This window comes from Dreissena polymorpha, chromosome 1 (genome assembly GCF_020536995.1).
Source record: "Dreissena polymorpha isolate Duluth1 chromosome 1, UMN_Dpol_1.0, whole genome shotgun sequence".
In the NCBI taxonomy this organism is placed as follows: domain Eukaryota; kingdom Metazoa; phylum Mollusca; class Bivalvia; order Myida; family Dreissenidae; genus Dreissena; species Dreissena polymorpha.
The window spans coordinates 123,458,146-123,592,025 of record NC_068355.1 but is presented as its reverse complement, the minus strand read 5'-3'; the positions used below and the strand labels follow the sequence as shown (position 1 = coordinate 123,592,025).

General features: G+C 35.8%; 6 protein-coding genes and 2 long non-coding RNA genes across 20 annotated transcripts; 5 read left to right on the top strand and 3 right to left on the bottom strand.

Moving 5' to 3' along the window:
* The first annotated feature begins 25,144 nt into the window (after positions 1 to 25,144).
* Positions 25,145 to 30,213, top strand: LOC127848264 (uncharacterized). Its single transcript, XM_052380634.1, has 3 exons — positions 25,145 to 25,703; positions 27,415 to 27,576; positions 28,152 to 30,213. Exons 1-3 carry the CDS (start codon positions 25,484 to 25,486, stop codon positions 28,817 to 28,819), a joined length of 1,050 nt encoding a protein of 349 aa, XP_052236594.1. The 5' UTR covers positions 25,145 to 25,483; the 3' UTR covers positions 28,820 to 30,213.
* A 3,985-nt stretch (positions 30,214 to 34,198) lies between these two features.
* Positions 34,199 to 41,131, top strand: LOC127848259 (uncharacterized). The gene is made up of 3 exons (XM_052380619.1): positions 34,199 to 35,379; positions 38,133 to 38,294; positions 38,662 to 41,131. The coding sequence occupies exons 1-3, from the start codon at positions 35,118 to 35,120 to the stop codon at positions 40,269 to 40,271; spliced, it is 2,034 nt and encodes a 677-aa protein (XP_052236579.1). The 5' UTR covers positions 34,199 to 35,117; the 3' UTR covers positions 40,272 to 41,131.
* Positions 41,132 to 44,335: 3,204 nt separating this feature from the next.
* LOC127848231 (uncharacterized) lies at positions 44,336 to 50,541 on the top strand. 6 transcript variants are annotated; one of them, XM_052380599.1, is made up of 4 exons: positions 44,336 to 44,539; positions 45,560 to 46,063; positions 47,833 to 47,994; positions 48,716 to 50,541. In XM_052380599.1, exons 2-4 carry the CDS (start codon positions 45,817 to 45,819, stop codon positions 50,173 to 50,175), a joined length of 1,869 nt encoding a protein of 622 aa, XP_052236559.1. In that variant the 5' UTR covers positions 44,336 to 44,539; positions 45,560 to 45,816; the 3' UTR covers positions 50,176 to 50,541. The 6 variants fall into 6 exon arrangements, with proteins under 6 accessions (XP_052236559.1, XP_052236554.1, XP_052236545.1 ...); XM_052380594.1 differs by having other exon boundaries at positions 44,336 to 44,656; XM_052380585.1 differs by having other exon boundaries at positions 44,336 to 44,690.
* A 1,885-nt stretch (positions 50,542 to 52,426) lies between these two features.
* Positions 52,427 to 76,434, bottom strand: LOC127848218 (inositol polyphosphate 5-phosphatase K-like). Of its 3 annotated transcripts, XR_008034423.1 has the most exons (14): positions 76,110 to 76,434; positions 73,228 to 73,332; positions 71,332 to 71,425; positions 70,883 to 70,999; positions 69,271 to 69,378; positions 68,043 to 68,110; positions 67,152 to 67,263; positions 65,900 to 66,009; positions 64,381 to 64,531; positions 61,523 to 61,597; positions 59,188 to 59,331; positions 57,111 to 57,296; positions 56,147 to 56,257; positions 52,427 to 56,061 (listed from the first exon to the last, which is right to left on the bottom strand). XR_008034423.1 is itself a non-coding variant. In XM_052380545.1 (13 exons), the coding sequence occupies exons 1-13, from the start codon at positions 76,301 to 76,303 to the stop codon at positions 56,246 to 56,248; spliced, it is 1,476 nt and encodes a 491-aa protein (XP_052236505.1). In that variant the 5' UTR covers positions 76,304 to 76,434; the 3' UTR covers positions 52,427 to 56,245. The 3 variants fall into 3 exon arrangements, 2 of the variants coding, with proteins under 2 accessions (XP_052236505.1, XP_052236515.1); XM_052380545.1 differs by having other exon boundaries at positions 52,427 to 56,257; XM_052380555.1 differs by lacking the exon at positions 61,523 to 61,597 and having other exon boundaries at positions 52,427 to 56,257.
* Positions 76,435 to 77,205: 771 nt separating this feature from the next.
* LOC127848205 (ribosome maturation protein SBDS-like) lies at positions 77,206 to 97,157 on the top strand. Its single transcript, XM_052380525.1, has 5 exons — positions 77,206 to 77,494; positions 88,152 to 88,281; positions 89,779 to 89,979; positions 90,270 to 90,446; positions 93,219 to 97,157. Exons 1-5 carry the CDS (start codon positions 77,361 to 77,363, stop codon positions 93,345 to 93,347), a joined length of 771 nt encoding a protein of 256 aa, XP_052236485.1. The 5' UTR covers positions 77,206 to 77,360; the 3' UTR covers positions 93,348 to 97,157.
* Positions 79,012 to 86,369, top strand: LOC127848213 (uncharacterized). Its single transcript, XR_008034421.1, has 2 exons — positions 79,012 to 79,557; positions 86,257 to 86,369. It is a non-coding gene; the product is annotated as an uncharacterized LOC127848213 (long non-coding RNA).
* A 2,542-nt stretch (positions 97,158 to 99,699) lies between the features above and the next one.
* LOC127848168 (uncharacterized) lies at positions 99,700 to 132,783 on the bottom strand. Of its 6 annotated transcripts, XM_052380482.1 has the most exons (12): positions 129,383 to 130,918; positions 128,268 to 128,460; positions 127,692 to 127,824; positions 127,278 to 127,315; positions 124,887 to 124,948; positions 124,535 to 124,657; positions 122,632 to 123,126; positions 117,149 to 117,248; positions 111,966 to 112,218; positions 105,936 to 107,802; positions 103,676 to 103,813; positions 99,700 to 101,680 (listed from the first exon to the last, which is right to left on the bottom strand). In XM_052380482.1, the coding sequence occupies exons 2-12, from the start codon at positions 128,311 to 128,313 to the stop codon at positions 101,348 to 101,350; spliced, it is 3,588 nt and encodes a 1,195-aa protein (XP_052236442.1). In that variant the 5' UTR covers positions 128,314 to 128,460; positions 129,383 to 130,918; the 3' UTR covers positions 99,700 to 101,347. The 6 variants fall into 6 exon arrangements, with proteins under 6 accessions (XP_052236442.1, XP_052236462.1, XP_052236452.1 ...); XM_052380502.1 differs by lacking the exons at positions 128,268 to 128,460; positions 129,383 to 130,918 and adding an exon at positions 132,523 to 132,783; XM_052380492.1 differs by lacking the exons at positions 128,268 to 128,460; positions 129,383 to 130,918 and adding an exon at positions 132,104 to 132,491 and having other exon boundaries at positions 127,692 to 127,840.
* LOC127848199 (uncharacterized) lies at positions 105,061 to 105,927 on the bottom strand. Its single transcript, XR_008034407.1, has 2 exons — positions 105,467 to 105,927; positions 105,061 to 105,304 (listed from the first exon to the last, which is right to left on the bottom strand). It is a non-coding gene; the product is annotated as an uncharacterized LOC127848199 (long non-coding RNA).
* Positions 132,784 to 133,880: the final 1,097 nt, after the last annotated feature.

The window sequence follows — 133,880 nt, the reverse complement described above, 5'->3', positions numbered from 1 at the left end:
ACACGGTGCCTATACCACGTGACTTTTTAAGATCTGTGTGGGGAGTAAAATATCAACAAAAGCGCGACGAAGGTAAGATTTTTAAGGATAACTTTTTTAATATGTCACCATTTTTAATGGGATAAAGTGGAGAGCCCGCTCATTCATGAGAGTTTTCTATAGGTATCATGATTTTATAAAATAAATAAGTATTTTTTCAGTAAAGTGCAACCGCGCGTTTGAACGGTAAGAAAAGGGTAGGATCAGTGTGGGGACATTATTTTTTTTACACAAAAACATCACCTCTGGTGCAATTAAGAAATAAATTTTATGGTCGGAGCTTACACTATATCATTTTGCATCCATTTTCAGGTTTCTGTTATTTATTTACGAAACAAAATTCAAGAAAACTATTCTTACAGTAATATGATCTGTGTGGTATACGTTTTTCAACGGATCTGTGTGGTATACTGTTTTTAAGTTTTTCAGTTCTATTTAGTTGTTTAAAAAAATGCTTGTCAACAATGTATTTGAAACGGGATTTTTAAATGCGCTAGCATGTAAAACACATAATGGCTATACACTACGCTTGCACCGCTTGTTGAACTAATACATAATTATGATTTACATGCATGCTGTACAATCCCCATTATAATATTAAAATCTTACGCTGGAGCATCTTAAATCGATGACAAGTCCATGCTTACCTTAAATAAGTGTACACTTTATGTTATTGTATCAAATTCTATTTTTATTTTGGCGCCAAACACTTCTGTCAGGTGAAGTAATGTATCGTATATTATTTTTGATATTATATTTGCTTTAAGGTATGGCTCAATGCTCCGAATGTGGAAAAATGTCGAAGACCAGAGCTGGATTATTGCGCCACATTAGGGAACACGCTAACTCTGGATACTATAACTGCTGTGGGAAAGCATTTCAGGTAAGATTAAATACCTTAAAAATAGTTACATTTTTATACAGTTATGCTAACAAACAGATGAACGGATTTTCTTGAAACAACACAAATATACAATATATCTCATCTCTCAGGTTATCATATATTTTGAAATAACTCAATAATCGTCAAATCGTTTGTAATATAAAACTAACGAACGCGTGTCCTCAGATACTAACATTTTTGAAATAGCGTGTTTACGCATTGAATTGTCACGTGAATAAAATATGTTGTTTTTTTCTCAGGATGCCTACAATCTTAGAAGGCTTCAACGAACAAAGGACCCCAAAGTCACGTGTGTGTACAGTGCGGCAGGAGCTTTGCGGACAAGTACCTACTCGTGGCTAGAGAGAAAAGTGCAAAAAAGAGGGATTGGTGAAATGTTACCAGTGTGGGTTGCCAGTTAGGAGTGAGAATGACCTCAGAGAGCACGTCAATACCCACACATGCATGACAAGTGTTACAGTAGTGAGGAGTGTTTCAAAACGTACAAACGCAGAACAAACCTTTCTCGATACGTGAGGACTTCACATAAATCCGTTAATACTGATTAAAAATCATTAAAGCTTACAGTTTGTCTGTGTAGCTTCATTATCGTTTTACGTTATTTTATTCGTTGGTTTACTTTTACTTTACTTTTCAAAATGATTCTAAAGTTATCCGAATTTGATTAATTTTTAGGTTTCGTTTAGTTCGTTTGTGTGTTTGAAATCATTCAAATAATTGTGCAATAATTTGGATTTACGTTATTCATTAATATATCGCATCTGTGATTTGTATTATCGAATCTGTGATTCTTTTTTAATTATAACTTGATAAGTTTTGCGATGTTTTTTCGTTGGTTTCAATTTTAAATACCGCTGTCACGAGCTAGTTCGATAATCATAAGCAGCCAGGGTTTCTAATATTAGGGATTTTCACGATTGCTTTACATAATTACCTGCCTGCTTATAATTACTCTAGGCCGTGGTTATTGACAGTAAAAAATGTATGCAATGTGGTTGTGTATACAATACAATACTCCTTAATTCGAAATACGTCTTGACATTCTTCAGAGCTGCATCCATCCACAACACAAGAGGAGAATCGTACATATATAATCATATAATATAATATGTATTCATTTACTTTTTATATTCTCTTCAAATAATTAACGCTAAAGATAAGCATACACTTGTTACACTGAATACAACGACATAATTTATAACATGGCATTATCACCAACACATGGCGAATGATTGTCAATATCTATACTATGTAATAAACTAATGCAGTAATATAAATTCCATATATGAAATAAAACACACAAACACACACATATATATATGTTTCTACTATGACCAGTATTTTGTTTTTAATAAACATACCGTTTATCTTAAACTTTAAATAACAACAAAATGACAAGCCAATACGTCTGGTGGATTCTGTTTTATCAGTTTGTATTCCAAATTTGATTTTAAAACATACGTATTACTCAGGAAAGAACATGCCTTTGCTTTTTGTCAACCTGTGTAATATTTAACACAATTTCTATTGAAGAATTTGTGTCAGAATTAAAATGTCCATTGTGTTCGTCTATCCGCATTCTTATTGTTGGCAACAGTTTGCTATCGTTTCGTCTCGCCCGCTCCCACCTTACTCCTAGTGTCCCCTTCTGTATAGCATTCCTGTCTCGTGAAACTGTTTCCTCTATTTTTTTCTTCCCTTAACCCTTGTCCGCTCACTAGTGCCAAATAGGTGATTACTGAAATGAATTAATTTTTAAATAATAATAAAAGATCTACTACTACTACTATTACTACTACTACTACTACTACTAGTAGTAGTAGTAGTAGTAGTAGTAGTAGCAGTAGCAGTATTAGTAGTAGTAGTAGTAGCAGAAGTAGTAGTAATAGTAGTAGTAGTAATTGTTGTATTGGAATAATTGAAATTAATTAAAATATATATATATTGTCGTTATTATCTCAATTTATCCGTAAATTGTAGAAACACGGATACCACACAGATCCTTCTAAACACGTATACCACACAGATCATATTACTGTTAGCATATTTTTCTTGATTTTGTTTTAATAAATATATGAAAGAAACCTGAAAAAAGAATGCAAAATGACATAGTATAAGCTCCACCCATAAAGTTTATTGCTTTATTTCACGAGAGGTGATGTTTCTGTGTCATAATAAAATAATGTCCCCACACTGATCCTACCTTTTTCTAACCGTTCAAGCGCGCGGTGTCACTTTACTGAAAAAATATTCATTTGTTTTATAAAATCATGATACCTATAGAAAACTCTCATGAATGAGCGGGCTCTCCACTTTATCCCATTGAAAATGATGACATATTAAAAAAGTTATCCTTAGAAATGTTACCTTTGTCGTGCTTTAGTTGACATTTAACTCCCCACACAGATCTTAAAAAGCCACGTGGTATAGGCACCGTGTAAATGTGTGTTCTGTTCTTTCCTGATATGTTCTATGAAATCAAGAGGAAAGCGTTTGTTTGTAACAGAATGAGTGAAAATACACTTTGCACTGTACGATAAGAAAGTCGATTATCATTTGAAAATTAAGCATACAAACGTTCAATTGGTCGCTGTCGACTCAGGTACTACTTACAAGTACCCCTGGTACTCTTAATTCTACTACAATTAAGGCTCAAACGGGTCAAAACATATTTTTCGGGTCTGGTCGGCAGGTCAACATTTTAAAACCCAAGAATAATCAGGTCGGTTTGGTAGTTAATAAGTTAATTTACATATAACTACATTTATTTTCAATAAAGGTTTAAGAGCATTTAATTTAAATATTCAACTATGTATCAATTTAGATCAGATAGAATGTTATAATTTCTATTATTTTGATTTTTTATGAATAAAATACTGAACAGCATATAACTATTTATAACTTTACACAACGTTGTTAAACGTAATTAGAAAATGTTAGTAGCGCATGTCAATATTGTCCTTATTTAAACATCATTTTCTTAGAATAGCAATTAAAGGTATAGAACAAATAAATCTTCGAGCAAAAATAAAGCTTATTTTAGTTTGAGGGGAGAAGCCAAAATAACTTTTACTGATAGCTCTAATTACCATATGAACGTTAAAGTCAATATACTATACAATATGCAAGGTTCTGTTTTAAAACGTCGTCCTAATTAGATTTGAATAACAAATACTCTACGTAAGTACCTCTGTTACGTCGCATCTATTTATTTCTGAATATTTGTCCTAGATACAATGCTTCAAATGATAAAAAAGATATTTGTTGATAACCGTTTAATTCATCACTCTTTAAACATAATCTTCTTCTTAGAGACCCTAACCGGTATCGTTCGCATTATATTCGACCCGGAGCATTGGTATTGTTTGATCCGCGATTTCGTTTTTTTAGCTCCACTGGCCAAAGGCCAGCGGGGCTTATGCCATGGTCCTGTGTCCGTCGTGTGTGCGTGCGTGCGTCCGTGCGTGCGTGCGTTAACTTTTTCTTTAAACATCTTCTTCTCCTAAACTACTGGTCCAAATCTGATGAAATTTCTCAGGAATGTTCCTGTGGTGAACCTCTTTCAAATGTGTTCAAATTATGCCCCTGGGGTCAAATTTGACCCTGCCCCGGGGGGTCAAAAATTGAAAATTTGCTTATATATAGCCTATTTTGTGCAAACAATATCAATCTTCTTGTCCATAACCATTAAGCCTAGGGCTACCAAATTTGGTATTTATTGACATCTTATAGTCCTCTACCAAGTTTGTTCAAATCATGCCCCTGGGGTCAAATTTGACCCTGCCCCGGGGGGTCAAAAAATTGAAAATTTGCTTATATAAGGCCTATTTTGTGCAAACTTTAAAAATCTTCTTGTCCGTAACCATTGGGCCTAGGGCTACCAAATTTGCTATGTAGTTACATCTTATAGTCCTCTACCAAGTTTGTTCAAATTATGCCCCTTGGGTTAAATTTTACCCTACCCCGGGGGGGGGGGGGGGTCAAAACATTGAAAATTTGCTTATATAAGGCCTATTTGTGCAAATTTTAAAAATCTTCTTGTCCATAACCGTATGGCATAGGGCTACCAAATTTGGTATGTAGTGACATCTTATTGTACTCTACCAAGTTTGTTCAAATTATGCCCCTGGGGTCAAATTTGACCCTGCCCCGGGAGGTTAAAAAATTGAAAATTTGCTTGTATAAGGCTTTAAAAATCTTCTTGTCCATAACCATTGGGCCTAGGGCTACCAAATTTGACCCTGCTCCGGGGGGTCAAAAAATTGAAAATTTGCTAATATAAGGCCTATTTTGTGAAAACTTAAAAAATCTTCTCGTCCATAACCATTGGGCCTAGGGCTACCAAATTTGCTATGTAGTGACATCTTATAGTCCTCTACCAAGTTTGTTCAAATTATGCCCCTGGGGTCAAATTTGACCCTGCCCTTGGGGGGTCAAATGATCGAAAATTTGCTTATATAAGGCCTATTTTGTGCAAACTTTAAAAATCTTCTTTTCCATAACCGTATGGCATAGGGCTACCAAATTTGGTATGTAATGACACCTTATAGTCCTGTACCAAGTTTGTTCAAATTAAGCCCCTGAGATCAAATTTGACCGTTCCCCAGGGGTCACAAAATTGAACATATGCTTATATTGGGCCCATATTGTGCAAACTATAAAAATCTTCTTGTCCATAACCATTGGGCCTATTTCTACCAAATTCGGTAGGTAGTGACATCTAATAGTTCTCTACTTAGTTTGTTCAAATTATGCCCCTAGGAACAAATTTGACCTTGCCCCGGGGGTCACAAAAATGAACATATGCTTAAATAAGGCCTATTTTATGCAAACTTTAAAAATCTTCTTGTCCTTAATTATAGAGCCTAGGGCTACTAAATTTGGTATGTAGTGATATCTTATAGTCCTCTACCAAATGTGTTCAAATTATTCCCCTGGGCTCAAATTTGACCCGGCCCCGGGGGTCACAAAACTGAACATATGACGTTTACCAGTAGAGATTACTGCGGCCGTTTGGCTGTGACCAACAACAACATCAACATTTTGTAAACATGAGATAAAACCCTGTCATTTAGTGCCATTTTAGGTCAGATGGTGACTGCTTACAAAGGCATTGAAGTAAGAACATGTGTTATGAATGTTTTTCTTATAAACTGAAAAAAGTCGGGTTTTATTTAAATATGTCGAAAGTGACCATATATCCGGATGAAAATATTTTGGATGACATGTTAATTTCATGTCTTTTTTGTAGTGTTAAAACCAGTTTAATAATATATTATTGATTTTATAAACACAACTTCCATGAACATGATATAATTATTACAAGGAAAGTCAATGTATGATACTGCACGGTAAACTCAAACTTTGTATCCAAGAGAAGGTGTTGAAATTAATGAAGTGCAATGTTCTTAACTATCGTATATGCTGCTTTTTAATAACTAATGATTCATTGTTCCATTTGTGAATCGTGACTGATCATGAATTGTTGAAATGATTGTCAATTGCTCAACAACCCATATATATTTCTGACCATTTTATAATTTTCTTAATATAAGTTATGAATTGATCTTAGAAGTCAAATGTATTACTTAATTAAATACATTTATAAATATCAAGAAATAATCTTTAGATTATCATAATATTCTCAGGCCTGTTGGTCTTAGGGATGTGTGGGTTGATGAGCAATTTCTCCTTTTATCACATTATTTCTACCCTACCTGATCATTTCCTTCATATTCCATTTTAATTCAATTGACGTCTGCAACCTCTTTCAAATTGGGAAAGTCCAAAATGTGTTGTTTGGTAAAGGGTTAAGGCATTTTGATTCCTTTGGGTCTTGTGAATCTGTTTCAAATCAAATGCGTAGATTCGATCTTCAGCATCTAAAAATATGTGAATTAGAAAGAACGCCAATATCTTTTGGAGAGATAAATGTACCTACGTTATTAGCAAAGGACCTGTGCAACAATTCCGAGGCTTTTTGTCTGTAAATAAAAATGCTCACCCTTCCAACTTTAAGCACCCAGTGGGACGAGGGATAGAAAGAGAAAGTCACATGCTTGAGTACATTTCAACCCATGCGCATTACACGTTTTTTTCGCAAAGAAAAAACAGTGGAGCGATACAGGGCCATCATGGCCCTCTTGTATTTCGGGTACCCGTTTGAGAAATAACTAAAGTGTAATACGCGAATTTCAAATAGGTTTGATTGCACCCGACCATAATCCGGGGTACATTTTAGTATAATTCCATACACTGAATACTTGTATTATACGAGTTCCCGGGGTAATTTTAAGAAGTACCTGAGCCGGCAATTACCAATCGAGCCATAATATGGGTTTGAAATAGCGATAATTAGGAATGGCGGAATTCGACTTGAACATGAAATTTTCTAATTAAATAATAAGGAAAAGGGAAACACAATACAAATCAACTGACGAGGAATTCGGATTAACAGAGTTCGAAAAATCGACGATTATCTGAAGTAATATTTTTTAACAAACGGGAAGTAAGCCCTTACTAACCATTCTGAACATTATCTTGTAAGAAGGACACGAACAACGTTGCATCAGTAGAATACAATTACCACATACGAATAAAGAACTAAAGATTATTTTCGGCGCACCATCGATGCATGACATAATTATATTTATTTAAAAATACGAGTATGTCTCTTTTAAAATAAAACGTATTATGGTATCACAAACATCAATGAAGACGATAAATTGGCATTGTCTTCCAAGTAAAAACGCTGAATTACACAACATTAAATAAAAATCTACGATAAAACGTAATTCTTGTTCTGCGACGCGACCTGTCGTATGCATTTAGCCCTGTTTTTTCCAAATGAAGCTTAAATGATCTCTTCTATTAATGATTTTTTAAAAATGATACAAGTGATAAAAACTTTAAGGCAACAAGGCAAATCACTTTTAAATCAAATAAACAACTATTGAGTTTTGACCTTGTGGAATTTTTAGTAAACATCTAAAAGGGACCTTTTCACCGTTTGTCATTAAATGCTTAAAGTGATATTATGGGAATCCAACAGTTTATAGGTGCCTATCGTAACCGTTGTTTATTTTTGGTGATTTCACTCCATATACACTTATATGTGTTAATGCAGCATCAACATATTAAAACAATATCCCGGAAAGAGAAAAAGAATCCATTTGAATATCAACCGTACTTTCGTTTGACAACTGATCATGCATGTACGATGTGAACCTAAATTTAGTTTTAGTGCTGATTCTTTCATACGACACAATTTTGTTTTACGGATCATTTCAGATTAGAGGACTGAATATTAAGAATACGTAAGAATATCGAATATAAAATATATTTTTATAAACAACTGGTAGCAGGATGAGTTGCAGATAATTGGTCAGTAACCACATTTTAACTAACTCTTTTGACCTGTTAATTCATTTCAGCTCAATTCAACGGTGAAAAATGCCCATAATATCACTTTTATATTGATAAATGTAAACGTTGGATTTTAAAAGCTCCATTAAAAAAAGAAAATAAAATTAAAGAAACAAAAAAGTTACCCCCAACTGGTCTCGAACCACTGACCCCTGGAATAATAGTCAATCGTTTAGACCACTCGGCCATCCGATCTCAAAGCATGAGGGATGTATTTTATACTTTATATTAGCAATCCTCGTATTATGAAAAAATAAAACGACAACAACAGAACTCTCCAAATAATTAAATCATTTAATTTTGTCAGTTTACCAAAGCGTGAAAATATCCCTTTAATGTCTTCAAACTTGCAAATTGAATGAGTTCAATACACTGTCAGATCTTACATCATGAATAACTTACAGATTTAGTGGTTGCCTGGGGCAAATAGATTTAAGACCAGGAAACTCAATTTCAAAAGTTGGTTACAGTTGGGCTAAAAAGCAGGGCAACTTTTCAAAGCTTGAACAACTCAATCCAATTAAACATAGAATACAAATTGGCGACTTTTGATCAATTAGGTCTATGAAATGAATCAATTCCGGCTCACAACAAGACATAATGCATTAAAAGTATGTCATGTCGGCAACATTGTTGCTCAATAATGTAAAGAAATAAATATAGTATTAGATACACAACACAACATGTACATGATTATAGGCTTGTTATTCTTTAGCAAGGCAACCAAAAGTCTAAAGATGGTTGCCAGTGCAGCAACCAATTGCGAAAAAAATACATATTGTTGTTATTTTGTCTAAGTTATCTCTATAACATAAATATGAGGATAAACAGCGCACACACACCTCGACCTGTGCTTTTAGACACACTCTTTATAAATTTGAATGGGTTGTGTTCATTTCAAACTTGCGATAAGCCATTATGTCTTCCTCTGACTATTTCGTGACCGTGTACTGACCCTGAAATTCTGCGAGATGTATTTTAACGCATATACAAAACGGGGCAAAATGTGTGTCTATTTGTCGTATGAACATGCAGATAGTAGTTTCGAATTCCTTATATTGTACATTGTTACATCCTATACTATGCAAATACGCTGTACACTGAAGCAGTGATATGGTTAATATTCTTGTGGATTTAAATCGAATCTGCCAATGAAAACTTCGAGTGGATTCATTCGTTATGTAAAGGTCATTTAAGGTTAAAGGTTAGTTAAATAGCTACGCCAAAAATGTGTTTTAAAACACAATGCTAACTACACTAGTAGGTTTTGTTGTTTTAAAATTTGTTCAGTTCAAGAGTGTACGAGTACTCATTAAGTCAAATGTCTGTATCTTTATTTATATTTATCTTTATTTCAATCGCTTACACATGTATATATTTAGTGCGCATTATTAAAGGGGCGTTTTCACAGAAAATTGGCATGCATTGAAATTTGTAATTAAATGCTTTATATTGATAAATATAAACATTAGATCTTAAAACATCCAGTGAAAAAGAATAAAATTAAAGAAAGGAAAAAGGTATCCCTAAACTGGGCTCTAAACCACTGATCCCTGGAGTAAAAGTCTTTCGCTGAGACCACTCGGCCATTCGTGCTCATATATCGAGTGACGTATTTTTTACTTCATATAAGCAATCCCCGTAGAATTACAAAATATAATGACAAAATTAGAACTCTCCAAATTATTCAATCGTTTCGCGTTGCAACGCTTTATAATTTTCAGGTTTTAAATCGTCAAAAGATGCATTATAATGGATATTTGAGAGCATGGTAAGGCCAGCATTTTTTTTGTTTTACGGGAAATTTTTCAAAAAATTGAGTCGGGGGGGGGGAATAAATAAAAATAAAAATAAAATCATGAAAAGTGAGCAGTCTACCAAAACAATAAAAATAAAACTGTCTAAACTATTTTTTTTATCTTTGAAAATTTAAAATTAAGCCATTTTAACCTTATGTATACTTGCATTAACTTTTAAGTGTTTTATATATCTTATTACACTGTTGTAGAAGCTTTTTATAATAATAGTAAACATATTTTTATATATATTTATATGTAAAAGCACCTTTCGCATGTGTTATACTATATTGCTTCAATAGAGACCATTAACCACGCCAGGTGAGTAGTGTAATATAGTGATCGTTAAACTTTTGTTGAGTGTTAATCATATGTATGTTTGTAACAAATATAGCATGCATTTGACTTAAATAAAAAAGAATTGAAAACTTTTTAAATTGTTTAAAAGCTTTAAATAACAACCAACTTTGTTACTTTCATCCATGGTTGGAATATGGACACTAAAAATACTATTTAATATACAACAGACCTACTTTATATCATGATAATTTGTATCAATCATGAGAAAAAATGAGCCACAAAACAGGAAATTCGACCTTAGGGCGATTGCGACCATTTTGGCTCCAAAAGAGAAGTCTGATCAAGATCCAAACTGTTCAACATAATTGTCATTCAGTCAGTACTTCTAAAGATGTTAAGCGAACACTTTGGATCCTGATCAGATTGCGCTTGAATTGATCTTGATCCAAACTTTGTGTAGTGAAAGTTGTAGTACATAAAATGTGAATACAGACCTGTTTATCCTACCGATTGCTTCTCTGTAGTATGTAGGGCATCGCTCAGTAGTTTTGGGCTGTTGTCAGTAGTTTTAACCTTTTCAATCATTTTGAGCATTAAATCACCATGACTGGGTCACATATCAATTTAACGGTACATAAAGAATTAGATGAATTTACCTGCTAACCATTTAATCGGTTAAGTGAATTTAATTTGCTTTTGTTTGTTACAGCCTGTGCCATTTGGATTGGAAAAATTAGCGCGATTAACCATGAAATCGGAAAAAATAGCGCGATAAATCATGAAATTGGGAAACATTAAGCATTATAAATATGATTATAAGTAGCACAATTATAATTGTTTTTAAGTGCATGTTTGACAGCATTTTTATATTATAAAGTGCTGCTTTAATGTCTTCTTACAATGAAGACAATATTTAGTTAATATCCATCCACATGCATATTAAACTTGCAATAATCTATAGATTCTTAAATACACCATTTGCTCATAAGCTCTTTAAGAGTAGCTGTTAATTTAATTCAGTATTTTTAAAAATTTAATATCATAAGGGGAAAACATAAACAAATATTGACAAACACCCTTTAGTGTTCTTGCTGTGTTAATAATGTATTTAATGGAGTTAAAATAATATATTTTATTTGTTTACCTTTCAATATCTTGCACTTGACAACCTCAGTTCAATGCTATTTCATTAAACTGTACAGCGTAACAAACATAATAAAGCAGAATATGCATATGAATCTGAGTATACACAGATTCACTAACATATAAATCAAATCATGTTTGTCTCTTTCCATTTTCGAACGATACTCATCTTATTATAAATGATTTAACTTTGTGAGTAGGCTGAACTCCAATTTTCCAACACTTGTTTCCGTGACGCACATTCACTGCGCAGATTTCTGATAAATATTTTATTTATTTTTATCTCAAACGTAGTATTTTATTCCCTAATGACCATATGATATCCGTTGTTTATTGAACGATATTTATTATTTTCGCCGTTAATCGCAATTTCTCGTCTGCTTGCCGCCATCTGTTCTGTGTTCTTCTTGAACCCCTTTTGTAGAGGAACCAAACAATCGTTTGTAGACAGTGAATAATCCTCCACCGAATATAAACACTCTATATTACACGTTCACACTATTCACTCCTTAAATCACACACCTTTCACTAGAATATAAGTCTATCCACTAATCGCGAATATATGCGACTTAGAACTGTACGCGCGATTTTTCATTAGTTGTTAAAATATTAAATGAGATAAAAATAAAACATTAAGTGAAAGTTCATTTACGACGGTCGGAGAGTGCTTCTGTACATACATTAGAATTGTATTGCCTTGAATAAAAATACCCAATAAACACTATTGCCAGTTTAATTAAGAATTATGCCCTTCTTTAGTTTTTTTGTGTTTGGTACGGGGTGGTCGCTGGCTTGCATTGGTCACCAAGAGCAACTGACGTGTCCTGTCCAGACCGTACAACAACCGTCCACAATGCTTCTCAAACTCGTGAAATTCTGTGGACAAATGGGTTTTCATGAAAGTCTTTAAAGTTGGCCAACTGTTGATGAGTATGTAGTGCTGTTCGTCTACGGGTAAAGTATTAAAGGAAGTCTCTGTTATCGCCTCCCACTGACGTTCTATGTCTACCATAATTAACTGTCTAACACTATGCAGAGCACTACACTTGAGCACAAAATGTTCTGCGGTTTCATTTTCTTCACCACACATCTGACATGTTGGGTTTATATTATACTGGTTAAAGTTCTTACGTTTTGTTTGGAGCATGTAAGTCCCTGTGAGTAACCGTACCTTTGTTTTTAACCGTTCTGACTCTCTGGCCGTATATTCCAATGAGAGCAAAGGGAGAATCTTACCAGGCACATACTTATCTTGTCTCAAGAAAAACAATGTGGAATATAAGGGTGTTAAACTGTCTATTTGATCACTCCAGTAGCTATGAATCGCCTTGAGTACACGTGTCTTCCATTTTCCCTTCGTGGGTGTGTTGTCAGCTAAGTCAGCAACAGTCCCCAACTCGTACTTCCACATTATATGCTGCACTTGTATGAACCAGGATGAGCTGTCAACTGATTTAAAGCTAATCTGACGTACAAGTAGCGCCCACTCAATACTATTGTTATCTTGCGAGCATATAGTATGTAAGAAAGTCAGTGCCTGTATGTGAATTTGTGCTTCGATCGGTAAAAGTCCGGATAGAAGATATACTGCCGCATTGGCTGTTTTGTCTGGTAGTCTAAGAATTTATTTAACAAACTTTCTTTGGAGTGCTTCGAGACAGTTTATAATGCGTTCAGGAGGTAATAACAGTTCCAATCCATATAAAAGCACGGGAAGAACATAAGATTTGTAAAGATGAATAATGGACAGTACATTTAGTCCCGCTTGCACTTTGTAACCACTACCGAATATACTATATGCTTTTCTTCTTGCTTTTTTTTTAAATTTTCATCCACATTAGCTTTTTGGTTGTTCAGCATAGAGTCAGTTCGTATAATACCGAGATGTATAGCTCTTGGCACAGATGGAATTTCGTCATTGTTCATGAAGAGGGGAGTAGACACGCCCTTTTTACGTTGGTGACTAACATGGATATGCACGCTCTTGGTAGGTTGTAACAGGTATCGCTCCATATTGGCGAATTCAGCTGAATTGTTTAACAGTTCCTGAGCTTCATTGACCGTCTCGGCACATAAGCATATATCGTCCGCACAAGCACTGGCCGAACATTTGACGTCACCGATAGTGGATCCCACCCTGGCTTCTTGTAGGCGATCAAGCAGCGGGTTAACGTAGACCTTGTAAAGGTCGGTGCTCAGTACTCATCCCTGTCTAACGCCCTGCTGAACACTGAACTCAGCCGAGACACGCCCCTTCCACTTAACTGCACTAGTGGAATCCCTATGCAAGCTATCGATTAGGGACCAATGTTTGTCGGATACTCCAATGTGACCCAGTCGTCGCATAAGGTGTTTGTGGTCTACCACATCAAACGCAGATCTCGCATCCAGAAAGATCAAATGCATTTCGGATCTATTGTCATGACATTCACGATACAGTTCTTCTACTATAAAAGCTGAATTTAGCGGTGAAGAGTTCTTAGTAAAGCCCCGTTGGAATATATTCTGGCTGCTCTTTATGTTTGGTGCTTTCCTATCACGCAGTATTGCTTCAATGACCTTGCCAATCACCGGTAGAATTGTTATGCCCCAATAGTTCCCTGAAACATTGGGTTCACCTTTGTTTTTGAAAATGGGAGTCACCACACCTCTCTTCAAAGCCGCAGGAAACAGTCCACTAGCAAATACATGGGATACAACCTTTTAAAGATACTCAAAGGTGCTGTCTTTACAGTTCAATATATGTTCGACTGACATGTTGTAAACATCAGGCGCTTTACCCGTATTCAGACTTTTAACTGCTTTTTCAAGTTCAATTTTAGTTACAGGTTGGACGTATTGATTGCGGTTCATATTCACAGTCAGTCCGTATTCAATATTAACGATTTCATCATATACATTGTCGAAGAGGTCATTGGCAGCCTGTTGCCCAAGAGCTTCAAAATGATCATGAAAACCACATCTTCTTGGTACCGTTGGTTACCTACGTATAAATCAGTAATAAAACTGCCCTGCTTGTTACGTTGGCTATTCACTAGCTTATGAAATGTTCTAGAGTCATATTTCCTGCTTTCAATTATCTTCTGTTTTAGTTCATAGTCTTTTTTCGCAATTGCCTGCCTAACATTGGATCGTAGTGCCCTCTTAGCCAAGTTCTTTTCAGTTAACAAACTACTCTCTCCACGCGGTCTACCCGCCCGCTTCCAAGCTTTGTATGCACTTTTCATGTTCATGACATTGTTTCTAATTTCTGGGTTCCACACCTTTAACTTTCTACTGGCAAGATTAGACGCAGATTCACTCATAAGCTCACAGAAATATTTAACAACCTCCTCGACATTATCATCATCAATTTCAGTTTCTAGGGTTGCGAGACCGTCCTTGACCCTAATGGAATATACATGTTTATCAATAGTTCTCCAGTTCACCCTAGTGCTTATTACGCTGTCTTTTGGCTTTATATTTAAAGTAAAATTACACAAAAGTTCAACCTTAATAGGATAGTGATCCGATGTATTTGTCCGCAGGTCATTAAGTACGACCTTTCTTGAAGTGATTAGCACTGATGGCACGTTGTACAGAAAAAAGTCTATCTCGGTGCACTCATTGCCTCGAGGGTCAAGGTATGTTTCCCCGGAATTCTCAAATTTAAGATCAAAGTCATTTACCAGTTCTTTCAAGTAATTGAGTCTTCTAGATCCATGAGCCCCTCCAAGATTTTCATTAAAGTCGCCGCCCAAAAAGGATATAATTGTCAGTGTTATATTTTAAAATGATTTCCCTTAACTGGTCCACACAATCGCAAAACTCAGTCACATTACCGCTCAACCCCCGACAGGGCATGTATACAGACACTATGACTAATCCCTTATTGTCCTTGAGGTTAGAAAGTTGCAGGCATTGAATTCTGTTTCCTCCGTCTTCAAGCACGGTCACTTTTGGATCAAGTTCTTTCTTCCATAAAACACCTACCCCGCCAAAACCTCGCGGAAGCTGTGTAGGCAATAATGGGTCGTTATAATCTGTACCTTTTTCAACAGAGTTTATGTTTTCGTGAGCTTCACTTAAGAGATCAATTTAAGACTGAAATAGCCAATGTTCTTGCACAAGTATAATATCGTTATACTTAAAAATGTCCGCTATGGCGAGTGTACTAGTCACAATGTTCTTACAATTAAAAGAAGCTATCCCTAACGTTTTTGAAGACTCGCTACTAGGTTCAAAACTAACACTCGGTTCCGACCCTTGCGCTATCTGGGAATGTTCCGATGTTTGACGTGGTACAAAAAAGGATGCTGATCAGCAAAGCTCCTTACACTTGTGCCCGCCGGTAGATACATCAACGGTTGACCATGGACATGTCTAGGCACTACTGACACATGTTCGCTATCACGGTCTACACTGTTGCGGTTCGGTACGCTCTCTACTCCTCTGTCGCTGTAGTGCATTGCTGTAGAAACCACACTTGTCGTTGACAGCGTAACAGGGGGACATCTGTTAATGTTCGTAAGGACCGGCGCAGCGCAAACACTGGCGGCGGCTGTCGAAACTACCCTAGTCGTTGACCGAGTTACAGGGGGAACGCTGTTAATGTTCGTAAGGTCCGGCATATCACAAACACTGGCGGCTGTCGAAACCACACTAGTCGTTGACCGAGTTACAGGGGGAACGCTGCTAATGATCATAAGGTCCGGCGTAGCACAAACACTGGCGGCGGCTGTCGAAACCACACTAGTTGTTGACCGAGTTACAGGGGGAACGCTGTTAATGTTCGTTAGGTCCGGCATATCACAAACACTGGCGGCTGTCGAAACCACACTAGTCGTTGACCGAGTTACAGGGGGAACGCTTCTAATGATCATACGGTCCGGCGTAGCACAAACTCTGGCGGCGGCTGTCGAAACCACACTAGTTGTTGACAGGGTTACAGGGGGAACGCTGTGAATGTTCGTAAGGACCGGCATAACACAAACACTGACGCCGGCTGTATGCACACCTATATCACTCGCGGCTTCAAGTACACGATTGCTTGAAACAATATGGCGCTTATTGTGCGGAACAGAGATATTTTCGCAATTAGTATCATGCAAAAAATTTAAACACTATTGCCAGTTTAAATATAAACTGCTCAAGTTCACTTTCTATTTTGTCAAAAACAAAGTTAGTTAGTCTATCTTGTAATTTAGTCAATCTAGCCTGCATCGTGCTATTACAGCCAGTCTGCACATTTTCTCGCGAAGACTCGTTAGGAATTGGACCGGCATCATTCCGCTTATCATTAACACATTCGCCCGCCTCAAGACGTTCAAGTCTCTTAGCAACCGTTTGGAGTGTAATTTGTAATTCTTCATTACGGGCTTCTAAACGTTTACAATAGGATTCTAATTTATTAAGGACTTTAAGTTTTTCTTGGTTTTTAAGCTGGAGTATCTTAACCTCTTCTTCCTTTTTCTTTACTTTCAGTTCACGTTCTCGTATATCACTCAACTTAGTTAAACAAGAACATTCTGCACTACTAACTTCAACACTCTGCACTAGCTTCTGCCTGGAGGTATCGTTGCTACTTTCGCGCGACTCGACACTTGCAGCACTAACAGAAGTGATTATCTCTGACTCTTGTAACTGACCACTGTCCATTTCATCGTGTAAGATATCGAGAGCCACCGTGCTCTCTGTTACCTTGGTTACCTTTGGAATTTGTAAGCGTAAATTAGAGTCTGATTTAGATTTTGACATAAGTTTTGGTTGTTTCTTTTTGTCAATATGTGATGCAACACAGTATGTTTATAAAGATGTTTGCTCATCAAGGCTATCACCAGTTTGTTCGCATTTATTTAACGTTTTAGACGGTGCACTTGTGTCGGAAGTTTTACAAAATCTACAGCAAAACGACTCGTCAGGAGACGAAGCCAATTGTTCAATTTCATCTTTCTTAAGCTTTTGGCAATGATAATGGATCCAATGAAAACCTTTGGTACACAGCACACTATTTGTTTTGCATGCACGGTTACAACCTGGGCATTTATCAGAGTCTTCTCTACAGTTATTGATGGTTATCGCTGCACAAGCTGCAGACAGAGCATTTGTACTTTGTTTTGACAGAAATTCAGTCAACTTTTCAACCAGCAGGTCATTAAACACTTTCAAATCTATATTGTTGCTTACACACAGAAAGTCTACAATAGCATTTATATTTGGCATATCGTCTTCCAGAAATTCCATACAGTTTTTACCATTAAGGAGAAATCTACTTGTGGTTACATAAACGTTGAGCGTATACCTGACACCATCGGCTTTAATGACTCTATAGACCCTTTTGTTCGATTGACTCCAGTATTGTCAAATGTATCTGTGACTTTCACGTTACAATTTTGCTCAGACAGTTTATTAAAGTACTGAGAGAGTGCAATATCAATTAATTCAAATAGCACTGCGTCGGTTGAAAAGACTATATTGCCTTCACTGAGTTCGTATGATACGATCTGAGCTCTTTGAGCGGCCGCAAGTTTGTTCCTTAGCATTTGTCAATGTTCAGGGCATAGTTTTCAAACTTCTGTGTTTCTGCTTTCGGCAGAGTTTTCCTGTTTCGAACTTCCAAGGCCATGCTTACCATACGACCACCCCTCACGTACCAATAATATGAATTAATCAAAGGATAAACAGTGTTATTTTCAAGCTGGCTCTCACGACCTGCTACCAAGTGCAACAATGTTGCAATTAGAAAAAGATACACAATCATTAAGATGGCTTAAAAAGGGACAACAGCGATATGCCTACAATAACCCATAGGGACGACAGTAAAGCTATTTGAAAAGTCGTAAAAGTGTCTAAATTTGAGGACACTAAACAGTGTTATTTTCACACCAGCACTCACGGTCTGTGACCACGTGCAATCGATAAAAGTTACAAAATCATAAAAGCAGTTTAAAAAACAACAAATTGTCTACAGTAAAACATTGGGGCGGCGAAAAAAGCATCTTAGAATGTCATAATAGGGTCTGATTTGAGAACCCTAGACAGTTTTCTTTTTTACACTGGCACTCACAATGTTGCAATCAGTTAAAGTTGCAAGACCATTAGGATAGCTTGAAAAAAAAGAAAACAACAACAATGAATTGCCTTCAAAAAAACATAGGGATGATAATGAGGCTACTAAAATGTCATAAAAGGACTAAATTTAAGGACCCTAGACAATTTTCTTTTCGCACCGGCACTCGCTACCTGCACCACGTGTAACAAAGTTATTCACAGTAAAAGTTGCAAAGTCATAGAATAGCTTGAAAACTACGAATTACCTTCTAAAATGTCATAAAAGGGACTAGATTTAAGGACCATAGACAGTTTTCCTTTTCACAACGGCACTCGCGACCTGCACCACGTGCATCAAAGTTATTCACAATAAAAGTTGCAAAGTCATTAAAAAGCTTAAAAAAACTACGAATTATCTACAGTAAAACATAGGCACGGCAATTAGACTACTAAAAATGTCATAACAATTTCTTTATTTAGGGTCACTAAGCGTAAAAACAGTTTTAGTATGTCCAAAGTAAAAAAAAATCCAAGATGACGGCCACTATCGATTTCCTTTGTCCACGTACACACGCAGTTATTTATCTACACAGAGCACCCAAAATTGGGAATTTGGGCAATGAACAAAAGTCCTGTCTTTCTCTTAAAGCTGTTCCTTGTATTGCCGCATCTCCTCCACCAGAATAATGAGTTAAAAATCAGTTAAAAATTTAAAAATTTAAGAGCATAAAAAGTACGTCCTTCCACCACAACACCGTCACCGTCATCTTGAAAACTACGACCCTGTATTATTTTTTCAGTGACATTTTGACATTAATTTGCATCAATCTCAATAATGAACTTAATGCAAGTCTTTACTTCATCTGTATTTATTATTACTGTTTACTGTTTTAGCCTTTTACTGTTAAAAATGCCTGCCAAGTTTGGACCGACACTGCAATCTGCCTTCGCCTTCAACCCCGTCAGGCAGATCTACTCAGAATAACACTACTTTGCCTTAATTTTCCTGTTTGGATATCTTGTAGAGTTTAGTCAAATCAAGTATTCAGCTGAAAACACAAAAATGCTAATACTAGTATGCTTTCTTTCCTGGAAGAATGTTGTTGCGATAGACCCTGCGTGAAAAACACCAGGGAAAACTGTATTTAAGTGACCTGAATATTATGCGTTAACCTAAGTGTGCATTTGTAGGCGGTGTCGAAATTGGTCTTTAGCTCTGCCTGAACTGTCGTCCAATTGGTTAACAAGTCCGGCTGAAGTGACAGGCCATCAAAAACTGTACAGCATGACTGATTCGGAGACGGCCCTCAACACTCGCCCAGTCGTGTCGAGAGAATCGGTGTCTTTGCAGGTTAGTACGCCGTTATTTTCAATTAAATCTATTGTAAAATGATTTTTTTATATCCTGGCACACTTTTGTCACCAAAATTAGGAAAATTGGGTGTTTAACATTTACTGCAGCTCTTAAACCACATTTTGTGGCGGTAACTTTGCCAGTGTGTCAGACAATGTGATGCCTGAGTGGTGAATTATTCATTTGCAGCAAATAAAGCCACAAAGACTATTGAAAGCTTACTCTAATTGTATCTAACTTACATTAGTTGGCACCGTTATGGGTAAATGTGCAAAAAAAAAACTTTTTGTTTTCTCAGATTACACGGATTTGAGCACCCAGGCCAGACTGACACTTTGCGGAGCCTGTCCGAGACGGAACTCGAGCCGAGGAATCATAGGTCCAGGTGTGACAAAAGTCTTCAAGCTCATGTCTGACGAAGACTTGTTTTTAGTCAGGAAGTCAAGTGTGTTGCTTTTTCATGCAAGCAATCCCTTTTGTTGGGTCAAATGACATTAGAAATGCTGCTTCTACATGAATTTTACCTAAAATGTGCCCAATTTGTTTTTAAAAAGTTTGTTCGAATCCGGTTCAAAACCTGCTTTGATGCACAAATATTGCCATTGATGATTTTTTTCACTTATTAAGTCATATGTTACATCAGCTTTGCCTATTAGAATCGAAAGTGATGCCTTGTATGGAGTCTAAGTGCTGCATGTATGATATAACCAAGTTTGGCTTTTCTACCTTAATTCTTGACGCGAAACGCTGTTACGCATGGCGCTTTCAATGGCAACTTTTATGAATAAATCTGTGTGTCATTGTACCGGAACTTTGTGATCTTTCTCAAAACAGATTACACCTGTGGGAAAAGTGCCTTTAATTCAAATTTGAAGGGGTTGGGTTCTCTTAAAGGTCACATAACCCCAAACCGGAACTCCTGTTTTTAGGGTTACATGCAGTCAGTTTGATACTTAGCACACATTGTTGAGTGCATGCTGCCTAGGATTTGTAAAATACATTGCAAACGGTTAGTTTTGGTATCAACTCAACTTGAAGGTATATTTGTAAGCAATAAGAAAATAAGCCATTTTTGTGCTCTACTTTTTGTGTTGATGGTTCCCGGCTTTGAAAGTAGGTCATACTATTTGAGCCCAAAATGGTTTTCTGCACAGCTGTCAAAACCGTTTTGCCTATTCTGAGGTAAATATTTTGAGTTAGCGCATATAGAATTTAATGACATGCATTTTATTCAACAGATTTTGCATTTATCTTTCCAATGATGTATGATGATATAGTGGGTATGCGCTTGATCATGGTAAAAATTGATATCGAACTTCAACTATTTTATATGTAATATAGAAGGAAATTAATTGCGCATGCGTAACCTGTTCTTCGGTGACGACTCGACAATCTCGATCAGCACTCGCAATCTCCGCGCAGAGTTGTCGTTCCTTGCTCTCACATACAACTCTGCGAAAGGCTCAGCACGCCATTTTGTCTATAAAATAGCTAAAACCGAACAAACGCATTCAATGTATATTTGATTGGATATTTAAGATCGCATGCATTAAATTAAGAAATATGACTTTTAAATGTACGATATATCGTGCAAATACTTGCGAGTTTTAATTCAACCCTTTGGAACTATTTTATTGCCCATTTACGCAGATGGAATCATTCCACGCACTTTACATATGTAAATAATTGAACATAATGTTTATTGAGTGACGTTAGGAATTGCTTCGACGTGTGTATGTATGTTGGTTTCTTAACAACAACAAACCATATAAATTTTATAATAATGAATTAAGACTGATATAAGATATCATGGTATGAGATGGTTTTGTTTAATGCAGTGAATGCAATGTAACCGTCGTGCAAAAGATTGTTTATTATACTGTAACCTCAATGATGAACGCTTGGTATGATAATCACATGAATGAGACGCTTTCATAACAATAGTCCGTTCTGAGCCCAACACAGAGGTGAATGTAATGTAACCGTCGTGCAAGAGATTGCAGCACTCGTTCCCCGGAAGGCTTGAATTTTAACGTTTCTTACTACGCAAGCGCCAAAATGATAATGATTGATAAATAACCCGCAAAGACCGAAAATAAGCGAAAGTACGATTAAAAACTGAAATTTGACCATTTTGATCGATGGATCCGTAGTTGTTCAGAACAAATCCGTAGTGCGTAGTTTAGCCAACTAATCCGTAGTAACTACGGCGAATCCGTAGAAATAAAAAGGTCTGTAATCAGAATATTTTATTTAAGAAACCGTGAGTTATAGACTTATAAAAACATGTGCTGCATTTCATTTTATATTCAGAGAGAATTATAGTGTTTATATATGTAAAGTGAACACAAGAGGCATGACTACAATATTTGGTGTGTAACATCGTTATGAGGTTCTCTTTGAAGTTTGTTCAAATCATGCAGAAAATTTGCCCTCCCTATGGGTTACTGTTTTGCTTATAAATATAAATAATATAATCATTCTCTGAAACCGCAAAGCCCTTTGATTTGTTGCGTTGCATGCCAACCATATAGTGGTTCTTTGCTAAGTTTCCTCAAAGCATGTCTCCGTGGTAAAAACTGTTTGCGCTTCAGGAGTCAACTGATTTATATAGATTAATGTCTTTGATAATCCCTAACAACACAGACACCGCAAGGGTCAGGGGTTCAATATTTGGTGTGTAACATGTTAGTGCTTTCTTCTTCTAGGTGTGATCAAATCATACATTTGGAGTTAAAAATAACCCGTCCTTGTTTCACATGCTTAATATTTACTTACATAATAAAAAGTTAAACAATATTATTCTCTCAAAACGCATGGGTTAGGTGATAATTTTTTTGTATGTGACATTGTATGGCGGTAATCTTCGTAGGTTTTGTATCATGTCCATTGGCTTCACATTAGCCCCAACAAACTATTGAGGTAAAAGACACAATATACCTAGAAACATAGATTAATTTCATTGAACATTTTCTTAAGTGAAAGCCGTATAAACAATTAAATAGCACATGTAGCAAGGATTTAAATTGTTCTAGTAGAATTACTCTGCTGACTGTATATAACTTACTCGCAAGATTAATTATATATAGAACACAACTTTTGAATTATGTAATTGTATATTTTAAATAGTATTTTATTTTGAAATTTTCGTAAAAGACTCACAGTATTGTCAAAATAAAATGGTGTAAACTTTTGCACATATTATTTTGTTCCTCTCTTATTCACAGTTTAAGTTCAAATGAAAATTTCTATGGAATGTGTTGTCTGTATTATTTTAAGGAGAAACAGCAATGAAATGTTTTGGATATATAATAAACAGAGAGAGCTATATAAATGTGAAGATAATAATAACCCTTGGAACAAATACATAGAGCCGATTGAGCAGTCCAGGGCCCTTGCTACATTTTGGGGGATTGGGGCCGGGGCCCTTAGAGGGGGGAATTTTTACGTCGTTTTCGGCGAAAAGGGGAATTTTACAAGATCTTTTCACCAATCATTCAACACTTAATATTGCTCTATCTTAATTTAATTTACATAAATATACATTTAATCAAAGGTTTATAGCAAGATACCAGCTGGCAACATAGGTATAAAAGTAAAAAAACAAATTAAAAAATGTTGTTTGTGAGGGGGGATTTTTAGGTGAAATAGGGGAAAAACGTATACTATTTTAAGGTGGGAATGGGGCCGAATTTCGGCCCAAAAAACGGCCAAACGAGGGCCTTTAGCACATATATCAACAGAGCCTGAGCTGTGATAAATTTATTTGCATTCCTTGCAGTACAAATCTTGCAGTATGAAAACATTATAAACAGTTGATAGAACATCATATTTCGGCTAAATAATAACTCATTTTTGAAAAATAATGTCAAGAAAAATAAATAAAACTTTCTTGTGACTTTGACGGACATACGAACATCGGGACCCATATTATTTTCTTCAGAAGCTGTGTTGCATACTTTTTTTCTAAATAAAGAATATATATGGGTGGGTGAGGAATGAGATTATTGATGCAAGTACCTGTGGTTCAGTCCTCATGTTCATTATAAAGAAACGTAAAGTAGTACTTCTTTGACATTTTCGGGATGTTGGTTTTTATCTATGAAAAACATTACAGGATATGCATTTTAATAAATACGCATATTTATTAAACCTATCCAAAACTTTTAAACACACCGAAAGTTATCGATGATGACACCTCTGCATCATCTGCAAAAACTCATTATTATTTTGAATTTCATATCACATAATATGGGCATGATGTCAACAATGGTGTTCTAAAGATTATCTTTTCAAATTGAAACTGTTTCTGCTCCGTTTTTAATTAATTTAAATTTAAAATATGCTACATTTGTCTCGTTGATGTTAATGTCCGCCATTTCGGAAATTAAATATTAAAATCATTTGTTAAATACTCACCGATTGGCTAATAGCGTGTGGTATTGGCTGCAATAGCCAATGAAAATCGCTTACGATTTACAAGTCGAATTGGCACAACGAAACAACCCGTATTATAAACAAATATTGAACAACACTTTCGGCAATCTGCGCAATTTTTTTTTTCTAGTTTTGAATAAAATACTAGGTCGGCGGGTGAAATGTAAATAAAAAAACAAAAGTGACATTTTTTATTATTTGTATTTGTCGAAAAATAGGGTCGGTCGCTCCCGTAAAACAGATAATAAAAAAATGCTGGCCTAAATGTTCAGTATTACTTTTTTCTTGCAAATATCATAACTAGTCCAAATTTTTGACGCTCTTAAATATTAAGCTACTTTTTATATGGGTAATATTTGGAGTTCCAAAGAATTTAGCTCATATACAAAGTATCTCTAAATTCTTTGCGCGTCTTATAAATGAGACTAATATCATAACTAAAACGAAACTTTGCGAATCCGAAACATTTTTTTTATTTTGTCAATTTAACAAAACGGGAAAATGACCCTTAAATCTAATATACTTTTAAGAATTGCTCATTAACGCTATTTGTTGATATAGTATTTACAAAAGAATATGTGCGTGCGAATGAAACCCTTTCCAAATTGGCCTCTTATGGACAGCCGATTGTATCGCTACGCCACTGTTCTGCCTGTCGGGTAAACCTCGTCACAAAATAGGCAGTTATTCAATACTTGAACATTTACCTGTATGACAATTTCACAGTTTTGTAGACAGTATATTTAATACCAACACAACAACACACATGTTCAACACATGCATGATGGACAGCCTTTAAGCTGTACATTATCTAAGGCGACTTTGCGAGATTAACTTTCCGTTCTACCTGTAAACATACAGGTATTTAGGTCAGCTCCAAAACGGATGTTTATATTCGTATTATCCTATCAAAATCCGCGATTTATTTAATGGTGCAATGATTCTAAGTGGAAATGTTTTGTTCTCAAATGTGAACGATTGAAATTATGTATTAAGAGTAATGAAACCACTGAAGTGAAAAAGGTAAACATTGAAAAGAGAAAGTGATAAACGAATATGGCGGACAGGGTGACAGTCATTTGGATAGTCGCAGCGGTACTAGGGTGTCTGGCCCTACTTTTCCAGTTGATAGGGCTGCTGACCCCGGCCTGGGTGTACACAAGCGGCGAAGGGGACTCAACGATGAAGGGGTACGACCTCCAGACGGGGCTGTGGTACAGGACCAAGTGTAGCAACGTGGATTGTAGAAGGATTTCGTTCGGAGAAGAGTTCCTCAGTAAGATTCGTTCAGTTAAAATAAGGATTATCAAACTAATATAATTTGTAATATAATATAATTACTTTTTAAAAAGAAATATGGCACACAGTCTTGTCGTCTTGTGCGGAAGTAACGTTCTATTATGATAGCTAAATATCCCCATATATAATGGTACATGGTCACAGAAGTTGACTGATTAAAAGCATTATAGTCGTTAGCTTGTCCTTTGTCTCGTATTAATACTGTGGGACCAGCACTCATGGGTCGCAGATTTTATCAGCCGCTCAACCCCAATCTACTTAATCGTTGTTCGTTTGTCATATAAACATTAAACATAGGTGTATTGTATGTACTTGGTGCTTAACACAGGGCAAGAAAAAGGGTAGTATCGTTTCTGTACGGTAAACGAGTTGTGAATGATAGATTTTTTCGCACGTCATTTACTGATTCATATTATGCGCCCGAGCATCGGTGTTTGCAGATTTCATTTAAGTTTTTTTACCGGTAATTTTTTTTTGCTTGTTCGCTGAACATTAAATTCCTGTATGATACATAATTTTCTCGACTCTACTTCATAGTTAAAGGACTAATTCGTAAAGATCCTTAGTGATTACTTAAAGGAAAACTTAAATTTCTTTAGATCTCTGTGATTGCTCCTTTTAATGACGTTTAGAATAAAATACATTACACACATGTCTTCAACACCCCACTCATTTTTTACAATCTGATCCTCAAATCGTAAAATCCTGAAAAATATTCAAATGTACGCACCCAGTTACAAATAGTCATATTAAATTCAACTGGTAAACAAGCAAGAAACATCGAGCATAACGACACTCATATCTTGAGGTTTACGATGATGGATGATTCGTTCAGAAAATCTGTCTGAATGCTTTCTCAGGTCGACTAAAACAAGTATCAAAGATAAGCATCAAACCCCCTTTTCACAGAGCACGGCCCATTTAGTTTAATTTTATAAATGTAATGAACATGTCTAACCCTGACTGTTGATCACAAGAATCAAGTTTAAACATATGTATTATCCAAAGTATATACTCGTACAACTACAGTTGCAACAACAACAATAAAACAAGGCAAACGACAATTACGAAAATGGTAACATGTCAAGAGAATCTATCAATCTAGACAAAAGCTTTGTGTTTGAAGCGAGTATGTACGTTTTAAATCTCAACATTTTATTCTCACGTTCTTTAATCAACATAACATTGAACGAGGGCTGTTATTTAAAAATATTTAACTATATTTTATTCTTTCCATAAACCTGACACGTTAATTGTTATATGGTGCAGAACGAAAAGTATTCCTGTTTACACGAATCTGCGCAGTATGATTTGGATATCAAAACAGGCATTTGTCATTTGTACATAAATCAGCTGTTGGCATAACGAAACAAAATGATTTGCAATGTCATTTACCTTCTTTGGATACATCTTCTGCACGTGTACTTAGTGTTTTTCCCCTTTTTTATTCATCAAGGTCGTATCAGTTAAGAACAAAAATCGTACATACTCGCTTTGAATTTTTCTAAGATTTTGGGTTTGAAAAAGTCAAAACCTACTATTACGACTTCAACCGGCCTTCGGAATCTATGTCTTATGTCTTATGCGGCCAGCAACGCTGCAGACCAGCTTGCGCAGTCTGGCTAGGGGCTTCGCTGTCTGCTATAATGTCACGCAATGCTATGCTGTCTCATCCTTTACGATTTCAGCCGACCCTCCGAATCTGAGTTCGAACCGCGGGCTGGCTGTGGTTGGCTTTCTGCTCTGCCTTCTTGCGGTGGCGTTATTCTTGGTGAACAGAGCCTGCTGGAAGCGCCGAACCCTGCGGCAGATCACCCTGCCGACGTCTATTGTTCTCTGCTTCCTATCATGTGAGTGTAATAACACATATGAGCGTCGATCTTGGATAACGGGGTTTAATGCGTTTACGTTAAGTGTCGTTCGAGATTAACATGTGCAGTCCTTATAGGATACTCAGTAACGACACTTTTCCCTTTAGGATATTTTTTCATGTAAAGCAAGTCTCTTCTTAGCAAAAATCAAGTTTAGGCGGTTTAAGTGTTTACGCACTTGCATTAAGCCCCGTTATCCCAGACCGCAGCGCATATGTGGAGATAATCAGGCCTTATTTAATGATTTTTCATTTCTCAAAAACGTGTAAGTAATTAAGTCTTTGAAAATAGAGGACTGGCAAAATACATCGTATATATTGTGCATAAATTTCTATTGAAGATGGAGTTATTTTAACTTTGGTAGCTGTAACGACACTGATTTTAAGATTTTAAAATATGTTAGACTATTGAAACGCTCTGAAGTCTTAACAGTAGACAAATTGAATCATAATGAGTGAAATGATCATAGTTCATTTTGAGTGTTCACTTTTAGGACGATATGCCCATTTTATGTGATTCTGATTCTCATAATTATTTGTTATTGTTGTTTTCAGTTGTGTTCACCATCATTCCGGTCGGCCGCACGATTTCCGAAATCGACGAATTGGGGACCAAGCTAGATACGAGGTTTCGAAATATGCCCTACCGGGTGGTTTTACGGTCGCCATATTCCCTTGCCCTATTCGCGGTGGGGTCATTCCTTATACTTGTGGCGGCGATTCCAATGGTCATAAACTTAGTTTTCTATCGCAATCGGGAACTAGATGACGACGAATACGTCGACAGGCCCGTGACATTCGCCAGCAAACCTTTGCCAACGGAGAAAATGATGGCCGAACCTCGCAAGGGCGACCGTTTGGACTCGTATGCCCATCGCCCGCCATCTAAGGAGGAATTGGACGACAGAGGACGTCACTATAAGACCGAACGGGAATACACCGTGGGACTTCCTAGTGCCAATGTTTCGCTCGACTCCAAACGGGACCGCGGCGAATCGAGAGGGGATTATGTCGAGCCGAACCGGTTTCGCGGTAAACCGAAATCTCCCGGGAGATACACCGACGATTATTACGATGATCACAATGTTTCGGACAGTGAAAATCCTGATGATTACGAATACCCCGAGCGTACTTCACATCAGTCGTACGCGCACATGGATCAGCCGAAAACAGGAAAGACTCGCGTTTCAAACCCTGGTTATGCCCGCAGTAGCGTTATTTAGACATGTGTTTCAAAGTCCGCGTGTTAGCCTCTGGCAGCTATGCATAAGTACGTATAGAGTTGTCTGACGACTTGTGTAGCAGTCCTTTGCTTTATGATTCTTACATTTTACTCTATAGGCTTATCTCACTTAACTATGATCTTTACGGTATATGAAGTGTTGTGTTTAAATGATTTCCTAAATGTTCTTCCATTGATAATCAAAACTACATGTAGCCGATACTTCATTATTTGTTTATGCATTTTGTATAAAATATGATTGGGCGTGCAAATACGTGTTCTAAGTTGGCATATGTGATCTTAGTGAAATATAATGTACCTGTTTTTTATCATACCTCCGCATTAATATCTGCCTAACATAACTCGGCAAGCCTCGCCGTTATATTATTCTAAGCCTTGACTGATATATTACAAAAAGATCAGGCAGTAACCTGTTATTCTCTATATATATCATTTTTAAATGTTGCACATGGACGTGTTTTTCACAGACGAGTAGATTTTGAAAAGACTTATTAAGACTTTGGATAAACCGACCTAACTGGGGAAACCAACCAAGTTGGCCCATTAGAAATCCTTTTTAAAATGTATACCCTCTTAACTGATTTTATCAGAAAGAATCTACCATTAGTAGATACAAATGGATCAGCGTTGATTGTACCTACGAATTAGATGTATGGAGATGTGTTGGAAATTCGTAGAACATTTATTTACTAACACATGTGATACAAATTTTATCTAATGGGAAGCAACTCTTGCCTCACGGTGCTGAATGATTGAACTCCCTTTCTACTAGATAAATCCATGTCATTAGACGTATTTAATATGTCTTATAAGTACATGTTAAAGTACATGTGTATTTGTTCAATTTATAGACTAGCTGATTTGAGTGTGAAAACATTTTAAGTACGGTGGATGTGTTTCGCACAGGATTGTTTTATTGCTCGTTATTGTTTACAGATCTACATCAAGTGTTTCATATTATATTCAGAATGGTTATAAAAAACTGACGATATGTGTGAAGTGATATTTGAAATTGATTTTGTTAATACTGCACATAATTATTGTATTTAAGAGATTCAGAGATTATTTTGTATGATTCGTTTTCTCATATATGTTTTATGTTTACATGTACAAATATAATCTTGGAATCTTTAAAATTTTGCAAACTTTTACTCAAACAAACATGAAGCTCTCAACAACCTAAACCTTGCCGCATTTTACTGCAGGAAATAATGTTCTGATATGTGTATTCATTATCAGAACTTAAAAACATATATTACTGTAAGCAGATTAATTGTATGTCATTTATTTGTGTATAAACAGTTTGATGTGTTCGTTTAAATATCAGGCACTTTATCGATTTGAGATAAAAATATAAATACATTGTTTAAATCATTTTGTGGTTTGGTTTTTCCTAAATGTATTCTAAAGCTACTAAATGAGTCCACACAACCTTGCATGGTTTTATAGCGGCCATGTTAGCTCCTGGCAGAATACACAGGCTAGGCGGGAGCTACTTTGGTCGCATATGGCATAAAACCCCTTTTCGCATGCTCATATTTGTATTAAATATACCTCACGGTGATTTTTGATTGACAGTGTGCTTTGATCATCAGAATGCTAGGCTTGATTGTTCGAGAGACAAATCTTTAAAACTACAGGTTTGTTAGGTTTTAGACATTCATTTCTGGCTATTTACACATATATTATTTGTGCCAAACGGTGTTTGCTCGACTTTCAACCTATGTTTTCCAAAACGTTATGATTGCAATGTTACGGAATGATACGTATAGCCATATATACAAATTGGGTCCATCCTGAACAAAATAACGGGAAAGAAAAGAGTATGTTAAAACATGCTTAAAATTAATAACTTCTGGGTAAAAAAATAACAAACTATATAGTTGTGCCACATATAATTACTGTGTTGGAATGACACAGCATAGCGAAGGTTTCAATATGCATAATGAAGTGTATTGTTTAAAAGATTGACTTAGGTGTCCACCAATGAGTTTTGCGTTAAAGATCCCAGACATTTTTTGTTGCTCGTCTGAAGTATAGAAATAAAATTGGCCATCTAATGATTAGGAGGTCCCGGGTTTGATAAATGTATATCCACCTAGCGATCAGCAGGGCCCGCGTTTGATATATCTACCTAGCGATAAGCAGGGCCCGGGTTTGATATATCTACCTAGCGATCAGCAGGGCCCGGGTTTGATATATCTACCTAGCGATCAGCAGGGTCCGGGTTTAATATATCCACCTAGCGATCAGCAGGGCCCGCGTTTGATATATCCACCTAGCGATCAGCAGGGCCCGGGTTTGATATATCTACCTAGCGATCAGGGAGGCCCCGGGTTTACTATATCTACCTAGCGATCAGGGGGCCCCGGGTGTGATATATCTACATAGCGATCAGGGGGTCCCGGCATGATATATCTGCCTAGCGATCAGGGGGGGCTCTGGTTTGATATATCCGCCTAGCGATCAGGGGGTCCCGGCATGATATATCCGCCTTGCGATCAGCAGGGCCCGGGTTTGATATATCCGCCGAGCGATCAGCAGGGTTCGGGTTTGATATATCCGCCAAGCGATCATGTGGTCCCGGAATGATATATCCGCCTAGCGATCAGCAGGGCCCGGGTTTGATATATCCACCAAGCGATTAGCAGGGCCCGGGTTTGATATATCCACCAAGCGATCAGGGGGTTCCGGCATGATATATCCGCCTAGTGATCAGAAAGTCCCGGGTTTGATATATCCACCAAGCAATTAGCAGGGCCCGGGTTTGATATATCCGCCTAGCGATCAGGGGGTCCCGGCATGATATATCCGCCTAGCGATCAGCAGGGCCCGGGTTGATATATCCGCCTTGTGATCAGCAGGGCCCGGTTTGATATATCCGCCGAGCGATCAGCAGGGCCCGGGTTTGATATATCCGCCTAGCGATTAGCAGGGCCCGGCATGATATATCCGCCTAGCGACCAGGAACCCCGGGTTTGAAACGCGTAGTGATCAGATGGTCCCCGGTTTGATTTATCCACCTAGCGATCAGTGGGCCCCGGGTTTGATATATCCGCTTAGAGATCAGGAGGTCCCCGGTTTGATATATCCACCTAGAGATCAGTGGGCCCCGGTTTGATATATCCACCTAGCGAATAGTGGGCCCCGGGTTTGATACATCCGTTTAGAGATCAGGTGGTCCCGGGTTTGGTACATACTTTGCGAGCCTTCTGCAGATCTTCTCTCTAACCACGCAGTACTTTTTCCCACGTTACATACATTTTATTTGTGAGCGTTTGCTCACAAATAATGTAGAGGCAATTTTGCATATCAGTATGGGCTTAACTACGCTAGGAACCGTAACCCGTGACTGCCTGTGTGGATAACTGAAGTAAAATTAAGCAGACGACGAATGCTAGGCTAAGAGCGTCTTCTCCAACCACCGCATCTGCCTGTTTATAGTTCCAACTGGTTCACTACATATGTCTTCAAAAGTATTTAACAGCTTGTAAGACAACGTTGGCCACTAGTGTTTATCATTAAAATCTGTACATATGACTGCTTTCAGGGAAAACGGGGTTTAATGCATGTCAAATAAGATTAGCCTGTGCACACTGATAAGTGGTATCAATGATTTGAGAAAACATATCTCGACCTGTGCTTCAGGACATACTCTTTATAAATTTGAATTGGTTGTGGTCATTTCAAACTTGCGATATAAAAAGCTATCACATAATTTTGAAAACTGAGTTGCGTCTAAGATTATACAACAGCAAACAAATTGAGTGCCTTCAGCGCTTTGATTCTATTTAGCCGTAGGCTTCCGATGCGATGGAGCTTAACTAAATATGTTTAAACTAAACTAAACGATTATTCGCCACGATATAAGCTTAGAATAATGTTATAATTGTAACAATTATTAAATTTCTTGTTAACATTACATGATCACTTTGTATTAACCCCATCCATGTGACATTCTCACTAAAACATGTTGTATGTCATTACTTTTTAAATTGATCTTTCCTCAAAAGGATGTATGTTTTGTATATAATTGTCACGCATGCTGTTATTGCATATGTATGTTTATGGCGATGAGCTGTATGCTTAAGCTAAAATAAAATATTCTGTTCTGTTCTGTTCTGATATTTCTCAAAAAACATTGTTATAATATCAATTGCAATTCTTTCTGACTGTGAGACCTGATATATATGGTGATATTGCGCTTAAAACGTTGATAAATGTTTACAACACATTACACAATAAACTGATGTCTATTGTTTGTATCATATTAAAGACCTAAAATCACTGACGTCTAATCTTCGTCAGTCACAAACCACAAAATATCATAATATCATCATAGCCTATGACGTTTTTTACGACCAAACCTCAGACTGAACGGTTCAAACAAGTATTTGGTATTTTGGTATTGTTTGCTTTATAACTAGTTTTTTATCTGAAGAAAATAACCTGTTCCATAAAACATACATGTATGTAGTTCATACACAATGCATGACATAATACGGATAGAAGCCGGGTCTTGGGAAACCGGGGTTAAAGCATATGGGTAAAGTGTCGTCCCATGTTAGCTTATGCAGTCCGCAAAGGCTAAGCAGGGCGGTGCTTTCTGTTTTTATTTATTTTTCATGTAGTCTCTTTTACCCTCAAAACCAGATCCAGTCTATGCGGACCAGATCCAGTCTATGCGGACAGTATCGTCCCTAATTAGCCTATGTGGACTTCACATGCTAATCTGGGTTGATACTTTACGCATATGACTTAAGCCCAGTTTTCCCAGATTCAATTTTATTTTTCTGGATAATCATTATCTTATCCTAATATACGTTCTTTTTGACACTGTTCAAAACGGCCATGAAAAAAATGCGCTAATTTGTGTTCGAGTTTCATAAAAAATCCTGTCCGTCATGCGTGTGACAGCTGACCATTTGTCACAATTACTCGAGTATTTTTATTAAAGTGAGATGATTAGCAACTGAAAGGACTTGTACCGCTGTCATTGTTATATACCACAAGAGAATGTGTTGTTTTCAGTATCCAGTTCGCAATATTGATAAGTACAAAAGTGTATACAAGCACGAGTTTTCTTTTGTATACATTTATGATGTTCACACGAGCGTTTATAAACAATTAGTCCGTACACACCAAATACATTGAAGCAAAATTAAGGCAACTTTATAGTTTATCGGAGACCATGAATTTGAACAAAAAATAAAATATTCGCGATTTTCACACACAACCGGTGTATGCTTCAGCTGAACTGCGCCTAAATCGCTTTAGAAACGCCATTTGTAGTTAAAGTTACGCGACGCGATCTAAACCTTGATATGGCCCGTTTATTTACAAAGGTGCGCGTCCCCAATCGATATGTTTATACCTGCGCGCTCGGGAAAACGAGTCGAGTCAAAAGCATTTTTACAAAAATAGCGTGCTTTAGTGTAAAGCTAGTGTAGATATTCAATATAGCGTTTATTTGGCGACATGTTAAGGACCGCATTAGCTGGAGTGTTTGTTTACAAAGCAAAAACGTGCATGTTGGTTAAGCTTACCTACACGGACCAGGAATGTAAATATGTTAAGCGTGTGGAGAAAATGTATTGACAACAGATGTAAAATGTAGCTAAAAGTATTGAACTGTATTGACTATTGGATAATGCACTTGAACTGTGATGTTTAAGTATCACGGATAGTGTTTACCTGCATGGGATAAATATGTAAGCTCGTATCATTTCGTATGCTTAATGTACCAAAAATTGTGAAAATGAAAATATAATGCAATTAAGTAAACATTGCTTAGAATAAGTATGTGCATTGAGAAATATACATTTATTTTAAAAACCTATTTGATACGACCAATGTGATTTCTATTGAGCGATTTAAAATGAACATCAAGCCGCTTAAGATACGAACGTGACTGTGGATTATATTTTCAATCGTTCTGCGAAAAGATAATTCATTAACTTTTTGGTATCAAAACTAGACCTATATCTCAATATCAAAAGGCTTGAACCACTTAAGCGATTTTATACTAATGTGCTACTTCCTTTAAAATTGAGAAGCGGGTAAGTACTTTTAACAAGGATAAAAAACGCAGAAATAAAGAAATAACTGCCAAACTGTCCAAAGTATATGTCTAGGAAACGTTTAAGGTAATTAAAACATCAGTATCGCTGGCAGTCGAATAACTATACTGACAATTTACTGGACCTCACATGAGCAAAGACTCATAACTTACATAATACATACATCGCTAAACGGTCAACCCGCGTATACGTACAGCCATGGCCATAGCGATAAGCCAAGGCAAGAAAACCGTTCTCTGGGCGAGTGGCCTGATTCTGAGCGCCCTGGCGTTCGTCTTCCTGTTGGCGGGGTGCGTGACGGCCGGCTGGCAGATTGTGGAGAGGAGGGGCTTGGTGGATAGGTTCGCATCCGCCCAGTATGAGCTGGTGACCAAGACCGGCCTCTGGTACGTCATACGCTGTCTCAACGGGAAGTGTAGAAACGTGCAGTTCGGGGACCGGGATCTCGATGTCAAGATTGGTGAGTGCTGGTAGTTTAACCCATTTATGCCTTATGGACTCTCCCCTTCTTCTAAATTGGATCAATTTATTTCTAAAATTAGGGATGTCTAGTATATTTATTTCTATATTTGAAATATTTCTTACAGAAATTCCTTTAAGCAAACAGTGCAGACCCTGATGAGGTCATCTGGGTCGTCGCTTTTTGCCAAGATCTTTTTTACTAGACGCTATGCATAAATGTGTTTAATTAATCACTAGAATCCGTTATGTATCCGAGTCTCGTGCTGAGAAAACGGGGCTTAATACATGTGCTCAAAAAAGTGACGTCTCAGTTCAGCGTTGGCAGTCCTTACAGGCTAAATCTTAAAGCTTTTACAGAATTTTCACACACACACAAACTACCTGTAAGCGAAAAATACAATTCAAGCGGAAAGTGTCGACCCAGATGAGCCTGTGCGGATTACACTGGCTAATCTGGGACGATACTTTACACGCATATATATCCCCGTTTTCCCAGAGTGCGGCTAATGCATAATTACATTCATCAGTATCAGCAACAGCGCCACCAACACAATCTTCATCGTCATCGAATTCACTACTACCATCTACATTTCCAGCAGCGTCGGTTTAATTTACATTCTGATGTGCTTCTACATTTACATAAAGGAAACTGTTACAAGTTGTATTCTAACTTCACCATCGATAAATCAGGATGCATTGAATTTACAGCGTCAGTTTTACCAGAAATTAAGGATAAAAGTACGTGCAACTGTCTGGTCAAATAGTCCCACCGTTATATAGAGTATATTCGTTTGTTTCGGTAATTATCCATTTAATTCACTAGTGATCATAGAAATAAATGTTTTCAGGAGTGACACAGCTAAAGAGAAAAAGTTTGTTGTCAGTGATCAAGAGAATATTAGTGTCGTACCTGAGAAGCCTTCGTGGACTGCACATGCTAATACAGAACGACACTTTGCACACTTGCATTAGGCACTTTTTATGGCAGAACGCGTTCGATAAGTTCCATACATGAAAACAAGTATGCTAAGGTCGAAAACTATCGTTTTTAGCGAGGCTGCTTTCGGAGAAAACCCGAGCTATTGTCATAGTCAGCTCCTCGTTCGCCGTCCGCCGCCCGACGTCCGCCGTCCCCTGTAGGCGTCGTGCTAAAACCTTAACATTGGCCATAACTTTTTTAATATTGAAGATAGCACTTTGATATTTGGCATGCATGTGTATCTCATGGAGCTGCACATTTTGAGTGGCAAAATTTCAAGGTGAACATTTTCGTTAAAGGTATAGGGTCGAAAAAACAAAGTCAAGGGAAGTAATAAGCTTTAAATGGACATTGTTATCTGACCTGCCCACGTATATATTTTTGTTAAATAAATCAAAGCGGCGCAGTAGACGGCATAGTGTTTCTGACAAACACATTGTGGTAGAAGGTCAAGGTCATCCTTAACGGTCTACGGTAATAATTACAAGTTTAAGGGAAGTAATAAGCTTTAAAAAGGGAGATAATTATTCAATATTGAACATAGCCACTTTATATATTTGGCATGCATGTGTATCTCATGGAGATGCACATTTCGAGTGGTCAATCACAGTCACGGTAGTTGCTTTTAATTATTTGCTACTAAAAATAGAGATTTGTTAAAGACAATTATTTTCAAGGGAAGTAATTTATATAATTATAAATCTCATATTATATATGTCCTTACCAAGAATTGAAGTTCTTTTCACAGTTACTGTACAGATTTATTATTTTGATTATTTATAACTCAAATGATTGATTTGTCAAAGTTTTTTTCTTAATGATAAAATTATAATTTCTTTGATGTTCATAACATACCTGTGGACTTATGTCCAAAGATACATGATCATCTCTGGCTATGATCTCTTTTAAACCACAGGCCTTGGTTGTCAGTGATGTCTGACATGGTCATAATTGACTGTTAGACTCTCTCCCCGCCCCGGTTGGATTGAACAAAATTCTAGGAAAGTAATAAGCTTTAAATGGAGATGATTTCTATACCTGCAAAATGATAATTAGCAATTTTATTTCAAAGCGGCGCAATAGATAGATAGATAGATAGATAGATAGATAGATAGATAGATAGATAGATAGATAGATTTATTTCGGCATAGAAAGCATACACACAGTTCACAACATAACATAGAATAAAATAATAAGCAATTATTAAAAACTATATCATGTACAATAAACTATGACATGCTCACCAAACCAAGGATAACACAAAAAAGAGCAAGCCCTTATTTCCATTGTGGTCCTTATTATTGGTGGCATGACAAAAAGAGGCAGACCTTAAACATAACTATGTTGACAATAGGGGGCATTGTGTTTCTGACGAGCACATCTCTTGATATAATTATCATTTCTTACCTGTTCTAATTTGTGAATGCTAGTTTTCATTTAATGCCAGTGGACTTGTGTCCATACATACATGATGAACTCTGGCTATGATCTCTTTGATAAACCACAGGCCTTGGTTGTCAGTGATGTCTGACTTGGTCATTTTTTACTGTCTACAGACCTCCCCCCCCCCCCCGGTTGGAGGTTGGATTGGACAAAATCCAAGGGAAGTAATAAAGTTTTAAAGGGAGATGATGTCTATACCTGCAAAATGATAAATATAAATTTTATTTCAAAGTGGCGCAGTAGGAGGCTCTTGTTATTGAAAGTATTTAAGGCAATCTCTTGTAGGTAACTATGTTTCTGTACTGACGAAGTTCTGTTTCTTTGAACAGAAAGGCCACCCAACGAGACATCTAACCAGTCGATGGCCGTTGTTGCCATAGTGTTCTGTTTCGTTGCCATCGTTGTCATAGCAACGAGTCGCTGTCTGCGGGGGTTCGTGGTAGCCCATGTGGTCGCAAGGCTGTTCGCTGTCCTGCTGTGCATTTTATCTTGTGAGTAAACACAGTGTGTATGACTTATGTAATGGGTTTGTAGCAATCACTTAAGGAAATAATGTTTTGCTATATTTGATGCAGTTAACATGCAGATGATTTATTTAAAACAAATTTGGCATTTGAAAATAAAATTTAATAATTAACGTTTACATACTTATTATTGATATTTAAGTTTTGCAATCGTATTATTAATATCTTCTTATTTAATAATACTCGTGAATAATTTTCTTTCATGCAGTTTTTTTTAATGTGACACGTTTATCCTATGAAACGCCGTTATAACTTGCCCTTTAAGTGATATAAAACCCAGGGTTTGTGTAAACCCTGTCACGAATATAATTTGAAGCGTGTTGATATATTCCAGTTATTCTTGCCGTCGTTCCATGTGCAAGAAATGGGACGGAGCTGCGGGATCTCCAGGCAGACTTGGACAATGAAGAGGCAATGTCTCCCAATCCTTTCAGAACGTCAAAAATCCTATTCCCGTTTTCTGTTCTGCTATTCTGCATTGGAGCCGTCCTAGCTTTCCTGGCGGCCGTCCCTATTGCCATTGACCTTTTCTTCCTCGCGAAGGACCCGGAGTCACAGTTCGACAGCATATCTGAAAGCGGTAGCATGATGAACTACTCCTGCTCCAGTTACCCTGAAGACGATCCTAAAAAGTCTAACGGAAACCTTGGAGGGACCCGCTTAAATCCTAAACGGAAACAAAAAGGACCACGCGGATCCAGAGATTCGTTGAATAACAGTGTGTCGACTATAGATAACCCGATGTATGCTCACGCACCTATGAAAACAAACCGGTCCTTTAGAACGCCGTCCCCGAGCAGACATGGAAGTAACAGAAGATTAGATTCTGGCAATATTCTTCAGGTTTTTGCCTTGGAAAACGCTTTAAACGAGATTGAACAGTCCAACTCGCAAAGGTCTTCCAGAAACAGGCTGGATATAGAAAGCGATTATGAATCAAACACAACGGGCAGCGTAGAAAATCGTAGAAAAGAACGATTCCAAAAAAACGATGAGGAGACCGATAAAGAATCGGACTTTTCTGAACGAGAAATAGAAGCAAGACACGGCCATGATCGTTTTGTAAAGCATAAATTCTCTCGCCCAATAACAAGAGACGAACAAGATGTCGGTTTGACTGCATTGACGCAAAATCGACCGAAAGTTAATAATAAAATGAAAGAAAGGGCATTGCAAAATGAAATCCCCTCCATTGATGGTTTAGTAAAGCATACTCTCCCGAGAAGCAATGAAGAGCAAGATGTTGATTCGGGATCAGTTTCAAAAAATCGGCCAAAAGAAATCACACAAAAAGATTTGGAAAATGAAATCCCCTCTATTGGTGGTTTAGTAAAGCATACGTATTCTCGACCGAGAAACACTGACGAACAAGATGTCGATTTGAGGGCAGAAAGGAAGGATCGAACGCAAGTAAACAATGAAATCAAACAAAGAGATTTGGAAAATGAAATCCCCTCAATTGATGATACAAATGAACTAGACCGCACTGTATCAGATACATCATCTGACAGAAGCATTGATTATTCATCGGAAGACTTTGAAAACAAGGACGTCGATACCGAAATCGTTGAAATGAAAGGTTCAGCAGAATCTGGCAGGAAACAGCGCGTGCGTGGTAAACGGTCGTATGACATGAAGCAATATAGTGGGGCATTTAAGCCCAGCAACGAACTCAGCAATAAGAAATCAAAACAAAATGTGACTCGCGATTTAGAAGATTACAAAGATGAATATAGGGAAAATTCAAATGAAAGACGGAAAAGAAATGAAAACGACAGCGTTTCAAATCCAGAACGGCAACAAATGTCAAACGAAAAAGAACAGCGTCCATATAGTGGCCGAAAATCTCGGTCCCCGAGAAGGAGCGAGGAACCAATTACAAGAATTCAGACGGATAGCGGGGAGGTGAACAAAGCGTTTGAAAAAAGAGAAACAACTTTCTAAAGTATACATAGTGTGGTCATGGATGGTAATTGATACCCAAATTGATTTCTGGGAAAAGGCGAACCATAGTGAAAGTCTAACCTTCATATTGAACGTGTATAGTTTGTCAAAAGGAATCGACACACAGCCTATGCAGTAGCACAGTCTTGTCTAATTAAGAGTTCACAAATGCGTTTGTTATTTATTCGTAGTGTTAAAACGTGCCATTTAAACATATAGCTATTGTGTAACCATGTACATAGGAAATGTATATAAATGATTTGGGTGAAGCACATACAACTTTCTCAGGGGCCTTTTCATATGCCTTAAAACAAAAACATATTCATATGAATATAATGTTTTGGATTATGGGCAAGCAAACAATGTTCGCATACATCTGTCTAGTAAAAGCGTCTTATGCACAAATGGTTAAAAATACGAGATATGCGTGATACTCAATAAGAATACTATTGTTATTGTTTTGTATCATTTTATGATATACCGGTACTCGCTTATCCTACGGTCTCGTTTGTCGGGTAAATGCAGCAGATCTCATTACAATGTCTTTTTTTACCTCAAACACAATTTATAGTTTTGTATTGGTTATGCCTGTTGTATCTGATTATAAAAATAATTTTGGTAAGCATCAAACCATAATTTGTGCTATAACAGTAATCAGTTTCCGATTTTTATTTGCCTTCAATGTGACAGTTAATTATAGTCTAAACGAAAACTGTGTACATGTATAACCATTTAACATGCAGTTTTAACAATAGTCAAACAAGCTACGTTATGAATAAAATGCTATGTAATTTATAATTAATATAATAATTTATTAAAAGCATGCTGAGCGCTAAATAAATATATTTTCTTACAATTTACATTGTTGTGATTTTTTATTTATTTTTCTTTACAAATAACCTACAAATGAGTGCTTTTCGGTATTTCTGGATGATACTATGTACTATGATACTATAGGTTCAGGACGCGATTTTATTTCATTGTCATGAATAGAGCGAGGACTTCCGTACATCGATCATTTCTAAGATTCAAAAGACGAGTAACAACATTGGAGTTGTGTCGCATTGACTTATGTGGGAAACTTTAATGTTGCATTTCTCTATGGTATTACAGTTTACTCCAATTAGCCATATATAGAAAATACAGAACACAAGATTCGTTAAATATGACAGATTGAGTGGTTCAAATTTAAACAAAATAACAGTAAAACGGTTCTTAACTAAACATGAAGTTAAACTTCAGTTACTCCATCGGATGAGAAACCCCTTATTATAAATGCGATACATTATGCACCACCTTAAGTTTACCTGTAAAAAGGATTCAGACAGCTACCGGTATATCGAATAGTTTCTATCTTGTCCAAGATGTGTAACATGATCGAACATATCATTCTTTATGAAGCGGAAGATCAGTGAAGCGCTGGATTTAATTTATAAAATTTAATCTTTAGTCAAACAGTGCAATGCCAATACATTTACTTTTAACACCGTGAAATTTAAAAACAAAACAACATAATAGACCAATAGTGATTGGGTTGGGACGAATCGGTGTGTTTTTAATGTAACGATCATGCACACAGGTGGTTAGCGTGTGGCTATGATATTAATTAGTGAAAACATCATTTTGAATGATAAATAATCATATTATAACGAAAAATTAACTTTTCTGAAAAAAAATATTTCACTATCAAATATATATATAACAAGGTATGCAACTCAAAATCACCCCATAACGGGGTGCATCGCTTTGAACAGCCATATCTTCATCAATTGTGCAGCGATTTTCACGATCTCGGTCTTATTCAACGCAGAAATGAATTTCCTTTCTGGAAATGTATATGTCTTGCAATATTTTTACAAATGCTGGGTCAACTTTTAAGAAATAACACGATACACAACACGCATGACCCAGTTGACAGTGATCATGTATTCTTTATGAATGAAATCTCCAGTTGTAAAGACACACCTCCGCATTGGACCAATGAAATCACTCGTATGTTTAAAATGTCAGTTAGTTGAAATGTATGTAAACAAAGGTTTCAAACGGCGCTGGACAGTTAGTCTTGATGCAGAATGTAACGACAAGAACGGTAATAATGTTTTTTCATACGTTTTATTGAATTATGGTATCGAACTACATGAACTTTGTAGGGAAGTTGCCCTTTACTCCGTGAAGATTTCAGTCTTAAAGACAGCATGATCACTGTCAACTGGGTCATGCGTGTTGTGTATCGTGTTATTTCTTAAAAGTTGACCCAGCATTTGTAAAAATATTGCAAGACATATACATTTCCAGAAAGGAAATTCATTTCTGCGTTGAATAAGACCGAGATCGTGAAAATCGCTGCAAAATTGATGAAGATATGGCTGTTCAAAGCGATGCACCCCGTTATGGGGTGATTTTGAGTTGCATACCTTGTTATATATATATTTGATAGTGAAATATTTTTTTTCAGAAAAGTTAATTTTTCGTTATAATATGATTATTTATCATTCAAAATGATGTTTTCACTAATTAATATCATAGCCACACGCTAACCACCTGTGAGATATTTGTGTAATAATGTGAAATGTAAATGATTTCCTTACTTGATTACACCATTTTATTTTAGCGAAAGTAAAGCACATTTCACATTGCTACAAATGTCACGTTACAGATGTAAAATAATGTGCAATCTAGGTTGACAATGCTGTCATTAATTATTTCTTCAATGGGCCATCTTTACATTTTAATAGTTGGTATACACTGAACTATCCTAATTATAGATGTTTTCATCATGACATGACAGTACTCTCATTAGACAGTCTGTACACGGAGTTAATTATGTCCTTCCAACTATAATGGACAGCGGATGGCATTATTGAACTGACTCAACGGAATTTGCATTGTTCGCTGACAAATTTTATGCAATCATCATTTGCAAGGGGTTTTGACTCGCTTTCATTTCAATGATAAAAGCTCTGAACTAAGTGGTATAGCTTTTTATTACAGAAATTTGATCCAGAACAATTCTGAATACCCAGTAGTTCTGCCGGATCATTAATTAGTAGATTGAATTATGTATTAAAATACAATATTATTTTAATAAAATAATACTGCAATTGTCAGGTATTGAATACATCGAGGCTAGGCAATTTTCTATCCCCCAAACATATATGAAAATGTAAGTAACAACGCTATTCGATACGGTATATGTGCCATGTTAGAATTCAGGGTTTATAAACCGGTACATGTTTATAGAGAACTAAACTGTTCTGATTAAATGTGTGGTGCACTGCACACATGAATATTTTAAAACATGTTATTATATTTGTCAGTGTCATATAACGATTATCGAAGCATACAATTTAACCTAACGAGCATGATTTTTATGGGCCGTGCTCTGTCCGCACAAGCTAATCAGAAACGACACTTTCCGCAGAAACTGGATGTTTGCTAAGAAGACACTTTCTTTAAACAGAAAATATCATAAAAGCGGAAAGTGTTGTCCCTGATTAGCCTGTGCGGACTGCACAGTTTAATCTGGGACGACACTTTACGCGCATGCATTAAACCCCCTTTTCACAGAGCACGGGCCATATACATGTACATGTAAAACTGAAAATACAGCATATAGACTCGTAAAGGGATGCACAATTTTATTGAGTAAAATGTATGTGCTATTTCAGTCTCGTTCTGTGAAAGGCGGACTTAAATGCATCAGCGTAAAGTTCCGTCCCAGATCAGCCCGGACAGTCTATAAGGCTTATCTTTGAAGAAGCTTTCCGCTTAAAATGGATTTTCATCGAAAAGGGACCAACTTAATTAATATGTAAAAATTCCATAAAAGCGGATAGTGTCGTCCTTGAGTAGCCTGTTTGGACTGCACAGGCTAATCTGGGATTACAGTTAACGCGTCTGAATTTGGCCCAGTTTTCCTAGAACCCGTTTTGATGAATGTCCGGAAGAGCAAATAATCCTAACAGCATAGTTTCAGTGTCAGACAGACAAAAACTACACCTGTGTGTCTTTAGTTGCATGATTGGATATCAACTACGGCTCCTCGTCAATCGATATGAATAACCGTGTCAGAAATTGTTTGTCACGATTTATATAACCAGATAAGACCAGAATCGGAAAACATAAAAAAAATATCATATGGGTTTACGACACTCGGGATGGGACAAATTTGTTAGATCACACATAAAGTCGCTATCGGTGATGTGGGGTTGATTTCTGATTGTGTAGGAAGTTATATAACTTTTCGGACACAGAATGAACTTATTTCGGTTTGTAATTCGCTAATCCGGGTGTATTTTAAAGTTTCAGTACACAGTACATGATTTTGACTCAACGCTGAGAAAACGGTGATAACTGATAATAAACGGTCTTGTACAGTTTAACAGGTCGGATTTAACGATATTGTTTACCAGTGTTTAGGTGTGTTAAAATTCAGGCATGCGAGGAATGCGATTTTGTATCAGTTCTGGATTACCGAGTGAATACATTAATAAACGTTCATAGTATACGTATAGATTTTTTACAGATAGTAATTTATGTATATAACAATAACAATCAATGGTGAGGACTTGAGCTGTATATTCAATGCTCTTATTTTTTAATTCCCTTTACATATATATTGTATTCGTATATCAATTGTGTCACGTGTTGATTTGTTTTCGGTTCATCGACTTATTATTGTCTATAAATTTTGAACATTGGAACTGTAAAAAATCAACCTGGAAGCTCGACACGGGTCAACAACAGCAATGTTGTATAGACTTAAGATATACGTATTAATGATTCATATGATAGTTGTAAACTTGTAATGAATGTGAACTTAATATAAACATGATATATTAAATCGGTAGATTCTACTTTTTGGACTCAATAAATCAATACTTTATAAATATTATTTTCAAAAGGAAAAGTTGAGACTTATAATTTACTATACTCGTTATACTCGTCAACTGGCATTATACAATTGCTGTAAATTACCATCAGTGTGTGTATTAAATAACATCAAGCGTTATCAAATTATTTTGTTACACAACAAAACCTTGACACACACTGAATTAAACTTCTGTAAGCACGCGAGCTATCTTATGCAAATATAAATATTTCACGGACATGGAGGTATCTGTGTTTTGAAAAAGATCAGTGAAGTGAAAATACTAATATGTCCGGTATAAAAACGGTTAAATATCTTATCATGGATTTGAGCATTCCTTATACCAGTTTATATAGTCATCCGTAAGCAAATCTATAACAAACGCTGTATGTGTTATACAAATATTTTCTTCTTTTAGTTATACAGAGGAATCGTATTAGATAAGAACGGTGTTTGTTGTGGAAGATATTCAGGATCGTTTATGTTGATTGAAGTGATAAAGATCAGGAACCGATAATACAAAATCAGTCTCTGCATAAAATATTAGTGGTGTCAACAGGCCATAAGAACTCCAACCCATTCAACGAACTAAATACTTACCGGGAAGCATACAGGACTCTTACGGACCTGTATTCCGTAAATCCAAACGTACCAAAACAAAAAACAAAAAGAAACATGTTGGCTTTTTCAAAGGAGCGGAAGTTTGTGATATGGTTGTGCGGACTGGCGGCCTGTGTGCTCGCCTTCATATTCGAGGTGGCGGGTTGCGCCACGGTGGCGTGGAAGGTGGTCCGGAAGCAATGGCTCTACGGGGCGTACAAGTTCGTGGAGTACGACATCGTCATACAGACCGGCCTCTGGCACGGCACCTACTGCGTCAACACTAAGTGCCATAGGTGGGAGTTTGGGGAACCGGAGTATGGTGAGTTTGGAACAGATGTTGAAGGGAGTTAAATGGGGAATGGGTAGTCCAACAATATTTCGCCGTGGTGTAGTGGATATGGTGTCCGCCTAGCGACCGGGTGTCTTCGGTTTTGATGCCCACTGTCGAAACGATATTTAGATCCCTAAAAAGTACTGGTTCTACCCAGAAAACGGACCCGATGGCGTTTCAATAAGCATTGGGCCTTCGATGCGATTCAGTTTAAATAACTAGGTTTAAACGGAATGGTAGCCCACCTAATTAGATGTAAACTATTGTTTTGAGCTGTTTGTGTATGTGGACGAATCTACAGTTCGTCTAAACAGTTTATGCCAATGTACACTACTACAGTATGTATTCTAGTTGATTTCAAAATGTAAATACAATTGAAGCATCATGTATGTAGTGAGCTTATTAATCCAAAGTGTTGAAGAACACGTCACATTAATTATGAATTTATCACAATTGTGTTAGTATTACTTGGACTCGATTGGTAATTTTCGGCCCGGGTACTACTTAAATTTACACCGGGTTCTCTTAAGTATACTTTAATGTACCCCGGGTACGGAAAATATACTATCACGTACCCGCCAACTTAGACTGTACCCGAGTAGTATTCTCACCAAAAAACCGATGTCGCAAAACGCGCTACGGAATACAAGCCAAATACGAGCAAAATTCTCTTGGAAAAAAACTGCCTCAACAATCTTTTTGAGCAGGAGTTTCGATAATATATAGGCTATGTTACAGAATATTGACATAAATATGAACATAATACATTAAAAAAAATAGCCGACAACGACCAATTTAGCATTACAATTCGCGGGTACATGTTAGTATATTTTACGTACCCGGGGTACATTTAAGTATACTTAAGAGTAACCGGTGTACATTTAAGTATACTTAAGAGTACCCGGGGTACATTTAAGTATTACCCGAGCCGACAATGACCAATCGAGCTTTATTTGGTTCGTATTACGTAGGCTTATATGGCGGAAAGGCTCAAAAAAGGTTTCAATGTCGATTTTCGGCTAGCATTTGGTAAATCGGTGTCCATATTTCACGTTGAAAGGATTGTATAATTGCATAGTGAGTAATTTGTTTTCAATATGAATTTACAATTTGTTAAGCTGCTTAGCTTCTGACATTAATTCATATCTAAAAGTTGCTACCGGAAAATAGCACTCACCGCTATTAGGCCGGTAGCATGTTTACATTATCGTCCGTAAATATATATTGTGTTTCCATTTTTCATATCTCGTGTTTCTTTTCTGTATCCTAAGATCCGTTCAAAGGATCCATTCCATATGCCAAATATGGAGTATTTTCATAATACAAATCTACACCGACCCTCGATCGGGTTGCTTAAGTCCTGAATACATAGGAAATGTGAATCAAAGTTGTAAATAAGGGTATTACTTATATGGTAAAATATACAGGTAAACGCCAGTCACTACCAAATTTATCATTACTCAAGTTTTAGATATTCATATTTTATAAGTATCTTTTAAAACATTTATCGAAACACACGATTTAACTACATAGAAATCACAAATGGAATGGCATAAGCCCATTTACAAAGCAGACACAAAGTCGGTAAAACTGAGATAAAGTCATGCGTTTTAAAGTTTCTTATGAGAGGTTACAAATAATGCAGAAGTAAAATATATTAATTTATAAACAACGGTAATTTGCGATAACTAATTATTTGATACCAATCAATCGACATGAGATTGTCTAAATGAATATTTTCGCATTCATATTTTCAGAGTTTCCACCGCATAAGAGCTCGAGCCAGGGTCTCGTGGTGGCGGCAATCGTGTTCTCCTTTCTCGCCATCGTTGCTATGGGCGTAACCAAGGTCACCAGCCTGTACACATACATCAACATCGGGGCGAGAATAGGGGCTATTGTCGGCTGTGTTCTTTCCTGTAAGTGGATTATGATATGTTTTAGAAGAAGTAACGGTTGTTGTAGTTTAAAATTGGTCAAGATTGCACATATTCGGCGGATAAGTGTTAAAGACGTTATACAAGTATTTGTGTATTCTATATTGTTTTGAAGATATAAATTATCAACAATTTTATGGCCATAGTTTTTTCACAAATTATCAAATTGATCAATAGTTGACTGCATATGAATTTACGTAATGTTAACGAATAAAACCTGTCTATGCTGTTATTTAACTTAATCCATGGTATATTTGTTTTTTATGCAGTATCGTATGAAATAAAAACAATCCACTAGCAATTAAAGAGCCCTCGTAAAGAGAAACGGGCTATGTAAACCATTCCTATTAAGTAAAAAAGTGCCTTTAAAATGTATCCGAATCGCGCTTTCGGAAAACTGGGCCTAAAGCATGTGCGATTAGTGGCGTCCCATCCTAGTCTGTGCAGTCCGCACATGATAATTAGGGACGAAACTTTCCTTATTAACTGGATTTGTGCTAGTGGAGACTTCATTTAAACCAAAGATACAATAAAAGCGGAAACTGTTTTCTTCCCTGATAAGCCTGTGTTGACACTTAACGCACATGCATTAATCCCCGTTTTTCCAGAGCGCGGCTAATTTTAAGACGAAGGTACTCGAAGATGCTTTTACATACGAGTAAAGCTTTTGTACATAAAGTGCTTACATGTTATTTTCTTGCAGTTATCCTGGCGCTAATTGCCTGCGTCAACCGTGGAAACGACAAGTTTGTCCTGCGGGACTCCCTTGACATCAAGTTGGAGGACTCTCCCAACCGCGAACTTCAAACCTCCATTTTACTGCCCTACTCCATACTTCTCTGTGCGCTCGGTGCAGCCCTGGCACTCCTTGCGGCCATTATAATGACGTCAGACCTACTGTGCAGGGGCCTGGACGACGCGTCGCAGTTCGACAGCGTCTCCGAGAGCGGCAGCACGATGAACTACTCCTACACGAGTTATCCGAGTGACGATGGTAGACCAGGCGGAGGAAAGGGCACTGGTCAGACTAAACGGAAACCTCCACAAGGATCAAGGGAAGATCTTTATGAAGCCCCACAAGAGCCCTATGAGAAAGTATTTTCGGTGAGCGATTCGCACTTATACAGGTCTTCGACGCCCGAAATGTATGTCAGTAGCAGAACAGTGGATTCGGCCAAGGTACTGCAAATGTACGCCATGGAAAATGCGTTGAAAGACAGTGGGCTCGCTTTGTCGCATAGGTCTTCTAGAAGCCTTCTTGATAGCGAACACGGTGACGGTGCTCACGAGATACAAAATGCTAAAAAGCCTCAAGAAACAAATTTGAGCGGGGAAGCATCTTCCGATGGCGGAACGCATCCAAAACGCTCTACACACTATGCAAAACGAAATGATGGCCTCAAAGTCAGTCGCTCCAATGTTGCAGCAGCGAAAGATATAAATGAACTAGATAAAAGCCTGACCTCTTTACACGATTCTATGATGTCTGACTTAGACAAGGCGACCAATGTTAGCGACAGGAGCTTGGATGTTAGAGCAACGAAAGATACAAATGAACTAAATCAAAGTTTGAGATCCTTGCAGGAGTCTATTATTTCTGACCAGGCGTCTAAGGTTAGCGATAGAAGCATGGATGCAGACATTGACTTTGAAAGCGTTGACTACAGCGACATGGAGAGATTTCCGCCGCCCCCGCCGTCATTCAGGCCAATAGTCCTTCCTTCAGCTAAGGGTCACGTTCACGAGAAGATTGAGAAGACGCAGAAACATTTGGTTATTCAGCTGGTCAGCGAGTGTCCTTTAGGTCGACAAAGTGAAGACTTAGAACGCGAATCTCATAACGAACCCGATTTCCCTGCACGTAGAACCGACGTGTTGTCGATTGAACTCGACCACACAGTAGAAATAAACCGTGAAACTAGTGATGGTCTGGACCAAGTTAAAGACGCTGTCGCTAAGAACGCAGAAAGACACGTTAACAACGATACAAGTGATGTAGAGACTGATAATAGAGTATCTGATACACCTGAATTTCATGATGATGATGATGATGATGATGATGATGATGATGATGATGATTCGGACTCTGATAATGATTCTGATCATTATGACGCAGATGGTGTGACTAACAAAGCGTTTGATTACCACGAGTCAACATTCTAATAGCAACAAAATGATAACAATGCCTTTACATGTTTTCTCTACGCAATATCCAGCTGGTCGTTAACTCAAGTGGGCGTTTCGTTGATAGAAAGTCCTCATGCCTGGTGTATACCCAATGCCTTTTATAAAACGATAACAAATACCAATAGTAAATATATGGTTTGCGATATAAGAACACAACATTGTTTTAATCATTTACATTTATAAAGTTTTAATCATCTATATTTATGCGAATTATTTTTTAATGTAATATTTTTGTACATATTTGTTTACATTTATTATATTAACACATTTTATACAAATGTTTTAGCATTACGTTTTGAATAAAACTTTTATATACACGAAACAAATAAACTTAGTATATCTTGTCTTATCCTATATTCTTCCCAGCGTATATTTAGTGCTGTAAAGTTTACGATGCATAAGATTTAAACACGCTATGTAAACTCTATGTTAAGTTTACATTCTTATAAAATAATGAAACTGTGTAAACAAAATTGCGAACATTCCTCCAATTTGATTGCATAAAAGATCTGCGCTCAGATTACGTTCGTTGCGTGTTTTAGCTTTAAAGCTATCATTTGTTTCCTATGTTTGTTATACTTAACGCCCTACGTTTATATAAAAAACGTTTTAAATAGAACTGTCGCAAACTTTGAGCAAAAAATGTTAGTTCGATATTAAAACCTTTTAAAAGCCGGTATGTAAGTCATAAAAATTTGTTGAAACTAGTTAAGTATTTAAATAGTTTTATGTGCGTAAACAGTAGAAACTGATACACATTTCCATAAATCAGCATATAATACAATAAACCTATTCTATGACCTAATTGGGTGTCGTCCAATACCTCCATGTATGGGCTTTTTGATACATATTTTCTGGGCTCTGATACTTATTTTCGGGGCTCGGAGAAATTTAACTTAATTGTCCGGTACAAGAATCCATGGATTTTTAAGATGCACGGACATGCCGATAAAATGTTCACTCAAAATTGCGATAATTTGTGTAAATTAAATGTAATTTTGCACAATTTATTATCCCCACGCTTTTTGAAAAGCGTGGGGATATTGTGGTTATCTCCGCCGTCTGTCTGTCTGTCCGTCCGTCCTGGCCACTATCTCCTCATACACTATTAGCACTAGAACCTTGAAACTTACACACATGGTACCGTATGAGCGACCCTGCACTATTTGGAATTTTGATCTGACCCTGGGTCAAAAGTTAGGGTGGTTGGTGTGGGGCCGGGTCAGAGATTTTTACTCATTTTTTTAAGTTATTTTACTATAATTACTTCATTTCTACACCGATTCACTTCAAATTGATACTGAACCTCTCTTATGACAATACGGTCAATCTCAGCTATGCATGGTCCCATTACCAACCCTGGGGCGCCCCGCCCACATAGGCCCCGCCCACCTAAAATTGCCTTTTACTATAGTTTCTTCATTTCTACACCGATTCACTTCAAATTGATACTGAACCTCTCTTATGACATACAGTCAATCTCAACTATGCATGGCCCCATTACCAACCCTGGGGCACCCCGCCCACATAGGCCACACCCACTCAAAATTGCCTTTTACTATACTAGTAATTTCTTCATTTCTACACCGATTTACTTCAAATTGATACTGAATCTCTCTTATGACAATACGGTAACTCTCAACTATGTATGGCCCCTTTACCGATTCTGCGGCGCCCCTGGGTCAAACGTGCGGCGTGGGGATACGCGTCGGCCTCTGCCGCGCAATTTCTAGTTAATGTTTACTACTGTTATATGGTGTCCGCCTTGCGCCATAAGGTTTTTGGTTTGATCCTCTATGAAAAAACTTAAGTCTTCCGCGTTTTGTGGATTGGTTGTTTATATATTGTCGTTCGCGGTTTTTCCGCTCTAAAACTTTTCAGTTTATAACGATATGCATGCATAACTCAAATGCAGTAATGACAAGCGGAATGTCTCAAAATTAATGACAATGTAATACCTTTCCGTTGGGGCGCATAAAAAATCAACATCTCATTTTTATCATTTTAGAAATTATGCTTTTGAGTAACGCAAATACGAATAACGAGGTTTCAGTGTAAAAATAGTATACTATAGAAAATGATAAACATATACACCACTTCACGCGTTTATAAATAAACAAGTGTTTATTATTTATCTGTGAACCGTGTCAGGAACAACATCCGATTTTCATTTTTTTAATGTGACATGGTGGGACCAAGTAGCAATGATAAAACTCTACAATACATGTTTTCTTTACAAGTTTTTATTTTATATGTATATATAATAAACTTGTATAATAAAATAGTATTAACATTAAACTTAACAACGAGTGTGTTCTTTTCTAAAAATAGAAAGATATGGATTATGTCACAAGATGGAAGAGCTGGTTTAACACCTTAAACCTGAAACGTAGCTAGAATGCGATCAACAGTATATGAGCCGAGTAATACGAAAATTGCTAGTGTGTGTTTAGTGTAGCTCCAGACAAGACTGTGCAAATACACTGGTCTGGAGCTACGCTGGCGGCATACATCGAAAAACCCATTTTTGCATGACTATGCTCACATATACATATATATTTTATATTTACAAGAATAGTTAACTTAAAACATATTCTTTCATATATTGTCCATGCACTAATGAACAGACATTTTTTAATGATATGTCAATATTTTTTTATCTGAAACACTTTTTTCCAAGGAAAAAAGTTTTTTCCATGCTAACAACGAGATAAATGAGTCGTTCGCATTGTAAAATTTGTTGACATTTGATCTCCTAATGCAATGACATAACATACAAGCAATTGCGTTGAATTGATATCCCTCGCCAAATAATTTAGTTATTAATGTGTGCAGAACTAGACAAGAGCACCGCATAACGGGTGCCACACTCTGCTACGGGTGCAGTTTTTAATAAATGAAAGCTTGTCAGAATTATTTTTTTTAAGGTCACAGTGACCTTGACCTTTGACCTAGTGACCCCAAAATCGATGTGGCATGAAGAACTTATTCAGGTGCATCTACATATGAAGTTTCAAAGTTGTAGGTGGAAGCACTTTGATTTTAGAGCCAATGTTCAAAACCTTAACAAAATGTTAAGGTTTTAGCACGACGCGGACGGCGGACGTAAGATGTCGGACGACAAGCTGGCTTTGACAATACCTCGGGTTTTCTCCAAAAACGCCGAGCTAAAAAAAGGTCATTTGAGCATGGCACTTCTCCGCATTGATATCAATATACCCATGAAGTTTAATTCTTGTATCATATCTGAGATATAGCCCTGAAAAGTTACATCATCAACAAAGGGCAATATCCTCTTCTTTAACAAAGTACAGCATTATTGTTCCCGTGCAAGGCACTTCTCTTCATTAATATCTATACACCTATGAAGTTACATGTTAAAATCTTTTAAAGTTATTTTAGATAAAGCACTAAAGAAATTGTGACGGACAACGCCAAAACTATATATCTTGACGCAAATTTTTTTGTGGGGGATTAAAAAACTCCACAAATATTGTGGACATCTAAGTGAATGAAGCTGTATTTCATTCATCTGAGGGAAGTTAAAGATTGCTAACATGTAGCTCTTATTTACGCTTGATTGATCATTGTGGGTTCGGGAACTAAATAAATGTACCTCTGGTACTCTTAGGTATACTTAAATGTACCCCAAGTATGGAAAATATACTTCAAATTAATAATGTTCATATTTATGTCAATATTCAGTAAAATGGCCTGTATATTATCAAAACTGCCTCTCAAAAAACATGTTGAAGCAGGTTTTATCGAAAGAAAAATTTTGTTTTTGTTTCCTTAGCGAGTTTTACGACATCGGATTTGGGGCGGAATTAAAACTTGGGTGCAGTCTAAATTAGTCCAGTACGTGTTTGTATATTTACCATACCCAGGTACATTAAAGTATACTTAAGAGTACTAGGGGTACATTTTAGTAGTTCCTTACCCAATAATGACCCATCAAGCGGTATTTACAGAAATAACAATACAAATAGAAAATTTTTGGAAACTAAATGACAAGTTTGAAAACATAAAGTTCAAAATCAATCAAAAATTACCGGTAAACAAAAAATGAGATATTTTAATCTAACATTATCAACTACAGTGTAAATAATTGCCCAAAACTACATTTATTAAATTTACTGAACAACACATCTATTTACAAACACATGCTTTGGTTATTTAAACATGAAAGGATTAAATGTATAAAACCAGATCAAAATAAAATATGAGCATTAAATATCTTCAACAAGGGATGTCACTGTCCAAGCAAAATCCCTGCAAAGAATTGTTCGACCTTCAAAGTTTAAGAAAACAGACAATATCATTTAAATATTGAAAAAAGAAATCTCAATGACCTCTAAGGATGTATGATGTTTCTTTTTAATTTACATGAAAATTTAATGAATGGCAATTACTAAAAAAAATTAAATAATGAGTTTTTTGTTCTTGTACTCAGCACTTTCTCTTCAAGAATTCGACCATTATTAAATGAGGTTTCATGTAAATCGCTATAATGCTATTTTGGTAATAATCTAAAAAAAAACACTATGTCATTGGGCTCTCCTTAAAGATTTCTGTACATCTTTAAAGTTTCAACTTAATAATTTCCATTTTAATCGAATTATAAAGTGTACAGGAAAATTGACACTTGCAATAACTATACAAATACTGCAAAGTTATGGTGCTTTTAATCAGCACTTTATCTCTAAGCCATTTATAAATTACAGAGGTTCCATGTTTAAATGGAATACTTTCAAGACTATGTAAGTTCTCCTCCACAAAAGAAAAATAACTTAAGGGGAAAAACTTCCTTCCTGATTATAGTTGTTGTTCTTGCTCTTTGCACGTCCCTTTAAAGCCCTCTAAATTTAAAAAAAGTTACATTTAAATCCCTTTAAATTTTTCCTGATTTATGCTCTTCTCAAAAAGCGCGACAGACAGACAGACAGACAGACAGTAAGAGGGAAGAAAGGACAATGTGATAACTTTGTGCAGAGCTCCAGATAAGGATTTAGGCTAAAGGGTATTATACCCCCTGATATTATTGTTAAAGCATATTTTACTCCTTTGTTTCAGCAATAAAGGGTATTTAGGAATATGGAGGGGTATTTTCCATTTCAATAGAAAACTGACATAGTACATGGCATGTTAAATCGAGAAATATTATTATTTGTTATAAATACATGCAAACAAAATATATTTTAAAAGGTGATATGAACAGACTTTCTGTAAAAAAAACGTCCCTTTTTTGATCCACAAACATGATGGGCCGCCATTTTGTTACATGCTTATTTTGATTGACTTTCCTTTGATTCATACTCATCTGGATTATTGATTAAACTGGTTACGCACTTTAATGGATTAAAAAAAACTTATCAATTTGCATTGCGTAATGTTACGCACTGAACCGATTTTTAGATTGTTCAATTCGTAAATAGGCAGGTACGCATCTTATCTGGAGCTCTGACTATGTGCCTCCCATTTGGAGCATGGACAACAACAACCAATGGACCCTTACAGAAATAATTATGAGCAAAATAATTTACAAACCCCATATAATTGCAGCTGACTTTTGTTCACAACTTTGATAACAACATATACATAAATTGTAAAATAGATAAACTGTAAATTTGATCATCTTCAAACATGAGTCTGCATTTTTTTACCTTGGCAAACCACAAGAAGTACCCCTATTATTTCAACAAATGTACATGTAGTATTTTATACACTTTTTAAATAAAAAATATATATATTAGTACAACAAAAGTCTGAATATTACTTACATGTAAAAAAACAAATCAATTATGTAAAACAGTATAAATGTAGAAAAAAAAGGCATATGCATAGTTCAGCAATAGTGTACATTAATTTACCAGAAGTTGCTATGGTAAGAAAGTTCCAACGCGCAAATAATCCATAATGTACATTTAGATATCTTACAATCTATAATCATTAATTTCTTTGGTAACAAGGTTGATAGGCAAATGAATGGTGTTCTGTGAGGCTATAACTAGGCACTTCTCGTGTGTTAGTTAGTGATTAGGATTCTCTAAGGTACAATCTGAAAAGAGACAGCAACATGTATGAATTTAATAGCATAATGCTAGGGTGTAATAGTTCAATAGTATTATGCTTACATTAAAACATCTGAATTTCTGTGTTTAACATAAGTCAACCTGCCCAATGACAATGTTCTTGATAAGATTATCTCTTATCTCTAAGCAATTTACCAGCACAAAAATGCCCATACTTATGCTGTAACTGACAACTGCCCTACTTTACTTAGAGGTAGAGAAAATGTACAAATAAATTATTTTATACAAGGGTGTGATTAAACAACCGCTCCAGGGCAGAACAATGACCAATACCCCCTTGAAGGGTTCAACTTTACTCTTCGTTTGTATATAAATCCAGCAAAGTTTAGAACCATTGGTATATTGGTATATTTTTACATTGACTGGGAGGAAATGAGCTGAAAGGAGGAGAAATCAAACCCCTGTATGTAACCAATCCCCTTAAAAACTATTTAACTGGGCCAGGGTGACAACTTACAAACCCTGCAGTGACAGTTCTGCCTTCTACTAGTTGAGCTTAAGTTATACCTTTATAGTTTGTTGAAAATTACACAGAAGCTTAAGTAACAGTTTGCCAAACACTTAGCCTGTTGTAAAATAATTACTAGTTAAATAAATTGTTTTACTAAGAAACCAGAAATATCACAGATAAACCGTTACTTCAAATATTATTAACCAGTTACCTAAGATATTACAGATAAACAGTTACCTCAGATATTACAGATAAACGGTTACCTTCAACATTACAGATAAACATTTACCTGAAATATTATATGAAAAACAGTTACCTCAAATATAACAGATAAACAGTTACCTCAAATATTACAGATAAACAGTTACCTCAAAAACATTGCTCATTCCCCTAAGCCATGTTTTGTATTTGCTGATGTAACAGAGCACATATTTTCCAGGAGGCACTTTCAGATCTTTGCCAGCAAACGCCAATGCAGCCCCTTCCTTGTAGTCCTCTGCATTGTTCCTCGCATATACAAATGTTTTTTGATCATCAAATGTCTTGAAATTCGCCTGTTTACAGACAAATATGCTATAAATGAACTGGTGTTGTTGGTATTTTTTTGTAATTATGCCGGTAGAAGACAATAACAGTGAAACAATATGTGTGTGGTTCAGTTTGTTATCTGTTTGAGATCTTTCCCCTATTGCAAGCATTCGAGTTAGAAAAAAATATTATACAAATATATAATATAAAGGCTCTTTTATGCACAATATAGTTACATTGGTAATTGAGTCAACACAAGTTTGAGATATTTTGTCACAAAATAATATAAAGATATTTGTCACCATGTATCCAAGCAATTAAGCCTGGCCATTTCAGGTATACAAGCAAACAAGCCTGGTTGGGCCATGTATCCAAGCAAACAAGCCTGATCAGATCATGTATACAAGCAAACAAGCCTGGTTGGGCCATGTATCCAAGCAAACAAGCCTGGTCAGATCATGTATACAAGCAAACAAGCCTGATCATGTAATGTGTCTAAGCAAACAAGACAGGTCAGATCATGTATCCAAGCGAACAAGCCTGGTCATGTATAAAAGCAAACAAGCCTGGTCAGATCATGTATACAAGCAAACAAGCCTGGTTTGGCCATGTATCCAAGCAAACATGCCTGATCAGGTAATGTATACAAGCAAACAAGCCTGGTTTGGACACGTATCCAAGCAAACAAGCCTGGTCAGGTCATGTATACAAGCAAACACGCCTGGTTGGAACATGTATCTAAGCAAACAAGCCTGGTCAGATCATGTACACAAGCAAAAAAGCCTGGTTGGGACATGTATCTAAGCAAACAAGCCTAGTCAGGTCATGTATCTGCCATCAATCACTATCACTTAAATATGCCAAATAATATTTTTGTCTGACAAGTCACAATGTAAAATGATTTAAATTATGTAATCTAGTGAAATGTGTTAAGTTGCGTTATGTGCCTAAACAATTGAATGCTCAATTACAGTTTGCTACTAAATGTATACTTCTATGGTTCATCTCAAATAATTTAATGTAAAACTGGATTTCATATACATGATTCCTAACAGATATGTTGTCATTGTATATACATTAGACATATGACAAGTATTACTTTATGCAACAGCATCATGTGTTTAAATTAAAAACACGACAGTTAGTGTTTACTCTCTTTTTGTAAAAACATCCATATGCACCATAGGCAGAGTTACACGGCTCCCAGAATGATCCTCAGCCAACCCATTTATTTCTCCATAACTAACTATGTCTCTAAAGCAAACTATGTCTCTAAAGCAAACTATGTCTTGAAAGCAAACTATGTCTCGAAAGCAAACTATGTCTCGAAAGCAAACTATGTCTCGAAAGCAAACTATGTCTCTATAGCAAACTATGTCTCTATAGCAAACAATGTCTCTATCTATAGCAAACACTGTATCTATAGCAAACCATGTCTCTATAGCAAACTATGTCTCTAAAGCAAACTAGGTCTCTATCTATAGCAAACAATGTCTTTATAGCAAACTAGGTCTCTAAAGCAAACTAGGTCTCTATCTATAGCAAACAATGTCTTTATAGCAAACTAGGTCTCTAAAGCAAACTAGGTCTCTATCTATAGCAAACAATGTCTTTATAGCAAACAATGTCTTTATAGCAAACTAGGTCTCTAAAGCAAACTATGTCTCTACAGGAATTTATGTCTCAGCTACATGCAAACAGCATACATGATTGCCGTGGCATAGTGGATATGGTGTCCGCCTAGTGATCTGGAGGTCATCTGTTTGATCCCCACTGTTGGACCGTTCTTCTTATCTCTCCCAAAGACACCAAGTAATGGTTCAAGCCCCAGGAAACGGACTTGAGAGCATTTCAAATAGACCTTAGGCTTTCTATGCAATCAAGCTAAAATAAATAGGTTTAAACTAAACAGCATACAGGGTAGAGTCCAATCCAATCCCAGCTGGAGGTGTCTGGTTGTATACCCTTTCTGACTGTGTAATGGAATGTTCCATCTTTCCCATACTGCCATTTTGAGATCGGGTCAAAGTTCACAAATGGATATGGCTGCTCTGTGAAAATCTGCAATATAGTCAACAAAAACACTAATCAAACAAATTAAAAATAAGTATATAAATTAGAGCAATCAAACTGTTCAATACATCAACAGTTGGCCACATTTAATTCTGAATGCTCAAATCATTTGAGCTCATCATATTTTCAATAGCTTAGCATTAATTAACTATGAAATAACGTTGAAACTAATTAAGAGGTTTTGATGAAAAAGTTAGGTTTTTAAAGCTTTTGTTAGGATTTTGGTGGCTTTGGAACCCTTTTTTTCCATTGCTGTCAGTGAAATTATAAAAAAAAAAAATAATAATATCCTAAACATATGCATAAAGTTCACTAAGCAGTAATAGAAAAGTTGTTTTAAGTAGTAATTCATGACTAAAAATTCATTCAAATGATTGAATTTATGGACTGTAGGTGACTAATGGTGTGATTAAAGTATCACCATAAAAATGTGACAAATCTTTGTAATTCTAACCAATACATGAAAAATAAATGAACCAGGCTCTTCTCAAACTGGGCTTCAAACCTGAGCCTCAAGAATCATCCCAGATAAGACATTGCAGTTCACACAGGACTGCAAAGGCTTGTCTGGGACCAAGTATTCCACTTTTATGGAATATTTTGTTCAAAGAGCGTTTTATTCCAAACAAAACAAGAGCTGTCAGAGGACAGCGCGCTCGACTATTCGAGTGCTTGACAGTATAACTTAAGCCATCATGGAAAGGGGGGGGGGTATAATGTGTGATCATTTAATAGATGATCTTGAAAAAAAAAATGAAAACAAAAAAAAAAAATTTTTTGGGGGGGGGGGGGGGTGGGGAGGGGGTGGGGGTTGGGGGAGAGAAGGGGTATAATGTGGGTGTGTGATTATTTAATAGATGATCTTTCAAAAATAAGAAAAACATTTGGGGGGGGCATGTTTCTATGCAGTGCTAATCATAAATTGAGAACAGCTGATTAACCCTTTCCTGCTCAGAAGCAAAGTGAAAATGGCTACTGGGTGTAACTCGCAGTCTGTTTAGGTTGTATGCTGTTTGCTGCTCATCAGTATCTGAGGGTTGGACATGAAGCCTTTAAAACTTAGTCAGAAAGGTCTTTACTTAAACTTAACTTTCTATGGGACTACAAATATATACAAATACGTATCTAAGTGGTTAAGGGTTAAATGAGAACAGCTGATTAATAGGTATGGGAAAAGCTGCAAAAACAATAAAAAAAATTACTACCCATTTTAGCCTTGCAGTATGCAAGAGCAGCAAATTTACAAATTACATCATGAAACAAGCATTTGTAATTACACAAATGTGTATATAAATATCTTATCATAAAAGCCTATAGAATATACATTGACAAAATGCAAACCACAAAATTACCCTGATTACATTGAAGTTAAAACTACAGAGGAATGTTAAACATACAACATGTATTTACAGAATGGTTAAACAAATATTCATGCAAAAAAATAATAGAAAAGCAAAAGTGTATCCAATAAATCAAGGCAAACATGCATGATGCACATCTTTATTTTTTATATCATGTGATCACCCTGTCATTCTACCATGTCGAGATCAAAGTATCTTGTTTCAAAGTATAAAGCATATTTCAAAGCAAAAAAACAAGAATTCAATTTTGGCATTGTCAACTTATATTCCCAAGGTACTCAACATAACAAAAGAAGTCATGTGCCAATTTCTGTTTCCGTTTAAAATCCACAAATTCTACATACCGGTAAACATATTTACCATGCAGTCTTAACAGGTAAAAAAACACCAAATTTGAAAAATGGGAAATTTACAATGTTACATAAGATTTAAGTATGAGGATAAAAAATAATTACACACCAATTATATTTCATGCACTGTTAGTCATAAGGAATGCCCAAAATAGGAGCTTTGTTCTGAGAAAACTGGGTTTAATGCACAAGCATAAAGTCTCGTCCCAGATTAGGGACACTTTCCGCTTTTATGACATTTTTCATTTTAATGAAGTCTCTTCTTAGCAAAAATCTAATTTAGGCGGAAAGTGTCGTTTCTGATTAGCCTGTGAGGACTGCACAGGCTAATCTGAGAAGACTCTACGCACATACAGTATGCCCAGTTTTATCAGAAACTGACTCATATATTAATAGTATATACTGAGATATAGATCAGGCTGATCCTGTTGGCAAACAATCTTTGCTACAGTTGTCATAAGAACTTACTTTGACATCAAAAGCTCCACTCATGGGCTTGTGGTCACTCTCCTTATAAGCCATGTGGCTTTTATAGTGCAACAACTACAATGTAACAAAGGGCCAAACTAGTGTTTTCCAATACATATGTGATGACAAATAGCAAAGGATTGAAAGGAATATAATGCATTTATTATGCAAGCAAAACTCAGTTGCTTTTGGATTGTAGCCTTCAAATCAAGAACAAAAAGTTTAGCATTATCATGCTGTGTAATAACAATAACAAGAGGGCCATGATTGCCCTGAATCGCTCACCTGACTTACCAAATACAATCCAAACCCAGATTTCATCAAGATAAACATTCTGATCAAATTTTATAAAGATTGGATGAAAACTGTGACCTCTATTGCCTACATAAGGTTTTTCTATTATTTGACCTAGTGACCTAGTTTTTTACCTCAAATGACCCAAATACAATCCCAACCCAGATTTCATCAAGATAAACATTCTGACCAAATGTCATAAAGATTGGATGAAAACTGTGACCTCTATTGACTTTACAAGGTTTTTCTATTATTTGACCAAGTGACCTTGTTTTTGACCTAGTGACCTATTTTGACCCCAGATGACCCAAATACAATCCCAACCCAGTTTTAATCAAGATAAACATTCTGACCAAATTTCAAAAAGATTGGATGAAAACTGCGACCTCTATTGGCTTAACAAGGTTTTTCTATTATTTGACCAAGTGACCTAGTTTTTGACCTAGTGACCTATTTTGACCCCAGATGACCCAAATACAATCCCAACCCAGTTTTAAACATTCTGACCAAATTTCATAAAGATTGGATGAAAACTGTGACCTCTACTGTCTACACAAACAAATTGTTTACGGTTTTTCTATTATTTGACCTAGTGACCTAGTTTTTTACCTCAAATGACCCAAATACAATCCCAACCCAGATTTCATCAAGATAATGATGAACAATAATAACACTACATAGCAAATTTGGTAGCCCTAGGCCAAATGGTTATGGACAAGAAGATTTTTAAAGTTTGCACAAAATAGTACTTATATAAGCGAATTTTCAATTTTTTACCCCCCCCCCCCCCCGGGGCAGGGTCATATTTGACCCCAGGGGCATAATTTGAACAAACTTGGTAGAGGACTATAAGATGTCTCTACATGGCAAATTTGGTAGCCCTAGGCCCAATGGTTATGGACAAGAAGATTTTTAAAATTTGCACATAATAGGCCTTATATAAGCAAATTTTCAATTGTTTAACCCCCCCCCCCCCCCCGGGGCAGGGTCAAATTTGACCCCAGGGGCATAATTTGAACAAACTTGGTAGAGGACAATAAGATGTCACTACATACCAAATTTGGTAGCCCTACGCCATACGGTTATGGACAAGAAGATTTTTAAAGTTTGCACAAATAGACCTTATATAAGCAAATTTTCAATGTTTTGACCCCCCACCCCGGGGCGTAAAATTTAACCCCATGGGCATATATGTAGAGGACTATAAGATGTCACTACATAGCAAATTTGGTAGCCCTGGGCCCAATGGTTACGGACAAGAAGATTTTTAAAGTTTGCACAAAATAGGCCTTATATAAGCAAATTTTCAATTTTTTGACCCCCCGGGGCAGGGTCAAATTTGACCCCAGGGGCATAATTTGAACAAACTTGGTAGAGGACTATAAGATGTCACTACATACCAAATTTGGTAGCCCTAGGCCTAATGGTTATGGACAAGAAGATTTATAAAGTTTGCACAAAATAGGCCTTATATATTTTATGAGCAAATTTTCAATTTTTTGACCCCCCGGGGCAGGGTCAAATTTGACCCCAGGGGCATAATTTTAACAAATTTGAAAGATGTTCACCACAGGAACATTCCTAAGAAATTTCATCAGATTTGGACTAGTAGTTTAGGAGAAGAAGATGTTTAAAGAAAGAGTTAACGCACGGACGCACACACGACAGACACAGGACCATGACATAAGCCCCGCTGGCCTTTGGCCAGTGAAGCTTATAAAGTAACACTTAACAACTTAAACATGAACGAAAATTGATGAAGAAAGCCAAGTTGTTGATATGCACTATTTTATCAAAATACTGATTTTCAAAATCAAATTGATATTAAACTGTTGTTCTTGAAATAATATAAAACAAAAGCAATCAACTGACTTCTTGCATTCATCTGTCAAGATTTATGACCGTCATTTATTTTAAACAAGAGCACCGCAAAAACTGGCTATGACAACACCTCGAGTTTTCTCCAAAGGCAGTCGAGATTAAAACAGGATTGGAGTTATAAAATTAAGGCAAATAGATTCTCATAAACTTTATCTGTGCTAAAAATTTATTTACGATCATGAATTGTAGGTGAAAATCTGAGATTAAAAAATATGAGTCAATTTGTGTGTGACTCAAAACTTAGTGCAATTAGCATACATGCGCAATTTGAGTGTCATCTCCATAAAAACTCAAGTTTATAAAGCGCAAGCTGTTTTTCTATCCTTAGTATGATTGACCTTCTACCCCTCCTCTCCATCCCTTCCTCCGACCATACCCCAATCTTATAACCCGGATTTTCAAATTAGTTCAAAAGCTGGTAAATAATTATATTTTATAATTATCATATATCCATAAGACGCAATTCAAATTGGATGCAAAAGAATACATGATAGATTAAACATGCAAATTAATTACCTAACAGGTTAATTAGCAAACTGGCAAAACTTTATATATAGCATATCTAAATTGTCTAAAAGATCATTTTATTTTCGTTCCATCAAAAGCTAGGCACGGACAAAGTCTGAAATCTAAAACAAAGACAGCATGCAAGATTACAGCACCACCTTAATAACCATACTCACATTGACATCAAACTTTGCCGCGACTGGTTTATGGTCACCGTAACTGTAGGCTGGACTGTAGTATTTCCGTTTTTGGACCTGAAGTCCGTCGATGTCAGCGTGCGCCTTCCAGAGTATTCTGTCACACCAGGACGGTACTCGCTCCTTTGTACTGCAAGCATGCACACACAGAGCAGTGTTTAGAGTGAAACTATTGTAGCATCATCCCTCTTAACTTAGACTTACATCTCAATGGATGCCTTATTGGTCTTATATCTTGATGTATACCATCTATTGTACTGTAATGTAATCTATATTTAATCAAAAACCTTATTCAATGACATCTTCATTCTATCTGATAGTTAAAAAAGTACACAATTTTGGTGCCAATTAGGATAAAAACTAGAACAGTTAAAAAGACCATACAATAAATGTTTGTACACAGACAAATCATGTTATATTTTACAGTTGAAAAACAAAACAAAGGGCCATAATTCAGCACTAAATGCTCAGCTGAGTCAAAAGGATGCCTTTAGGGCATGAATGTAACCAAATGATATACTTTGTAACGATTCACCAACAGCTCGATTCGATTTCGATTTCAGACACTCCGATACCGATTTTTTCGATTCGATTCATCTTCAAACCTAGTTTTATTATATATTCACTCTTATGCCTCAAAATTAACATTTCTGTTCAAATGTGATTTCAATAAAACACATAAAAAAGAATAGCAAATTAGGACTCAATTTTAATATAAAAACTTATGACTAGAAGATTGTGTTGATTACACAATAATATAAAAAATAAATAAATAATCATAAGAACGTATCTGGAATCAGTCGAATGATAGTACTATTACACCTTTACCCAAAACCGCTTTAAGCATGCCTACCACTGTGCCATGACAGCATCACCTGTTACCTGTAGGACAAATCACATTCTCTAATAAACTTAACAAAACTCTAACAGAAATAGAACTACTTTTCTGGCTGGCGACTTGAGTAGTTGCACTTGTGCGACCTCTTTGTCTTGCTGAATCAACGTTATGTTTGCGTTTGACATATTGCATTAAATTAGATAAGTGGTTGAGCCTGACTTAGCGTACCCCACATCCGTGAAGCACAGTTTACACTTTGCTTTATTGTTAGGGCTACCATCCCGAAACCCAAAATACTGCCACACTTTTGATTTTAGCTTCTTAGGCGCATCTGATAATTTCAATTTGTCGGCAACAACTTGTTCAGCCATTTTGACGCTTTTTTCCGAAAGTAGATCGTAACGGGCTTATTGATTGGATGACTAAAGTAATAAGCAACCAATCGCGCGCGTTGTAATTACAGGTAAAGATAAAACCTACACCTTCCTGTATCAATAGTCAGAATACAGCGCGCTTTACGTATCTATGTATATATATGTATATATGTTAAAGAATCGAATCGAATTTGGTAGGTTTGGTATCGTAATCGAATCGAAGCATTTCGAATCGATTTTCGATAAATCGGATCGAATCGTTGCAGCTCTATTTGCAGCGTCATACCTCGTATCATAAACATCAGTGTCTTTGTCAAACTTGTAGGTAGGTTTGAATGTGATAGGTCCTTCATTGAAGTCCACAAACATCAGGCCTTCCTGTTGTGCTTGCTTCAGCTACAATACATATCACATGGGTGATTAAAATTGCATAAGGTCCTTCCATGTCTGAGGCCTCATTGTGTGCCCCAGCACTCCAACCCAATTACATGTCACTAGACTCATGAAAGCTGAGACGAATTATGTCTTACAGCTCCACTTTACAGGCATTTTTTTCTTAAACATATAAAACTGTTGATGTTTTCTTGTGCTGAGGAGGAAAAGGAGAGTACTCAGAAGAAACCCAATATGTCCAGAATTGTGACCACCAACTTAAAATCAATCTTTTTTTATCGTAGTTTCTGACCAACAGACAACAATTTGTGATTCTGATGCAGTTGTTAAATTCAATATGACATGATAACCTGTAATTACTTTGAGGTTTACAGTTTACCATGCATCACTAAGAATCTGATATCAATTTTGTTGCACGACAAGATTGTCCATAAATATAAAAAGAAGCTTTTTATTACCAACAATATTTGATGGTTGACAACATTTAGCAGCTATATTTGAGTCTTAAGTAGTTTAATTGATGATGTTATCTCTAAGCTTTGAAATGGATTGGGAGGGGGGGGGGGGGGTAGAATGGTATATTCCTCCAAATGTTACTAATATTATTTACAGAGCAGCCGTCTCATGCCATTATTTTGAGTATTTTACCTCCTTTTTAAATAAATTAAGCATAACACAGTTAAACACACACAAACAACATCACCATTATATTTGTTTATAATGAGCATCAATTATTTTATCAACAAATTTACTAATCTAAAAACATACATAAAATCTCCCATGTGAATAACATCCGCAGAGTGACGCTATGTTCCAACCATTTATCTGATTGTTTTCAAATATTTAGGTGATTTAATTAAAAAAAAAAAAATTTAACCTATTTATTCAAGCTTGATTGCATAGAAAGTCTAAGGCTTATTTGAAATGCTCTTGAGTCCATTTCCTGGGTGTCTATGGGGGAGATCTAAAGAACGCTCCCACAGTGGGGATTGAACCCGTGACCTCCCGATCGCTAGGCGGACACCATATCCACTGATTTCAAGATTTTATGAAGGTTGCTTCATATTAAATCTATGAAGAGTAAAATTCATGTACACATGTTAATTTCTAAAAATCTACTGTGTAATGCATGCTTGATTATATACCTGATCGTGTTTCAGCAGCTTTTCAATGTTATTTTCCTCAATAAGTTTCAGCACTTCATTTTTACTGAGACCCTCTATTCTGCAGTTGAGATCACCCATCCAAAACACGTAGCTGAAATAGGGAACAATAAATGAGAATCTGGTAGTGAAAATTACAAAACAGCTCCCAGTAACAGGCCCCATGATTCTGAACATTCTTCGGTCTAATGTAAAAATTGATTTTAAATAATCAATGAATGGAAGTTGACACTAAGTAATGGATAAAATTTACAGTTCACATAAATTATAATCCATTAAATTATTAGCTACTAGTCTTCAGGTGTTTTTTTATATACTTTTTAGGATGTTTACAATTACATTTTAAACGTAGAACATAACAATTATTTCTTAAATAACAGTTTCAAAATGGAAAAGTCTTATTGAGTTATAATGGTGATTGACACATGCCTCTCCATCTTTTAACAATGTTTTTTTAACAATTAAACTTGGATCATGCAAACATCATCGATTCACATATTCAATCAAGCACTGTGTACCTGGGTAATAATCCTTTTTTTATTGACTGGAGCATTTTAAGTTTTAATATGATTAAATTATACATTTGGCCAGGTGACCTAGTATTTGAATCATTGCATATGATAAACCCATATACAAACAAGGTCTTGATACTTTTGCAATAAACATTCTGACCAAGTTTCATGTTCTGCAAAAATTTGACTTGGTGACCTAGCTTAAGGATGTGACCCGTGACCCAGATTCAAACAAAGGTACTGTACAACCTCTCAAGCCCATCCAAATGGTCCTACCATCATTCAGGTTTCCCTGGGCCCAATCTTGATGAATATATACATATGTACTGGTGTGTAAATACAGAGCAATATTATCACTTACTCATGGTCCAAGATATTTTCAACATCAGGGTCCCTAAATTTCTGTGTCTGTAGGACTGTGTTAAAATCCTTAAAATTGAAAAAAAATATGCGTTTCAGCAAAACAATAAAATCATATTATATGTCATACCATGGAATGATTAAATACAATTTTTAAGTTATGTTGACTTATTTTTTTTTCAATCATTAAAATGTGTATAAATAATGTTTTTTCTTTTATATCCAATAAACAAGAGATGTGTTTGTCAGAAACACAATGTCCCCTACTGCGCCGCTTTGATACGTTTTTTTTACCTTTGACCTTGCAGGATGATCTTGACCTTTCATCACTCAAAATGTGCAGCTCCATGAGATACACATGCGTTCTAAATATCAAGTTGCTATGTGAAGGAACATAGAACAATTTTCGAAACCTTAATGCAAAACCTCAACGCAAAGTGTGACTGAAAGACGGACAGACGGTCCGATGATCCGATCACTATATGCCCTCCTTCGGGGGCATAAAAAATAACAAGGGACAAAATTGTCACAAAACAAGGTTTTCAATTTGCAAAAAAGTCTGATAAAAGGAGACAACTCAGGCTGAACTGATTGTTTATAATTAACCCCTTTGTTTCGAAATAAATATATTTTTAGTCGTGGCGACCTTGACCTTGGAGATAGACGTAATTCTTTCGTGTGTCACACCGTCCAATGATGGTGAATAAATGTGCCAAATGATTTTAAAATCTCACAATGAATGACATAGTAATGGCCCAGACAAGCTCATTTATGGTCATTTTTGACCTTTTAACTCAAAGTGTGACCTTGGGGATATTGACGTAATTCTTTCGCATGACACACCCTCTAATGATGGTGAACAAATGCGCCAAATGATTTTAAAATCTCACAATGAACGACAAAGTTATGGCCTGGACAAGCTTGTTCCGCAGGCCTGCCAGCCCACCAGCCCGCCCGCCAACATTCGCCAATCTAATAACCAGTTTTTTCGTTCAGAAAACCTGGTTAAAAATATTTCTTTATAAATTGTGATAAAAATATTTAGGGAAATCACAATTGGCTTTCATGAAATTTCTCGTCTAAAGAAAGTCTCTTTTCTGTACCAATCCAGTTTAAGTGGAAAATGTTGTCCCCAGACAGCACTCGCTAAATATCTGGGATAACACTTAATGCACAAGCATTAAGCCAAATCTCTCAAAACTTTTAAGCAAAAACATAAGAGCATGCACCTCAATTCGCTCTGCCATCTGCTCCAGGTGTGCAGCAAGATGAGTGTTAACGATGATCAGATTAACCCCTCCGATATCAAAGCGTATACTAACACCTCCCTTGTTTCCCTGAAAAATACACAATTCCATGTTGACAATGTACCTTGCTGCCAGCAGGTTCTCAGATAGATCCCTTATTCAGGGACAATTTAAGCAACTACCTGTGTTATTGATATTACAAAGAAATGGTTTTACACAACAAAATCACTGACATGTATCTCAATAACACTACATACATGTACAACTTTATGCTCAATCCAAAACTTAAAAGCATGGTTCTTATGTCTTATATAGTGTATGTCAAAAAATTAAGGTATAGATTAAATTATCAAGTCTTCTATTTAGTTTTGTTTTCAGTTACTTCTACGATTCTAACTGATGAAGCTATTAAACTCACAAATACTGTTCACTTGATGAACTTTGATGCAACCTTTACATTTATTTATCTTGGTGTTGTAATAAAAAGGGTATCTTTTTTATAAAGTTCCATAGCGTACACAAAATCATATTTGTATTTGTGTTTGAATGTAGTAACACAAAGTTTATGTATGGGTTGATGTGAATAAGGCTACAGTAAGCCTGTGAAAGTGAAAATGGAGGGTGAATCTACCAAAACAGTAAATAGAAGTCCATTTCTAAGACAACTACTCAAACAAGCAGAAATAATTGATCAGTTTTGTCATTTATATGAGTACTTCAATAAAACAAGTCATCAATTATCACCTTTGCAGTCATTCTTGATCCTTAGAAAATCATTAAACTGAATATATTTGTGGTAATTGTTGCTTTCTAGGACATATCAAACAACCGTAAAGCATGTCACAAAAACATATCAAGAAACCCAAAACACACCCAGTTTGTTTTTGTTCACGGCACACATAAATGACAAAGCTTGATGGTCACTTACACCAAGTATGTCCTCCTAGCATAATAGAAATTAATCATGTAAGTCAGTAATTATGCGCAACATGTGATATTTAAGCCGCAGTCAGTAAGAAGGGGGTTTAATGCATGTTTGAAAGTTTGCACAGGCTAATCAGGTACAACATTTTCTCCCATAACTGGGTATTCTTGAAGTAGTCTTCCTTAAAATGAAAAATACAATAAAAGCGGAAAGTGTCGTACCTATTGAACCTGTGCAGACTTTGTGCATTTCCACTATAAAAAGAGCTAAAAGTTCAATAGCACATAACTCAGGTGTTTATATTATTATATGTAGAAGCAATTTGCTAGACAAAAAATGATTTATAATTACAGACTTAAACAACCATCAAAACCCAATGTGACTCCCATACTATAATCAATGCCTGGATTCATGCTGCAACATGTCTTGTAAATGCCATTGATCCCCACTCTAGGAAAATCAGGCTTTATGCATGTGTGTAAAGTGTCATCCCAGATAAGCCTGTGCAGTTGCACATCTGGGATAACACTTGCGCTTTTATGATATTGTTTGTATAAAAGAAGTCTCTTTTTGGCAAGACTGCACTGGCACATCTGGGGTGACACTTGATGGCAATGATGCACATGCATTAGGCCAAATTTTCTTAGAATGAGATGCAATTATACATACCCACCAGCCGCCCATGCCCGCCTTGGAGAACTCAGACTCTACGCTTGTGATGTTGAGTAGCAAGGAGCGCTTCACATACACCTGCAGGGATATGGCCTGCATTCTGATCACCTTCAGCTGAAAAACAAAACCAGGCTCCACTTGCTATAAACATTGCTAAGATCAATCTTATTTGTGTGAGAGAATATATTACTTTGATGCATTGTACCATGTGTCTTTACAGTTAGATCTTATATTAGTGAGTCTGCAAAACAATAAGATATCGCAAACATCCATGACAGCTTCTGCCAAAACTACCATAAATTTGCAATACCATAGTTTGTTAAAAAAAAACGGTATGGGGACCCATATTGAAAAAAAAAACACAAGATGTAAGACAGCAGAATAAAGGACATAATGAAAATATGTCTCAACAGATACAATTCATGGTACTTTTATCAAAAACATACCCGGACGTAATCCCGTTCTCCCAAAGTATCAGTCAGTCTAGATGTCCACTGATTTGTCTTATCATCACTTTCTGATGGGTCCATTTCCTGGAACCTGGAAAAATGCTGTGCATATCAAAATTGTGTTGAAAATGATCCATCCAGGGCAGATTTAGAGGTGTCAGAATTGTTTATGCATTCCAATAAATACCATCCAGAACAAGTTGCATGATGAATAAGGTTTGAGTTTTGCCTAGATATTGTTGGGAGAAAAAATGCTGAGAAATGTTCATGAAGATTGGGCAATATATAATATATATGTGATGTTTATGTTCAAGAGTGTGAACAAATTAAATGTTGACATAGCACAACTGACAAAGGTGATAACGATAGCAAACTATAAGCATGTTGTGCTCTGGTTACCAACAAAGTGTAGGAGTACAATGTTCGACAAACAAACAGACTTCCATGGTAAATCCTGTATATAAATCACTACTTCATTACTTCATTGTAAGGTGGGGACTGGGTACAGGTGATATCATGGGGATAGCAGTCATCAATTTAGCAAAATGGCTAAACAAGTCCATATTCTTAAAAAATTACTTCAGAGCAAGATAGTGTATAAGTGTAGCACATATACATTTAATAAAGAAAAACCTACATGTCAAAATAAGTGGAATGAAATATTTAATAACATTGACTGGAAGTTTGTACATAACTTTGTTTTTGAAAACTCCAGAGATACATATATACAATGGCTTCAAACTAGAATTGTACACAGAATCTTGGGTACAAAATCTCTGTTATATAAAATGAAAATTGTTAACGACAATCTATGTTCTTTTTGTAAAAAACATGAGGAAACCTTAACTCATCTTTTCTGGGAATGTGAACACATTCAACCCATTATCAACTATATAAAATATTCAATGAATCTAAACAACATCAATTTTCCCAACATCTCTTGCCAAGATGTTCTACTTGGGATTTGTTCTGAAAAAATGACCCCCATTAATATTTTATTTCTTGAAATGAAAAGGTATGTTTTTATCTGTAAAAAACATAGTAAAATCCCAACAGTACCAGGGCTAAAAAATAGTTTTCAACTAGCATGGGAAATTCAAAAGCACACCATTTGCCAAGGATCGGAATTTCCAAATTGGTCAGTTGTAAGATTATTAATCAATGAACCCATAACTTAAAATGTACTTGCTTTACATTGATGTGCACTGAAATGAATGATTTCAACTATACACTGTGGTTTTGTTTTCACATATTTTGTTTGTTCAAATCTACACTTTCTTTACCTTTTACAAAAGAAAACAATGATATGTGTAGTACAAATCTCCATATTAAGTATGAAGATCCCTGTGTTATATAGAAAGTATATTTGCTACTTGTATTTTCTGTGCTTTCACAAAGTTTGTCATCTACTATGTATCTATGTATACATGCATACATTGTACATTGCTAAATATAAACTTGCATCCGCTGTTTATAAACGTGCAAATCATTTAGTTGTATACTAACACAGGCTGTATTTAATTGCTACTAACACATAATTTTTGTAAGGTATGGAGTAGGATGGCCTCGACCTACACATACCTATTGACGAGGTAAATAAAGTTTTCTTATTTAAAAAAAAAAAAAAAAAAAAAAAAAAAAAAAAAAAAAAGATAGTGTAAGAAGGTCACAAACTTGATATAGTTATTTAATCATAGGCTGATTTTGTTATTTAAAATACACAGGAAACGATTTCAAATTCAAGTCCAAAAATACTGGTAATGTTAAAGTGTTATTTATAAGCAGTGAGTTAATTGAGTAATTAACTCAATATGCTTCCGCACATCTGTGAATCAACTGAAGGAACATAAATGGATTTCATATCAAGCCAATTATCAATAACAATCCACTTACCCGATGCCATATATGTCAGGCAGTGTCTTGGCTTGAAGGTCAAGCAGCTCTGTCAGATCTTTGCATGGTCCAGTCCCACCCACATTCCAGGTTACCAGGTAGATTCTGATAATGTGTTGTAACAATATGGAGTAATAAACACATTCGTAACAGAAATGCATATGGTTTTTACATGCTAATAAACTTACAAAAATCATACATTTAATATTCTTACAATTATTATAATGCCTGATAATAAATGAACAAAAGACAAAAACCACTTCATACCAAATATTAATTTAAACCTCTGATCCTTGTGGACTGAGAGATTTTTAAATCAAAATTATTCACTATGTTAGTCTAATCTACCAAATCTTGTGACCCCAGGGGTTTGTCAAATTTTGACCCAAGGAGCATGAGTTGAACAATCTTTGTAGAGGATCCTTAGATGGTATTACACACAAAACATGAAGTCCCCTAAATAAGGCCATCAAAGAGGAATTCATGAAAGAAAGCAACACATGAGGGAACTTTTTAACATTGGCCTTGTATGTGCAAAAAAGTGTGTGTCAGTCATCAATATCAAGAATGTTGTACATGTATTTATATTCTGATCATTTATGGGTTTTTTAGCAAATCTTAAATGTATCTGTATCTTTTTTATTTTATTTTTTATGTAAAAACTAATTAAAGATCTTGTGTTAAATACATGTATCTTTTGTCATATGTTTGATTTTTTTTGTTCAAATGACATGTTCTCTTAATGCTTGTTTTCGACAAAATGGATGTTATAAGGATCTGCAAAGTAGATTTGCAGTTTACATTTAAAATCTCATAGTGATCAAGGATTAGGCTAGCATTTTTTAATTAAGCTATTTATCTGATCTCGACCAGTCATCTTAAGTTCATATAATTTGGAATTCCGGCTAACATCTGAGGTCCAATCATGTACTTATGTCTGCCAATAATGTAAACTTCTGCCTCATTTTCATATTTCATCCATTTTACAAACTGCATCTGCCTATTTCCTTAAACTGACACATAAATTTTTTTGTTAAGAAATCATTTTCACGTTTAAAATTTCGCTATAATAATACCATGTGATGCATATTTAAAGCAAATAATTTTGTACAGGTAGAAACAAACAGTCCTTAAAAAGACAACCAAGCCATCTGATATGATACTCAATTTTGTCAGCACAAGCTGTGTCTTGGATTTGTGTGTGAAGCTTACTAAGTTTAACATTCAACTGTTTATGGTCAAGTTATCCTTATTTTTGTATAAAGTGATCCCACCTTGTGCATCTGCTCCTTAGATTTAAAAATCAACATTTAAAGTAAATTGGCCGATTAAACTTCTATAATTACACATTGTAAGACATACTTATGCAAATCAAAATAACCAATACACTACATTTATTAAAAAGATTAGTTGCGTTGTGGAAATAGTGTCTGTCTAGCGACCTGGAGGTCACAAGTTCAATACCCAATGCAGGAACATTTTAAAGATCTCCCAAAAAGGAACAAAGTACTGGTTCTGCCCATGAAACAGACTCCTTGTCAGAGGAGCCCAGCACTTAAAGAGAAGTAGATTATGCTCTGTGTGCCTAAGTTCGATCACGTTAAACTTTGTCTCTGCGCATGCTCGACATCAACAACTATACTGACAACCTGCTATGGTATTTAGACAGAGTATTTAAAACTGTATCAAAATCTGCCCAAAAAATGAAATATAAACAAACAAAACAGTCGTAAACGGTTAAAAACTATCTATTACCCCACATGATATACGTCACTGAGAAGCACTCCTGAGTTCGACCAGCTGTCTTCATGACGTCACAAATGGGGGCTCACATGGGGTAGATAAATAGTTATTTTGCTCACACGAATACTTAAGCTAGGAGCGAGACATTCTAATGTTGTTTTTTTAGAAAAGAAAGGTTATTCATATATTTTGAAGATTATTGTAATGCGTGTCTTAAATATTTATAAAAATTAGCAACAACTAACAATTAAGAAGGTAACAGAAAAGAACATTAAACACTCATAAACACACATTTGTAAAATTACCAAACATATTTTCATTATAATACGATATTTTTCCTAAACACAATGTGGACATAGGAATGTCTCACCTCTTCTAAAAGCAAGTTTTTTGTGGCAATTGCGCTGCAGTAAAGAGCTTAAATTTAACAATAAACATCTCAATTGGACGTCTTTTATCTTAAAATGTAATGCTTCGATCTTATTTATGAATGCCCCCTTATGAGCCCCAGGTAAACAAAGCGCTTATTTACGGCGAATTGTCTTACCTCCCCTGAATACTGCAGCGTCCCTGGCAATTTAGAGTATTTTGATGGATGTTTTATGAATTTAATGGTGATTTAAAGAATATAAGTGCGATAAATGCAAGAAAAATGAAATATCGATAAATGACATAATTTAAGCTTTGTTATTCATAAAGACCTGTTTAAACCGCATTTTTACGAGAGGTTGGCGGAATTACAACTTCTGTTATGAGTTTCCCCAGGAAGACTGGCGCGTGATATAAGTGCTGGTATTGGAAAATACGTCATAAAAAACTTAGGCACCTGATCGAAATAAGGCACACAAAGGAGTTAGTTCTTCTTGAACGCTCTGAGTTTTTATGGGTATATATCTACAGCTCAGACCCCGAGGGTAAATAGTTGCAATAATTCAACCCTCAGCTTTATAACCCAAAGGGTTGCTGAGAGTTGCAATGCGCCGTCTATAATAGACTCCAAAGGTGCAAAATTGTATGACCACTTCAAAGGCTAAGGCGAGTACGTTTTTATTATATGGTCTAGGAAGGTCAATAGCTGGTGGTTGGATTATTGCAACAAGATTAAAAGTAGCTTGTTGTAGAAAAGAACAAGTCTTTACCTGATTGTCTTTGTTTTTGCATTGTTTCCTTGTCCCAGAGAGACTTTTTGCAATTTTTGTTCAACCTTTTGCATTCTTGCTCTTGACAGGCTTGAGTTGTAAGGTTTAAGAACTTGAACATATGAGTTCAACACATACACATGATACAAACTAAACAAAATAAAAAGTTTAAATGCGTCTTGTCTTATTGACATCAATGACTGCAAGAATGTATCATGTATATTCCAATGATGGTTCAATGAAGGGTCGTGTCAACAATCTTCATTTCCTGGTTTGAACAGTTATTTTTTTATTAAGTTAGCTAAGTTCAGATTAAAAGTTATGAAACCAGTCTAAAAAAGGGGAGCTAGTCAAAACGGCCCCAGTCAAAACGGCTGTTTCAAGTACATTCTAACATAACAAATGACAAGAAAGATATTTATGAGTAAGAAAATGATTTTTTTAAAGTAAAACATAATAATTATCAAATAGTTTCTTATACGTGTCAAACATTATAATTGACAAGGAAGAAAAAAAAGCGATATATAAGTATGATTTATGTGAAAAAAATGTTCTATTTGTATCAATTACATTCTAATAGTTGTCGAACATAATAATTTACAAGAAATAACGAAAATGTTTCACACTAGCACCACCGTAACACAAACGCACAAACGCCAAGCTAAATCAATATCTTTATTGATTTCAGTCATTAATAAGTTCATCACTCATTCGTTTCCGCTGGATCCTCTGCAGCTGCTGCTCATTGACAAGCACAATCATGTTCTCTACTTCAATCACCTCTTCGTGGATGGTTCGGATGAGGGTATAGAGTAGTGTAGCGTAGCCAGTCCGACGATTCAGGCGTCTGTGCCAACCTAAAAATATATAACAGTTAATGGCCGTTTTGACCAAATGTGGGGCCGCTTTGACCAACTTAAAAACTGTCTTTGGGGCCGTTGCGACCAAAGTGGGGCCGTTTTGACCAAATTTGGGGCCGTTTTGACCAAGTTTTCGGTCATTATTACAAGGGGCCGGTTTGAATGACTAGGGGTCGTTTTGACTTTGGGCCGTTTTGACTGTAAACCCTAAAAAAAGGGGCGATTACTCTCGAAGAATATTTAGTATTTACTTCCGGTGGCGAAATATATTTTTTGCCAGATGAAACTGGATTTTTATGTTTATCTGTAATTTAATAGGAAAACTTAAGTTTATACTTGAAATATACGCTCTTCACTTTGTTTGATATTATATAGATTTATATATTTAAGCATGTCACATAACGTAAAGCAACCAACAGGCCAGAAACGTTTGACCAATGTGGCGATTGTTCGGCTTAAGAAAGGTGGCAAGCGATTTGAGATAGCCAGCTATCCAAATAAAGTCGTTTCGTGGAGAAATAAAGTGTATGTATTCCACACGAGGTGTAATGTTGATTTTGTTTTTATACGTATTTGAATGAAAGTTTTACAATCGGCTGACTGTGCTAAAGTTATGATTTACTGGTACAGTAAAGTTACCATTACCGAATCATTACCCATAGCCAATCACTTTGATGTTCAAGACTGCGTATCGCGATAAATAATTGACATTTTTAGATGATTTTTTGCACACAGAATATTCAAGGCATGTTCTTTTAAACGCATTGATTGAGTTGTAATCGGAGCCTACTCTTTGTCAAACATTTCGGTATGTTTTGCTGACATGTGTATGGTTGTTACTGGTTAAGTTGTGGGTTCTGTTTGATTCGTGGGTATAGAAATCGCGTGCAATCTCGTGATAGAACGTTAGCACATGATGCAGTTCGTTACGGAAAATGTTTTGACATGGTCACCATTTTTTTCCGATCAAAAATGCGTCAAAAACAAGTAAATAGTGTAATTCATTATAACTTGATAGGTCCTTATGAAGTATTTCCTCATTTATGTATTGTTCATATAGTGTTTTAAAGTAACACAGAATTGTTTATTTATGAGTATTTACCATGCTACATCGTCTGTTGACATTTTTTCACAAGAAATTAACCTGTTCTGCAAGGTCAGTTTAAAGGCTATTTATAGTATGCAAATCTTGAAATTATGGCAGCCAATCAAAACCCACGAATCAACCGGAAGCTTATTTTCATGATGGTAGTTTGACACTATCAACACAGTCGATTATTTAGATGTTTAAAGACGATAAACATTTGGAAAAAGCAACTAATCTTAAAGAAGAAAGGTTAATAATTATTTTCATTATGATTCATGGTCATATATTTATAAAATATTTGTGATGTAACAACTTTATGAAAATTACCCATGACTCAACCAGACTATAGCATATACAACTTTGTTGACTTCCGTCTCGTTTCCAATTCGAGGTTAAACATTATTTGTGGCCACATGCTTTAATTCTATTGGAAAGTAAGAAGTTTATGCAGTAATTCAAAGGCCATTTAGTATTCTTTCTGCCTGCAAACGTCCATTTCAATTTTGATTCGTGCTTAAGATTTTGCAACACCTTAAATGAAATGAAGAATTAGGGTAATAATGGATCAAGCTTGATAATACGCGTATTGCTAATATATTATATTAAAATATATGCAAATCTTGTTGATTCTTTCAATAAATGACCTCAATCTTAATGTTTTATTTACGTCCCATGTTCAATATCGATGAAAAGATATGATTCAAACAATAATGTCAATATACATAGTTTATAAGATGCCCATATCTTTTCGATCTATATAGGATTTTCAAAAGATAATTCACACAATAATGTCATGCATAAAGTGTAGATACACAGTGTTTTTTTTCCTTCTTTGTGACCCGCCGAAAAATCCGCCCTTTCCCCTCCGATTTTTTGTTTCCCTCAGCTGGTAAATTTTCCCCTAGATTTCATTTTCCCCTCCAAAAAAAAAGTAAAACAATTTTATTTTTTTTCATTTTTTTAACCAGGTTTTCCGAAGGAAAAAACTGGTTATTAGATTGGCGAATGCGGGCGGGCTGGCTGGCTGGCGGGCTGGCTGGCGGGCTGGCGGAATAAGCTTGTCCGGGCCATAACTATGTCGTTCATTGTCAGATTTTAAAATCATTTGGCACATTTGTTCACCATCATTGGACGGTGTGTCGCGCGAAATAATTACGTCGATATCTCCAAGGTCAAGGTCACACTTTGAGTTCAAAGGTCAAAAATGGCCATAAATGAGCTTGTCCGAGCCATAACTATGTCGTTCATTGTCAGATTTTAAAATCATTTGGCACATTTGTTCACCATCATTGGACGGTGTGTCGCGCGAAATAATTACGTCGATATCTCCAAGGTCAAGGTCACACTTTGAGTTCAAAGGTCAAAAATGGCCATAAATGAGCTTGTCCTGGCCATAACTATGTCATTCATTGTGAGATTTTAAAATCATTTGGCACATTTGTTCACCATCATGGGACGGTGTGTCCCACGAAAGAATCACGTCAATATCTCCAATGTCAAGGTCGCCACTACTAAAAATAGATTTAAAAAAAAAAAAACTTACAAAGGGGGTTAATTTTTTTTGGTCATTTCAAAAGTTCAGTTTGAGTTTTCTCCCTTTATCAGATTTTTTTTTCAGTTTGAGTTTTCTCCCTTTATCAGATTTTTTTTTCACAATGAAAACCTGGTTTTGTGACAATTTTGTCCCTTGTTAAACCTTTAAATACCGGTATTTAAGTTAACCTGATCCAGTGTAGAAAATAGAAGAATAATGAATTCAATATTGCATAATTAAATTTTCTGTTTCCTTGAATTTGTTTTAAAAACAGTAAAATATGCTTCATTGATTATCTAAGACTTTCCTTATTTTCCACCAAAATCTGGCGTTTCTTGTGATTTTTTTCATCCAAAATCCAGCGTTTCATGCAATTTTTTCCCCTCAAAAAAGGCCAGGCCCTTTCCCCAAAATCAGATAAAAACACCTGATACAAGATAAAATATAAAAAACAATAAATAATAACAAAATGAATATAATTTATAACTGGCAATGTTACTTGGTCATTGTAAACAACACTGTTCATGGTTAACAGTTCAAATAGTGTGTTAGATGCCCTCCTGAATGGTTTCGATCACGTGACCCGTTATGGCTAAAACGGATCTGTTATTGCATGAATTCTGAGGCGAAAAAAAGGTGTAACAAATACATTTTACCTGCGCTTAAAATAAGACTATTCGCTGAAACAGTAAGCAAGGGTAATATTAAATCAAACTGGTGTAAAAGAAGTCTCAAAACATTTATTGCTTTTCACCAGAACAACTTTATTATGCTACTGATCCAGAAATGGTAACTTGACTGTAGTTCTTCTTGAATGCTCTGAGCTTTTATAAATACTGTACATACGTACAGGTCAGAGTTCTCCTTGTTAACCGATTTTTTAATGTCAAAAAATTATGTTTCACGTATGTCTATAAAATCGAGTTCAATCAACCTAATACATCGTAACAAACACAATACCTGTTATTACCGACATCAATTTGCAACTGATGATAAACCATAATCAAACCGAAAGCCGAAGTTTTGAATTGACGATTCGATCTATCTTACGGAAGTTCCGGATATAGTCTGTATATAACAATTGGTAGATTAGACACAAGATCTATCTCGCAGAGGATTTCGGAGATAGTCGATAGCGTATTTACGAATTTGGTAATTTCGTAATACTCGGCTTTGTTCATTGCAAAAACATACACATTTAAATGAATTGTGACGTGTTTGAAACTTTGGATTAATATCAATATTATGCGAGCATACCATATCATGTAAGTTGTTTTAATGTGCTTATTATTGATATATTCATGATCTTTTTGTGTTTATTTATGCCAGAAAATAGTTTATGAGGCTTATATTTCCGATTGAACTGCTGCCCGGATTCTGGGCGGCGAGTTTCTATGGAAATTCGGGTAATCAGTTGCAACTCCCAGCGACCCGTAAGGTCAATAGCTGGGATTTGGATTATTGCAACTAGATTTACCGGTAGACTAGTCATATCATGGACAAATCATCTTTCGAACCTCTTAATTTTTGACATGTCAAATATAGTGACAATTAAGATTAAAAATAGTGAAACATATTAATAGGAACTATTTTTATACGCCCGTCTATGAGCCCGTCTATGACGGGACGTATTATGGTATACCCCGCGTCTGTCCGTCCGTCCGTCCGTCTGTCCGTCCGTCCGTCTGTTAATGTCGTACGCTACGTCAAATATCCTTTGACAGATTTTCTTCAAATTTTAACACAATCTTAATATTGATAAACCCTGATCCCCTTTCGTTTTTGACGGAATTCTGAATTGTCGTTCCAGAGTTATGGGACTTTGTTCGTCAAAATTTCGTGATTTCATTGAATGTCCTACTGTAGCTCAAATATCCTTCGATGGATTTTTTTCAAATTTCAACACAATCTTAATATTGATAAACCCTGATCCCCTTTCGTTTTTGACGGAATTCTGAATTGTCGTTCCAGAGTTATGGGACTTTGTTCGTCAAAATTTCGTGATTTCATTGAATGTCCTACCGTAGCTCAAATATCCTTCGATGGATTTTTTTCAAATTTCAACACAATCTTAATATTGATAAACCCTGATCCCCTTTCGTTTTTGACGGAATTCTGAATTGTTGTTCCAGAGTTATGGGACTTTGTTCGTCAAAATTTCGTGATTTCATTGAATGTCCTACCGTAGCTCAAATATCCTTCGATGGATTTTTTTCAAATTTTAACACAATCTTAATATTCATAAACCCTGATCCCCTTTCATTTTTGACGGAATTCTGAATTGTCGTTCCAGAGTTATGCGACTTTGTTCGTCAAAATTTCGTGATTTCATTCACTGTCCTACCGTATCGGATTTACCATGTTACAATGTTAAATTATCAAGTATTCACATATTCAACTGGATGAGATTTGACTGGAACATTGGAATTCCATACACACATACTCAAATGGGTGAGTTGAACATATTTTTTTGACAAATATTCCAGCTGTCTTCTGCCAACTGAAGTAAAAAAATGATTCAAAGGGTTATTTATTACCTTACTACTTCATTGGCGAACGACGGGCGTATCATGCGCTCATGGCGCAGCTCCTCAGTTGATAAATAACTTGTTTCAACATGGCTAGCAACTTTAATTGTTATGTTAATACTCTTTTGATAAGGATTTTTTGCAAGTTTCCAGCACCACCATATCATGTAAAACTTTAAATGACGCCCAAACAACGAGTACCTGCTTTTGAACCCTTCAGTGTACACCATTAAAAATTAATTCACCCCATGATTTGACCCTGGTTACGTGACTTATTACAGCAGCCGATTTGTGTAACTTGTCAATCAAAGTTGAGAACGAAAATAAGACCCATGTTTTTACAAGTTTTTTTAATGAAAATCATAACATATGTAAAAAGCATTAAGGAATACAATGATTTTTACGTGTTTTCTGATAAATCTACTTATTCTAAAGGTTTTTGACGCTTGTTTATTGTATTTCCCGCTTCTTGCGAGTCGGCGTAAACAAATTACTTATACACAAAAAAAGTAAACAGTTTTTTACTTACAAAAGCTAATAACTTCTGGCCAATATTGATAAAAAAATGTGTTTAAGAATTTCATGAAACACAAACATTCTCCATTTTCCAGAAGTAAACACACGAGTGCACTATGCAGATGACTACATAAAGTGAAGTGTGGGGCTCTATTTGACATCCAATTGGAACAAAGGGCACTATTGAACATGTGTAAATCATTTAACGTAATGTGCGTGCATCAAGCATTGTTTTTATTTAACCAAAAGTCGATTAACTCTATATTTAGATTGACGCAATATGTACAATTTTTTTTCTGAAAATCAGTTGAAAACAGACATTAAAGTCGGCCGAGTTGATGTTGGTATATTTTCCCATTTTTGTTATGTGTCGCACAAAGGTAATTATTAGTCAAAATGTAATGGTATTAATGTCAGATGTGCAAAAAAAATTGGTCAAAATCGGTAAAGAAATGCCCAAAATCAGTACAAAGATAGGGCTTTTCAATTTCTGTCCATGGACAGAAATGATCTTAATATAAACACGCGCGGGTCACATGTAAAACCACGTGATTCGCTCAAAGCATGGACTCGCCTGAAGAATGAAAATAAATGCACAGACTCAGAGCACAGGTGTTGGGCGCGATATTTCGATAGTTTTACTCTTGTAAAAATCGGCACTGAACGTTCGGTCAGATGAGAGCCGACCTGGCATTTCTACGAGTTCGAGAAGAGTTTTCTTGTAGTTTATGTTGGCAAGTAGCCGTTCGTGGTCATTTTTCGTCACGAGGCAACCTTTCCCAACAAAAAGGTACACAGTTTACGAAAATCGACCGCCATTTAGGAATTTAAATGGCTTAAACATGTTGATGTAGGTGATTTTCCTGTGTCAAGAGATACCTACCTTGTATATATATATATAATATCATACTCTTTTTTTCAAAATGATGAAAATGTTGTTTTATGACATATTGATAGTGTTTAAGCGACTTGGACAAGCGCCCAACACCTGTGATTTAGTAGTTCTTCTTTGCTTTGAAAAGCGCGGCAGTGGAAATCACGGGAAATTGGCGCTCACGTGAACCAAAGCAAGTTAAAAATAGTCTTGAGGATTCCGTTATGTACATGATTAGGTTTCGAATTTTGGATGCGTTTTGCATTTTTTGGCACAATTTTAACGAAAATCAGTAAGGAAGAGTTAAGCTTAAGAATGTATCTGACGAATACTGATCAATTCTGGTCAGTTGAGAAAACCAAATTGTTGTAAGAAATATCAACTCGGCCGGCTTTAATGTGAAACATTAATGTGTTTCTCTGAGCACTCAATTTGTTTGATATGAAAATCAGTGTTTTGACAGGGTTTTTAGCCTCAGGTGTTATAATACACAGATTACCCAGTTAAAGTATCATTGGACTTGATTAGGTCATGATATACATAAGCAGATGGCTTTTCACTTAGATGCATCTATCGGTTCCAATAAGTGACCATTATCATGGAAACACCATGGTGTGAATGCCTGATAAAATGAATAATTTTCCGATAAATCACTGAGTGATAAGGTGTCAAAAACAAAACTGGTGCACTCAAGTATTTGAAATGATTTGTTAATAGAGGGCAATAAAGGAAGAAGTGATGGTAGATTTTTACCAGACAGAGCGTGAATAGCAAATTTTATTGTGAACTTATAGTGTACGTCATTTTTAGCTCATCTATTTTTTGAAAAAAAAATTATGAGCTATTGTCATCACCTTGGCGTCGGCGTCGGCGTCTGCGTCGGCGTCGGCGTCCGGTTAAGTTTTGCGTTTAGGTCCACTTTTCTCAGAAAGTATCAATGCTATTGCATTCAAACTTGGTACACTTACTTACTATCATGAGGGGACTGGGCAGGCAAAGTTAGATAACTCTGGCGTGCATTTTGACTGAATTATGTGCCCTTTTTATACTTAGAAAATTGAAAATTTTGGTTAAATTTTGCGTTTAGGTCCACTTTTTTCAGAAAGTATCAATGCTATTGCATTCAAACTTGGTACACTTACTTACTATCATGAGGGGACTGGGCACGCAAAGTTAGATAACTCTGGCGTGCATTTTGACAGAATTATGTGCCCTTTTTATACTTAGAAAATTGAAAATTTTGGTTAAGTTTTGTGTTAAGGTCCATTTTATTCCTTAAGTATCAAAGCTATTGCTTTCATACTTGCAACACTTACTAACTACCGTAAGGGGACTGTGCAGGCAAAGTTATGTAACTCTGACTGGCATTTGGGCGGAATTATGGGCCCTTTATACTTAGAAAATTGAAAGTTTGGTTAAGTTTTGTGTTTTGGTCCACTTTACCCCTAAAGTATCATAGATATTGCTATCATACTTGGAACACTCGCAAACTATCATAAGGGTACAGTAAAAGGACAAGTTGCATAACTCTGGATGTCATTTTTACGGAATTATGGCCCTTTTTTGACTTAGTAACTTTGAATATATGGTTAAATTGTGTGTTTCGATCCACTTTACTTCTTAAGTATCAAGGCTATTGCTTTCAAACTTCAAATACTTTCATGCTATCATGAGGTTACTGTACCTGGCAAGTTGAATTTTACCTTGACCTTTGAATGACCTTGACTCTCAAGGTCAAATTATTAAATTTCACTAAAATTGCCATAACTTCTTTATTTATGATTAGATTTGATTGATACTTTGACAAAACTACTCTTACCTGACATACCACAATAGACTCCACCCAAACCATCGCCCGTGCCCCCCCCCCCACAACCCCCCCCCCCCCTATTTTTTTTTTTTTTTTTTTTTTTTTTTTTTAAGATCATCTCACAAATGACCACCACACCCTCACACTATACCCCCCCCCCCCACCCCCTCCCCAATTTTATTTTAAACGGTTAAAAAACAAAACTATTTATTTTGATTATTTTATGTTTGAAATACCGTCCAACCATCGCACCCAAGAATCCCCCCCCACCCCCCCCTCCCCCCACCCGAATCCCCCCCCCCCCCCTATTTTTTTTTTTTTTTTTTTAAGATCATCTCACAAATTACCACCACACCCTCACACTATACCCCCCCCCCACCTCACCCCCCCCCCATTTTTAACCAGGTTTTCCGAAGGAAAAAACTGGTTATTAGATTGGCGAATGCGGGCGGGCTGGCTGGCTGGCGGGCTGGCTGGCGGGCTGGCGGAATAAGCTTGTCCGGGCCATAACTATGTCGTTCATTGTCAGAATTTAAAATCATTTGGCACATTTGTTCATCATCATTGGACGGTGTGTCGCGCGAAATAATTACGTCGATATCTCCAAGGTCAAGGTCACACTTTGAGTTCAAAGGTCAAAAATGGCCATAAATGAGCTTGTCCGAGCCATAACTATGTCGTTCATCGTCAGATTTTAAAATCATTTGGCCCATTTGTTCACCATCATTGGACGGTGTGTCGCCCGAAATAATTACGTCGATATCTCCAAGGTCAAGGTCACACTTTGAGTTCAAAGGTCAAAAATGGCAATAAATGAGCTTGTCCTGGCCATAACTATGTCATTTATTGTGAGATTTTAAAATCATTTGGCACATTTGTTCACCATCATGGGACGGTGTGTCCCACGAAAGAATCACGTCAATATCTCCAATGTCAAGGTCGCCACGACTAAAAATAGATTTAAAAAAAAAAAAACTTACAAAGGGGGTTAATTTTTTTTGGTCATTTCAAAAGTTCAGTTTGAGTTTTCTCCCTTTTTCAGATTTTTTTTTCACAATGAAAACCTGGTTTTGTGACAATTTTGTCCCTTGTTTTTTATGAAACGGTTAAAAAACACAAATATTTATTTTTATTATTTTATGTTTGAAATACCGTCCAACCATCGCACCCAAGATTCCCCCCCCCCACCCCCCCCCCACCACCCCACCCCCCCCCCCCGCCGATTTTTTTTTCCTTTTTTTCGCATTTTTGGAAGAAAATGTAATAAATGTCCACACACCCACACAATGCACCGCTCTTCACTCCACCCCTCCCTCCTTTGTGATTGAAAATGAGAGTCCCTTCACCTTTAAAAAGAAAATAGATGAGCGGTCTGCACCCGCAAGGCGGTGCTCTTGTTTTATGAATGTCCTGACAAATTGTCTCATAAAGGGACACCAAGACAAAAGCCTCAAATACATGCACAGGACTGTCCCACCTAGATTGGGACGTCTGGAATGTATGATTTAGCACTGGTGGCAATCATCAAACTCCCAGCTATTAAACCTTAAGGTCGCTGGGAGTTGCAACTGGAAATGGCTTTTTATGCCCCCGGTAGAGTGGCATATAGCATTTGAACTGTCTGTCCGCCCGAAAACTTTACCATTGGCCATAACTTTAGTTTTGTAATATAGAAGATAGCAACTTGATATTTGGCATGCATGTGTATCTCATGGAGCTGCATATTTTGAGTGGTGAAAGGTCAAGATCAAGGTCATCCTTCAAGGTCAAAGGTCCAAAAAAAATCATAGAGAAGTAACATGCTTTATAGGGAGATAATTTATATTAATCATTTGGCAGGTACAGATCATTTTTAGAAGGGAAGTAATATTTTTTAAAGGGATGTAATAAAAAAAAAAATTCAAAGTGGCGCAGTAGGGGGCATTGTGTTTCTGACAAACACATCTCTTGTTTCATCTTAACGCGCCACCTTTAATCCAGGTGGCACTTTAATCGGTTATATGAGCTTTATTAACTATTTTCTTTCATAAATTAACACAAAATGATCTTAAATATATCTATGAACAACTTCGAGCTGTATGTATGTACTCATAAAGCTCACAAAATTAAATAACAAAACGATTTAGTATTATTTGTAGGGCTTGGTTGACAATATTTAGCTACTTATTGTATACTTTGAATGTACTTTTTAGCTCGACTATTATATATGAAATATATAAAGTGGAGCTATCCTACTCACCCCGGCTTTGGCGTGAGCGTGCAAATGTTAAAGTTTGCATACCACCCCAAATATTTCCTATGTCCCTTGACATATTAGTTTAATATTTTGCATACTTCTTTACCAACATGACTCCAACCTATAAACAAGAGCAGACAACTGTATCAAGCATTTTGTAAGAATTATGGCCCTTTTTCCATTTAGAATATGCATATTATTGATAAATCTATGTTAAAGTTTGTGTACCACCTCAAATATTTTCAATGTCCCTTGACATATTGCTTTCATGTTTTGCAAAATTCTTTACAAACATGACCCCAATCTATAAACAAGAGCAGACAACTGTATCAAGCATTTTGTAAGAATTATGGCCCTTCTTTGTCTTAGTAACTGAATATTTTGTTAAATTTTGTGTTTAGATCCACTGGACTTCTTAAGTATCAAAGCTATTGCTTTCAAACTTCAAATATTTTCTTACTATCATGAGGGTACTGTACCTGGCAAGTTCAATTTGACCTTGACCTTCGAATAAATTGTTGAATATCCCTAATGCACAATAAAATGCAGCCATCCACATAAATCTATTGCCATTCAACTTGACCATGTTATATGCAGGGAGACAGATATTGATGAGGTCCTACAAACGCACACAGTCTTCACGAATGTCAGCAAGGGGGAGGTTGCAAAAGCTGCAGACTTAAAGAGCGTCTTTGGCACAGATAATCAGTCAGAGATCTGTCTGCAGGTAACCTTTGTGGTTTCTGAAGATGGGTGTCTGGTTGCACATTTACAAAGAGTGCAAGATAAAAAAACCATGATCAATTAAGTATTCGAATTAGTAGAAAAATGAGACATCAGTTAATGCGAGTTTTTTCTGGTTATTATACATTTTAAAGCTTTGTTAGTCAATTGTTTGAAGTGTTTACTTTTACTGGTGCCTGTATTTAAGACATGCTGATATATCAAAACATAGCATTTTATTTAAGAGATATACAGTATATTTCTTTAAGTTTTTGGACACTCTAAATCTTGTTACACCCCTGTTTTTAGCCAAAATAATACTAGTCACATCTTACATATGGTTTTTGTCTTTTATTAATGACTCTTTATTTTGGGACAGTTGGGACAGTTTATATTGCAATTTTGCTATTTTACCAGAATTCTGTCTGTTGCGTGTATCTTATCACATACAACCTGTTTTACAAATGCCTTAAGGCGATTGAACATTACACATGCATAATCGGGTAAATTATTATGTATACAGGTCAAAGACAATGGTTTCACCCAACAGCTCAATTGAAAAATTTATAAAAGTTATTTATACTATACAAAGTGGTATTTAAAAAGCATGTGCTATAATTTGTTGAATTAAGTGATGCTATACAGATGGCATTCATGTTTCTGAAAATAAATCCAATATAATTATTGTGTCTCTAAAATAAAAGATTCTGTAGATTTTCGGACATCTTTATTTTCTCATAAATACATGTAATTATCTAAATTTTTGGACACTAAAAAAATAATTACGGTATGAATGTATGAATAGCCAGTATCTTCATATATATGTCACTTATCAATCATTATAATGATCAATTATGCTTAATCATGACCATTGCAGTATAATACAGTATTCTCCTTTTTTATCCTTCGCCATAGGCGGAGGGATATTGTTTTGGCTTTGTCCGTCCATCCGTCTTTCCATCCGTCCGGCACTTTTATGTCGGGAGCCATATCTTGGAAGTGCTTTGGCGGATTTCATTGAAACATAGTATGAGTATATATATGGATAAGAGGATGATGCATGCCAAATGGCATTGTACACCATCTGTTTATAACGGAGTTATGGCCTTTTGTATCTTGAAAAAATGCTTTTTTGTGTCCGGAGCCATATCTTGGAAGTGCTTTGGCGGATTTCATTGAAACTTGGTATGAGTATATATATTTAGATAAGAGGATGATGCACGCCAAATGGCATTGAACACCATCGGATAATAACGGAGTTATGGCCCTTTGTATCTTGAAAAAATGCTTTTTTGTGTGTTCAGAGCCATATCTTGGATGTGCTTTGACAGATTTCATTGAAACTTGGTTGGAGTATATACATTTTTGTATATGGATAAGAGGATGATGCACGTTGGCATTGTCCATCCGTCCAGAAAACTTTCGTGTACAGAAGTATATTGGCGGGGGATATCAATTCAAAGAATTTGCTTGTTCTACTTTCTCATTGCGAACATTTCAGATTCTTGCGAAAGGAGAATTGCAGGTTTCTGAAAAGGAAAGGCACGCCCAGCAGGAATCAATGTTTCGTGATATTGCAACAATTGTCGCTGACAAGTGTGTAAATCCTGAGACAAAACGTCCTTACACTGTAACCATGATAGAAAAGGCAATGAAGGATTTGCACTTCTCAGTGAAGCCAACCAGAAACTCGAAACAACAGGTATAGTATCACAAAGCATTTTTTTTGTCAAAATTGCCAGTTGTTAAAATTTCTGATCTGATGTCAGATAAAAATGTTATGAAGATATTCTACAAACTTCTTGATCATCCCTGTTAAATCTGGTTATTGAATAAAATTACTATGACTAGCTTTGTTTAAATTATAACGTCAGATTATGGATAATATGATATTTTTATGTAACCTTTTGCTATTGATTAAAACAAAATCTTCTGAAGTAGCATGTTTAAAGTTGACTTTTTGAGTCTAGCAGATGTCTCCTCTATTGCAAGGCGCTGGATGTGATCAAGAGCTTTTCGGACGGGAAAGTCATTCAGATCCAGCGTGCTTACATGCGTATCAAAGTCCGAGTGCCCATTAAAGAGGGGGGAAAGAAAATACAAACCAAACTGCGAAAGGTTGCCAAGAAAGTGGAGCATGATGAATTTGATGATGAAGAACTAGAGATGGTAGGGTGCATTTTTTTAAATTCATTTTATTTTAACTCATTCAAGACAGTGGAAGCTGTCAAAATATGTAAATCCGTTCCCTTTTTTTGACTCACATGAGCATAATGTGCTCATGTTGAGCTTTTGTGATCTCCTTATGTCCATCGTCCGTCATGCGGCATCAACACTTGCCTTGTTAACACTCTAGAGGCCACATTTATTGTCGGACCTACAAGTCCTACATGAAACTTGGTCAGAAGATTTGACCCAATGATATCTTGGATGAGATCAAAAATGGTTTGGTTGCTTGAAAAACATGGCCGCCAGTGGGGCAATTTTCCTCATATAGCTATAGTTTAACCTTTTTAACACACTAGAGGCCACATTTTTTGATGGATCTACATGAAACTTGGTAAGAAGATCAAAATTGGTTTGGAATGAATGAAAACATGGCCGCCACTCCCGCCAGCGGGTGGGTTATTTTTCTTCATATTGCTATAGTAAAACCAACTCGGGCCCCTTGAAACAAAAAGCTAGTGCGCAACCACTGTGATACACTGGCTTTCATATTTGTCAGCAGAATTATGAATACTAAATGTTAGTACTACAATGCTTTGTAACTACTACTCTTATTTTTGCAAATGTTCAAGGGAAAGTGTTACAAACGCTTTGTTGTATTACCAATTTAAAATGACAATTGTACATTAATGTATCAATATGTCAAACATTTTTATGCCCCCTTTCGAAGAAAAGGGGGTATATAGTTTTCGCACTGTCCGTCTGTTAGTCTGTCACAATTTTTGTGTCCGCTCTCTAATTCAAATAGTTTTCATCCGATCTTTACAAAAACTTGGTCAGAAGTTGTATCTAGACAATATCTAGGTCAAGTTCGAAAATAGGTCATGCCTGGTCAAAAACTCGGTCACAGGGTCGAACAATCAAATCCAAGGGAAGAAATAAGCTTTAAATGGACATAATTATCTGACCTGCCAAATTATATATTTTTGTTAAATAAATCAAAGCAGCGCAGTAGGCGGCATTGTGTTTCTGACAAACACATCGTGGTTAAAGGTCAAGGTCATCTTTCAAGGTCTAAGGTCAAAAATACAAATCCAAGGGAAGTAATAAGCTTTAAAGGAAGATAATTATTCAATATTGAACATAGCAACTTGATATTTTGCGTGCATGTGTATCTCATGGAGCTGCACATTTTGAGCGATGAATCTCCAGTCACGGTAGTGGCTTTTAATTATTTGCTACTAAAAATAGAGATTTGTTAGAGGCAATTATTTTCAAGGGGAGTAATTTGTATAATTATAAATCTCAGATTATATAAATTACTTACCCAAAATTTAAGTTCTTTTCACAGTTACAGTACAGATTTTTCATTTTGATTATTTATTACTCAAATGATTGATTTGTCAAAGGTTTTTTTTTTAATGATATAATTATCATTTCTTTCCTGTACTAATTATGCCCCCCTTCGAAGGAGAGGGGGTATATTGTTTTGCAAATGTTGGTCGGTCGGTCTGTCCCTCCGTCGGTACGTCCACCAGATGGTTTCCGGATGATAACTCAAGAACACTTAGGCCTAGGATCATGAAACTTAATAGGTACATTGATCATGACTGGCAGATGACCCCTATCGATTTTCAGGTCACTAGGTCAAAGGTCAAGGTCACAGTGACTCGAAATAGTTAAATGGTTTCCGGATGATAACTCAAGAATGCTTAGGCCTAAGATCATGAAACTGCATAGGTACATTGATCATGACTGGCAGATGACCCCTATTGATTTTCAGGTCACTAGGTCAAAGGTCAAAGTCACAGTGACTCGAAATAGTAAAATGGTTTCCAGATGATAACTCAAGAACGCTTATGCCTAGGATCATGAAACTTCATAGGTACATTGATAATGACTGGCAGATTACCCCTATTGATTTTCAGGTCACTAGGTCAAAGGTCAAGGTCACAGTGACTGGAAATAGTAAAATGGTTTCCGAATGATAATTCAAAAATGCTTATGCCTAGAATCATTAAACTTCATAGGAACATTGATCATGACTGGCAGATGACCCCTATTAATTTTCAGGTCACTAGGTCAAAGGTCAAGGTCACAGTGACTTGAAATAGTAAAATGGTTTCCTGATGATAACTCAAGAATGCTTACGCCTAGGATCATGAAACTTCATAGGTACATTGATAATGACTGGCAGATGACCCCTATTGATTTTCAGGTCAGTAGGTCAAAGGTCAAGGTCAAAGTGACAAAAATGTATTCACACAATGGCTGCCACTACAACTGACAGCTCATATGGGGGGCATGCATGTTTTATAAACAGCCCTTGTTTGTGAATGGTAGGGTTCATTACATATCTGTGAACTTATGCCCATAGATACATGATGAACTCTGGCTATGATCTCTTTGATAAACCAAGGCCTTGGTTGTCAGTTATGTCTGACTTGGTCATTTTTGACTGTCTACAGTCTGACTGCCCCCCCCCCCATTTGATTGGACAAAATGCTAGGGAAGTAATAAGCTTTAAAGGGAGATGATTTCTTTACCTGCCAAATGATAAATAGGAATTTTATTTCAAAGCGGCGCAGTAGGGGGCATTGTGTTTCTGACAAACACATCTCTTGTTTAGTCAGGAGCATTACTTTGCTTTTTCTAACTTAATCTAAGCTTCATTTTTTCAATATTAGATTATTAGTTAGAAAATTGTCATTTAAGCAAAACATGAAAAACTGTTACAAAACACGTTTGATAAAAATCTGTTCATATTTCTGCTAGGTTATCCTGATTGATCCTGGATCATTTCGCGAAGTTGAAGAACTGGTACGTGAGGGCACGAAAGGTCGAGCACAGATTGAAGTCCTGAGCCTGAAGGATGTGACGGAGGGTGATGAATTATTGGAATGACCTGAACACTCGAGCTTCAATGCCTTAAGCCCCACAGCTTAGAGATGAATCTAACCAGGTTCTAAACCTGTATACACCAACGATTATAAGACTTAAGTCTAAGAATAAAGAATATTCTTTTAATTGGTATATTCAAGAACAGCTTTACTTAAAAGTCGAACTCAGCATTCAACACCTCCATCTACATCATTCTTTGTGTAGGACTCTTAGAAAATGACACAATAACTATTGGAAGCCTGTATATATTCAAACATTGGATATATTTGTACTTAGTTATAAGTCCTTTCTTTGTTCTAAAGTCTTAAAATGAGTTGGTGAATTAGGCCTTGATGTATTTGTTTGGGTTGGAGGGTTTGTGTTCCTGAAATTTAAGTTTTTGAATTTTTATTTGTCTCGCAGGAGAAAAAAAAGATAGAAAGGTGCTTATCTGTTGTACTTTATGATTTGAGGGTACATTAGGGTTGATATTGCATGGTTTGTTGCACGGCAGGGCGAGAAATAGTATAATACATGTACAAGTGTCTTTATGCATTAAGTTATGTTTTCTGATATAATTTATACAATATTCTTACCTAAAATGTTGTAATAAATCCATATTATATACTACTCAAAATTTGCTAAGGATCACTTTTTATAGTATGTGTAATTTGAAGTTCACCCCTAGCTAGATTCAGCCAGCGTCACGCATCATTGATAAAACTATACATAATAATAAAATCAAAAACACACATTCTAATATCAAAACCTGCAAATTAACAATTTAAATTAAATTAAATTGAAGATAATGTGAAAATCAAAAGTGATCCTTAGCAAATTTTGAGTAGTATATATTTAAACAGAAAATTAAGGATTAACTTGTGTGAAAACCCCAATGGCAATTTGAATGATGCATACAAAAATATTGTTTCTGTAAATAATACATTAAAATATGGTAAGCTATGTAAAAATAATCAACAAGAAAATATGAAGATCTTTTATTTATTGTTGTATTTCTACATGCTGCTTTATGCAACAGTGCTTTATAAATTGTGCTGAAATGTTCTATATATTGTAAAACTTTGTTGTGCATAAACAAATCAAAATGTGCAAATAACTTTCGTTTCATGGATGTACATTACATAAAGTATGTTTCATCAAGAAACACATTTATCTTTTTCTTTAATTAGATATTTGTTCATATACTCATTTGTGAACATGTATGTTATTGTATGTAATCATGGTATTATCTGTTATGCCAATAATTGCAATTTTTGTAATTTATTATGAACACGTATTACGGATATTTATTTTTTACATGAAGACAAATAAAGTACCTGTTAACCATATGTTTTACTTTCCACAAAGAAAAGTACACACCTTTGTTTGTTTTAAGTTTAGATCATTTTTCTAATAAGTTTGCCATGTTAGCTACGTAACCTCCGTTTGAAGCTTATGGTATACAAGAATTGTATAGGTATGTTTTAAACTTTTATGTATGTGCTTGTGTTTTTCTGAACTAAGGATTGTGGATTTGTAGAACATATATTTAATGTCAAGTTTGTATCTTTGCTGTGATGAAATTGACAAGCTTACTGTGGATTTATTATATTGTGTTGACATGAAATTTCGCGCACATGTAAATACAATAAATTAAGCGTATTAATTAAGCTATAGGTTGTGTATCATTGAGCACATCTGAGGAGGACATGCTCCAGATGCGATATTGTGATCACCCAATGTCCAGGGTCTGTCAGCATGCTGTGTACGGTGTGTCCAGGGTCGGTCAGCGTGCCGTGTATGGTGTGTCCAGGGTCCGTCAGCATGCCATGTACGGTGTGTTTTGTCAATGTTTGCTCATTACTACTCTAAGGCCATATTATTTATCCCCTCGGGAAGACACTTTTTCAGATTGTTTGAATAAGGGTAAAAAGCGCCTCTGTTGAGGCTTTTTTAATTACTCAATTTCGATACAACTTGGTCAGAATATAAATCTTAGCATTTTTAAAGTTTGAATATGGGTCATGTCTGTAATAAAAAAGTTATTAGGCAAAAACACCTCTTCAGTATTAAATCAAGCTTATGTCACATGCGAGACAACTCTTATATTAAATGTAGGATTGAGGGAGTTACATCGGTTTGTCTGCAATATTATTCATGATAGTTCAGATTACTTGTGTGTATCGATGGTGGTGTGTTATTGTCATTAATTTTTATGCAACCTTTTGCAAAAGGAAAAGCGAGCGTAAAGCTGTGGCAGTCTTAGTATAAGCAAAATTTCAGTTGCAGCCATAAGTTTGCCAAATATTGACAGATTTTGAAATAACTTTGCAAAAAGGTCTACCATCATTAGACATGTCATGTGGAGCACCTGTCTCCCCACCTCAAAGGTCAAAGTCATAATTAGTGGTTGAAGGTCAAATTTTGACATAAACAGCTTGAAAAGTCCTGTCTCAGCCATCACTTTGACATTTTGCCAGATTTTATTAACAAATTCAATTGATCATAAGAGGATGTGTGACGTGTAACACACATCTTACTACTTCAAAGGTCAAGGTATTTCTTAAAAGATAACATTTGGTCACAGCTTATTCGTGCTGAATCTTTGTCAATAGTCATGCAATTTTAAGGAAATTAGGCAATAAGGCAACTTGCCACTAATGACAACCATGAGGACATGGCGTTTCATGTGTTAAACCTGTCTCTATCTCAGAGGTCAGGTCGTAATTAGAGGTCGGAGGTCAAATTGTAAATGAAATAGCTATAACAAGCTGTAGGTTTTTTCATGCATCATTAAACTTTAATATCACAAATTACTACCATGAAAAGAGTTAATGTGCATGTATCCCTGACCCATAACCTCAAAGGTCAAGGTAACTTAAGAGTAAAACAAGTCAAATTTCAGCATGAAAAGCTTGTTTTCAATAAGAGAATTTTACACAAAAATGGAATGTAGGGGCATCCTTGGCATATTGACTCTCTAACTTTGTACTTTCCTGCAGGTCAAGTCTTCAACAGTTGGTGTCTATGATCTCAGGTGATTGTTTTGCCCTCTATTTTTATGCACCCCTTCGAAGAAGAGGGGGTATATTGTTTTGCACATGTCTGTCGGTGGCACTGTCCACCAAATGGTTTCCGGATGATAACTCAAGAACGCTTAGGCCCAGGATCATGAAACTTCATAGGTACATTGATCATGACTGGCAGATGACCCCTATTGATTTTCAGGTCACTAGGTCAAAGGTCACAGTGACTCGAAATAGTAAAATGGTTTCCAGATGATAACTCAAGAACACTTAGGCCTAGGATCATGAAACTTCATAGGTACATTGATCATGACTGGCAGACGACCCCTACAGATTTTCAGGTCACTAGGTCAAAGGTCAAGGTCACAGTGACTCAAAACAGTAAAATGGTTTCAGGGTGATAACTCAAGAATGCATAGGCCTAGGATAATGAAACTTCATAGGTACATTGATCATAATTGGCAGATGACCCTTATTGATTTTCAGGTCACTAGGTCAAAGTTCAAGGTCACAGTGACCTGAAGCAGTAAAATGGTTTCTAACGTATTCATGCAATGGCCATTAAAACTGACATCCCATTTGGAGGGCATGCGGGTTTTACAAACAGCCCTTGTTGTAATATATAACACTGATATAACACTTCAGATGTTAAAGTTTTTTACATTTTATTTCGTGTGCAAGTGTATTAACGATAACCTTGCAAAATAGAGTTTAACAGATATTGGGTTCAGGGTATTTTAAGCTGAACTTGCTTGTTGGAAGTTATAAATGTTGATAATTTTCATTAAATAAAATATAGCAAAAGTTATTGTTGATTTTTTTCATTTCACCTAAGTGTGAAGAAATACTTACAGCAATGAAGGAAAACAATTTAATTATGAATTACTGGATTATTTACTGTCTGCATTTTTATTCCCCCTGTATTTAAGTTAAGGGTGGTTATACTGCACTCGCTATGGAGGTATTTCTGACTGTCCAGACAGAAACTTACCACGAGGCATTCCCTAATATTTTATAATGATATTGCGCATGTGGGATCTTTTTCATGCAACATTAAGTTAATAAAATTCATGGTCTTTTTTAGAGTGAGACATCTTAAAATATAATCATTATTTGAAGACCTTGTTCATGCTGATATGAAGTTTTGCATTTGTGATTTAAAAAAGAATATTTACAACAATTATAAATCAGCCACCAATGAAATGCAATCATTCATGGCAGACAGCTCACAGATGCCTTCAAAGTGAGAACCGATTTGAGGCAAGGCTGCTTACTCTCGCCTTTCCTGTTCCTGCTTGCTGTAGACTGTGTATTGAAGACCTCTACGGATCAGAAGCATTACAGAATTCAGTGGACACTCTGAAAACAGTTGGACAACCGCGACTGTTCCGATGAAATGACTATTCTCTCCCACACCCAACAACAGATGCAGGAAAAGACAAACATGCTAGCGGATAACTCAGCTAGACTGGGCCTCACCATCAACAGAGTGAAGAGCAAGGTGTTCAAGACCAACGCATCCAACAACACACCCATCACAGTCAAAGGCGAGGCACTGGAGAAGATGGACAGCTTAACATATCTCGGCAGCATTCTGGACAACCAGGGAGGAACGGATGCAGATGTCAGAACCCTTATTGGTTAAAGCATGGGCAGCCTTTCATCAGCTGAAGAACGTCTGGGTATCACCAACAAAATTAGTCTCTTCAATGCCATCTTGAGACCAATACTCCTATATGGAGTAGAGACCTGGAGAACTACTGTAACCAACAGAAAATACAGGTCTTCATCAAAACCTGCCTCAGGAATATCCTCAAGATCTGCTGGCCAGACAAGATCTCCTAAGAGGAATCATGGAGAACAAAGAAGCAGCCAGTTGAAGAAGACATCCTTCAGAAATGTTTGCGTGGATAGGCACATGCTTCACAAGTTTGCATCCAAAATGATAAGGCAATCTCTCACATGGAACCCCGTAGGGAATAGGAAGAGACCTGGATGCAAATGCTAAGCAGATGGGCCAAACCTGGGGGCAGCTGGAGAGACTCGCCCAGAACCGAGACTCCTGGAGGAAGCTGGTTGGAAGCCTATGTCAAGGATGGTACCGCAGGTGAAGAGATGACCAATGAAAATCAATACATGTTTATGATTAAATTGACTGGTTGGAACAGAGGGTTTTGCAAGCTCACTTTTTAAGTGGACAAAATGTGTATTTTTAGAACACATTAACTTGTTTAATATATCCAAACAATGCCCAATGTTATTATTGTTTTTTAGCACATTTGAAAGTCTACTTGTTATTGATGATAATATAGGTATTAAAACTGACTATTGCACCTATACAATTTCTTTAAACAAGCATCTATGCCACTGACGTTTGACCTCAAAATAGAAAGGCATCTTTCTCTCCTCTCAAGCACCTATTATACCAATATGCCTGTTTGTAGTTAAAAAGTGTTCCTTAGATATGGTGTGGACATGTATGTTTTACAAACCGAGCATCCATTCAATGAATAGTTGCAAAAAATATACACCTGCTTCTTCAAATGGCTGCATTATTTAAAAAACTACCAGTTTTGTCCCTTTCTTGACATTTTAAATAACGATATCACAATATTTACAGTACACTTAAACAAATTAATTACTCCAAGACCACTGGGTCCACAATTATTATGTTTGGTATGTAACATTGTATAGTAATCCTACACAAAAATTTCTCAGATCGTGTTGTTGGGGTAAAAAAAAAGACCATGCCCTGGGGTGAATTTCCATGTGTTTTTTATTCTGCATGTCTGTGTATATATATTAGTATGATTAAGTATATATTTTAAAAGTCTTATGTATCTATTTAAATACTCTGGTCAATTACTTTTAATAAGGATTTTGTTTTTTAGCAATCATTCTTATATGCCTTTAAATTATATGTGATAATCTGCATTTCTTTTTATCTAGGTGTTTGTTTTATCTTGTTGTTAAGACTTTGTTTTTGTCGGAAAATAGCTTTGATAGCTAATGTTAACTGTTTATAAAAACTGACTTTAAATAAAGTTTCTTGTATCTTGTATCTTGGGGATCACAATGTTTATATAGACCCCTATGGCACAATATCTATATATATCTATTCAAACCACAAAGCCAAGAGTTTGATATTTGGTATGTAAAATAGTATTGTGTCCCTGAACATGATTTGCTCCAATCATGCCCTATATAGGTCCTCTACAAATTGTTGGTCAGCCATTCCCCTGTGGTCAAAACTTGCCAAAACCCATGGTTTTAATAATTTTTTTATCAATTTAGTATGCATTCTTTGTCATTATAGTAACTAAGTCTAGTTTATATGAACAACACAGGAAAAGAAACAAATATTTAATTACAACCAAACAGATTATGTCTTGAAACTGCAACATAACACAAATAAGAGAACACTAATTTAACAATAAGCATCAATTTAATACACATGGATCTTTGATAGATTTTACATTATGAGCGGTGTTAATGTTCAGTGCCTTTTTTTATATGGACCATGGTCTGTGAAATAGGGGTTTAAAGCATGTGCGTAAAGTTTCGTCCCATATTTGCCCGTGCAGTCTTCACAGGCTAATCAGGTACAACACTTTCCGCTTTTATGATATTTTTCGTTTCAAGAAAGTCTCTTCTTAGCAAAAATCAAGTTTAGGCAGAAAGTGTCGTCCCTGATTAGGCTGTGCAGACTGCACAGGCTTATCTGGGACCACACTTTATGCACATGTATTAAACCCCCTTTTCACAGCGCACAGCTCATATCTATTAAAGACTAGATTTCCATGATTGCTTTTAAGGGCTCATATGAGTTCAAGGCACTCGTATTGTCACTCTGATATGCTGTTTGACCCATAGTTTTTAACCCTTTACCACTTATAAATGCATATTGACGCATTTGAAGTGCTTTAGAAAATCAAATAAAATTCAAGTCTTTTTTAATATATTTAAGTTTGAAAGGCTTCATTTCAATCCCTACTGATCAGTAGCAAAAAAAGCATAAACCTGAACAGACGTTTGTACAAATCCATTTTCACTTTGCTGTGTGGAAAAGGGTTAAGTGGTGACCTTGTTTTTTACTCAAAATGAACCAGATTAAAACATGGCTTTGATATTTTCAAGTTAATTATTCTCACCATGTTTTATCAAGATTGATTCATTAATGTGGCTTCTTTGTTTTACGTTTATTCTAAGAGTCCACAGTCATGATGACCTAGTTTTTGGGCATACATGACCCAACTGTGTGCTGGCCTTAGTTACTGTCAATACACAAACAATGATCAAGTTTCACAAAGATTTATTAATAAATGCAGCTTCTACAGCTGTTACAACGCTGTACTAAGATTTTAACTTTTTATTAAACATGGAGGATATAGTCAAGATAAACATTCTGATGCTGTCTCATAAAGTCATAAATATAACTTCTAAAGTGTTAATGAGGTTTTTCTACTGTGTTACATCGTGACCAATTTTTTTTACACAAATTACCAAGATTCAAATTTGGCCTATATTTTGTCAACATACACTTTCTCACACATGTTTACAATTTTTCATCAACTTTTAGATGTGGCCTCTAGAGTGGTTACACAGTTTTAAATGAACAATACCTGGTGATCTTGCTTAAGGACCTAGTTCTTACAAAATATAATTAAGATTGGATGGAACAAAAATGTGTCCTTTAGAGTAGTTATAAGCTGCAACTTGACACTGCACGACGATGCCATGGACACCACAACAGCTTACGTCATGCTCATGTGAGCTTAATACTAAATAATGATCAAGACTGCAAGATTGATTGATTCTGGTCCCATTAACTTCCATTTCGCAGACTCGGATACTTTCTTTGACAAATTTTGTTTGCAATCAGTTTGTCAAATAATTCAGAAAAGAATGATTATGTTGAAAAGAAATAGTATGGTACCCAACAAATCTGAAGCAGTTTCACAACACAGTTGTCAAAAGTTGTTCACAAAGGTTTGTCTTTTACCAATCATCTACAGATTCCCATAAACTAATTGGCAACTTCAGTTTTGCATAATCAGCTTCCCAGAAATTCTCTGGTAAACTACTGTTTGGAAGAAGATCAGAGTCTTTTAAGAGCTTTACTAAACAGTTTGTCAAAATCTCATTCAACTGCCTTTCTTCAGCTGTCAATCCATTCCCCTTGTTCAGTTGCAGTTCTTGTTCGTTGACCTGAACTTCTTTGCTTGTTGTCAGTTGTTGCCTTGTACCTCTGATTCCTGACTGGACAAACTTGGTACCGTGGACAGTGGGACACTGACAGATGGAAATAAGGGTTCTGCCACTGTACATTATCTGAAATGTTAGCAACAGTCTAACTTTATACGTCATGTTACAGGCCTTTTCCCAGGATTTTGTTACGGCACAGGGGCATAGACATGCAATCAGCAATTGGTTTGAATTAATTTAATTTGATGAATATTAATTAGTACACTAACCAAGGACTAAAACATCACATAAAGATTGTAATAAAAAATTGAGGTCAAGGGGTCATCCTGAATTGAGAATTAAGGCACAGTGGTATTTTTTTTTTGCAATTCAGACAAAAGGTAACCCTGCTTTGAATATTCATACAGGAGGCTTAAAAAGGCTGGAAAAGAGCCTGATGTAGAATACACCAGCATTCCTGATTAAAATAAAAGATAAAAACATTTGGCAATATTACTTTATGTGATCAAATGTTTGAAATTAGCAAAATTCTGTTTGTTAATTTATTGTAATGATATTTTTAAGCAAAAAAAAAAAAATTGCTGAAGTAAAACACGTGTCACTGGGCATAACTCACGTAACCATAAGAGCATGTTAGGGCTACTACTAATTCCATTAACCCTTTCCCAATCAGAGGCAAAGTGACAATGGCTAAGTGCAATATTCCATTAGTAACTAAGGGTTGGAAATTAAGCCTTTAAAACTTGATTCTATAGTAAGACAGGTCTTTAATTTAATTAAACTTGCTTTGGGTCTACATAAGTATTACAAGAGCACCGCATAACGGGTGCCACGTTAGGCTGCGAAAGCTTGTCAGATTTTTTTTTTTAAGAGGTCACAGTGACCTTGACCTTTGACCTAGTGACCCAAAATGGGTGTGGCGAGTAGAAGTCATCAAGGTGCATCTACATATGAAGTTTCAAAGTTGTAGGTGGAAGCACTGTGATGTTAGAGGCAAAGTTAAAGTTTTATATTAGAGGTCACAGTGACCTTGACCTTTGACCTAGTGGCCCAAAAATAGGTGTGGTGTGTAGAACTTATCAAGGTGCATGTACATATGAAGTTTCAAAGTTGTAGGTGGAAGCACTAAAATATTAGAGGCAAAGTTAAAGATTTATATTAGAGGTCACAGTGACCTTGACCTTTGACCTAGTGACCCAAAAATGGGAGTGGCGTGTAGAACTCATCAAGGTGCATGTACATACGAAGTTTCAAAGTTGTAGGTGGAAGCACTGTGATGTTAGAGGCAAATTAAGTTTTATATTAGAGGTCACAGTGACCTTGACCTTTGATGACCTAGTGACCCAACAAGAGCATGGCATAACCTAACGGGTGCCACGCTAGGCTGTGAAAGCTTGTTAGCATTTTTTTTTTTTTTAGAAGTCACAGTGACCTTGACCTTTGACCTAGTGACCCAAAATGGGTGTGGTATGTAGAACTCATCAAGGTGCATCTACATATGAAGTTTCAAAGTTGTAGGTGGAAGCACTTTGATTTTAGAGCCAATGTCAAGGTTTTATCACGACGCTGGCGGTCGTCGGAAGACGAGCAGGCTATGACAATACCTCTGGTTTTCTTCGAAAACAGCCTCGCTAAAAATGGGTGTGGCTTGTAGAACTCATCAAGGTGCATGTACATATGAAGTTTCAAAGTTGTAGGTGGAAGCACTATTATGTTAGAGGCAAAGTTAGTTTTATATTAGAGGTCACAGTGACCTTGACCTTTGACCTAGTGACCCAAAAATGATAGTGGTGTGTAGAACTCATCAAGGTGCAGGTACATATGAAGTTTCAAAGTTGTATGTGGAAGCACTTTAATTTTAGAGCCAATGGAAAGGTTTTAGCACGACCGGCCCGGATTGCGGACAACGAAGAGGCTATGACAATACCTTGGAGTTTTCTCCAAAAACAGCTGAGCTAAAAATATGTAACTAAGTGGTAAAGGCTTAAGAGTCATTCTGATTAAACTAAAAGTTCAATGTTTTGTCGGCATAAATGTAAGTGGCTACGAGTCTCCAAAAGTAACCCTTATGTGCACATTGGCTTTAGAGGCAACACTATAACATGATAAGGAGTTGAATACCCTTTGATATGCCTTCTTTTTCTTTATGCTTGCCCCTTCTGACAGAGTTGACAGCCATTGAGAGCTGTTTGAATATACCAGTCCATCTGGGGTCTGTATCTTACCTGCAGCGGTGAGCGAGGCTTTGTGTACCTTGTCCTGCAACAAACAGTATACGAAGATTTTGGGGTAAGTAACTTCTCTGAACAGACAACCATCTTAATTACTTTGGATGACCAGCCAAAGAGTTAAGAGCCAAAATTGCTGACAAGAAGCACACATAAAGTCCTATTATGAGCCTGAATTGAATGATTGCACTGGCCTCAATAAATGAAATTTACAATTGATTAACAGTAGTCAATTTTAAGTAAATTATTAATTGCTAGAAATATTCAAATAGTATAAACCTTTAAAAATGAGTTGCCCATGCGAAAATCTACTTGCCCTTGGATAGCGGGCTACCTTTAATTTCTATCCCTGTCATGTTTGTTTTCAATAAGTATGCCTCCTTGCTTATGAGTTGAATGCAATTGATGTGGTCCACTGTTGGCAAGAAACTTCAAACTAGAGAAACTTTTCCAAATGGGAAATTGATAAGATGATTATTGATTCACAGAATTTCTATGATAACTCTCACATTTACAAATAACTCTCAAGAGTTTATAATGTTCTGTAAGGAATTAAATGTTGGGCAAGGCAATTTGTGTGGGCAATTCCAAAATACACATTTACGTTGACAACAGGTACATTTAAATATCATTCTTAGAAGAAAACAAAATTCAAGTACATATGTACATGTCTAAAGTTATGACATGTTACGGGCCGGGTCAGGCTTAAAATGATAAGGCATTAATCATATTCAACTTTCAAATCAAATTTACAAAGAACAAGAGGTGTGTTTGTCAATAACACAATTCCCCCTACTGCGCCGCTTTGATTTATTAAAAAACAACATATATATCATTTGGCAAGTACAGATAATTATCGCCCTTTAAAGCTTAACACTTCCCTTGGATTTGTTTTTTGACCTTTGACCTTGAAGGATGACCTTGACCTGTCACCACTCAAAATGTGCAGCTCCATGAGATACACATGCATACCAAACATCAAGTTGCTATCTGAAGCGACATAGAAGTAATGAGCATTTTTCGAAACCTAAACGCAAAGTGTGACGGAAAGACGGACAGTCCGATCACTATATGCCGTCCTTAGGGGGCATAAAAATAACTAGAATTAAATTACCACTTAGCACTTACTTATATTAATATTATCATGCATATATATATGTAGTTATAGGAAACAAAAAAATGTTATTATATAAATGAAAACAAGGGACAAAATTGTCACAAAACCAGGTTTTCATTGTGAAAAAAAAATATGATAAAGGGAGAAAACTCAAACTGAACTTTTGAAATGACCAAAAAAATTAACCCCCTTTGTAATTTTTTTTTTTTTTTAAAATCTATTTTTAGTCGTGGCGACCTTGACATTGGAGATATTGACGTGATTCTTTCGTGGGACACACCGTCCCATGATGGTGAACAAATGTGCCAAATGATTTTAAAATCTCACAATGAATGACATAGTTATGGCCAGGACAAGCTCATTTATGGCCATTTTTGACCTTTGAACTCAAAGTGTGACCTTGACCTTGGAGATATCGACGTAATTATTTAGCGCGACACACCGTCCAATGATGGTGAACAAATGTGCCAAATGATTTTAAAATCTGACGATGAACGACATAGTTATGGCTCGGACAAGCTCATTTATGGCCATTTTTTACCTTTGAACTCAAAGTGTGACCTTGACCTTGGAGATATCGACGTAATTATTTCGCGCGACACACCGTCCAATGATGGTGAACAAATGTGCCAAATGATTTTAAAATCTGACAATGAACGACATAGTTATGGCCCGGACAAGCTTATTCCGCCAGCCCGCCAGCCAGCCAGCCCGCCAGCCAGCCAGCCCGCCCGCATTCGCCAATCTAATAACCAGTTTTTTCCTTCGGAAAACCTGGTTAACAAAGTTCTTCGACACATGGCCAATTGTTGTCATATAACAATCTTTGCAAATTATTAAACCTTTTGTGCTCAGAAGCAAAGTGAAAAGATTATGTAACTCACAGGCTGTTCAGGTTTTATGCTATTTACAGCTAATCAGTATCTAAGCATAGGAAATGAAGTTTGAATCTTTTAAGGACGATAATTTGTATGTTCTGAGGGCCTGAAAATGGGTCAAACAGCATATCTGAGTGGTAAAGGGTTAAAAATTGTACCTTTATGAGAACACTTAGCACATTTTTTCCTGGGATAAGAAGACCGTACTTGATCATCTTTGTCAGGCTAGGAAGGCTCTCTATTCCAGTATTGACTAATGACTTTCTAACATCTGTGTATACACCCGCAGATAGTGTATGGTCAGGTAAGTTAGGTTTTGTAAAACCATCAAATGTGCTCATGTTTGACTCCACATTGTTAGCCAATGTTCGTGACTTCTGAATAACTGCATCAATAGCATCAGTGATGGTACAGTTATCTTTATTGCTTGATTCAATCATTTTCCCCTTCAATGACTCAACCTGATGCACAGTAGATATTATTACATTTGATGCTTTGCTTGGCTGTAATTGTGCAACATTAAAGTGGATCCCACCCTTACTAGGCTGCAATTTTACAACATTAGAGTTCACCCCATCCTTACTTGGCTGCATGGCCTGGCTGTGTTTTACCAGTTCATTTCTTTGCCTGAATCTTTGTGCCAGATCTCTTGTTTTCACTACAAACACGTCTGAGCTCATAGAAGTGCAAGTGGGTGACAAGTTCTCCCACGTTTCTCCAGGCAATGTATGACTTTGAGGTGACATCATGGTTTCCATGGTAACAGACACATTGTTCCTATTGTTTGCTTCTGGTGATTGCAAAGCCATAGTCGAATGAGGACTGATGTCTCTACTGTTTACAATGAGTGAATTATTTCCTCCTTTTATTTCAAGTGAACTATTTCCACTGTTTACAGAAAGTGAATTATTTACAGTCTTATGTAATTTGTTATCAATTTCATCCATAGGGTATCTCTCATAGTCTTCTGTCTGTTTTATTTCCTTCCTAGTACTACTTTCACTTAATCTATCCAGACTGGAAGGTAGGTTTAGATTCTTTAGACAATGGTCTTTATCAGCTTTGCTTTCACATACTAGGGTTGCAGTGTTCACATTTGTTGTTGATTCCGACCCAGGTCTTGGTACAACAGCCTGTTTGCTAGAAGACAGAGAGTGGGCTACAGTGCTTGTGTTATACCTAAGCATTGTTAACCAAAGCATTTCAGATCTCGAATTAGACTGTGAATGAGTATCAAGTTTATCTGTGTCAATAGCATGTTTAATTTTCTTAACAGAAGTATCTACTTCCTCTTGGGATAGTTTCCTTTTTTCTTTACCTGAATCTTTCAGATTATTTTTCTTAGGACTGACTTTGTTAACTGCTACCTTGTCCTTTTTGTTCATAGGGCATTCATATTCATTGTCAGTTAGGTCTGGTGAAAACAAATCCTGCTCAACTGACATATCATTAACATCCTCCATCAATGAACTCTGATCTTCCCTTATTTCTGCCACAGACACTTGCGTTTCATTCTTATCTAGCTGTGAAAAGCCTGTAGTTATGTTGTTATCTATATCAGATGAAGCATTTTGCGTTATTACATTCCCATCATCATTGCTTTCTTGATTTCTGGAGAGGATTTTCTTGGATCTGCTGGAACCACTGTGTTCATTTTGTTTACTGTCCCTCTGTGTAGAACAATCTTGTGAGAACATATCCTTGCAACTGGTTCTCATAGTTTCCTGAGTATCTGGTATAATAGTGACATCTTGAGAGCTATTCATAACCATTTTCTTCCTTGTATATATGTCGCTGGGCACTGCATTGACCTCCTCTTCATTGAAATCTGGATCAGTGATATTAAAAGCGTCTTTTTTACTACTTTCACACTGCACCAGTTTAATGGCACCAATTGTTGGCATTTGATTGCCGCAACTGGGTCCAGCTAGTGTTGCAGACATGTGCTTGTTAGTTTCTTTTGATTTGGTGTTCTTTCCATCATCCACTTGTCTTGTTTTTGCACATCTAGTTTTTGTTAGTGAACTGAAACAAATAACTTTCTTCTATATGTTATCATATAAATTATTTTCTGTTTAAATATTAACATCAAACATGACTTGCCACTAAGTTTAAAAAAAACAAGAGCTTGTCACAGTAGTGCCAAATTTCCCCGCCGAAATGTTTTTGCTTGTATGACAACATTTGTTTTAGAGAATAGAATAATATTTGTAAAACCTGGCAGCTGTCATCTATTTATATTTCAAGGATCAATTAGTTATATAGTTTTAGAATTATGCTGTAGAGAATAAAATATATGTAATTGAAAGGGAGGTAATTAAAAAAGAAGATTATAAACAGTTGCTGTTCTTGATCACTTTATTTTTCCTTAAACTCATCTATTAATTTTAAAGTGAATACTTCAGTGTTCTAATTAAAATTTTATTGTAAAATTAGATAAATGGAGATATTAAAAATTGGAAAGCTAAAATATTTACTATGAAATTAAATTAAACATAATTTAAAATTATAAATAAATAAATAATAATAAAAAATAATAATAATAAAGTAGATAGAGTTATGGTTCTTGGTCACTGCACTTTTCCTAGCTGCCATCTATTTATATTTCAAGTTTCAAGTAAATCCCTTCGGTAGATTTAGAATTATGCTCCGGACAAAAATTAACTTTGAAATTATATAAAAGGGGAGATAATTCAAAAACTAAGGTAGACGGAGTTATGGTTCTTGGTCACAGCACTTCTCCTAGATGCCATCTGTTTAAATTCTAAGTTTAAAGTATATCCATTGAATAGATTTGGAGTTATGCTCTGGACAAAGTTTCAGAAGGACGCACAGACGGACGGGACCAATTACTATATCCCCTCCGAATTTGTTTTCAGCGGGGATAAAAGAAGTATCCAGACTGCATGGAATAGAGCATGTCTGAATAGTGTGTATCTATACAGAATTAAGTTATTTTAAAATTGCATGATATATGACGAAGCTACAATCCAGACAAGACCAGACAAACGCACAAACATGCACACATTGCACAGACAAGACCAGACAAATGCACAAACATGCACACATTGCACAGACAAGACCAGACAAATGCACAAACATGCACACATTCCACAGACAAAACCAGACAAATGAACAAACATGCACACATTCCACAGACAAGACCAGACAAATGTACAAACATGCACACATTCCACACATTCCACAGACAAGACCAGACAAATACACAAACATGCACACATTCCACAGACAAGACAAACGCACAAACATGCACACATTCCACAGACAAGACCAGGCAAACGCACAAACATGCACACATTCCACAGACAAGACCAGACAAACGCACAAACATGCACACATTCCACAGACAAGACCAGACAAACGCACAAACATGCACACATTCCACAGACAAGACAAACGCACAAACATACACACATTCCACAGACAAGACAAACGCACAAACATACACACATTCCACAGACAAGACCAGACAAACGCACAAACATGCACACATTCCACAGACAAGACCAGACAAACGCACACACATGCACACATTCCACAGACAAGACCAGACAAACGCACAAACATGCACACATTCCACAGACAAGACCAGACAAATGCACATACATGCACACATTCCACAGACAAGACCAGACAAACGCACAAACATGGACACATTGCACAGACAAGACCAGACAAACGTACAAACATGCACACATTCCACAGACAAGGCCAGACAAACGTACAAACATGCACACATTCCACAGACAAGACTAGACAAACGCACAAACATGCACAAATTCCACAGACAAGACCAGACAAAGGCACAAACATGCACACATTCCACACATCCCACAGAAAAGACCAGACAAATGCACAAACATGCACACATTCCACAGACAAGACCAGACAAACGCACAAACATGCACACATTCCAATGACAAGACCAGACAAACGCACAAACATGCACACATTCCACAATTGTGAAAAGTTATAGGGCTCTACAAAAATGGATGCTTACACAATTTAAAATATTCAGTTTATTTTATTAAAATTTTGAGTTTGCAAAAAAACAAATGCATCAAACAAAGACTACAACACTGCAGCTAATCTGAAATGCAAAAAAAATAAAGTAACTGAAATGGAACCAACTTATTTATTGATTTATTTTTGCTATATTTAAAGTAGACAGTAGGTACACGTAGTATTTAAAAATATGTAACTTTTTTTAAAGTTGTGCATGTTTTGCTTTTTAAAGAGTAATGGTAAGATCTTCAGAAGATGGTAGTTCTTTTTTGTATTATACATTATGTTTGACAGTGTTACATTTATAACACAACCATGTCAAGAAATATAAATTCCCTTGTAGGAGATTAGCCTCTGAGATACAATAATGTCTCAGAGTTGTTAATTTCATTTTGATTACACATTAGTTATTTCTGTGCATCTTGTTTAGCGTTTTTCTTTGAAAATCTATGGGCCAAGTTCAAATCTTAGGTATGTGGTCCTCAACCTAATTTATATATTTGGACTTTGTTAAGAGTGTTTACATTTGTATTAACTGAGTGCAGAAAAAACAAGCCCTGCACAATATCCTTCAGGCCTAAGGAACTTATGATAAATTGTTGTATATAGTTCACATAATTTTATAAAAGATTTATGAAAAGTTTTGCTTTTAAATTACTAGCTAATATTGGAGATTTAAAAAACAACAACATTGTTTGAATATGCAATTTATTGCATGAAAATTTGCATGCAAGAATAGCACTTTGATATACTAATAAGTATGGAACTTGTATAGAGATAAAGGACTGTATGGAATACAAGACAAATTATACAGTATAGAGATAGAGGTATGTGTGGAATACAAGACAAATGATACTTCAGTATAGAGATAGAGGTATGTTGGGAATACAATTATACAAGACAAATTTAACAGCATAAAGATAGAGGCATATGTGGAATACAAGACAAATGATACAGTGTAGAGATATAGGTATGTTAGGAATACAATGTCATGCAAGACAAATTAAACAGTAACATAGAGAAAGAGGTATGTGTGGAATACAAGACAAATGATAAAGTAGTATAGAGATAGATGTATGTTGGGAATACAATTATACGAGACAAATTAAACAGTATAGAGATAAAGGTATGTGTGGAATACAAGACAAATGCTACAGTATAGAGATATAGGTATGTTTGGAATACAAGACAAATGATAGTCATGATACAGTTGCAAGAGGCTTGTCACCTGTCACATTTGCCACCTGAGCACTGTCCAGAGTCCATACAGTTGTCAAAACTGCTCATGGTGACAACCTCTAAGTACAGTTACACGAGTACAACACACACACACGTCATGTTGCTGGACGTTTTGATCAAATGTCTGCGCTTGATACTGATTGTTGTTGACAATGTTCACTCACTGAGGACCATTTATGAGTCTTTCAATACAATATGACAGAAGTAACTATTATTTTTATGTTCAGACTTCATTTAGCAATGGTATGTAAATTATTTAGGATGTCAACATGAGTCAATTATTTATGCAATCTTTCTCTCCTTTTATCTCGAAAAAAATACATTTGTTTTGTACCTGTTTGCTAAGCTATCTGATAGCTTAAACCTTAGTTAACATATTTTCATTTACACTGAATATAATATGAATAATACAATATTATTCAAGTTGGTTTTTCAAGACAATACTTCATAGCTATGATTATTTAACCCTTTCAGTGCGGGAACCGAATTTTGAAGGCCTTTGCAAACAGTTTGGATCCAGATGAGACGCCACAGAACGTGGCGTCTCATCAGGATCCAAACTGTTTGCTATTCTGAAAGTATTCTTTGAAAAAAAATCGAAAAAAATGCTAATTTTAGAAATTCTGCAGACAACATTTTAGCAGACGACAAATTTCCCAGCATGCAAAGGGTTAACCCTCAGCCTGCTCAGAAGCACAGTGAAAATTGCTATATGCCACCAGCATTAAACCAGATTAGCCTGCAAGTAACTTTCAGTCTGCTCAGGTTTTAGGCTCTTTGATGCTCATCAATATCAAAGGGATGGAGATGAAGCCTTGTAAACTTGAATCTATTATGAAACGGGTTAAATTGTACTTGATTTTCTTAGGGACTACAGATGCTTCAAAATACACCTCTGTGTGGTAAAGTGTTAAAACATTTACCTCTTGTGAGACTTCAGTATGTCTACAAGGACCTTCTGACGTTTCAGCTGCTCCAAAACACGGCCCTGTCGTTTCCCAAGGTCATCCAGTGCCCCTTGGCCAGGCTCATTGATTGAACACCTTGTACTGATCTGTGTGAGAGAAGGTTCTTGTTGGGACATACACTGGCTCAGTGATGATTTTTCCTTTTTGTGCAACTCTGTTATCCTCATTAAACTGGTTTGTATGGTGCAGATCAGCCTCTTGATCAAGACTGCAAGAAACAAAATATCCAATCTCTTTTTTTTCTGCATGACATTAGAGCAATTCGTATATTTTCTTATTTTTATTTTGTTTTAATGTCATGCATGATGTGCCATGATAACCAACCTATACTTTCCAAAGCAGACAGTGATTCATAATTTGTTATAAATGACATAACAATTATTTTAACAGCACATTTTTTGGTATTAGGGTCTTCATAGCTCAAAGAATGATTTATTGTCATGGTTGTTAAGATAAAAAGCAGATTAATCTATACAAATACTAGTAAGTTATGAATTGTGTCATCAAATAAAAAGTATTACATGTAACTTGATATAAGGAAGCAACTGAAACTTGGACATTATTTCCCTAGAAGCAAATGAAGGGAGGTTCTAATAAATTAGATGACACAAGATTAATTTGTGGTATGCCCTTTAATATAACTACAAGCATTGTATTTGCAACCAGTAATTTCTGAAGGTATTCACCAGTAGTTTTGTTTTTATTCTAAAGAGCTTTTACGCCCACACTTTATAGTTTGTTAAGATAACACCTAAATTAATAAAAGCAATCAGCACGTTTTATGTTCCAAAAAGGAATCTCAAACAAATCAACATCACAGTGTAAATACATCTGATTAAAATTATAGTAAAATTACAGGAAAACCTTTTTTCAGTACATCTTACATAAATCTAGCCGATTAAAGTGCTTTACGAGATTTATTAATTCTAATACTTTGTCCTCAGGTAAATCTGGAGACAGAAATGTATCAGTGACTTTTATTTGTTTTAAGACTTGTTTTATTTTAGTGACTCAATCAAGATGAAAGGTTTCAGTGAGGTTCTGAATGTAGTCTGTCTTGATCACAAAGAAGTAATTTTGCTCTCTGTTTAAGAGCGCTGATCTATTATTGTAATGAGGCAAAAAAGTAGTGTTCAATAACATACAGAAACAATGCATGTGTTCATAAAGAACCAAGGTTCTCAAATTCTAATGTTGCCAAAACTGTGCTTATGTAAAAAAACAACTGTTATGGCCAATTTGACTTAAAACCTCAAATATGTGAATCTGCCCTTTGAGGTAATGCAACCAGTGATACATGAAACTGTTTGTTTCCTCTTTGTACAGTAGTCATATGTGGTATCTTAAAATACCATTAGGAATCACAAAGTTTACACAGCCAGTTAAGCAAGCTGTTTAATATGGTCAAATTTTACCATTGACCTGTATGTGTGATCTGAATCCCGGACAATCGCTCCTACAGACAATCGCTCCTACGGACAATCACTCCAACGCTAAATTTGACAAGGCGGACAGTCGCTCCTACAATGTTTTAACAGGGCAGACAGTCGGTCCTACAATGTTTTGACAGGGCGGACAGTCGCTCCTACATTATTTTGCCAACCCGGACAATCTCTCCTACATTATTTTGTCAAACCGAACAGTCGCTCCTACATTATTTTGACTCCACGGCAAAACTTAGTATACGCCGATCAAAGGATAACACCTATAATTAACCGGCAATTAAAATTGCCAACTTGTTAAAAGTAAGCCGATTCAACATGCGCCGAACAATTTGATTTTAATTAATTAATTTACTTATTAAGAAACTATGTTAAGTTTAATGTAATTTAGCAAACTGTGAAAACAATATGCATATATTGTAATGACCCACACCTTCAAATTCACTGAAAATAATGTAGGAGCGACTGTGTTGACAAAATAATGTAGGACCGATTGTCCTGATTGGCAAAATAATATAGGAGTGACTGTCCGCCCTGTCAAAACATCGTAGGAGCGACTGTCCGCCCTGTTAAAACATCGTAGGAGCGACTGTTTGCATGTCAAATTTAGTGTAGGAGCGATTGTCCTTAGCAGCGATTGTCCGGATACCGTGTGATCTTGACCTTTGAAGGAAGATTGTTGTTACATACAAGAGTGAAGCTTAGTTCCAAGTTATTTCAAAATTTTCTTAGCCAACATTGTTGAAGAGCACATAACTGAGGAATGTGTTGATGATTGTGAAAATCATGTATGCACCCCCCACCCAACTTGCAGCCATGTGGTCCCTGTCACCTTCACCTTAGATAAAATGTTATTAGGTGTCATCCTGCAAACCAGACTAAGCAGCATACTCATTTAACCCTTTGCATGCTGGGAAATTTGTCGTCTGCTAAAATGTCGTCTGTTGAATTTCTAAAATAAGCATTTTCTTCGATTTTTTTTCACAGAATACTATCAGAATAGCAAACAGTTTGGATCCTGATGAGACGCCATGTTTTGTGGCGTCTCATCTGGATCCAAACTGTTTGCAAAGGCCTTTAAAATTCGGTTCCAGCGCTGTAATGGTTAAGGGATCCTTAGATTTCTCAATATATACATTTAGTGCTAAAACCGATGTTATGATACATTTAATAGGCTCTTAATTTCCTTGCAAGTAGCCACTATACATTTTAGCTTGATTATATGACTAAGAGTTCTAAATTCATTTTTGGATACAATTTTCCTGTTACAAGCCCATGTAACCTTTGACCTGGTTACCTGAAAACCAAAATATTTTTGTTTCCTCCAGTGTACAAATTTGTATGATCAAGGATGGAAACTTCACAAAATAAAGTGCATATCACGTTTCCTGAAACTAGACCCTGTGAACTTCAGCATTCACCTGGTGACCTCTAAATCAATAGGCATTTTCCATTTCTCAGATGTAAGCACTATACCAATTTTAATAACTTATGGTCAAAACATTATCAAGATACCCTTGACCACAAGATCCCCCCCCCACCACCACCACCACCACCACCACCTCTGTAACCATCTTTCCAATTTGCATGGTTGTAGATTAAAGAGTTCTCTAGATATCACAGTATGAACAAAACGTCTACAGACTGATGGACCTACCAGCTGACAAATGTATAGCAATATATCTACTTTGAAGGTGGGCACCTTTATTGACGTTGCTGCAAAGCAGCTTGTCTAAGTTATCAAACCATGAAAAAATTCTTCACAATGGCGACCTATGTAAAAGACAGAGCCAGTTCAATTGAGATAGCTCGATTTTTCTAATCGGCATACTGCGCTGATTATGATTGATAAAGGTAAATATTAATAGAACAGCATACTCTGGGGAATCAGATTCAAAAACGAATGAAAACATGTAAAATTTACTTTTTACGCGAAGAAAATTCTAAAGAATACGAACAATTTCGAACCTGCAAATTGTATACGCTGCACTGCTATGATCTATATAGATAAAACAACACTTCTATGCCTAGTTGTCCGTACCGCAAGCGCAGTGGTCAGCATGTACGCTTTTTCACCTCTACGAACACCGGTTTGATTCCCGCTTCCGGCGCAAAGTTTTTTTGTTTGTTTTGTGGTCACCATACCGGACAGGTGTAGTTTTCTCCGGATAATCCTATCCCCCGCAGCACAAGACCATATCAAAAATTAAAAAGTATTTCAGTAAAAAAAAAAATAGCTGGAAATTGCAGCTATCATTTTAAATTCGTCCCAACTGTCGTCAGTCTAAGCTTATAGGTAGGAGTGCTGGACACACTCCGGGTCCCAACATTATGCAGCCTCAGGCGCGGAGGTACCTCATAACCTTGGAAATACACACTGGGCGCAGCCTAGGCGCTTATAGACTTAAAAAACGAAACAATCTTACATGCGGGCACAATCATTTTAAAATTACATATTTAATAGTTAATAGGATATTCTAACAGAAATTACACAACAACCTAAGTGTACATACCATGTTTGATAATTCGTTTGTTTGTTTGATTTCAGCATATACATGTGTAAGGTCATACCGCTTTGGTTAGTTAACTTATCCATATATTCCTGGGCGAATTTGGGTAGTCAAGTGCTCTTACGATTGAGCTCACCTGGGCAGGCTATGTGCTCATACCTACTTTCGAGAATAATCATGAAAGTATTGCCATACTTAATGAACAAACATGCCTATGCGTATTGAATTTAAATTAACAAACAATATTCAACAGGAAAAAAGCATATATCCATGTCCATTGGCATGTGAAATCACGTGTGTACATTTAACATTATTAAATTAAGAACATAAACACAGGGTTTTCCCTTCCTTTTATTTGAACAGGCCAAATAAAAATTTGAACAGGCCAAGGTTCGTTTCATTTTGAGAAAACCATGTGGTTACGATTTTTGTAGTTATTTGCGTACTCAAAATAATCAGCCAATGAGAAGCGCCATTTTGTAGTTATTTGCGTACTCAAAATAATCAGCCAATGAGAAGCGCCGTTATAAATTATACTTGTTCGGTAAAACGTACACACGGAAGTATAAAGAACATAAACAAAACGATGTTAAATCGATGTTTTCGCTTGTTTAATTTCGTCTTTTCTTAACTTTAACAATTACATCGATCAAAGTTGCAAAACCTCTCATTATTTTTTTTTGTTACCAGCATTTGAACCGGCCAGAAAATCGATTGAACCGGTCAATTTGGCCGGCGGCCGGTTCTTAGGGAAAACTCTGTAAACAACGTTTTAAAGGTAGGGTATGATGTACATGTGTCATTAACGATCATGTCATGTTTTGTATATATCTGCTGAAACGTAATTTTAATAAGCCACAAACATTGTATTGTAATAGAAAGTTTTTACGAAAAGTGGTACAGAAAAATACACGCCGATTATCTTTTTAAAGATATTTCTTGCTAGCTTTGATCGAGAATATAACCCACCTCCCAGTTTCGCTGAATGTGTCATGTTCCCCACGGGCACTACTTCCCCGTACCCCCAATTTTTTTTTTGTACCCAAAATGTTTTCGCACCCAATTTTTTTTCGTACCCAAAATGTTCGTACCCACATACACAATTGTGGTGATATAGATAAACTTAAATGGATGCTTTTAAAAGCATCGCCAGATGCCACACCAGTACTGTCAGTACTTTGATTACCTGCATTCTGTGCATAAGACTCCACTTTCTGGAGCTTGCCATGAATATTTTTCTGTAAACTGCTGATGCACTGGCTTACAGAGGCTTCTATTACCAGCATCTGAAACATTCAAAGAACATAATGACTGGTTAGCAAGTATTGTGCAGACACTATCAGTCGTCGAAATTCGCACTAGTCCGACAGCAAAAAACTAGTATTTTTTCTTTCGGGCTTGTAGGAAATCCAATATTACAAGCCCGACATGCTTGTACAATTCATTAAACAGAAAACAAGTTCCGCTTTCATTTTCAATATTTGTAAACAAAGTTTTGAGCCACTTAAATCAACAGCCGCTTATGTTTTAACACACTGCGCACACGTGCTGGGCAATCAGCTGATAATTGGATTACTGCGCATAAAGCGCATGGTTTTGTGGTTCCCGAATTACTTTTATGTAAAATAAATGTTTTGCGTTGCGTTCGGGACACAGAGAGTAATGGCCGAACAGTTGTCATTCAAGTATGTTGTTGAGGAATGCGAATCTGTGGTAACTGTGATTGACGCATTTGTCAACTGGCTTTTTGTAGAATAACCTGGCACTTAATTGCTTATATATTTTCTGGTGGTTCAGGTTTGCTCTCTCTTTCACATGGATATATGGGATACATTTCTGCTAATTTTTTACCTAAACTTTATGTATATATATATAATTGTGATTTGATTGAAATTCGTGTGTGAAATTAATTTCTTCTTATTTCAGGATCCGAAAGAGGCTGGCTCAGATGACAAGGAAGCTAACTTGGATGAGGATGAAATTAATAAGAGATTTGTATTGTATTCTAAAGATTGAATAAATGAATGCTTCTTTGGATGTTTTGTTATGTTTATCTGCATTTTTAACAAAAATGTTTGGGCTAGTAAAATCTGACTCGGGCTTGTTCAAATTCCCATAGTACTAGCCCGACTTGCTTGTAGATTTAAATCTGAATTTCAATGACTGCACTATAAGTATTAACTGGAGGTTTTCATTAATCAAAGTACTGACAGAACTGGTGTGACGATGCTTTTGCAGAGGATTGATATAAAAGCATCTATTTAATTTATCTACATCACCACAATCGTATATGTGGGTACAAAAATTTTTGGTAGGAAAAAAATGGGTAGGAAAATTTTGGGTACAAAAATTATGTCAAAAAAAAAGATGTGATTACGAAAAAAAAATGGGTAGGAAAAAATATTGGGTACGAAAAAATTTGGGTACGAGCAAAAATTTAGGTATGAAATAAAATTGGGTACGAAAAAAATTGGGTTCGAAAAATGTAGGGAACGAAAAAAATTGGGGAATGGGGAAGTAGTACCCGTGGGGAACTTGATCCATTCAGCGAAACTGGGAGGCGGGTTACATTCTCGATCAAATACGACAAGAAATATCTTTCAAAAGATATTCGACGTGAATTTTCTGTACCACTTATCTTAAAAAAACGTTCTGTTACAGTAAAACGTTTGTGGGTTATAACATTACGTTTCAGCATATAAATTCAAAACTTGACATGCTCTTTAATTACACCATGCTCTTTAATTTCAAATGTGTATCATACCAAACTTTATATTTCGTTGTTTCCTTTTCTAAGTTAATGATGCTATGTGTGCGTTCGTGATTTCACATGCCCATGTGCATGAACATATCATTTTTCTCTTTTGATTATTGTTTTTTCTCTAATTCAATAAGCTTAGGCATGTTCGCTTGTTAAGTACGGCAATAATTTCATGATGATTCCTGAAAGTAGGAATGAGCACATAGTCGTAAGAGCACTTGAATACGTGAGTTCGCCCATGAACTCATGGTAAGGTTAACTAAATCTCCGCAATATGACCTAATATGTGTTTAAAACCGCAAACAATATCCAACAATCGAATGAATTATCAAACATAGTATGTGCACTGATGTGGCTCTGTAATTTATGTTTGAAAAGTTTATTAAATATGCAAAATGAGAAAGCACGCATAAGAGCGAGTTTCACAGATGTCATAGATGTCATACGGCTATTATGCTGTTTGTACACCATAGTCGCTACAACGTTTACAAATGGCAGGCTCAAAATAATTTGTTTTCTTTAAATGATCGCGTTGAAAGTTAATTATACACGTTTTAATTCGCAATTTATTTACTGAATCAGACAAATGTCAAATACAATTCAGAAAATGCTTAGTTGTTTCATTGATCTATAAACATATAATGGATTGAATATAACTGATTTAAAATTAATGTTTTCAAACTATTATTAAATATTTTTCCTAGAATATGCTGTCCTATTTATAGCTGAGTTCCTATACCTTTATCAATGATAATCAGCGAGGTATGCCGATGAGAAAAATCGAGCTATCTCAATCGGACTGGTTCGGTCTTTAACATAGGTCGCCATTGTGAAGAATTTGTTCATAGTATGATAACTTAGACGAGCTGCTTCGCAGCATCATCAAAAAGGGTGTTATAACAGTTGGTTTGTTATTCATACCAGAAACATTAACATTTTACTCCGTAACCAAACTCTGATTACATTCAGCATTCCATTCTAAATCATTAAACAATAGGTTGATTATTAACGGAGCAGCGTTTTGGTTATTTATAATTCTTTGGAACTGGCTTGACCCCTTGCTTCATCACAAAGATGTTAGGCTTGCTCTAAACAAAAAGGTCTGACAGCATGTTTTTATGGAAATTTTATTCAAAGGAAGTCTTTTCTCAGCAAAAATCCATTTTAAGCATAAAATGTACCGCTGATTAGCCAGTGCCAACTGCACAGGCTAATCTAGGATGACACTTAATGTACATGCATTAAACAGTGTTTGACCAGAGCCGGGGTCATTTATATGAGACTCAGTTGTTTCAAAGGATAATATCACCTCTTTATTTGGGCAATGGGCCAAGGAGGTAAAGTATGAAGTTAAATTGCAGAATTGTTTTAATTCATTAAAATGGTCCAAAATAAAAAAGGATGGGAAAAAATCCTGCAATTGATTTTGCACTTCTGAGAAAATAGTTATGTTCTTTAATTGCTTTATGGTCACAAAAATCACTATCAAAGTTATCTGCTATGCATCTTTGACACTACACTAGTAAGAATCAATTTCTAAAAGGTATTAATTAATACTTATAACATGACCTACACTCCAGGAGTGAAATAACTTAATGCTCAAGTTTGTTTATTACACAGGTGTTATTACACTAGTTGAACTGTGAAATGACGTCATTTTTTTGACGAAATTACGTCATTAATCCAGCGAATTTCTTCAGTTAAACTCTTTTAAAATGTGAATAAATGGTGAAAAGAACATAAAAGCAAAAGAAAATCGGTTGGTCATTTTATAAATAGAATCTTAAATTCGTGGTCATTTTGTATTGAATTTATTAAACTTGTCATCTAAATAAAGATAAAAACTCGGCAAGCCTTGTTTTTATCTTTATTTAGATGACTTGTTTTATAAATTCAATACAAAACGACCACTCATGCAAGATCCTATATATATATCAAGGTGTTGTAATTTTGAATGATGGCTGTGGAGGACCAATGGAAGAAAAAACAATGTAATGCAAAGTTCTAAAAACTAAATTATATCCTCTTTTCTAGAACCTGCAAATCTATATCGGTATTGCCAATAGTGTTTCCTAGAAAACAATACATGTTTCCATAAGGCAACAATGCCCCACTTACTGCTTTTGTTTGAATACTCTATGTCACAAACAATTATTTGTGGCCAAATTGACTTTTGACATGTAAGTTTGACCTTGATCTTACATGCAAAATGGCATAGTGCCTTATGGTAGTTTACATTTACTCCTGCGTATCTTATTAATCGCTCAATAAATGGCTACAATATGGCTGAGACAGTAAACTCAGGCTACTTAAGGGCCCATTACTTTACATTTCCTCTCTAAGTCTGACATAACGTTTGAGATCACCGAGTTCAGTGTTTACAAGAAACCGTCGGAGACGGGTGATGCTCCCCAAAGTTTTTTTTGTCACAATATTGTACTATATATTCAGATAAAAGGAAACGTCTTCAGGGCACAGAAGTTGGGGGCACAAGAATTTTTTTATATAAAATTTCAAAGGGCCATAACTCTGTGAAAAATCATCCGACCAGAACCCGCTGATAAATGCACATCTCCTCTTGGTAGTGAAGCTTCCCATAAGGTTTCATTGAATTTCGGTCATTAGCTGCTGAGAAATAGCCCAGACAAGAATTGCACTGTATGTACAGTTAATAGAAAATTTCAAAGGGCCATAACTCTGTGAAAAATCATCCGACCAGAACCCGCTGATAATATATACTCCTCTTGGTAGTGAAGCTTCCCATAAAATTTCATTGAATTACGGTCATTAGTTGCTGAGAAATAGCCCGGACAAGAATTGCACTATATGTACAGTTAACTGAAAATTTCAAAGGGCCATAACTTTGTGAAAAATCATCCGACCAGAACTGGCTGATGATATGCACATCTCCTTTTGGTAGTGAAGCTTCCCATAAAGTTTCATTGAATTTCGGTCATTAGTTGCTGAGAAATAGCCCGGACAAGAATGGCACTATATGTACAGTTAATGGAAAATTTCAAAGGGCCATAACTCTGTGAAAAATCATCCGACCAGAACCCGCTGATAATATGCACATCTCCTCTTGGTAGTGAAGCTTTCCATAAAGTTTAATTGAATTCCAGTCATTAGTTGCTGAGAAATAGCCCGGACAAGAATTGCATTATATGTACAGTTAATGGAAAATTTCAAGGGGCCATAACTCTGTGAAAAATCATCCGACCAGAACCCGCTGATAATATACACATCTCCTCTTGGTAGTGAAGCTTCCCATAAAGTTTCATTGAATTCCGGTCATTAGTTGCTGAGAAATAGCTCGGACAAAAATTGTGCACGGACGGACAGACGAAGCGGCGACTAATTATGCTCCCCCCAAAATTTTTGGGGGAGCATAAAAATGTTAAGAATGACATATGGTCTTATAATCGTTATTTATTTTGAAAAATATGAATATATGGCAAAGTTATGGTTGAGAAAGGAAAGTTTGCTCAGGCATACAGAGTAACAGACATGACAGTAAATGCAACTGCTATATCAGCCGTCTTTTTCTTAAGGGGATAATAAGGATTCACATCTTGGTCTTCTTTTTATGTGACCACCCTCTTTACAATAAGGCCAAATTGTTGATAATTTACAGGATTTTTGAGATAGAAAAATCAGGCCATCTTCTGGCCATAAAAAAAAACGTACCTGTGCAAAAATATGATTTCCTATATTAAATTTTCGGACATGAAACTGGTCTTTATGCAAATATATATTAATAGAGAGTCAGTGTAAGAACATTATCATTCACACATTTATCTTTCACAATATTTTAACAAAATACTGCGTTGGATTGATATAAAGGTTATGATAGAAACAATAATGCTGTGATTTAACTTATGATTCATGCACACATAATTATTTTATACCTGTTTTCGAGGAACTTTATCCAGTGTGTCAACAAGGCGTTCTAGTCTGCTTTGTAACCTATCTATGTGTTCTGCTTGGTCTACAGTTGCACCAGTAGATCTCTGTGAGCTGTAAAAACCCACTTCTGTCTCATTATTGCACTCTGGATTCCCTTTTTTGTTAAAGTACTGAACATCACTAGTTTTTGTTTTGTATTTAGGCTTGCTTTTTTGTTCAAATGAATGTTTTTGGTAAAAGCAGTTATTGTTTGTGGAGTTTTTTTCTTTATTTTCTTTCAAACATTTATTGCTCTTTGATTTGGATCCACTTGAATCAGCTGCTTGTGAACTTCCAGTGGACTGAGACAGTTTCAGACCCTTCAGAAACAATACCTGGTTGCTAGGGTTCTGTGTGGATATGCTGCTGAAGTACTGCCTTTCATGTCCTGGTGTTTTAGATGGTTCCTGTGGAAGTAGACTCTGGCTTTCCTCAAACTGTTCCTCTTGGCAATTAGTCTGAAAACAAAGGAATTCAACACTCGTATGAATCCAGTTTTTTTCCTTGCATATCTACAGGTTTTATAACCTGACACATTCCAGAAGAAAATGTTACAAAAAATCCAAATTCTTAATTAAAATCCCAATTTCACCCGATAAGTTTTTTCCCCGAATGACATCAAATTTAACTATTGGTTGGCGAAAGTAGTTGGAAATTAATGATTTACATGTTGTTGCACACATGTCCCAAACATGATTTCGAGATGAAGGACAATAAAAGGAAATTATGATGTTCAGCAAAGATTACAAATAATAAGCGAATTAACAATTGACATTATATAATATGGATTCATGAAAACAGCATGTCATTCAACGCTGGAGAATAAGTTTTAAATACAAATAACTTATTTTCATTATAAATATATGTATAAAACGTCACAGAACGAGGAGTGTGTGTAACTTGGAGTAAAGTCTACTCGCAAAGAAAAATTTAGCTTAATAAGATTATCGTCTAAAATGAAAATAGACAAGCATGATTGGATTTATATGTTCTTGGATCTGTGTTTAATCAGATTCATGTGCATATTCTATTGATAGAGAATAATAGGTTAGTGTTGATTATTGATCAGGTTTATCATGCGAGGTTAAGAAAACAAAAAGCACGAGCCTTGGCGAGTGCTTTTTTGTTTTTGTGCCGAGCATGATAAACCTGATCTATAATAAAAACTAATCTATTATTCTATTTATCCCACTTTTTATTTTGTAAACCTTTTTGTTTAAACAAAATTAGTTTGATTGGATTTATGACGTCATTTCGTCGAAATATTGATGTCATTTCCTGCCGTTGATTACAGATGATATTTAATCAACGGGGCTTTAATCAACCGAATTCGCTATAAAAGTGGGATAAATTATGTTTTTCACTCTAAACAATTTACAGTAAGAAATGTTAGTGAAATGGAAGATGTTGCAAGGTTAACATTCTAAAGATATTCATTAATGTTAGTTAAATACATCAATAAAACTCAAGTATTGTGCTGATATGTGAAAATATTTTCCCAAACTGAAACCAGGTTTTATTCATTTCCCCAAATCGGATTGAACGGGCTATTTTTTGCCATTTCTTGAGTGAAACATGCATTGAAATGCCTGTTTTGAATTTATTTGCCATTGCCATTATACCATCCTGAGTTAAACATTTCTAATTGAGGCCTGTGACATTCACAACTGGCCTGTATTTTTTTCTTCTTGTAGGCCAGTCTGGCCTGTAAATTGTGAGGGTCTTTCGCCTAGTCTGCATATAATGTAATACTACTATATGTACAGTTTTACTACACAATGTATAAGTATTAAAGAACAAAGCTTTCTCAAATTTTTCCATTTCAAACTGTCCCAACAACTTTGATATAGCAGTGATCAACCATACCTGTACAACATGTGTGGAGATTGCAGGACACCCTGATAGTATTATGTTGGCTGCTCTCTGAGATATCAAAGGTATCAAGGGCTCTGACATCTCTGAGCTGCTGTCTGTATACTGGTCCATTGCCTGGAAGGTGAAGAAATTCAAGTTAACCATAAAGCCCTCAGATACACATTTGACCCTTTCTAGTCCTCTTTAAAACTAAATTCAATAAAATACTTATCATTAAGAATTTCGATAGATTCATTTTTTAAAGGCTTTATTTCCAACCTAAATCAGGAAACAACATAAAATTATTGTAGTCCATCCTTCTAACAATAACAAATTTATACCATCTTACCTATTTTATACTCACTTTTGTATTACAAACTTGAAATGGTATCAATGGAGAGGTTGCTGTTGATTGTGTATAGGCATCTGTAAAACAAAAGATATGGAAATGATGATACTTTCTATACAATTTTACCTATTTATGCAAGAATTCATTTACAATTACATATGATCATAAACACCTGAAAGCATGCACACACGTAAACAAACTCACATACATGAACACATACATGAAACAGCCAGTTTTAGCAAAAGCTTGAAGATTTTAATGATTAAATGATTTCAGAAATGTTTATTTAACGGTAACTGAAATTGTTTAATATTTACTATTATTATTAAGGGCTCAGGGTCTTCTGACGCATTTTAAAGATATAAAGTCAGTTATTTTTTAGGGCTAATTTAGGGCCAAAATAAGGCCCCATTTTCCTGTTCAAATGGTATATACTGTTCGGTATTTCAAAAATAAAATAATAAAAATAAATATTTGTGTTTTTTAACCATGTTTCAAACACACACAAAAATTGTTTGGGGGGAGTGTCGGGGGACGGGGGGGGGGGGGGGGGGTATAGTGTGAGGGTTGTGGTCATTTATTTGATGATCTTTCACACAAAAAAATCCCCTGGGATGGGGCGTGGGGATGGTTTGGGTGGAGTATATTCTGGTATGTCAGGTAAGAGTTGTTTTGTAAAAGTATAAATTAAATCTGATCATAAATAAAGAAGTTATGGCAATTTTAGCAAATTTTAATAATTTGACCTTGAGAGTCAAGGTCATTCTAAGGTCAAGGTAAAATTCAACTTGCCAAGTACAGTACCCTCATGATAGCATGAAAGTATTTAAAGTTTGAAAGCAATAGCCTTGATACTTTAGAGATAAAGTGGATCTAAACACAAAATTTAACCATATATTCAAAGTTACTTAGTCAAAAAAGGGGAATAATTCCGTCAAAATGACAACCAGAGTAATGCAACTTGTCTTGTACTGTCCCATTATTATAGTTAGGGAGTGTTCCAAGTATGAAAGCAATATCTATGATACTTTAGGAGAAAAGTGGACCAAAACACAAAACATAATCAAATTTTCAATTTTCTAAGTACCGGTATAAAGGGCCCATAATTCTGTCAAAATGCCAGTCAGAGTTACATAACTTTGCCTGCACAGTCCCCTTATGATAGTTAGTAAGTGTTGCAAGTATGAAAGCAATAGATTTGATACTTTAGGAATAAAGTGGACCTAAACACAACACTTAACCAAATTTTCAATTTTCTAATTATAAAAAGGGCTTATAATTCTGTCAAAATGCCAGTCAAAGTTACATAACTTTGCCTGCACAGTCCCCTTATGATAGTTAGTAGGTGTTGCACGTATGAAAGCAATTGCTTTGATACTTAAGGAATAAAATGGACCTAAACACAAAACTTAACCAAATTTTCAATTTTGTAAGTATAAAAAGGGCACATAATTCTGTCAAAATGCACGCCAGAGTAATCTAACTTTGCCTGCCCAGTCCCCTCATGATAGTAAGTAAGTGTACCAAGTTTGAATGCAAAAGCGTTGATACTTTATTAGAAAAGTGGACCTAAACACAAAACTTAACCAGACGCCGAAGCCAAGGTGATGACAATAGCTTGCTTTTTTTTAAAAAAAAGGGGTGTCAATTGGCCAAAATCTAAAATCCTGAAAATAATCCTATCGTTTGGGGGCCATAGCAAAAAAGGGTTAATAATTCATGTAACTTTGTTTAACTATTGTTTTTAACTTTGTAAACAATATGTCAAAGTAAAATAATTTGTGTTTAAGATGACATTTTGTGACAATAATCTTAAAATTCCAGAAAAAAATCCTCAGATTTATATCAATATCTAAATTGGTCCTTGAAGGCCAAAATCCTGATTTCAGGAATAATCCTGAACATTGACACCTCTGATTTAAAAATAGATGAGCTGAAAAATGGGAAATCATGTGTCATGCATGCCATAAAAGTCAATATTAAGCTGAAGAGGTTTTTACAAACAAACTTCTTATTTGATGTCCATAAAACATCTTATAAACAGCCTTAAGACAGTCATTGTAAAAAGTTTATAGTATGAGAGCAATGAACCTCATTTAACCCTACCTTCACTTAATTAGATGGCCGGTAAGCTTGGAACAATAGCCATACAAACAACAGTTTGTTTCAAAGATTGCAGTCAAGCTTTTTCTAACAGCTAACAAAAGTGAATGGTTCACTGGTATTATGATTTAAAGCTAACCTGACATTGTAACAAATACCTCCGTCATAATATTTTAGTTATTTATTGAGTAAAAACAAAATATTTATTGTCGCCTTTTTCTTTAACATGAATATTACATTATAAATGACAATATCAGTTTGACATGAATTAAAGAAGTATGTTAAATTTTATATAATAAGTACCTTTGCTTGTTGAACATCTGCCAGGCGTATTCATCAATCTGAAACAGTAATATGTGTATTGCTTAGGTTTGATATGTTTTGAAAATGGTTAAATAAATAAGTGTTATATTTTAGAACCACACAAACAAAGAAAGACGTGAAATTTGTACGATATTATAATAAGCATAAAAATATTATTATTGTAACCAGAAGATTTTATATAACATGTTTTCGGGGAAAAAGAAAAACATATTATTATATATTTCAATTTTTGTTTACTCAAACAAATATACAATGCTATGGTAAGGCTATCACAAATTTAACTTAAAAAAACATGCTGGTATCAATATTAAAATCTCAATTAATTGATATAAAGAAAAGCAACATCTCAGAAAACCCTCTATATGTATGCAGTTAGATAATTATATGGTTTACCCTTTTAAATTGTTCAACAATTTCGGGGAAGCTTGTCTAGTGACATCTGAGTCCACAGTTGTGTCCGTCACAACACTTGCAGAATCATTAACATAGTCTGCCTTATCCATGTTTGCTTCAGATATGTGGTTACCTTTATTTAATAAAATCTACAATGAAGACTGTGAGTTCATTGTTAAATTATTAAACTTTGGCTTCTATCATGTATTTAAGTACATACAAAACTTAATGATTATTTGGATGTGTATAATATCAATTAAAACAAGGGTTGTCTGAGTAAGTGAGAAAAGCCCTAGAAGTATTGTTTTAACCCAAATTGATGATACATTGACCTTCATATTCAAGGGAAAAAAAAGACAAGTTTCATGAATGTATTGAATGTTCTTCACTTCCCCTACTTGCAGGCCTTCAACTGGTTCCCGATAGAAAAGTAGGAAAAAATAGGAGGTTTTTTGAAGAAAAAGTAGGAAAAGTAGGAAGATTATCCATTAAAAAATGTAGGATTAATAAAAAGGATATCCACAACTTATTTATCTGTGTGAACCAACTCTTACCTTAACAAATGACTATTCTCACCTTTCAGAAAGCTAATTTGTTGTAGATTTCTCAGTTGCTGATACATGCCACGCTTCTGTAGTTGAAAGGTGCGGACATCTGATGCTCACAGCCAAAAATGTTTTTTTTTTATTTTATTTTATTAGTTACTTAATTACAGAAACACGTTTTTATAATGTTGTTAGCATTATTGAGATCATCTCACAGCACCCAGCTAACTCAATTATAGCACATGCAATACTATAGTTTGAACTCAAGCATTTAGGTTCACATTAGCAAAATAACTATATATTACACACAAAAATAAGTTGGGTAAACTCCAGAAGGATAGTCAGAGCATGTTATATCAATGCTACCATATAATGTTCATGAAAACCTTATTTAAACTATAAAAAAGTCCAAAATTATATTTTGCATTCTTTAAAATATAATCTTAGGACAAAAATATTGTATGAACATTAGTAGCATGCAGTTATTGCAACTCCTAAAACCAGGATAATGTTACAAGCAAGTGACAGGAAAACAGATAAAGCTGCAGCAAATGGCATGATTTGTTTAAACATCATGCGCTGGTCATAGCTTCGCAATATTGGTTACTTTCAAATGTTAAACACACAAACACATAATTAGTTATAATAATATCAGTGAATACTTATATGGAAAGCATCTTAATAGTGGCCACAGAATATTTTGTTTAGTGTTACTTCTTACATTTACAGATGAACCAGAACATTTTAAATGCATATATAAATGTTCAAGCTTGCACCAATAACAGAGATGTTTGAAGACTTACATCTGTTGAATGTCAAGAAGAGAAAATACCAGTACTCCATGTTTGGTATAATTCCCTGCTAATGTCCTGTTGTTGTTTTTTTGCAAAAATGTTGAAATTCCATGATTTTTCTCTGCATGGATTTTTTGCCCTGATAATTTTCCGAGTTTTCCAGAATCTGTGGCCACCCTTATCATGTTGTATTTTTGCTAAGAATATTTGATGTTAGAATTGTCTATTTGAAAGTAACCGAAAATCAGTGCATCATTGGATTACATATATCATTAAGTGTTTCTGGACGCTTCTGGAGTTGTACCCATATAACAACTAGCAGTCCTATGTAATCAATAACCCCAATACTGACCTTAAAAACTACAGTTTACATAAGATGGCTGGAGATGCTTGCCACACCTTTTTTCAACAGGAACTTGTCATTTTTACAGCTTTTACATTTGAAAATACATCTTACAAAAAATTGTTTTGTTTTGTCTTCAGCAAAAAGTAGGAATAGAAGGAGGTTTTAGTGCAAAAACAGGAAAAAGTAGGAAGGAAATGAAAAAGTAGGAAAAAGTAGGAAAAGTAGGAAAAATAGGATGGGTTGAAGGCTTGATCTTGCCCTTTATCATAACATGAAGTTTCAGTTGAATCCCTTCATTACTTCCTAAGTTTTGCACCACACATCTCAGTGTACTATAATTAGATAATGGCAATAACTCCAAAAATATTGATAAGAGAGTTGTTGTACTATGCACTCTCTCTCAATGTCCCATATCAATTCTCCAAGTTTCATTAAAATATCTTAATTTCTAAGGGTGTTATGCTACATCCAAGTAAATTCACTAAAGGGCAATTACTATGTTAATAGGGATGAGAGATTTATGGTTAATTTCTTCTATCATTACATTGCCTCATTTTAATCCCAAGACCCTTTATTACTTCCTAAGTTATCAGTGTGGTTTTTTTCTTTCAAATTCGGCCCCATTAAGCTCTATAAGTTGGACCTCAGTAAATATGATATTGAAAACACCTTCATTCTCAATTTTGAAGCATTTGTAAGCAAAACAACAAGAACTCTTATTTCCCAATTTTAGTCAAAACGCTGCATTTTTTCCCAATCCAAAGGGACCCGGCCCCATTCCCAAAATGTTGAAAAAAACACTACTTATGCACAATACAATGGACCATACAAACATAACCCAAGGGCAATAATTCCAAACATACTGATAAGAGAGTTGCTGTTCTTGTACTGTGCAATTGTTCTAAATGTGCCTTATCATTATACCAAGTTCCATTTCAATACCTTTAATACTTAATGAGTTATGCACATGAAATTTATCCCTTAATTACCAAAGTTATGCTCTGCAGGACAGAAATATAGACAAAGCAACCCAGGCAAAGACCTCGGACCTTGAAAATATCCAATTAAAATGTCTGAGGTGTGGTATAATTTATGAAAGTAACGGTCCTTGTGTCCCGTTGAACATTGGTGTATACAACTATTTGGTTGGTTTGAAATTTAAACAAAAATGCATTACTGTCAGAAAATATTGGCTGGTTTCATTTCAGAGCTTTTTTCCTTCAAAACAATGTCTATTGTTTTTATTTTATTTTTAATTTGAGAATTTTGCTGCTCAAATTTTTTAAACTTAAAAAAGTTTGTTACTCCAATTTTCGCAAGAAAAAATAAGTTGGCAACTCATTTTTTCACAAAATTTAAGAGCCTAGGCCGCTTCACAAAAATAGGGAAAAAAGCCCAGCATTTACTAAGGCTCCATTGGTCATTGGCTCAGTAACTCTTAAGTATAGTTAAAAGTACCCTGGGTATGGAAAATATACTGAAAGGTACGCTGGAATTATAACGATAATTTTGTCCTCGCCAGCTAATTATTTTAAATTAATTATCTTTATATTTATTAATTTTCTCTAAAATGGCCTCTTTTTTTTATCAAAACTCCTTCTCAAACAAGCATGTTGAGGCAGGTTTTGTTCAAAGAAAATGTTGTTTCATATACTGTAGTGCGTTTTACAAAATCTGATAATGAGCGGGAATGAAACTGGGGTGCAGTCTGAATTGGCCAGGTACATGTTAGTATATTTTCCATTTACATTTAAGTATACTTAAGAGTATCCAGGGTACATTTAAGTAGTACCCAAGCTTACCATGACCAATCCACAGGTACTTGAAAAAAAATTGTGTAGGTCCTTTTATATATAATAAGAGAAAAGGTATCCAACGATGATTTCACGAGTGTATTGAATAACACAAAGCAACAGCATGAAAGATCGAACAATGCACACATGTCATTGTGGTTGCCAGTAGGAAGCGTCCATCTATGATAAAACACCTTTTATTTGATGAAAATATTAGGACCTCAAAAAAAATTTCCAAGTGCCTGTGGATCAATCAAGCTTTACTATAAAGCCATAATATTGCAAATTCATGATCATCAAAACAATTGATTTATAAAGTGTTATTCATTGTTTGATAAAGCATACAAATAATACACTGGTAGTCTTCATTTTTTATTTATTTGACCACCAGTTAATAAGGCTCGATTGGTCGTTGTCGGCTCGGGTACTTCTTACATGTACCCCGGGTACACTTAAGTATACTTACATGTACCCCGGGTACGGTTAATATACTAAAACGTACCCGGGATTATAACGCTAAATCGGTCGTTGTGTGCTTAAAAAATAATGTTTACATTTACGTCAATTTTCTGTTAAATGGCCTCTATATTTTCGAAACTCGTACTCAAAAAGCATGTTTATGAAGTTATTTTTCAAATAAGTTTGTTTTGTAATTACGGTAATCAGTAGCGCGTTTTACAACATCGGTTTTTGGGCTGGAATAAAACTTGGGTATAGACTAATATCGGCCAGGTAGGTTTGAGTATATTTACCGTACCCGGGGTACATGTAAGTATACTAACATGTACCCGTGGTACAAGTAAGAAGTACCCGAGCCGACAATGACCAATCTAGCGTTAATAAGTTTTTTGAGTGATTAAACGTTTTAAATGACATGTATGTCTGATCATACAAAAAATATTGATGTTCATAACTCAGCACTGGTAGGGCATACATATGCAGGTGTTTACAAGTAGCTCAACCATGGGAAAAACAATTTGGTTCTGCATTACAACTGTTTGCCTCACTGATGATCTTGTGTAAAATTAATCAAGTACTAGAGGTACCTCTTGTCATTTTAATATCACAACACCCAAAATGTAAAAAAACTCTCAACATTTCATCAGCCCCCAATCAACAGTGTTTTAATGACTTTTAATATGAGAGCTGCTTATGGCATCCCCATGGGCAAATAGATGACCTTGTCTTATTTCATGCCATACCATACAAAACGATATTTTTTATGAATAAATCAATATGGCAATTACATTAATATATATTATAAATAGCTCTGCGACCTTGGGTTATCTACTTTGCTTGTTCAGCTATGTTTTAACAACAATACACCTAACAAAGAACCTGGCGTAAGTTTACATGAAAAACTCTTAACGAGACTAGTTTGTTTCCCGATACATGCGATAATCGGTCAGGAACCATTTTCAACTGTCATCTTAATCTTTTCTGTCCAACCAAGCCACAAGTTTTCGACAAAGCTCAACAGTTAAAAAAAATGGTTAGCGTAAATAAGTTAACTGCAGAAATGTCAGAATAGTAGCAAAATATAACTTTGCAAAAACTTAAATAAATATTGAAACAGGTCATAAGATTTCTAAAACTTCGCGCCAGCAAACGTTACAGTAGATCTAGGCCTTAGAGTTATGAGAATCTACATCGTACAGACGTTTGCGACATGTTTCGTAAGTTGTTCGAATTTACAACAAACGAAAAGATTATTTAAACCAACATAGGTCAGACTTTACAACGTGTAACTACTAGAGTACTGCGTGTTTTTGCAGTATAGGTCCCTGAAAATAATTAATCGTTACATCTTTAGTTATTGAATATGTACTTTAGCGTTAATTGTTTAATACTAGTAAAAGGAAATTATTTTTTTCGGCGTAAGCTGTATTAAGCCAGCTTTTCACCCTGACTTGACCTTTGTAAGTGTCCAATAATATTCAAATGAAATTTCCCGCGGCTAGGTACGAATGAATACACTTCATTTATTCCATTGGCTGATTTGAGTATAACACCAGAACATGGGAAACATATCCGCGTCTTTGTAACACTGTTTTACTGCATGAAACAATTTTATCTCTAATGAAAAGGCTCAATAGATAGAACAGTTTTACAATCAATTTTCGACATAAATACAGTTTGTGCGTTCACCTTTTATTTTCAGAGAATTACCAGCACAAAAGCGTTTATACTAAAGGCTATATTCTCATATTTAGTACTTACTTGCATTGCATTTCAACCCGCGAGGTTTCGGGTCAATTCGCGGCCAGTGTGTGAAAGTCAGAGTTTATATACAGTTCATCACCGGAGTTCGCAGAAGGGGTTGCGATCTTTTCATTGAAGGAAAAAATTGGAATCTATGCTATTTGATGGAGTAAATAGTTCGTTTAGTCGCTTTGTCGATATATCAATATTTTTGACACAGCTGTTGCCTTGGTCGTGTACAGTTGGCGTAAAAAAGCCGTCGTTTCAGCAGCAGAATTGTTACCTAACTTTAATGCATTGCATTCCAATCCGCAAGGTATCAAGGTCAGTTTGCGGTCAGTTGCAAAAATCTTTATATAAACGCCGTCTCGTAAACTTTGTGCACTTGAAGTCTGTTTTGATCAGAAAGATACTAAATAAAGATATTCGGCGATATTTTTGTGCTATGTCAATCATCGATTTTTAATATGTTTTCAACATTTGCATGATAAGGACCAATTTTGATAAAA

Bases quoted from the DNA above. Each gene is read 5' to 3' on its own strand.
- LOC127848218 (XM_052380545.1), bottom strand. From the start codon at position 76,303: ATGTCAATAAGACAAGACGCATTTAAACTTTTTATTTTGTTTAGTTTG. The intron at 64,532-65,899 runs GTATGACGCTGC...GCATGCTTGCAG, and splicing joins ACTGATGTTTATGATACGAG to TACAAAGGAGCGAGTACCGT. The intron at 59,332-61,522 runs GTAAGTTCTTAT...ACTATATTGCAG, and splicing joins GTGGAGCTTTTGATGTCAAA to ATTTTCACAGAGCAGCCATA.
- LOC127848168 (XM_052380474.1), bottom strand. From the start codon at position 132,158: ATGCAGAACCAAATTGTTTTTCCCATGGTTGAGCTACTTGTAAACACC. The intron at 124,658-124,886 runs GTGAGTATAAAA...TTCACCTTCCAG, and splicing joins TTCAAGTTTGTAATACAAAA to GCAATGGACCAGTATACAGA. The intron at 103,814-105,935 runs GTACAATTTTTA...TGTTTGTTGCAG, and splicing joins TGCTAAGTGTTCTCATAAAG to GACAAGGTACACAAAGCCTC.
- LOC127848205 (XM_052380525.1), top strand. From the start codon at position 77,361: ATGTCACATAACGTAAAGCAACCAACAGGCCAGAAACGTTTGACCAAT. The intron at 88,282-89,778 runs GTAACCTTTGTG...CGAACATTTCAG, and splicing joins AGTCAGAGATCTGTCTGCAG to ATTCTTGCGAAAGGAGAATT. The intron at 90,447-93,218 runs GTAGGGTGCATT...TATTTCTGCTAG, and splicing joins ATGATGAAGAACTAGAGATG to GTTATCCTGATTGATCCTGG.
- LOC127848264 (XM_052380634.1), top strand. From the start codon at position 25,484: ATGGCGGACAGGGTGACAGTCATTTGGATAGTCGCAGCGGTACTAGGG. The intron at 25,704-27,414 runs GTAAGATTCGTT...TTACGATTTCAG, and splicing joins GTTCGGAGAAGAGTTCCTCA to CCGACCCTCCGAATCTGAGT. The intron at 27,577-28,151 runs GTGAGTGTAATA...TGTTGTTTTCAG, and splicing joins TGTTCTCTGCTTCCTATCAT to TTGTGTTCACCATCATTCCG.
- LOC127848231 (XM_052380599.1), top strand. From the start codon at position 45,817: ATGTTGGCTTTTTCAAAGGAGCGGAAGTTTGTGATATGGTTGTGCGGA. The intron at 46,064-47,832 runs GTGAGTTTGGAA...TCATATTTTCAG, and splicing joins GTTTGGGGAACCGGAGTATG to AGTTTCCACCGCATAAGAGC. The intron at 47,995-48,715 runs GTAAGTGGATTA...ATTTTCTTGCAG, and splicing joins TGTCGGCTGTGTTCTTTCCT to TTATCCTGGCGCTAATTGCC.
- LOC127848259 (XM_052380619.1), top strand. From the start codon at position 35,118: ATGGCCATAGCGATAAGCCAAGGCAAGAAAACCGTTCTCTGGGCGAGT. The intron at 35,380-38,132 runs GTGAGTGCTGGT...TTCTTTGAACAG, and splicing joins GGATCTCGATGTCAAGATTG to AAAGGCCACCCAACGAGACA. The intron at 38,295-38,661 runs GTGAGTAAACAC...GATATATTCCAG, and splicing joins CCTGCTGTGCATTTTATCTT to TTATTCTTGCCGTCGTTCCA.